The sequence below is a fragment of the Chenopodium album genome, chromosome 16 (genome assembly GCF_948465745.1).
Source record: "Chenopodium album chromosome 16, dcCheAlbu1.1, whole genome shotgun sequence".
Lineage (NCBI taxonomy): Eukaryota > Viridiplantae > Streptophyta > Magnoliopsida > Caryophyllales > Amaranthaceae > Chenopodium > Chenopodium album.
In genome coordinates, this window is record NC_137849.1 from 5,839,018 (window position 1) to 5,964,851 (window position 125,834).

Genomic DNA, 125,834 nt, shown 5'->3' on the forward strand with positions numbered 1-125,834 from the left:
TTGATTATATACATTAAATAGGAGATATCTGTCTTGATATTGTTCAATGAATAGATGAATGGTAGCTTAATTACATTATGTAATTATTTGATGTAAATTAAATAATACATCTATCCAAGATGATCTTTTGGATTAAGAATCCACCTAAGCTTTATATGTGATAGATACAGTAGCCATTTAATGCTTACAAAATTATTCTCAATGATAATTGTCATCTTCCTAAGGCTCCTAGTCCATGAAAACAATACCACGTATACAAAATCTTACAGATGACTAGGTAAGCACTTTAAAGCTTATGAGAAAGTATCTTATTTTTCCTATCTTATTTTGATTTTTCTACTTTTAATTGTATTGTTCTCATTTCTATTATGTAATATTTTAAAATATAATTTTGATCATCTATATCTTTAATTATGTGTCAACAAAAAGTATAATGATTTGATATTATAAAACTAAGGCCTTGTTCACTTCACCTTAAAAAAATTATATTAAGTAAAAATAATTTCAGCTCAGCAAAAATAAGTTTAGTTCAGTAAAATTAATTTTAGCTCAGTAAAAATAATTTCAGTTCAGTAAAATAAGTCCAGTTCAATAAAATTCTATTTTCCCAAAGGAGAACTATAATAGAAAATTAGTAAAAATAATTTATGTTCGGCAAAAATAATTTCAGTTCAGTAAAATTAATTTAAGTTCAGTAAAAATAATTTAAGTTCAACAAATATATTTTTGGTTCAGCAAAAATAAGGTGAAGTGAACGGGCCTAACATTGAGATAAATATAACAATATATTACACGACTAACGTATTGTGTGAGTCCAAACTCACGATAAGACAGATATAATAAGTTATTGGACATTTCATATAATTTTTTGAACTTTCCATTTAAATAACTTTATAAAAAAAATTGAAATTTAATTAAAAATCTCGACTTGGAAGTAAAAGTCTTTAATTTACGTATTTCATATAAATTAATCTTTTGAAAATTTCATATAGCATATTGGACATATTAGTCATTTTTTCGAATTTTATGTATTGGGTGGTGGACTTATGGTGAAATTGACTCACCTAATACATTGTGACATATAATATTAATAATATATATATATATATATATATATATATATATATATTTAAATTTTAAGTTTTAAAATAAAAAGTCAAAATAAAAACATCATTTTAGGAGGAAGGGGTACTTTTTATCTTCCATATTACATCTTTTCATCATAGCACATCATATGAATCCATTCATACAATTTAACAATACTCATGTTTCTAATTATTGGATATATTTTAGGAAATTAATAGGATATATTTAGTTTTCATATTTTATGCCTAGCATATTATCTTTTTGAGATCTTTTGGTTATTTCCTAATTCTATCGGGTTAGGGAAACCTTATATTATTTATTGGCTATGGCCGTCATTAATGAAAGCTAAGCAATTGTGTTTGTTCAATTTAGCATGGTATCAAGAGCAGGTTGAATTTTTTTTACAAATCATAAAAATGGCCGAAGATGATGAAACATCTCCGTTGCCACTCTCTATCATTGATATCACCACGGAAAAACAAGACCACGAACATAAGCTCGCATATGCACTCGGGTTTGCAGTTCGTACAGGGCTAGGAAGGGGCTGTGAGGGCTTCGATCAAGGCTGTGAGGGGTATGGCAGCCAGGGGGGGAAGCATACAGCTGACGTTGTTTCGAGTGCTCCTTCTGACGGCCTCTTCCCTAATGCAATTATAGGATTTTTTAGTAATGTTAATGTTCCCGACAATCGTTTGAATGGAAAATTTGATGTTACCTCTTGGATTATTGACACAGGGGCAACTCATCATGTAACCGGAGAAAAATCTTGGTTGTTCGATACGCAGAGTTTTGAGTGTCCTGTTGGTCTTCCCAATGGTGACACCGTATTGGCTTCTTTAATTGGTTCTGTCCATTTGTCGGACAAGCTCATCCTAATCGGGGTTTTTTATGTTCCTAATTTGAGTTGCAATTTGCTTTCTGTGTCACAAATTACCGATGAGCTTAATTGTATTGTCTAATTTAACCCTTATATGTGTGTTGTACAGGATCAAACGAAGGAGCTAATTGGAACGGGAGCTAGGAGAGACGGACTATACTATTTTAGCAATTCAGATTCGGTGAATCATGTTGATGTGGGTGAAGCAAGGTCAACTTTGGAGTTGTGGCATCGTCGAATGGGTCATCCCTCCGAAAAAGTGGTTAAGTTACTTCCTCATGTCAGTGGCAATAAACATAATCTTTCTAAAGGGTGTGAGGTATGTATGCGTGCTAAACATCCTAGAGATAAATTTCCTTTGAGTGATGGTAGAGCTTCTAGGATTTTTGAGAAAATACATTATGATTTGTGGGGTCCGTATCGACATGTCTCTTCGTGTGGAGCTCGTTATTTTTTTACTATTGTTGATGATTATTCCCGAGCTGTTTGGATTTACTTGTTGGTTGATAAAACTGAGTTTTTTTTAATGTTTTTAGCATTTGTTGCAATGGTTGATAGGCAATTTTCTCAAACCATTAAGGTTGTGCAAAGTGATAATGGTACTGAATTTAATTGCTTGCATGATTATTTTAGTGCTACCGGAATTATTTTTCAAACCTCTTGCGTGGGGACTCCACAACAGAATGGGAGGGTCGAGAAAAAACACAAACACATTCTTGAAGTTGGGAGAGCTTTGAGGTTTCAAGCCAATTTGCCTATTTATTTTTGGGGGGAATGTGTCCTTGCTGTTGCTCATCTAATTAATCGTACACCCACTCCCTTGTTACAAAATAAAACTCCATTTGAAATTTTGTTCAATAAACCTCCCTTATTTGATGCACTTCGTACTATTAGATGTTTGTGCTTTGCTCATAATCAGTAAACAAATGGGGACAAATTTGCAAGTCGAAGTAGGAAATGTATTTTTGTGGGATATCCTTTTGGGAAGAAAGGATGGAGATTGTATGACCTTGAGTCGAAAGTTTTTTTTTGTGTAACGTGATGTGAAATTCATTGAAGAAGTGTTTCCTTTTGGTAGTCCGGATGTTATGAATATAGAGCCCGCGGTTTTTGATCAAAATAATGATGTTCATGAGGATTTCATGGAGTATGAAGTTTTTGATGACAATGAGGTAATTATTGGTGACGAGAGAATTGTTTTAGAGATTAATGAGCAGGCTGCCACGAGTGTCGACCACACATCCCAACACACGCGGCATCTCGGTACAGACAACACCGCAGCCTACCCGCGGCAGCAAGCGCATCCCCGCAGGCAGGCTGCGGAGGGCTCTACTCAACATTCTGCCTTCTCGAACGCAGGTAATCCCGCGAGCGTGGGCAACACTTCCGCCGGCACGGCCTCGGATGCCACGGGCGCGGGCACCACTTTTGCGGGCGCGGCCTCGGATACGCAGCAGCAGTCCGAGAATTCTGCCTCCCCCGATGAATTTCCATTGGGCGCAGGCTTGAGTGAATAGCAAAGCAGCAACACTTCATGATTGTGTGACACATTCTGTTTTTGCTAATAGTCCGTCTCCATCCTCTCCGTCTTCCATCACTCGTTCAGGTACGCCTTACCTTTTAGCACACTATATAAATTGTGACATGTTTTCTGTGAATTATTGCAAGTTTCTTGCAGCTGTTGATCTGGGTAAGGATCCAAAATCCTTTAGAGAAGCCATGAAATCTGAAGGTTGGCGTCGTTCTATGAAAGAAGAAATAAAGACATTGGAAGATAATGGACTTGGACATTAGAATATCTTCCTCCTGGCAAGAAAGCTCTAGGTAGTCAATGGGTGTACAAGACGAAATTTTTGTCTAATGGTGATATTGAACGTCTCAAGTCTCGTTTGGTTGTCTTTGGTAATCATCAACAAGAAGGCATTGATTATGGTGAGACCTTTGCTCCGGTCGCAAAAATGACTACTGTTCGCGCTTTTCTTGCTATTGCAATCTCTAAAAACTGGGATCTTCAGCAGATGGATGTTCATAATGCTTTTCTACATGGTGATCTGGAAGAGTAGGTGTACATGAAATTACCTCCTGGGTTTGAGACCTCGGATCCAAGCTTGGTGTGTCGTTTGAGAAAGTCTTTATATGGGTTGAAACAGGCTCCAAGGTGTTGGTTTGCAAAATTGACTGCGGCTCTGAAAGGGTACGGTTTTCTCCAATCTAACTCTGATTACTCTCTTTTCACATACACTAAAGGCAATGTTTAGATTAATTTCTTAGTCTATGTTGATGATCTTATTATTTCTGGAAATGATTCCGCTGCATTGACTGTATTCAAGGCTTATCTTTGTGATTGTTTCAAGATGAAGGATCTTGGTCCTTTGAAGTATTTTTTGGGATAGAGGTGGCTCGTAGTGAATCTGGTTTGTTTTTTTGTCAACGAAGATACACCTTAGATATTGTTTCTGAAGCAGGGTTGTTAGGAGCAAAGCCACGTGATTTTCCGATTGAGTAAAATCACAAGCTTAGTCTGGCTAGTGGTGAATTACTTGTGAATCCCGAGCCTTATCGCAGATTGATAGGCCGATTAATTTATCTCTCGGTTACTAGACCAGACTTGGCGTATTCTGTTCATATACTTTCTCAGTTTATGCACGAGCCTCGCACTGAGCATTGGGAGGCAGCTCTGAGGGTTGTTCGTTATTTAAAGGGCACCCCAGGACAAGGTATTTTGTTAAGTGCAGATAGTGACCTGACTTTGCAGGGTTGGTGTGATTCAGATTGGGCGGCGTGTTCTCTTACTCATCGCTCATTGACAGGTTGGCTTGTGTTTCTTGGTCATTCTCCTATTTCTTGGAAAACCAAGAAACAACCTACATTTTCTACCTCTTCCGCTGAGGCCGAGTATCGATCCATGGCATCGATCACTCATGAGTTGAAATTGTTAAAAGCCTTGCTATTAAGTTTGGGAGTTCAACACCCTAAGGCGATCAAATTGTTTTGTGATAGTCAATCTGCACTACATATAGCCGGAAATCCATTTTTTTCATGAACGAACGAAGCACATTGAGATTGATTGTCACATTGTTTGTGATGCTATTACAGAGGGCTTAATTGCTCCATCATATGTTTCCACTAAGGAGCAATTGGCGGATGTTTTCACTAAGGCTCTTGGGAAGACTCAGTTTGATAATCTTCTTTCCAAGTTGGGCATTTTTTATCCCCATGCTCTAACTTGAGGGGGGAGGGTATTGAGATATATTTTAGGAAATTCATAGGATATATTTAGTTTCCATATTTTATGCCTAGCATATTATCTTTTTGAGATCTTTTGGTTATTTCCTAATTCTATCGGGTTAGGGAAACCTTGTATTATTTATTGGCTATGGCCGTCATTAAGGAAAGCAAAGAAATTGTGTTTATTCAATTTAGCACTAATTAGGCAACTTTATCTTTTTCCTACTCAAAAATTATATTATAAATAATAAATGGACATATGTTCAATGATGTTATTATTTTTTGGTTTGTTGCTACAATAAATGAGCAAATAAGAATAAGAACAGGATTTAAGGCATGACTGCATGAGATTATAACTGATTCTTCTATTTGCGCAAAAATCACAAAGTAAAATTAATTTGTTGCAACAAACTAGTTTTTGGCCGCTAAGCAATGCCTCGGGTTATTGCACAAATGGCATGAGTAAATTCAATTTTATTTAATATATTTTCTACTTTATTATGAAACAATAGCTTGTGATACTTTGGAATTTATACTTGAGGCCGTGGGTTTCAAACCTTGTCTTTCAATAAATGAAAAAAAAGACTCATTGAATGATGAGAACACCACATGACACTTGGATTATAAACAATATTTAAGTACAACGCTTAAATTAACATATATTTCGTATAAAATTGGTAGTAAAGGATTTCGTTAAAAAAAAGGGTAGTAAAGGAAATATCTTATCAATTGTCTGAGCAAATGGATGGCGAATTTATGTAATTCACCCGAATCAAAGTAAAATTAAATAATGATTTTTTTGGCCCATCAAAATTGAAAATAAAAATTATGCATGTGTCTGGCCATCTTGGAATAGAATCCACTTAGGCCATGTTCTCTTCATATGATATTTGCTGATGAAATTAATTTATCCTACTAAACTTAAATTATTTTTAGTGATTAAAACTAAATAGTTTTTTTTACTAATTTTTTTTTTCTCCTTGATGTTTACCGATTAAACGTTTTTTTTATACTGAGCGTAGTTGCACTTTTTTTTTCTTTTTAACTGGAATAATTCTTACTAGATGTAAATTATTTTATTGACAAAAAGCCCAACCACCCAACCAGCTCTCCCCTCAGCCCTTCCCCTCAACAACTTGTGGTTCCTGGAGGCGTATGCACCGTCCGCATGGTGCATACGTTTTATTAAAAAAAAAAGGCGGAATGAACATATTATAGAAATGTAATGAACATATAGTTATAGTGAAAGAACATACTATTAAAATGTAATGAACATATACTTAGAGTGAAAAGAATGTGCTATTAAATATAATGAACATATACCTAGAGTAAAAAGAACATACTGGTAACTAATGTTCTTTATCTTCATGTTCTTTGATTGTCAGTATAATGTATTTTTATTTGTGACATTATGTTCATTGTTTATTTTTAAATGTGCTATGAATTTTGTCTTTAGATGATGGTGCAGTGGTTGAATAAAAATATTGTTCATTAGCTTATATTATCACGTTCTTTATTAATATTACGAATGTTCTTTAGATATATATAAAAAGAACATAAAGCTGGATGTACTTTATAAAACAACTATATGTTCTTTACAAAACAACTATATGTTCATTACAAAACAACTATATGTTTGTTCCGCCTTCAAAAAAAAAAATTGTATGTACGAAGCATCGTGCATACTCCTCCAAGGAATGAAAAAGATTCATCCCCTCAAAACCCCTCCTCTCCCTCGAAAAACCCTAGAAACCAGTCACCTACTCATAAAATTGTCAACCGCCCCTCCCCTACCCTCGAATCCCCAGTGTTTGAAGGTTTCGAGGGTAAGGGGAGAGGTACGGTGATCAATAGTTTTTCGATTAGGGGGGATTTCTAGGATTTTTAGAGGGGTACATGAGGGGTTTCGAAGGAGGGGAGATATTTTTGTCAGTGGACCAAGGGGAAGGCCAGGGAAGGGGCTATAAGGAGGGGCGGTGGGGTGGCTGGGTGGTGGGGGTCTTCTTAGCTTGGTGGCTGGGAAAGGAAGGAAAGAGAAGGCTAGAGGTAGTTGTGTGGTGGCTGTATGGTGGCTTTTATTCTCTTTCATATTTTTTTTTTAAAAAAAAAAAAAAAAAAACTTAGTACATGTACAGGTTTTTGTTTTCATTCTCTTGTTTCCCTTTTTTTAAGCTCATTCTTTTTTTCTTTGTTGAACCAAAACGACCCCTAAGAAAATTTGAGAGAGGGTGATTAAGACTTGAGGGTGATATGAGTGTTTGGGGATTGAGGAAAATATGATGTTGGATAGGGTGGTGTGGAGGGAAAAAACTCATTTACACTTTTGTTCATTCTTTGTTGTTGTTTGTTAAGCACTTTTTTCATTCCCTTTACCCTCACCATTACCCCAAATCCTTCCAACTTCATTCCCCACCCCCTAGACTTTTCCATTCCCTTTCCTTAGCCACCCCTCCACCACCACATCCACACTAGCCTCCACCACCCAGTCGCACCTCCACAGCTCCACCGACCATCGCCGCCCCTTTCCCGACCATCGCCGCCCCTTCCCCGACCTTCCACGAGCTTCCACGACCTTCGCCGCCTCTTCCCCGACCATCATCGACCACCGATAAACTCTCCCCTCCCCTCGCCGCCCAAAAACCCCTCCCCTACCTCAAAAAACCCTAAGGGAGGTTTTTCGAGGGAAGGATGAGCCGCGTTGGGGCCAGCGAGTGGTGGGGGAGGGCTGGCGAAGGGCGGTGAGGGGCGGGGGAGGGCCGGCGAAGGGCGGCTAGGGGTTTGGTGGCTGGGAAAGATGGAAAATTAATGAAATGTGTGGTTGTGTGGTGGTTGTGGTGGTGGGATCGTTTCCCTTTGTTTTTAAAACAAACAACAAAGCAAAAATAAGGTATTTTCATTCCATTCTCTTTGTTCATTCCATTCCGATTACCCCGTGTGAATCAAACGACCCCTTAGTATTTACTTTTATTCACTTACTCAATTTGTGTTTACTTTATTGATTTCCTTTGCTATATAGTTTTCTCAAATCATTATTTTTTTTTAACTCACACGTTTTCACCACTCCTTAATAAATAATTATATACACTCGGGTGCAAGGTGCACCCAGAGGTATTTTCTGCTCAAAAATATTAAATGAGTTAAAAATACCCTTGGGTGCACCTATTTTTTTTTTTTTTTTGACGAGAAAACGGAACATAATATTAATGACTAATGTCGGAGATTACAAAAGCCTGAATTAAATCAGGAAAATCTTCAAGCCAAACCCGAAAACTATCAAAAGTACTACTCAAACGTGCTAAATGGTGAGCCACTTGGTAGCTACAACCACTTTGTAGCTATTTCATGCCCCAATGGTTAGCTACTAGCTTGCTATTTAACTAAGCTTGACTTTCTCAATTAGCTTTATTTATATATATTAATCTCCAAAAATTTTGGAAATTTTTCTCAAGCAAATTAGGTTGTCCAAGCGAATTTGTTTGGCCAAGCTAATTGTATTTTTTAACTCCAATGGTTAAGCTAGTAGCTAGAGATTTTTGAAAATTACAAGCAAGTCCCTAACTAGTAGCTACAACCATTGGAGTTGCTCTAATTTTTCTCAAATGTTAATATTAGTAGCGCAAAATGTAGCGAGTAGCGTTAAATTATTTCAACCGCTACTGTTCCAAACCTTTATATTATCGATCTTCACTTTTACAACTATCCATGACTATATGACCGCTAAGAGCTATCTGTTACCTCTATTTTTCCAAACAAGGCCTAAAATTATTACTTCATATAATAAAATGCTTGCTGCAATTGACATATAATCCTAAAACATATTAAAAACACATAATAATATTGTTGTAGGAACATCTTTTCATTATGTTGATCAAGTCATAACACAATTAATTTCAAATGCCACATTTATTCCCTGCATATCTCATTAAAGTCATTATTGATCTACCTACATCTCGTTTAGATGTAATCCTCAATTATATTTCTACTAATACTTCTTTATTTTCTCAAGTAATTATTTCCATGCAAAATCAATAATACTTTTTTTCTTTTGAAACAAATATAATTTGTGTTGATCAAGTCTAAACATTTATGTAACACAAAGTATTGGGTACCCAATATTTTGTACGTGCAGCAACAAACTGTATGTATCTTCCAATCCTCCAACAAACTGTATGTATCCTCTATCAAATAACACATATCCTCCAACAAATTGTACATATCTTCTATCAGATAATACATATCCTCTACCAAATACTACATATTATATATACGTGCCATACGAATTTTTGCGGCTTTGATCATCAACTTGACTTCAAATGAATTATATCTTTTTAACATTAATTTCTACTCCATATTATTGAAAAAGAGAGGGGTGGGGGTGTTATGTTTGTTGGTATAGAATATGAATGTGACATTTAACCTCAAAATTGACCACATTTGGTTAAAAGAATAAGGAAAGTGAATACAAGCAAGAGACTATGATGACAAAAAATTGTTATACAAACGAAGGTGGATTATCCCCATTTGCCTATCATTTCATTTTTGTCACATTGCTCAAGTATTAAGGTTGACTAGTCAATACTTTGGATATTATTAAGGAATTTTTCCTAGTATAAAGTTGAATAGATTGATTTTGTGGACCCTAAGATTATTATTGGATAATGCTAATTCTACAAAAGGCAAAATTAATGATGCTAAGGTGGACCAATAAAATGTTAGCATAACTTGTGTTGTCCACTTCGCCTACAATAGTGCAACATAGCAAGATTAGCAACCATGAAAAAAATAAAAGTTAGGCATAAAATATGAAATATCTATTTGGCCTATCAATTGCCATGAAGTAGAAACATAATCATACATTTTAAAGAGAAATTGGAATATAATTGAACTAGATGATGGAATTTTGTCATATACACTCCATATGTATGTTTCAATGTTGATAGACTTTCACTTGGATTTGCTAAATGGATTCTCCTAGGGTAAATGTTTCGTGAAAAATGGTCATGACATATTTGATCGATAAAAACGGAGTTTTCAATTTGCATGAAAACTATTGAGGAGGGGAAGTTGGGTAATTTGATTCTTGTGTTATGTGGAAGTCATATTTCCTAGGCTTCTCTAATCTTTTCTCTTTATAACTAACCAAAGTTACCTAACAACCCAAGATTGTATTTCTCGTGATTTTTCCCTTTCATAAATTTTTTTTAAAGCCAACCAAACATCACTTAGGCCTTGTTTAGTTCAACTTATTTTTTCTTATTTCAAAAAAAATAAGTTCTCATCAGATCAAATCAAAAAAAATAAGTTTAGATCAGATCAGAAAAAATAAATTCAAATCAGATCATCGTTTTCTATGCAATTTTTTATCGCTAAATATCTTTAATTTCGTAATGAAAAAAATTATGAAAATTACATATTAATAAAACACATTATTACGAATCTAATAAGATATCACTTGATATATTTTTTCCTTACAGATTATCGTACACTTAAGGTCAAAGTTTGGTCAAATCAGACAATAAGATCAAATCAAATCAAATCAGACTAGATAAGTTCTGATAAGTAAAAATAAGGTGAACTAAACAGGGCCTTAGTTAATCACATACTTGTATTTGATCAATTAGTTGAGACTTGAGAAGTCGATAGGTCATAAACACATTTTTTCGATCATGGAAAGAATCAATTCAATCTTTAGTGGATGCTTCATTTAATTCTGATGCAACTAAAAACATTGCTGACTTCTGCCGTAACTAACATGGTACAGCATTGAAAAAGAGAAATCTAGTTACCTACTTAAGAGCTTCTTATTTAGGACAATAAGCTGTTATATGTCTATAACTTCTCTTTTGCTCTAGGGGACCTTATTTTGAGAGTGAAAGAGATACTAACAACCAAGACAGCTCTCCTGAATCATAGCCGCGCCAAATCTGTATCTGAAGGTACAAAGCTGCTGCAGTAGTGCAGAAGCTGCTGCTCCAACACGTTTACATTTGCAGGGATGCCTCTGGCCTTGCCAATGGCTATTCTTCACTCGGGAATTTTAGCCAGATTTGCTAAATTAGCAATAGCCTTGTCAACCTTACTTGCCTAACATACAAACAACCACAATGGCAGTATAAACAGCATCAGACATTCAGACTTGACAGAGGTTGTCAGTAATATTTTTCAATGACAGATTTTAATAGAACTAGCCTCAGCAAGTACATCAATTTGAATTCTTAGTTGTATGGACTATGGAGCCATCACCTCGATTGCACAGAGCTCGTTTTAACATTAAAATTTTATATCATCACCCAATATCAAATATATTATGGTACCTCAAGACATTTTGGGCTCAACTCTGCAGAAAGAAATGGTGGCATGTCCTTCAGAAATGGATAATATACAGAATATAAGTCTGCTGGATACTTTTGACCAATTACTCGGTTTGAACAACCTATAAACATCATGAACATACTGGTCATAAGCAAATAGAAATGTCATATTTGTTCTAATGTCTGCCTATTAATATTATTCTCTGTGATATCGAGTAGATACACAAGGTTTAATATACTATGCTATACATTCATACGGTCATTAAATAGTGCTTGATAACATTGGAATTAGTTGGAACAACGATACATTTTTGCCCTCGAGTCACTATATCAGTATATCTTAACAACAGTACAAGGTTTGTATGTTATGTTCACTTGATCTCATTACATGCTTAGGCAACCAGTCAGGCAAAATGGTTAATCACATTCATGAATCCTAAGCATCAAAAACAGAATGTGACAACTAATTAACATGTCCTTCATTACAGGGGATTGACACAATGTGACAACTAATTACAAACAACTGCACAAGGGGACTACCGAGTAAATATTAGTTGTTACACTGAGAAATTCATCACCATGATACGAGGTAATCAGTAACAGTTAGCTTACAGAAATTAATACATGAGCAAGATGGAATCAGTCAGGTGCTTGATTTGCATTGAGTTCCTGAGAAGACGATTAAGGTACTTAATCTGATTACATAAGACCATGTACATAGTTTGCTATTACTAATCCACTAATCTAAATACCAGAATTAAAGTCAGCTAAAATCTACTCAGCGAAAACCTTGAACAAGAGTTAGTAAAAGCAAGGTTAGACCTATAATCTGCTCATCTACTAGCAAGATTTGCTGCTGTTGCACCCATATATATCCTCATTATACCTCCCGCTTTGTTTCGAGGCTAGGTTCTGTTCCCTGACCAGATGAAGTTCCTGCATGTTTGGCTATCATCCCACCTGCCATAAAATGAAAGAAAGTTATGAATCTATGAAAACAGTATGAATCTAGAGTACATCTTCAAGAGTTATAAAATTCTATGAATAATAATTCATTTCCATTATCTTTGCCAGCCATGCAAGATACTGAGATAATGGCACAAGGATTAAGTATTTAAAGGGCTATTGTAAAGCATCAATTTCAGCACAATATAGTCATATATATAACCCACTGTATGCTACGTTGTCACTAGTGAATTTTGACGTGTTGATGTAAGAGGCAAATATATAGTTAAATAATAAGAGATAAAAATTGGATTTTTATGACGGTACAAAAGAGAATTGCTAGAAATTAGAAACGGTGAACATATTGAAGCAAAGCCAATTTGAACCGATTGCCATAATAATACCAAACCAAATCATCAAAGATAGGCCTTGTACATTTGAACAATCTTCAACTTGATGAAAACTTAATATAATTACCTTGGTTGATAGGGCCCAATCCATGGATGGTATTTGCACCGACTGATAATAGGTTGCGATACTTCTGCACAAAAGAACGGTCAGCAAGTGGATTTGTTTCATGCTCGCTGGGTAAACAATATTCATTTGTGGTTGTCCTGGGTGAAGCTTTAGGTAAATTAGTCGACCAAGATCCTCCATTTGATCCGGCCATAGCCATGATAACATCCGCATGTAACAATTTATCACAAGCAAACCATCAGCTGAAGTAATTATGCAGGCCTCTGACACAAATAGATAACCATCAACCATACTATCATATGAATGCAATGTGGTAATGTCCTTCGCATATAAATTGCTTTTCCTTTCTCAGTTTCTCAATTTGTCGCTTTTAAAGCTCTTCCAAATAGGGGGGAGAAATGAAACATTCCTACCACCTCCGCCCCATCAAAACTACTCCCTCAGTCCTTTTATTACATGCCTATTTCTCATTTTGTACGGGAATTAAGAAAGTTGAAAATTCCTTAAAACTAATAATTGGGAGTATAATATGCATGTGAGGTTAGAGAGAGATAGAGAGAAAGAAAAAGTAGTTGGGAATTAGGAGAGAGGAAGTATAGGGAATTCATGTTAAAGTACAAAAAAGAAAAGGAAAAAGGATGACAAATCATCCAAAAGAGAATAATATTGTAAAAAAGTACAACCTATAAATAGAAACAGGCACTTAATTTTGATGACTCAAAAAAGAAATACAGGCATGTAATAAAAGGACGAACGGAGTACTTTGGATTGGCCATATCAATCTATATTTTCTCTCATATACTAAAAGATTTCTCTCTAATGTTTCTCTAGAGTTGCACCCCACACCCACCTATCCACTTTTTGTCTCAACTTTTTCACTCTCCTTAACCTCCCCGCAATTCCCCAGTGTATAATTCTTATGGGACAAAGGACTTATTTCACCCAGATCAGATCCACAGACTATTTTTAGCAGACAAATGACATTGACTTTTCCTATATCCAAATTTGATAACATTTATAAGGGGCAATAGCTCTTTATAAAACCATTACACTACAATAAAAAGATTTAAATGAATCGATTGTAAGACGTCTGTCATACTTCTCTTTAGGGATAGCAGAGCATCTCACCCCAGATTCTGGAATCTTCTGGTGTCAAATGTTTTCATCAATTGAAAGCATACAAACAAGGAAAAGTACATTACTTTTTTATCTACTAAATCCTCGTATCCATACATCATTACACGTGCTATCTCCTTATGAGCCGTGATATCCAACTAAAAGAAAGGAAGAATAAAACTATAGTAGATTAGAATATTAGATACAACAAGAACAGTTGTTCCTATGCCACCGGAGGCTTGTTTTCTTTACAATGGGTAAAACTTACCGGATACTAAACTAACTGAACTTGTATGAGTTATTATGATCTTGCAAGTGGAAAAAAAAAAAAGTTTCAAGGTGAGAAGAATAAGACCTAAAAAAAATGAAAAGGCTAGGAATTCCATATTTCTAACGTTTTTGTATAAATTCCGAATAACCTTCCAATGACAAAAATTGTAGCAGAATAAGGTATGAAATTATGAATAGACAAAATTCCCAACACCCTGCACGCTAAGAATTTGGAGAAATATTATGTGCAACAACTTTGTTTACAAGAAAAAGCATCCACCACGTCAGATATAGAGAGGGCATTTCACAAATGGGTTTTTTGCATAGGATATTGATTTTGATAGAGCGAAACCCAATGTTTGAACTCTGAAGTAGTGAAGATTTAAGCTTAACATTTCATTCAACTGCAAGCATATTAATTCCAAACCTCCGTCATTTCATCTTCTGGTAATTATAATTATCTTTATAAATATTACAAAGAAGAAAAGCAGGGTTATTTTACCTAATAAATGGAATAGAAGGTTGAAATGAAAAGATTTTCTTCTCTGGATAGCAGATACCCAATAAAGTTACAGAAAAATGAGAAAATTGGTGAATAAGACTCCCCAAAAGTGTCTTTCTTTTAAAGTATTTGACACATGTAAATTGAAAGCTAACCTATGACTCTCAACGGTACAGAAGTACATTTTCATTTCAAAGTTTACACTCAATACTTGTCCAACTGTACATAAAAGATTAAATAAAAATTTACTGCATATACATGCAGCAGCATGAGTGTCAACATTAACATCATCACAACAGCAAAAGCACATTAAATTCAGCAGCTCTACAACGCATACATCAAGTCCACGTCTCCGCAACAAGGTTTTTCTATGCAAATACTCTTACAATACTCATTGAATAAAGAAGAACATTTTTCCCTAACCTCAAAGCCGAATAATCTTCTTCAAAGCTTGCACACTTTCCTAAGTCTAACTAGGTACTGCTAAGAAAAATTGAATCACTTTGCAAGTTCATTACTTAGCTATAGGGCACCAACAATTGATGATAGTTACTGTTATTAGTGTACTGAAGACATTCTCGTAACCAGAATAGTTTACTGAAGAACGTACCCCATTTTAAGCAAAGAAACGGTCACAAACCTTGTTTGGATTAACATCATCGAAAACATGGACTTGACCACCATAGATTATAGTCATTTGTCTGCTGCCAGACGTACTTAGTCCTCGTGAACTGCAATTATCAAATAGAAATGTATGATACAAACGTGGAAAGTGACAAAACACGATTAAAGATTGATGAGACAGTAAAAAGGCTTTTTCCCTTACATTGGAGGGTTAGATGGTTCTGGATCAGAAATATGAGTAGCAGGCTTTATGTTGCAACCACTTGGAAGCAACCCAGAAGGGTTTCTCTCAGTAACTGGATTGCTACCAGCAGTGATCGAATTGAAGATACCAGAGCCTTTATTCCCTGTTCTAGACCCTTCATCCGCAGCCAGTTGAGACAAGACTGATGGACCAGAGCTGATATCCCTCAATCTGCTTGAGGGTGCTTGATACATGAGAGGAGAAGACTTCATGACACAAGCATTATACTGCATGCTACTCCCTCCAACATTCATCGGATTCAGCCTCTCAGAGTTCACAAAGTTGGCATTAGTTGTCTGAGATACAAAAGAAGATAGTGACCTAATATTTTGAGGTACACCATGAAGAGGCCCGTCAAAAGGTGAAATTTTGAGTCTATCCCCACCACTTGCACTACGAAGCATCTGGATTCAAACATAGGAATATATTCACATAAATTGGAGCAATAAGATAAGGTAGTATACATTTCGAAGATTCGAACAAAGAGATGACAACGACTTATACCTTCATCACATGAGAACTCTCAGGAATCATTTGTGGAATCCCCTCTCTTGATGATCCGGTAAAACCAGAATCCGAATGACTCCGCTTGCTTCCCACAAACCGATTACTTACCTCAGACACGGATAGATCACTTTTTGGACCATAACTTGAAATTCTCTCCAACTGACTACCCGCCTGTTTCTCTGCCATTGATAGTGGGAATCTAATTCAGTTATCTTAGAAAACAATGGTAGTGCCCAAGTTGTTGAAAAAATCAAAGGTCACCCACTTTTTAATTTGTGCACATATTAAATATACCTCAGCTTACCAAAAGAAAACAGTCCCAAGAGACGACATCAACCAAGTGCACAAATCACATACCTCTTTTTTAAGGGTGGGGTAGCTACCAGCCACATTACTCAATCTATTTGTCTGGAACTAATAGTCACATTGAAAATTCGAAGTAGTAATGTGACAACTAAATCCAAACGAATGGAGTATTATACATCATAGTGATCCAAAACTTGATACTCGTATAAAACAAGGTTTCTCAGCTTGAAATCGGATTATACTTAATACACTATTTAGAGGAACAACAAGCAATTACTATAATTTCTTGAATTTAAAAGGGACAAAAATTTTTTAAAAAAATGTACAGCCATAAATTAACTTCAAATTTCTTACAAATACAGAAAAACGCCCATTAACCAAGTTAAGAACAGAAATCAAAATGTAAGGAAAATGCCCACAAAAATGCATTCAACAAATAGCAGGAAAAATGAAATCAAGCTAACTAAAGATGAAATCAATAAAAGATGAAATTCTGCAACATACCAAACAAAATACATTCAACAAATAGCAGATAGAAACAGAAAGTAAGCTACAATAATAAAAAATAAAAAATAAAAAAAAAAAAAAAAAAAAATTTCAAAATCTGCAAAATGCCCACCAAATGCATTTAATAAATACAGTACTCACAGTAGCATATAGAAACAGAAATTAAGCTAAAAAAAAACCTAGAAATAACAAATTCTGCAAAATGCCCACCAAAATGCATTCAACAAATAGCATACAGAAACAGAAATTAAGCTAAAAAAATCTAGAAATATCAAAATCTGCAAAATGCCAATAAATCAAAATTTAAAAAATTAAAACCAAAAGATGGAAGAATACCAGAGAGAGGAAGAGAGAAAGCGGGAAAGGTGGGAGCTTTACCACCAAGAAAGTCATGAAAAACAGCAGCAGGAGTTTGTGTTGGTGTTGGGTTGCTGTCAGAAGCGGTGTTTTTAGTGGGGTCACCTGTCACCATCATCGCCATTGTTGGCATTTCATGTTCATCCTCCCATAATTATTACAGAAATTGTAGAGAGAGAAAATTTAGAGAGAGAAAGAGAAGGGGTTGATTTGATGTGATGGGGGTTGAGTTGGAATCTGGGTAAAAGGGCAAAGACTCAAAGAGAGTGAACCCAGAAGAGAGTGACGAAGTGGAGAGAGAGAAAGAGATGGGTCCAAGTAGTGAAGTGTTATTAAGGCTAAGTTGCTGTTCTTTGATGTCTACTACTGTGGTCTGTGGGGTTATGTTGTGATCTACGGTTGTAATACGGTGACGACGCTCTTAATTTTAAGCGGGTTTTGATTATTGACACAAACTTGACATTATAGCATTAATGACAAAACACAAAATATGTTACTACTCTATCGTCTATACTCAATATTAGTATTTAGTACAACAACACAAAGTGGAAAAGCTACCATACTCATCAACAAATAACAAGTATTTTAGTAACACGGGTTTGGTGGACCTGTAAAAGGTCTCAGGTTATGGTAATATACATGATGCTAAAGGCAAAGGTGAACATGTTTGTTCAATTAAGTGAATAAGTTGAATGAGGTTTGTTTTTAGTCACTGTATCAAATTTGTGTCAACAATTGAAGTTAATTTTAACTTTAAAAAAAGAACCATAAACACAAGAATGATTGCAATGAAAAAGTCATAACAGCAAAACATAATTTACAATTTCTCGAGTCTTTTCGTTACTATCATTCAAATATCTACTAGTATTAATAACCAAAACATAGATGCAAGAAAGATGTCAAGAAACAGGTGTGTTGTGGAGTTCATCCTCTATAGAATCGAACAGCCTCTGAAGCTCTAGAATTTTAGCATCACACTTGGCCTTAGCCTCCTTGATGGCCTGCTTAAGCTAGGCAACATCGACTACAGATTTTCCAGGACGGGTTTGCTTCTCGAGCTTGCGAGTTTTCCATGCAGCTTTCAGAACATCCCTACCTTCTGAAGTCTTTAACCAAATGCAAAACCGGTAAAACTGTCTGCAGGTGCACACATCAGCAGACTGGAACATATTCTTCTTGGTGATAGCCATGTGCACTACATTACGTCGCACAGACTCATCAGGAATCAGAGTAAAGTGTTCAACGAACCCCTTGACAATAAGGAAGCTCTGGATCAGCTCCTCTTTAGTCCAGCTGTCGATCTGGAAGGTCTGAACTCTGAACTCGAAGAGGCTCCAAAATTGGGCGCAGCTCAGGACCAAGATCAGTAGCATGGCCAGCAAATAGGGAGCCTTAGGAGTATTAGCCATTATCACAAACCAGAACCAAAGGTAATAATACTAAGTGATACTCACAGATGAAGACAGAATCTGCACAAAATAAGAAAACATACCAATAGTTAAAAACAAGAAGGGTGCACCTACTCATAATTTAAATAGTTTAAACATGCTAAGTGATAAAATATTAGATAAGAGGTGCCCCAAAAGATCAAAACCGCGCACAAGTCAGCCTAAACCCAGCTAAACATCCTAGGTTGCGTAAGAGTTGGAGAGGGCCAGAGGGGGGGGGGGGGGAGGGGGGGAGTAATACACTTATTAAGTGGAGTAAAGACTAAGGATAGACCTTAATGTTTGCAATAAGTTTGGATTTATGGTCTGTTCTCTTCAAATTATTTTCAGTTCAGTTCTTAATTTCCTTCTCTCATAAAATAGTCACTAGTTCAGTTCAATTCAACTCAGTCGTTAGAACAGGCCCTTAGTCCTTAATGTTTCAAAAGGGTGAATTTAGTCCCTCATCCACCATTTTGGGTGGTCAAACTGCTGACTGTAACAAACATTAGGGACTTGAGCTAATGACTGTAACAAACATTATTTAGTTTTCTATCCGAGCTACAAAAATGTCCGAGACGACACTGCTTTTTTCCATAAGCAATCATCTCTTTTTTTTTTTTTTTTTTCAGGTTAAGCATACCACACAAACTGACTGATATTAATAATCATAATTCAATTTCATAATGACATATAACTTGATTACGAATAAAATAACACCTATAATATACACAAATTATGAAAGTGAAACACAAACTATGTGAATATGTGATGTAAGTACTTCCAAAACTGTAAGGTTAAGAAAATGACTTACTAGTCCTTAAAAGGTAGTGCCAGTGGGCGGTGCTGCTGAGGCCGTCCCCTGTCGGCACCGAGGTCGTCTACTCGTCGTTCCAAGTAAAGTGCAGCAAAACCTAGCCCTTATATGGCAGAGTCAAGGTGAGATATATAGAAAGTGATTGGGTTTACAGAAGTTAAGCCATGAAGGGATTTATAGGGAATGGGTGTTTTTGAAAGTCCAAAAGTTTTTAGCCTTTTTACCGTTTTGTTTCCCCATGAAAAATGAAATTATTGGAATCATTTGTATCATGCAAATATGCAAATACAGGCTAGAACCGCTTGACCATGCACTGTTATACTAATAAGCAATAAAACAGAAATAACTTATCTCTTGATGCGTGAACCAAACTGACAATAGCCGCGTCGTGGAGAACCACTGACCTAAAAGACGATTCCGCGCTACCTCCCGGTGCAGTAGACAATTGCGGTCGCCCTCCAGGATAAGCACGGCGCCGGAGTTTATGTGCACTCACAAACCCGACTGGAACTCAGAATACTTGCCCAGAAAACAGAACAGAAAGAACATGTATTTAGATAAGTTTAGAGAAGAGAGAAGACTGATTGTGTTGTGTGTTTTGGCTAAGAAAACCACCGAATATTTATAGGGTGAAGAGGAAAAACGGAAAGCATGAAAGGTGGGAAGAATCTGGCCAAGAAAACGACCAGATTAATCTGGTCAGTCAACAACTGAGGCAAGAAACAAGGAATTAATCAGTCAGCTACAATCAAGGAATTAATGGCTGATTAATTCTCACAACAGTCAGAAAAGAATAAACCCAACAGACAAAAAAGGAATATTCTGTTTAACAAAGAAAAAGGAAATAAAATTTCTCCAAAAAGATAACAAGGACCCACGCCCGCGCATCACATTCCCCAAGACCCCAAGTCCCGAGGCCCGAGCCCGACCCGGCCCGACTCGGCGCGCGCGCGCGCGTGTGTGTGTGTGGAGTAACACACACCTCCAACTCACTCAACTAAGTAGTGCTAAAGCACTACTTTATAAAAACAAGGAAAAACCTTCCTCCCCAATCAATGTGGGACTTTTCCCCTTCCATTTATTTCTCTCTCTCTTTCTCTCTTATTTTTCCCAACACTCTTGTTTTATATCAAGAACTTCCAACAATCCCCCACAGGTTCGAAGATATGAAAAAGAAAGAAAGGAAAAATGAATTCTGGGCAAAACAAAACAATTGCATAAGTGTCAATGTCTCGCGACTTGAATTAACACATAGTGGACATCAAGCTATGATCCCTCACCTAACAAGTGACCTTCGTCTTGAACTCAATAGGGAGTTAGGGACCCGTCACTTTGAGCCACACAATTGAACATGTATAATATTCTGAAATTCCGCGAATAAAGATGACGCATTATACTGGCCATACGTCCAGCCTGGATGCTCATAGGTGCTCTAGAGTATAAGCCCACGAAATACTCATAGGAAGCGGCCACACTTCCACACCTAAGTAGGTGAACTCCATCAAGTGTGAGCTACAACACACCTCCAAAAATATGGATATGGGTTCATTAAGAGCCGTATGCTCAACCTCCTTCTCATATGTAGCTAAGCACAAAACAAACATCTAGAGATGGACAAATAAAATGAAAATGTGCTTCCGAATTATTACATAACGTTCCCCTTTGAACTCATAGTGAGTAGGAGTTCATTATTTCACAATTCATACAACGGGCTTTAGCCCCATCTCTTCCGATGTTTCCAAAACTAGTTTTTTACATAGGCCTTTAGTTAACGGATCCGCAATGTTCTTTTCGGACTTAACATAGTCCAGTGATATCACCCCTTCAGACAACAAATTTCTGACGGCTTTATGCCTCAGACGGATGTGTCTCTTCTTCCCATTATAGGCATGGTTGTGTGCAACAACAATAGCAGCTTGCGAATCACAATGAAGTGCAACTGAAGGAGCTGGCTTCCCCCACAGTGGAATATCTGCAAGCATGTTCCTCAACCATTCTGCCTCATGACCTGCCAATTCAAGAGCAATAAACTCAGATTCCATAGTAGACATAGCAGTACAAGATTGCTTACAAGATTTCCAGGATACGGCTCCACCCCCAAGGGTGAAGACATAGCCACTAGTGGAGTTAACTTCATCATTATCGGATACCCAGTTGGCATCACAAAAACCCTCCAAAACTCCAGGAAATTTGGAGTAGTGCAAACCCCAATCCATAGTACCCTTAAGGTACCTAAGCAACCTCCTTAGAGCAATCCAATGATCACTGCTTGGATTATGAGTGTACCTGCTCAACCTACTAACAGAATAAGCAATGTCAGGTCTAGTATAGTTCATAAGAAACATAACACTACCAATAATTCTAGCATATTCAGACTGATTAACTGGATTACCATTATTTTTCTTTAAGTGGAAACTTGGGTTATAGGGAGTCTTAACTGGATCGACATTAAATGAGTCAAATTTTTTAAGAAGTTTTTCAACATAGTGTGACTGATTAAGACAGATGTCATTTGGAGTCCTCTTGATTTTTACTCCCAAAATCACATCTGCCTCACCCATGTCTTTCATTTCAAAATTCGAACTCAAAAACTGTTTTGTCTCATTTACACGATCCAAGTTAGTCCCAAAAATCAACATATCATCCACATAAAGACAAATAATTACACACCCATGACTATCATGCTTAAAATAAACACAAGAGTCACCTTCATTAACATGAAAACCATTACCAGTCATAGTCTTATCGAATTTGTCATGCCATTGCTTTGGAGCTTGTTTAAGCCCATACAATGACTTGACTAACTTACAAACCTTCTCCTCTTGTCCTGGAACAACGAACCCTTCAGGTTGGACCATGTAAATCTCCTCATCCAAGTCACCATTCAAAAATGCAGTTTTGACATCCATTTGATGAACAACAAGACCAAAAATGCAAGCAAGAGCAATTAAAGTCCTAATGGTTGCAATTTTAGTAACAGGGGAGTAAGTATCAAAATAATCAATGCCAAACTTTTGAGTAAAACCCCTTACCACTATCCTTGCCTTATACTTGTCTATGGATCCATCGGCCTTTAATTTTTTCCGAAAGATCCATTTACAAGTAATGGGCTTACAACCTCTAGGAAGTTCAACCAATTCCCAAGTGTTATTATTGAGAATTGATTGTAATTCACTATCAATTGCTTCTTTCCAAAATACAGCATCAACTGACCTCATTGTCTCATCATAGGTTCTTGGATCATCTTCCAAAACAAAAATATGCACAAAATCATCATCAATTAAGGAAGATTCAGATAAATAAGAAGTAATAAAATCAAGACCAAAACTATTTTCCTTTCTTGCCCTTTTGCTTCTCCTTGGCTCCAAAACAGAATCATCGTTAGTAATAGGAGCATTAGCAATAGGTAAACTAACAGAACTACTAGCATGCAATTCACTATCATTAGAAGGAGACATTTTCAAAGGAAAAATGTTCTCAAAGAACTCAGCATCTCTTGCTTCAATGATATGACCACCTGCATAAGAATTGTTAGCACCTTTAACAAAGAAACGATAAGCTGCACTTTGATAAGCATAGCCAATAAAAATAGCATCAACAGTTTTGGGACCAATCTTATCCCTCTTGAAGCTAGGTATGCCTACTTTTGCTAGGCACCCCCACACTTTCAAGTATTTCAGGTTTGGCGCTCGACCTTTCCATATTTCGTATGGAGTCTTGTCAAACTTCTTGTGAGGAACCTTGTTCAAAACATGACAAGCAGAAAGAATAGCCTCCCCCCACATGTTATTAGGAAGCCCAGAACTAATAAGCATAGAATTCATCATATTCTTTAAAGTTCTATTTTTCCTTTCAGCTATACCGTTTTGTTCGGGTGAATAGGGAGCCGTCGTCTCATGAACAATGCCAAGTTGCTCACAAAATGCCTTAAGAGTGTCAGGGCTGTACTCCCCACCCCTGTCACTCCTAACCCTCTTGATCTTTTTGTCCAACTGGTTTTCTACCTCATCTTTACATTTGAGGAACATTTCCTCAGCTTCGTCCTTAGACCTGAGAAGATAAACCATACAAAAACGTGAACAATCATCAACAAAAGTAATATAATACTTTTTACCCCCTCTACTTTCGTGATTATTAAAATCACCTAAGTCACTATGAACAAGTTCTAGTACTTCAGTCTGTCTATCTACTGATTTAAATGGCTTCTTAGTAAATTTGGCTTCAACACAAACTTGACATTTCGAAAAATCAGTTTTAGAAAAACTTGGAATCAAATTTAAGTGTTTAAGCCTTTTAACAGAATCAAAATTAACGTGGCCTAATCTAACATGCCATAAATCAATAGACTCAGCAATATAAGCAGAAGAAGTACTAGCATTCTTATTCATAGTGTCAATTTTAACATCAAGAGTAAAAAGCCCCCCATTACAAAAGCCCTTCCCCACAAATTCCCCATTGCGAGTAAGAACTAATCTATCAGAATCAAAGGAGAGCTTCAGTCCAGCTTTCATGAGCAAACTGCCAGAAATTAAATTCCTGCGCATTTCTGGAACATGCAAAACATTAGTGAGAGTAAGCAATTTTCCAGAAGTGAGAGCGAGAACGATCTTCCCTTTGCCTTGGATAGAAGCAGAAGCTGAGTTGCCCATGAAGACATTTTCACCTTCAACCTTGTCATAGGTAGTGAACATGTCCTTGTTGGCGCAGATGTGCCTGGTAGCTCCAGTGTCAACAATCCACTCAGCAGCATTACCTGTAAAGTTAGCTTCTAAAACAACAGCAACAATAACGTCAGAATCCTCAATAAGATTTGCTTGACTTTGCCCATTCTTCTTCTTGACCCTGCAATCTCTAGCCCTGTGACCAGTCAAACCACACTCATAACAGATTCCCTTAAACTTGTACTTCTGAATTTTCCCATTAGGCTTAAGGTTACTGTTTTTGGCTTTGGACTGGTTGTTTGATTTGGGTTCAACAAGGTTGGCTTTGGCAGAAGAAGAGGAAGGGAAAACAGAAGGGGTTTTGTCTTTGATACGGTTTTCCTCCTCAATTTTGAGGTGGGCAGCAAGTTTCTCTAAAGTTAGGTCTTTCTTTTTGTGCATGAGTTGGTTACGAAAATCCTTCCAAGAGGGAGGGAGTTTCTCAATAAGAACAATAGCAAGGGTAGTATCACAAATAGACAGACCTTCAGCAGCCATATTAATACAAATACTCTCATAAGCATGAATCTGATCAATAATAGGCTTATCATCAACAACTTGAAAACTTAACCACTTACTAACACAATAACGTTTAGTACCAGCATCATCAGTTCCATATTTTTTCTCTAAAGCATCCCAAATATCCTTAGCATGATAGAAACCCATATAAATATCCAACAGACTATTCGACATATAATGCAACAACATGCCCTTACAAGTTCTATCATCCTTAGAAAACTTAATCTCAGATTCAGACAAATCATCTTTATCAACAGGTTCAACAATATCATCAAGAACATATGCAACATCAATCTGCTCCAAATAAAAAATGCATCCTAACAGCCCAACGTTTATAATTCTTTCCATCAAGAGGTTCTAGTTTAGACATATCAGGAACAAGGAATTTGGAAGCCATAGTCGTCTTTTAGATTGTTATACTAATAAGCAATAAAACAGAAATAACTTATCTCATGATGCGTGAACCAAACTGACAATAGCCGCGTCGTGGAGAACCACTGACCTAAAAGACGATTCCGCGCTACCTCCCGGTGCAGTAGACAATTGCGGTCGCCCTCCAGGATAAGCACGGCGCCGGAGTTTATGTGCACTCACAAACCCGACTGGAACTCAGAATACTTGCCCAGAAAACAGAACAGAAAGAACATGTATTTAGATAAGTTTAGAGAAGAGAGAAGACTGATTGTGTTGTGTGTTTTGGCTAAGAAAACCACCGAATATTTATAGGGTGAAGAGGAAAAACGGAAAGCATGAAAGGTGGGAAGAATCTGGCCAAGAAAACGACCAGATTAATCTGGTCAGTCAACAACTGAGGCAAGAAACAAGGAATTAATCAGTCAGCTACAATCAAGGAATTAATGGCTGATTAATTCTCACAACAGTCAGAAAAGAATAAACCCAACAGACAAAAAAGGAATATTCTGTTTAACAAAGAAAAAGGAAATAAAATTTCTCCAAAAAGATAACAAGGACCCACGCCCGCGCATCGCATTCCCCAAGACCCCAAGTCCCGAGGCCCGAGCCCGACCCGACCCGGCCCGGCTCGGCGCGCGCGTGTGTGTGTGGAGTAACACACACCTCCAACTCACTCTATAAAAACAAGGAAAAACCTTCCTCCCCAATCAATGTGGGACTTTTCCCCTTCCATTTATTTCTCTCTCTCTTTCTCTCTTATTTTTCCCAACACTCTTGTTTTATATCAAGAACTTCCAACATGCACACCATATTGTACTGATTTAATTTTGTCACTTATTTCATTCTTATTCTCAACTCATACTCCGTATCAAATAGGAGAAAACACGTCTTATCCTTATCACTTCCTCATACACGCACCCTTTTATCCCACAAACCAAACACCCCGTCTAGGCCGTCTAAGTAAAGTAGACCCTTTAGCTTATTACCTTTATTCCCTTAAATATATTTTCTTGTACATTGATACTTTGCATGACGAATACCAATAAATATTCTTAATATTTTTTCCCAAACACTACACCTTTGTTGACTTAGCCTTAGCTCATGAAAAACAATGTGATGATGCTCTGTATTTCTCCCGAATTGAACTTTGGTTCTATGTAAGTAATAATTCACTGCTTTTGAACTGTTTGACATACTTGATTTGAAAAGTTCTGTATATCACACGAAGTTCAGGTTTGCATCTTTGGGAACGAGATAGTAGTGAATGCTCGAAATATAACACACAAGTATCAAGCAAATCCAGCCTTACATTTCAAAATTTAATTCAGCATTTCTTTAGTTTTCTTCTTTTGTTGACTGAAGACCTCTTACAAGACCTTCCGCGATTGGCTGATTCCCCACGGTCTGAGCATTTCTTCAGTACATTGGACATAGCCTTGGCTTTTTGGATGATGGATTTTCTCCTATCATGGAAGGTGTCTACAGCTCCAAATTCATTTGGCAAAGTTGTTGAGGACCGAATAGTAGCCACTAATTCCGAAATTTTTAGAGCCATTTCATGCAATCCCTTCTGTTTGAGCTCACGATGCAGATTCTGGTAAGTAAGATACTTGGGAACACAGCCTCTTTGGATCAATTCCTCAAATTCCACCACTGCTTCCTCCAACCTATTCATTTTACACAGCGAGTCAATTAACACAGTGCTTAAATCCGAGTCTAAAACATAACCCTTAGACCTCATATCCTTCCTTATTTGCAAAGCCAATTCCAACCTCTCTTCCTCACACATCATCTTCAATAACAAGTGAAATGTCAGACCATCCGGCTCATAACCAGATTCTGTCATCTTTCTATAAAGATTCAATCCCTCTTCGACTTTCCCATGTTTCAGGTAATACCTAAAGAACCAGTTATATGTCATAGCAGTGGGCACAACATCTCTACTAATCATCATCCTAAGAATCTTACCTGCCCCAATGAGATCCCCTGCCTTACAAAACCCTCTAATCAATGAATTATAGGTCGAAAAAGTCGGACCTGCCTCTAGAACTAGAAACCTCTCTAACACCCCTAAGGCCTCCTTCAACCTTCCTGCTTCTACTAATGCATCCACCAAAGGATCATACACCGCCTTGTTAGGGGCAACACTGTCTTTCCTCATTTCACCGACTAGCTCTAGTGCCCTATCAACCAAACCCATCTTACAATAACCATCAACAACTATACCATAAGTAACAACCTCCGGAACCAATTCCTCTCTCCTCATTCGCAACCAAAGCCGTTCCACCTGTTTTATATTCTGCACTCGAAACCACCCTTCGAGTAGCATATTATACACATTGATCAACGGAACCCAACTAGAATCCAAACACATTTTCCTATCTATAAGATCAGAAGCCACCCTAACATGACCATGTCTACACAAAGCATTTAACAACAATTCAAACACATCAATTTCCAAAGTATTAGCAAAATCAAACACATGAATAGCATTTAATACTTTACCTAAACGAGCATAATGTCTAATCAGAACCCCAAAATTTTCAGGAGAAACTAATTCAGACCCATCACCCCTCTTAATCTTATCCATCATAATCATCAATACCCACTTAAATTCACCTGATTTTGCAAGGATATTTACCATTGAATTAAAGATTGGAGTAGAAATATGATACCCAGGTTGATTATCTAACCATTTGAAGACTGAGAAAACCCGATTCGGCGATGAATCGAACATCTTGAAGATTGCCAGCAATAAAGACGAAGAGGGTTCAACTTTAGCATCTTGAAGAGCATTTTCAAAGTCTGAATTGGACAAAAAATCGGGACTTTTGAGGATGGTGCAGAGGGTGTTGAAATCCCTCTCTGAAAAATTAGGGTTAGGGTTTATCGGAGAGGAGAAAGAATGAAGAAATTGGAACCTGGGTCGTACGAATTTAGCTTGATAGCAAAATGACGATGAATTAAAGGGTAATTTGGGGGTGAAATTAGGGATTTTTGGGTTTGAATTTGAGATGAAACGGATTAATTTTGGAGAGAGAAAGATGAAAAATGGAGACATTCTATATTCATGAATTCCCGCCAGCTTCCAGATTACCGTTGAAGTTCGTTAGAAATCTTATTGATAGTTAGCCACTTAGCCCTATTTTTTTATACGCGTAAAATTAATTACCAATCCGTTTCCGAGTTGCTCGTATCTCACAAATTTATACTACGGAGAACTACATTGTAAAATGTGGTTGATTTCTTTACCTAAATTAAAAAAATTCATGAGTTTTAACTCTTTATTATAAATACTAGATTGTACCCGTGTTAATGCACGAGATATATAAATGTTAGGAAAAGTGTGGTTACAAGTTAAAAAAACGACATTTTTATCTGTGTATAGATATTTAAGAGTCATTTTGAAAACAACTCTTTTTGTTCAACATGATCTAAAACATGATTTATTTTGACCTTGTGCATCTTCTCACACAGGAAGTGTTCTTGGTGTCTATCTTTAAGCCTAGAAATAGAAAAGCTCCACTTATATTAGCATAAATTGTATAAATTGAATGAAACTTTTATATTAATATAGGTTCAATTAAAAGTTATAAATAAATCTTTCCTCCATTCCTTGTTGACAAGGAGGGGTCATAACAAGTACAGTTTATTAATGTGTCAGACCTGTTAGTCACATACATGTAATTACAACCAAGAACAATAATATCTTGATCTTTCTGGGGAAAGTTAATCTCCTTCATCTCCTTTGGAAGTTGAAGGATTTAATGGCGAAACCAAAAGTGATGGCAAAGACCACACAGAAACTGGGTACAACGATTGCAGCAATAACCAGAAAGTCATGCCTGTACCCATATTGATCTTTTAGCAACTGCCTCACAGGCACTGATCGAATACCATCTGCAAGCATCACTGGGTCATCTATGGTCCCGTATTGAGATGTTAGAAGGCCATATAAACTCCATGCTATCGGATTTGCCCAATAATACCACCTCCACCACACCGGGATCCTCTGGATCAAGAAGAAAGTGTTAGTTTTTATTTCATAACCAAACATTGCGGAGATAAAAAACAAAACTCAGGTCAAGGTCATCATCAATTCATCATTATACCAACTTACAGAAATGCAGCACTGAAACCAACATATATCCAAAAACTAACAATAGATTCGCTTCTTTTATCACATGCTCTTATAATTAAGCATAGAGGAACTTGCTAGCATACATATTGAAAGTTCAAAGTCAAGGCTCAAGAACACTTAAATCATGACACTACTTGCACATTTCAAAGTATTCTGATGCATATGATATTATGTGAAGCCACATGGAACAGTCATGTTTGATCCCCATCCCCATATGAGAAATCCGGGGATTTCAGTGGCTTATTTATCTTTTTGTAACTAATATCACATGGCTCTGCTCTCAAATTCATAGGTACTGGACCAGAGATGATGCAAATGGTTTTTCTACACCTTTAACAAAAAGTAAGATTTAACAGCAATATGTGAATAAGTATTACCATCTGGGGGATCATGAATCCACTGAAGAGGTTCCACATCATGTAAAATGGAGCAGAAACGATGGCAGCAGCATTGTGGTTAGGTGTAACTGCGATACTCATCATCCCAAAGAAGGTGAAGTACAATAATGTGAAATACATGAAGTACAAGTAGCAGAAAAACTTCATGAAACTCCACTCGAATGATGCCATATAGTAGAAGATGCCACTGTAGATGACTGATTGTGCGAATACATACGGGAACTCAATTGCTACCTGTTTCAAAATGAATATGAGCTTTTTCTCCTTAACTTAATGCTCTCCACTCCTCATCCTTTTTGTATTAACTGGAAATAATTTTACTAATTAAATGTGATTTTTACTTTACCAATGTGTTATTTAATCAAATGCAATTACTGATTAAACTATTTTCTAATGATTTTTTTTTTTCGTTGAAAAGAATCAGACCTTGATCAAAAGAAGACATGCAAGAAATTTGCAAAACAATGTAGAATAATGGAAGACTGCACACCTGGGAAAATGCAAATGCTAGAGGAGAATACATCCTTGCCGCTCTCTCTCTGTATGAAACAAATCGTTCAACCGAGACAACTGGTTGCACAGCTGTGGCATTTGTAATTCCAATAAAAAGAACTGCTGCATACATTGATCCCATGGCATTTGATATATCTTGTTGAGTATCCCTGCAAAAAACAATCCAATTTTTACCATATGTACATATGAATATCGTGCACAACAATGTTAAAATCAAAGTGGAATAAACCTTTTTGAACCAAACTTCCAACACATTGTTCCAAACATTAATGAGATGATGATGGTGTAGAAAAAGCGAACAGCAGTGTACTGTGGGTTTCTCCAGTAGGAGAGATTTTGTTTCCAGAGACAAGCTAAAAACTGAGAGAAGAACGACCGAGAGTATTCAGTAGGGAAGCACAGTTCCAGAGAATCCAAGTCAGGTTTGCTGAGACGTTCAACCATTTGTTTGTTTCGCCTGAAACACAGAAATGTTTCAAATATGATAAATGGTAAATATGGGGACAATCATCTTAAGAATAATCAGGCAGGATTATTTTCACTCACCAAAACAGAGGTGAAGATCGATAAACTTCTGCAAAGTCAATTCCTAGGCGACTTTCTTCTGCAGGAGATGATACATCCAGAATCCAGGCAGCAGGGTTGTAGCCAGGTTGGATTCTGGGAACTCCTTGAACGGCCTATTGAAATGAAGGCAACACAAGAAATAAGCATGCCATACTTATAGATGCTTGAAACCCAAATGGTACATTAAATGACAAATAAGTTAACTTTACCTCAAAATACTTAATGAGCTCACGAGATCTGTTTCCAAGAGGTCCAGCATAAATCAATTTGCCTCCATGTTTCATCAAAATGAGCTGCAAGTGACTACAAAATATTAGGTGACAGAACTTGTCACAAGAAGCATACTCGCTTTCAATTATGACCACATATTAGTGATATTGATCTAGAAACTATAAGATATCCAGAAGAGTGAAGCCAAGTCTAGATTAAAAAATCAATGCAAATACAGAAACACTTTTGAGTTTATACTAAATTTTGAACAAGGCTATCTAAGAAAAATTCAAGTGGATAAACAGCCAGAATTTCCTGAGATATCATGAAACCCCAACTACAATCTTCATCGGAGCAATAGACAGTTGTTGACAACATCAATTAATTGGTTTCAACATTTCTATCAAAGCAAACATTTATTTTTCCTCGTATGTTCTAAGAGTTGCATAAATGAGACTCGGAATAATTGACCTAAGATCGTAAGTAGACAAGGAAGACAAAGAAAAGAGTGAGCATAAGAAGAGAAACTAGAGACCTCATCGAAGGATTCAAAAATATCTATGCTGGGTTGATGGATAGTGCAAACAATTGTCCTCTCTGTGTCAACAATATTTCGTACTGTTCTCATGACAATAGCAGCAGCTCTGGCATCAAGCCCTGAAGTGGGTTCATCCATGAATACAATAGAAGGATTTGCTACAAGTTCAACAGCAATTGTCAACCGTTTTCTTTGCTCAGTGGATAGTCCATCAACACCAGGTATCCCAACTAAAGCTCCACTTAATGAGGTTAGCTCCACAAGTTCCATAACTTCATCCACAAATCTCTGCACATCACACCAGTAAGTCATTCAAACACCATATTAGACAAAAGGGTTGTCAATAGTAATGAGTTGTAAATTGTAATACTTGGTAAATAGTAAACATATTAGACAAAAGGGTTGTCAATAGTAATGAGTTGTTTTGTGCAGTTTGGCATGTTTAATAGAAAATTCTCTTAAAATTGAATCTCACCCTCTGTGTTATTTGGTCAGCATGCAAAGGAAGCCGGAGCCAAGCAGAAAAAAGCAATGATTCACGCACTGTTAAGCATGGGGAATGATTGTCGAACTGTTCACAGTAACCAGAAATCCTTGCAAATGTTTCTTGCTTTTTAGGGTAACCATCAATGTATATACTCCCTTTAATAGTTCCACCAGTTTTTCTACCTGATAGAACATCCATGAGAGTTGTTTTCCCAGCACCACTTACACCAACCAATGCAGTGAGGATTCCTGGTCTAAATGCTCCGGTGATGTCATCCAAAAGCTGCAGCTTGTCCCTAGTTACACCTTGCTGTTTAAGTTCCTGCAAGAATAAATAAAACAATAAAGGCTGTGTCCTAAAGAGGAAAATGTAAGGGCATCATCAGTTACGGAGAAAAGAATGGTTATACCACAGGGACGTCTACATAGTAACTGATGTTTCTAAAAGCCATAGAAAGAGGTTGAAATGGAAGAACCATGCCTCTCTTTTTCATATCTCTTCCTGCAAGACAGGAAAAATGCAGGCAATGAATAAGATATAGAATATTGAAGCAGAGAAAATATACGGAGCAAGACTGACCAGTAAATGAGAATGATTGCTGCAAAAAATCTCCTAATTCAATAGCAGAAATTTCTTGCTCCTCTTCCTGGTTTTGATGTTGATGCTTATCCTTTGAGATGACAGCTTGACGTATCCCAAGGGCTTCATTGAACATTTTACAAAAATGTTATTTCTTACTGCCATTTAGTATCATAAATCACAGACATGCACTTTTACTTTAGATGGAAACAAAAGTACAAATGTCTACATAAAGTAAGCATATTTGGAATTTTAGCACATCTACGGAATCATGCTTTAGAGATGAAATTTTGTCTAGCTCACTCTAGATACATCATAAATGGCACTAAGGTTAGAAGATGTTCAACTTACGGTTCAAGTATGTCAAGAAAAGCGTCAACAGGATGTTGAAAAGAATCATATATCCTAATAATGCACCAGCACCGATCCAATACCAATAACTCTCGGGAAACAAGCTCCTTGCCTTCAAGAGCATCTCGCCCAAAGATAAGGTGCTGTTTTCAGCCTTCTGCAGTTAATTAAACATATATTCAGGAATATGCTAGGCAGTTACTTTCAATTTCATTATCCAATTTATTATAATAAAACTTCCTTTTTTAATTTTTTTCTTGCAACACTTCTCAGTTCACGGTTGTCAATACATTATTCCAATCATTAATCATCATTGATTACCAATATGTATAATTTAAGAAAAATATATAATATGAAAGTATAAATCGAGGTGAATCTAACAAGATCCCACATCATTGAATTATCAAAGCTAGTCAAAGTAAAGTATATGAATAGTCCATAAATTAAAGTGTTGCAAGTACAAAAATGGAGAAAAGTAAATTATTTTACAAAACCAAAATAAGTAAACCATATAAGATTTATCGCTTGATCTGGTAAAAACCAGCCTGAGGTCTAATTAACAAAAAAAAAAATTCATTTTCACTTCACTCAATTCTTTTACAAACTTTATTTTGTTATTCGGGTGAACCAACCTCTGTTTTCATCAACATCCAAATTATAAGATCCTATAGTGATGTACATGAGTAATAAATAAGGGAAAAGATAGGCATAAAGTAGCTACCTTATCCCAAGAATGGCCCAGAAATTCATTGACAGAAGCTGCATTCTGAGCATACATCAGTGGTGAAACCCAATACCCCCAAATCCACCACTTAGGGATGCTGTCTGTCACATTAGGTAATGTAAGTGTACAGAGGGTGACGTAAAAATGTAGTGTACCAACAACTAAATCTCACCTCTTGACAGGATAAATCCTCCAAGAGCCATAACAACCAGCATTGCAAAAGACCCAAAAGTATTAGCAACTACTAGATTTCTTCCTAAGGATGCCATTACTCGAAAGAGGCTCATAGACATCTGGTTCAAAAGAAAAACTAAAAGGAACTGCTTCAGGCATCTGCATAAATTCAGAAGAAGAGAAGATGAGATTAAGCTGGAGTCATATAAACAGGATTTACCAAGCTATTAACCATATTCAAGTAGTTCTGACACCAAGGAATTTTTTCTATTCATGTTTGGTAATTTTGACCATGTTTAGATATACTAAAAAGGAAAATTTACCTTGTAATTTCAGGATCAAATCCAACCAAATAATAAGTAATTCCTACCCAAACAGCACTCTCAAGAAATGAGGATGGAATGCTCAAGATCCAAGATGGGAGTGTGTAAACCAAGGAAGGATAGAAGTGCAAATCTCTATGCTTGTACAGAACTGGAAGTTTTTGTATCAGCATAGGAACCTCCATGAAACCATTGAATAGATTCATACATATTGTAAAGTAGATAGCCCCGAGATAGATACCCCCATCCTCAAGAGTGTTATGATGCATAGTTTTCCGGAAAAATACAGTGACAATGATGAAAAGAACCAAAAGAAGCTGCAACATATAAATCACACCCCATATTAGAATAATGAAAATATCAATAACAAATATATAAATATCACTACACTAGTACACTCATAGATTATCCTTCTGTAGCATTGAGGTTAGGTGCTAAAACAGTCATGAAACTGATAAGCCAGATGGATGTAGTGATCATATGAGAAATGACACATAAGAAGAGACTAAACCTGTGTGTATTTAAATATGTATAGAAACACATTTCGTTTCATGAGTAACAATTGCCAGGAAAAACCAATCTTCAGAAGCTCAATCTTCCCAACACCATATGAAGAAGTTGATAGAGCAGCTGGGTGATTGTAACGTTTATCAAAAGGGATAGCAAGCTCCCGGGACAATCTACAACCAAGACGAAATGATCTAAAAGCTTCTGCAAACTTTGCCACAGGCACATATTGGTAGTAACAATCAGGGTACCAGTACTGTCTTTGGTCTTTAACAGATGTTACCTGTATCAGAATAGGTATTAAAAGGCTATTTCGATCCATATGCATGAAGATAACATATTCAAGATGGTTTATCACTCCAGAGTTATGTAGATAATGCATACTTCTTGTAGAAAATCAGCAACATTCTTTCTTTCTGGACATCTAAACCCCATATATGTGAAAAATTCAAGAGCATCCTCACGTGGTCCTTGATAAACAATCTGGCCTTCACACAATAAAATAATATCATCGAATAACGCGTATGTTTCAGGATCTGGCTGAAGTAAAGAGATGACAGTGGTCCCTTCTAGAGCATGGGTAGAATGCCTGAGATATCTAATGATTTGATGAGTGGTTGAACTATCCAGGCCCGTGGAAATTTCATCCATTAAAAGCACTCTGGATGTACCCACAAGCAATTCTCCTGAACATTTAGCATAAGTGACTAAGCGTCAATATTATTATTACTTGAAGCCTCATACCCAGGTTGATAAGATAATAAAACTTTTTAAGTAGTGCTACCTGTAGTCAGTCTCTTCTTTTGCCCTCCAGAAATTCCTTTGAGCATTTCATCTCCCACCAGTGTATCCGCACATGTGTCAAGTCCTAAAATCTTTGTACACAAGTCATCAATTTTATGAATACACACCTTCCTCTTTTTATGCAGATTTTCATTGCAAATAAGGAACTATAAAGTGATTTTACAAAAGCATAGAGATATAAAGTGACCAGAAACTTTCAAAGTCCAGTGACTCCAGTCTGACAGATGATCAGAATAAAATGGCAATGTCGTGGACTGGTGTAGGTACGCATGCTTTCTCAATTCGAATTGTCACTAATTCACTATGACTAACTGATTATTTATAGTCTAATTAGATTGTAGAAACAGGATCTATATTGCTCACTCTTAACAGTAATGACAAAGAAAATTGGTGTTATGAAAACAAGGCAATCTGAGATACAGAAACCATTAATTAACCAATGCCATACCTTCATTATATATTCTGCATATAGACTTGTTTTCTGTTCTCCTAGAGCAAGAGCCTACAGAATGGCATCACATTGTCGTTGTCAATGTAAGCATTTAAGCATGAAGATAGAAGGGGCATGAGCTTCAAATTGTTGCCACAAACCTTAACCAGTATATCAAGATCTTCATCAGGTTGTGTCCTAGATCTCTTTTCTCTCCGCAGAAGTTCCAAAATCATATCTGTGAAATTAAACATAGATACTTCAATCAAAATGCAATTTAAAAATTACATATTATTAAGATATGGGATTGTATCCAGGTTACCATGGTTAAATCCAACTCCTTGGCAGCGTCCAGAAAACTCTAAAGTTTCTCTAACTGTCATCTCTGCCATGTGCCAATCTCTTTGACTGACGTAAGAAGAAGTCCTCTGAGGGATGAACTCGTTTAGTTCGTAGCCATTATAGCTTATTTTCCCCGATGTCTTCAAAAAAGTTGACATTGCATTGGTTAGAAAAGATAGAACAACAGATTCCACAGTATAATTGTAAACTTAAGTTTTCAGCCATCTCTCCAGACCAAAATCACTATGACCTGCATGGCGATTTTTTCTTTTTTTTTTTTTTAACTTTTTTCCATATTTTTTTGTATACATGATGAGATATGGATTTGAATTTCTGAAAATGGTTTTCAAAAACTACTTCAAGCGTTTCCTTGCTCAATTAGTCTATGTTTTTCCTTTTTTTTTTATTTTTTTTGACGAATATGTTTTTCCATTTAAATTTTCCTTTTAATGATTTTCCAAAATAGAAAATGCTGAGTTCCAGTCTCACTGAAAAGCAATGCTAATAATACCTTTAATCCACATCCAAGACGTCCAGCAAGAGCCAAAAGAAGAGTGGTCTTCCCAGAGCTTGGAGGTCCCAAAAGCAGTGTCAACCTAGAAAGCAAGGGGAAAAAAATTGTATTGGAGCAGTGAAAGGAGGATCCTAATATAACACAGGCCATCTCAATAACAATGTTGAATGGTTAGAAATTGCACCTTGAAGGCCTTATAATGCCACTAACATCGTTCAAGACTGGCAAATTCACCCTTTTTCCACGGAATATGCCTATCCTTCCCAAGAAAGCCTAAAGTAGTTTGTTGCAATGAAAGTTAATCTTAAAATGGCTGAAACATTTAAATCTAGGACGATAATTATCAACTACTAGAAGGTAGTAGCCAGAAGGCCTACCTCGCTCATATTGAAGATAACATTGGGAATTGTAGGCAATGCTCGGTTTCCAACATGGACAAAAGCATTCACTTTCAAATTCTGAAATCGCACCTCAACCTTAGGAAATTCCAAACCTACACTACAAACCACAATAAGAAAGCCGATATCTATAAAATTTCAATACAATAGAAAAAACTTACATAATTACATGATGTACTCCACTTATTATGTTATATTAGCAAATAATATCAACACCGAAGGAAAAGATGCACTATGACAAACATAAAATCTTTACAACACTTGATCTAACTAAAGTGTTGCCTGCAAAAATTTTAGAAAATTGCTGAAACAACCTCCCCTCCCCCAACAATTCCTTTGAGAACTACACAAATAGAGAAGATGTAAATGACTATATATGAATACATGATGATATTATTACAAAGAATCAAAAGAATCAATATCCCATCAAAACACTCCCTCCATCTAGAAATGACAATTGCATATGCTATCTTTGTTATTCATAATACTTTTCCTAGCTTTTCTGAAATAACAACAAATGGATTATGATTGAACTTTCCCAGATGTCCCTAATTATACTGCATGATGAGATCAAGAGCAGGAATGGAACAACTATGGATATGATCTTTTTAATAATATCAAATTCATGTCATATTATATTATGGGTGATGTACTAGTAATTAACAACCTATTGAAAGACATAAGTTGAATCTTTTTTTCACCTTTGATTTATAGCTATATCGGAAAAAATTCTGTAGAGGCGCTCAATCCTAGGCTATATCACCCAAAACTTATGCATTGAAGTATTTTGTATCTCTAAGGCTAAGCATAGCATTAAACAATCTTCAAAGATAGTATTAATTTTGGAATTCATGACAATAATATTCAATGTTTCTACATTTATGTACCAGTAATAACATACCTTGAACATCCATGCGGTAAAACATGAAGCATTTCAAATCAAATAACAAAAACAGAAGAAGAAATTAAAAATATATTTCTCAGGGGAATAAACACAAACAGTTGGAGTTCATTATCAAAATAAACAAATTTCAAAACTTACGCAATAAATCTTTGACTTAATCTGTTAAAAAACACCTCGGGATCATGACTAACATCAGCAAAAAGACGATCCAAAACAAGATTTCGCTCATCTTTTCCAAGTTTAGTAATATCAACTGGAGAAACATCCCCAGAAACACTCTTAAAAAGGGAAATTCTAGCTTGATTATAAGTGGGTGATTGCTGTAAAACAGCCCATTTGTGAGAATCATCATCTTCTTGAGCATGATTATTCTGGGATTCTAAGCTTGATTCTGCAATTGGGTTTTCTGATTCTGAGTAATTTCGCATCATTTTTGTTGGGAAAAGGGGTTAAAGAAGAAATGGGGTTGGAAGAAAAGTAGAGTTGATTCATTGAGAATGAAGATTGAATTAAAGGTTCTTGCATTTATGTGAGAAATTGAGTTACTCTTTGGTACTGGAAACAGGGGAAAAGAAGGAGAGACCGTTGAGAAGTGGGAAGATTTGGTGGGACTTTCAAACCTGCGGGAAATGCAGTTAGTCATCAGGTAGTCAAGAATGGACCCGATATGTCAGAATATGTCTTGAATCGGTTTGCTAATACGAATAACCTAATATGTACGATTTTATTTTTATGCGGTATTTGGACACGGTTTTTTTAAGTTTGGCTTGTTTTGGCACTTATTCCACTTATGTTTTCGAGGTTGTAATGACATATTTTGATTTAGCCTTTTGCTATATTAATATTTGTAGTACCTCCGTTTCATAAAATATGCAACAATTTCCCAAAACGGAAATCACACATTATGTGCAACAAAAAAAAAACTTTACTAATATAGTAAATTTTTTAGTGTAAATTTACAGTTATACCCTTACTAAATTTTACTTAACTTCAACAAACAACATATTAACTTTTTAACCCATTTTTAATTTATCTATAATTAAAACTCTAAGCCACATTCTCTCTCCTCCCTACAACCACATCCACCACCAACATCACCAATTTTCTCTCTCCTCCATCTCAACCACCACCACCAGCAGCCCTATTCTCTCTTCTCTCACAACCACCGCACCACCACCACCATTCAGATCAAGTCTCCGACCATTTTCCCTCGCAAGTTCGCCGCCCCTCTTTTCCCCTTTTCAAAGTCGTCGTTGCCACCTCTTTTCCCTTTTTCAAAATCGAAATTGGATGATGGTAAGTTGTGGTTTCAGATCTAAACTAGTGGTGGTTTAATTTGTTGGGGTTTTAGATCTAAATTAGTGGTGGTTTGTTGGGGTTTCGATTTGTTGGAGGTGGTAAGGTGGTTGTTTCGGTTTGTTGGAGGGTTCGTTGGTGGTCGGTTGGTCGTGTTGGTTGGGTGGGTTCGTTGGGTGGTGGTTCGAGTTGATTGGGAGGGTTCGTTGGGTGGTGGTCAGGTTGTTGGTTTGGTGGGTTCGTTGGCTTGTCGGCTGGTTGGGTTGTTGGGTGGGTTCGTTGGGTGGTGGTGCGAGTTGATTGGTGGCTGGTCGAGTTGGTTGGTGGCTAGTCGAGTTGGTTGGGTGTGTTTGGGTGGTGGTGTGAGTTGATTGGTTGGGTTTTGGGTGGTGGTGCGAGCTGATTGGTGGAGGTGCGAGTTGGTTAGCCGAGTTTTGGGTGGTGAGAGGGTGGGTTACAAGGTGGGTGCTGGTGGAGTGGTGGTGTTTACTTTCTCTCTCATCCAATTAATCACATGTCCTTTTTTTTACTAATCTTTGCTTGAGAAATTTTGCTTTGGGGAAATGTGCAACCAAGTTTGTTGCAAATTTTATGAAACAAGGTAGTATAAAAAATAATTTTTTTTTTTTTACTTTGCATTTCTTTAAGATCAGCAAGAACTTTCTCAGTGCATTGTTATTGAATCATGTTAGTGTTTTTATGTTGTTAATTGTTGACATTTTCCTTTAGGGGTAGAAAATTTATAGATTTTATACTCTCTCTCTCTCTCTTTCTCTCTCTCTCTCTTTCCTAATTAGTACTTTCTCCGTTTTTAAATACTTGCTTCAATTCTCCATGTACGGAGTTTTAGGAGAAAGTAATAAAATATAGAGGTAGTGGAGTAGGTGAAAGAATAAAAAATTGTAAAAAAACAAAAGTAGTGGAGAGAATTAGAGGAGAGAGAATATGAAATTAATAAAATATTATTTATGTTGGGTCTACTAGGTGAGATAAATGAATTAAATATTGTAAAAGCTTTTCAAATAAAGAAATGGATGAAGTATTTAAAAACGGTTGAAAAAAAAAAGTGGAGCAAGTATTTAAAAACAGAGGGAGTACACAAGTACTTACACTCATAGGTAAAACTTTGTATTCCACAACAACAAAAAATGGACAATTATATTGTATTCATTAAAATCTCATAAATTACCATACACTTTTGTAAATTTAATCTACGCTAGCTAGTTTATGGGATGCGAATCATGAAAATGGGCAATCTATGTTAGTAATGTTACATTATGAAATCTTCATTTTATCTCAATTACCTATGTCGTGACAAATGGACACTTCATTTTAGTTCAAAATCATGTAATCTTTTCTAAAATAGCTGAGTCAGAGGCTTAGACACACACGTATCCGTGTCAAACATAGATACCCGAGTCCATGCTTGTAACATAGTGAGTAATTGTGGACAGTGGACTTGTGGTTAGAGAGTGGGAGGAGGTTGAGAGGCCATAGACACTAAGCCATTATTGTTCTTTGAACCTTAACCATGTATATCAAGAATGTTCCTTCACATTTCAAGTGTATATATAAAAGAACCCACAATGATTTAAACGAGATTCAATCTCAAATTATAGGTACAAACTCACAAAATTACTTTACAAACTAATTAAGCTTGAGTTTCATACATAAGCATATCAAATAATAAAAGTCTCAAATTAAACAGTTTAAGATTAATACATAAATTCATTACTTCGTATATAAGTAGGATTGTAGAATGTTACTATCCAAGCAATTCGACAAGAAACATCCCAAAAAATGAGATCTAACATCTAAATATACTTGTAGCAAAAGCTTTTTATTTATGCATGTAAATAGACATTGAATAACACACATTGTCAAATTTGGATGTGTTTGTAACGATTAGTGAACAAAAATTAGTAGCAATGGACCACCTATAATAAACATGAAACGTAAGTCAATTTTACATCCCAAAAACAAGAATTCAAACATCACTTAATAAAAGTAAAGAAGAGGCTAATAAATGGGATGATTTTATGGGTTTTTCATCAACTAAAGTGAATGATTTTACTACTTTTATGGTACACTCTTTTTAATTTCTTACCAAACATGAGGAAAAAAAAGACATGCCATGCACAGAATTAAAGCATGTTGTTATTCTTCTTCAAAGTGTTGAAATTATCACAGTGTAACTTTCTAATCATGTCTTTTTCATGAAGTTATGAGTCTTATGACCCTTAGGCCGAGTTGCATTGGCTAAATTAGTTAGCTTTAATTTCAAGAGTTTGAGTTTTATAAAATTAGGTTATTATTGAATTCGGTTTTTAGGAAACATTAATCTCGCTCCCATATAGCAATACTAAAGAAACGATAGAAGTAAACAATAGATGTTTATATATACTTCCTCTATTTTGTTTTAATTAACACGTTTCTTTAGTCAAGTTTGCCAATGCACTTATTCAATCATTAATATATTTAATTATCGATAAGCAAAAATTATGAAAAGTTGATATTTTGAAAATATATAACGTGACGAATCTAAGAAGATCCCACATGACTATATTTTTCATTACGTATAAAATATAAAATACGATCAAAGGAAGATGTATAAATAATGCTAAAGTCAAAACGTGTCAACAAAAAAAAAACGGAATATATACTTAATTTTGAAGTGTTAAACCTTCCGGGCTCAAGTTACGGTTAAAACTTAAAACTGCGCATTAAAAACAAAGTAGTATGTGAGTTACTTCATAGCCCACTCCCTCGTTGGCACCTCCTCGGCCCTTCCCCCTCTCCCTCTCTTTGACTAGCTCACAACAAGAGAATAATGTTAGATAATTAACTAACACCTCTCTAACCTTACTTTAATAGTATTCAAACTGTTTTGAAATTATGCTAACTTCATTTTATTAATTTAATTTCAATGATTTTCTTCAAAAATATGTAAAATTTAACATAAATTTTGTAATACACGCGAGACATGATAAAATATAATAGACACGCACACAATTACTTTTTTTTTAAAAAAAAAACACCCACGCACACAATTACTTGAACTGATATTTGAGTTAGGCCATATTCTTTTGAGCTTCTAGGCTGAGCAGGGGTCAGTTCGGAATGTGCCCGAGTTGGAGAGATCTGACAGCGCGCGCTTTGGCACGTTAAGCCAATCAACGTAAGAGTAGAGCAACTCTAAAGAATAGGGCCTTAGTATACATATAATAACCTAGATTGAATTAACATTGAGTACTAAATTAACTTGGGGGGTTAATTAAGTCTGTGTTGATATAATTTATATTAAAATATATGAGTAAATAAATAAATACTCAAATTTAATTTAGCCTAAATTAACCTTTACTAGGCCAAATAGAGTAGAATGATTTAATACACAAGTTTGACCACAATCAAACATGATCTTAATGACACATAGGAAAATGTAGATAACATCTAGTTTAACAATAATTAAAGTTTTAGAGTTTGTTAAGGTAATATACCAGTATCTCATCAATAGTATTTAAATTTCATTTGTACATGTCTCCTTAACTTGCAAATTCTTAAAAATTTAATCAACATTAATAAGTACATATAATTTGTACTCCCTCCGTCCTCTATTGATAGTCCCTTATGGGTATTTTTCACGGGAATTAATAAACACAAATAAGAATAGTAAAAGTACATTGAAAAAGTAAATTGACATTGGATATGCAAAAAAGTAGAGAGAGAAAGTAATAAAATTACATGGGAAAACAAAACTTACATGGAAAATTTAAATTTGCACAAATATAGTTACAAATTGGAGGAAATTTTGGTAAAAAAACTAATATTAATGGTTGTTGGAAAAAGCAAATAGGATGAACATTTTGGGACTAAAATTTGCCCATAAGAGACTATCATTTAGAAAAGGATGGAGTATATGTAATATCACTAGGTATAAACCTATAAAAGGTACATTAAATAAAGCATTGGTTTATGTAATTTCTTCTCTTCAACAAACATTTACCTGCCAAATCCCACTTTACCAATTATCATTTGCGTCTAAAATGGTAGTCTAATTACAGAGCATCTTATTGTTGAAAATTAAGTGGAGTTTTTTCCAAAAATGTCCAATTACTTAGTTAACTTGTGCATCATTCTAACTAACTCTTAATTAATTGTGCGCATTGTTTGGTAGGGTAAGTGATCAGTGAAGGAATTGCCTAGTATGAACTATATATTAAGTCATACTAGAGCAAAATTTTCATAATTAGAAATTAATTTTTATATAAATCTAGTTATATTCGTAGAATATAAATTTAGTTATAATAAAATTTTTATATAGCAAAATTTAGTTATAATAAATTTTGATACGTAGTAAAAAAATCTAGTTATATTCATAATTAGCATATTACTACGAGTAGAATATAAATCTAGTTATATTCGTAGTTAGCATTTTACTACGAGTAGAATATAAATCTAGTTATAATAAATATTTATACGTAGTAAAAAAAAAAAAATCTAGTTAAATTCGTAGTTAGTATTTATTACGAGTAGAATATTTTTTGTGCCAATTTTAATTAACCAAGCCATGCATCAAATATCCCCTTCATTTGAAATCACATTTTCTAAATAGAATATAAAATTAGCTATAAACTTTTAAAAATGTTAATGTGTGCGTCAAGTGCGTGCCAGTTTTAATGTTAATCAAGTCATGCATTTAAATATTCCACAACCTCAATATCTAAACTAGTTGTCTTTATCCAAATAACCTCGCAAATTTGTCAAATTATTTGGTATTTAATTTTGAACTACATATGTCCTTTGGTTTTAAATTTTTAATCTATACGTTCTTTTAATTTATACTCTTTTCAATATGACAAACATGTTCTTTAAATTTTTAGATAAAAAATGAATATGGGTTTTGGGTTTAAACCACCTACAATGCGTATTCTTTTTTCATTTGTTGCTTTTAAGGTTCATATTCATTCAATTTAACTCATTTGCTAAAACTTTTATGTTTCATGATTTTACATGTTCATCATCGGGTGCAAAATGAGCATTGTGCACTCGGGTGCACAAAACAATAATTACTAAACTGAAATATGTGTGAATCAAATTATATTAACTTGTATTTATAAATTAAAATTATATTATTGATGATGATTGAATATTTGAATTCCCTTGGATAAGGGATTAAGGGCATAAGCCCAAATATATATGACAATAAGCATTAGGGTCCTACAGTCCAATACTTACGCTTTTTTTTTTTTTTCAAGTGAGGTCTAGACATTTCTTGGTCGTTTATACTTCAATCTATTGATTATTGTCAACCTCAAAATATAACCAAAAACATAAACGTCACACAAAATTCAGCAAACCTCAAAAAAGAATTAGACTAAAATATGGCTACACCAATGCATATTTCACGACCCTCTATGTTCAAACCACCGGAAACCACCCATAGCCGTCGTAATCGCTACGGTCCACCCACCATAACACTATACAAAAAGAAGCCTCTATCGATCTCCTTTGCCTCAATTTCATCGGAACCATCATCCTCATCGGAGCTCAAGAAGCCCGAAATTGAGCTAGAATTTATCGGGGTACGTACATACATACATACACTTATTTAAATTTTCATTTGATACGTACATACGTTATTTTCTTAGTGTATGTTACATATATAATTGATTAAATTAAGTTGTTTTTTTTTTTTTTGGGTGGTTGATAAAATGTGTGAAGCCTAAAGCAGGAAATGATGGATCATATCCAGTGGATAGAGCAAGAGAAGTGAGTGGTGAGAAGTTGCTTAGGAACATTATGGCGGATAACAAGATTGAGCTTTATGCCACCTATGTAAGTTGTCAAGTTACAATTGGCTCGATTACGAGCCTAAATTTAATTTTCGAGAAGTTTTATGTCTACCTAAATACATTCTTAAACTTTATAAATATTTAAAAATAAATTGTAATACATGGTGTGACATGTGAGGCCCGTATTGTATACATTACGGAGTATTTATCTAGTTTGTTATTACGGAGTATATGCCTCGACTCATTTTAGCTTTGGATAGATGCATGAATTCATGATGATTATTGTTTACTGTAGTTAATTAGCACATACAATGTTGTGTTTAAATTGGTGATGAATAAATTTGCATTTTGGGGTAATTTAGTTGTTGATATAGTGTTTACTGTTTAGTAGCTTTGACAACTATTTTTTCCAACCATTACCTTAAACGACGTGATTTTGTAGCATAGGTTTATCCAAAAAAAAAAAAAAATTGTGGTTTGCTGAATTTTTATTTGGTGGTAAAATAAAAGTTTTAGAAGTTTTGATGGTAAAATAATTTTTTGATTTTTTTTTTTTTTTTTTTTTTTTTTTTTTTTGTGGTAAATTCAAAAAATCTTTAAAATTTTAACCTTTTTTTTTTAAACCATAAAATTTTAACCATTTAATCTAGTTGATATCATCGATTATGGTTATTACATCATCCTTAGCTGAATAGAAAATCATATAATATAATACTACTATGTAATTGTTATATATAGAGCAAGTTACAAAAGACAAATAATGATGTAGACGAAATTCAATTGCACTAATCCAATACTTTAACCAAGTTATTTGGCATACACTAATTTTATTTTTTTATTTTTTTGTTTTGACACAAAACAGCATGCACTAATTCTAATGACAATCATTAGGAAATAAATAAATGACCAATGAATATGTGCCTTCAGCTTTGGATTACTTATTTACCTTGTCCCTACTTCATTAATCTTTCTCACTCAATTTTCACGAAAATGATGAACAAAAATATGAAATATACATCTCTTAACCTAGGGAGATTTTAAACCATGTTACAAATACAGCTGAATTTATGAGTTTCTACTCATTATTGGAAATTTTCTTAGGAATATGAATATGTTGTCTTACTAAAATTGATCTTCCTTCCAAATTTAATTTATGCATGCATCAGGGGAAAGTAATGAACTGTGGAGGTGTTGGAAGTTGTGGAACTTGCATTGTTGAGGTACATATTGCTCACTCTTAAAATCTATAAATACATGTTTCTACGAAATTTAGGAAGAACTTTATTTGTGGAACAGAGGGGTACCTACGTAAAAGATACTATAAACATCTATTTATTCCTACATAATTTTTCTTATGTTGTACAACTCTATTTACATAGAGTATAGACATAACAACATGGCATCCTACCGCAAAGCAAATTCTGTGAATTATCTAGTAGGTTTTGTTTATCAGCGCGTTTTTGGTGTGGCCAACCGCACGGTGCGGCAAGGTGCCATGTCAGTAACCCCTCTAATAACCCTTAAAGTAACCCCTCCAATAACCCCTCAAGTAACCCCACTTAAGTAACCTTCTAAGTAACCCCTTCAAGTAACCCCACTTAAGTAACCTCATTTAAGTAACCCTTCAAGTAACCCATCTAGTAACTCCTTAAGTAACCCCCGACCTACCTATCTAGTAACCCCTTAAGTAACCCCCGACCTAGTAACCCTTGACCCACCACATCACCCCCAATACGCCACTAGCCTCACCCCCAATATGCCATGCCACCACCACCATACACCGAACCCACAAACAAACATAGATCCAACCGAACCCACAACCAAATTGTAAAAAAAAATAATAATAAAATAAATCGAACAAATACCTTTAAAATTAACAATGTCTTCGAATTTCACTTCAAATATGACTAAAAAGGCCAAATTCGACCTTGAAAATTCTAGATCTAGAGTTTTTATGGCCGAATTTGGCCTTAAAAACCTTTAAATTGTTTTCCGGCGACAATAACAAGGAGCTCCGACCTTGAAAACTTGAACTCAACTTCTCATCAACGATTATCTTCATCGCAAAATTCAAATTCTGGAGAAAAAGAAAAGAGGATAGAGAGAGAAGAGAGAGAAAGAAGTAACCCCAACTTAGAAGAAGAAAAGAGGAGGGATACAACAGGAAAAAAATGATTTTTTTTTTTTAATATTGTGGCTGGTCGCACAGTGTGGCCAGCCACATATAAAACTTTGTGTTTGTTTATTGATCTGTTTTATTTTTTAATCTTGAATAAATTATTTTGTAAACTTAATATCTTAAAAATATACGAAGTATTTTGTAGATACTTGATGGAAGTGATCTTCTCAATGAAAGAACAAATGCTGAACTCCGATACTTGAAAAAGGCAAGTTTCTCTAATTTGTACTAGCTATTTCCTCGTTAATTAATTGAAGATTTTTGTGGGTCTTTTTCGCTTTTATTTGGTTGTTTATCCAAATGTTAATTTTATAATTTGCATGGATAACAACGGATAACAATCAATTGTTCTTTGATGATAATAATAATCCTTTCGTTTTTAAATGTTTTTGTTAATAATATATAATAATCCCTTCGTTTTTAAATGTTTTTTTATTTTGATTGTGCATATATATAATTTAAATGTTTGAGCTCACTCTATGGTTCAGAAACCTGAATCTTGGAGGCTCGCTTGCCAAACAATTGTTGGAAATAAAGAGAATTCTGGAAAGGTACGTCTCTCTTTCTTCATTTTTTTTTCTACTCTTATTGGTATACTAGGTTAAGTCCCGTGCCACAATCATAATTAAATTTTACAATATATAAATAATAAATAATGGTGTTAATTCAACGATAATTTATCCAAAAAAAATATTTGTAACAAAATAACTTGAATTTTAATTAGTTTATACCAACACTAAATACGTAAAGGTTATTGAATTGGATTGTATAAATAAATAAATAGATAAATATAGTAATAGAAACTTAGAAGTTATAAGGTTTTATATGAGAAAATTAAAATATTAGCTTAGGTTAGTACCCATACACGAACTCATATACATTTGTCCTTAAATAGTTAAATTGTTGACACACATTGATCGACATAATATGAAAATTTAGTTGAGTTCATTTTTGGGTTTTTATTTTTTAAATAATCACATAAATGTTTAGAATGACTAAATAATTTTCCAATATATGTTGTATACGAAGTATACTATAACAAACTTATTTTGTTCTTGTAAATGTTACATATAATTTTAAAATTAATACAAAGTATGCTACCAAATTGATTTTTCTCTTTTAATTAAAATAAATTTATTATCAAATGATAAAAGTTGGAGAAAAAAAATTGTAATTGATAATATTATAGTAATTTTGGAAAAGAATATATTCCAATACATTATTTTTAATTAATGTTAGTATTTTTGTAACTAAAAGTTTTCTAGTATATTTAATTGAATATAATTGGATAAAATATGTTGTCAAAATACTAAAAAGGAAAGGAAAAAAAAGGCGGGAAAATTTTTAACCAGGAAATGACAAGTGTCATTCCTGGTTTCGCCTTTAGTATATGTTTATTGATTTTTATGTACAGATTATATTTAGGAAAATTTGTAAATTGCAGCCATATAAAACTTCTATTTTGTAAATAGCAGTCATTTAAAAAAAATTGTAAATTTCAGCTCAAAAAGTTGTTAAAATTTGTAATTGCAACCCAATTCAATTTTTTCATCAATTTATGTGTCAAAAAAATATTTGGTTAAGGTTTTAGCGGCCATTTTAACCCTTAAGAACCCAAATTGAGCTCAAAATTGGCAAAAAATTAACGTAAGTACCTCGTTTTTACAAGAAAAAAATAGTTGTCCACAAATCGATATATTTTTTTTACGCAAAATGAGGCACTTATATTATTTTTTTGCCAATTTCGAACTCAATTCGAGACCTGAAGGACTAAAATGACCCCTAAAACCTTAAACGAATATTTATGACACATAAATTGATGAAAAAATTGAATTAGGCTGCAATTTATAATTTATAACAACTTTTGGATTGTAATTTGCAATTTTTTTTAAATGGCTGCAATTTGCAAAATACAAGTTTTAAATAGCTGCAATTTGCAAATTTTCCTTACATTTATCATAAAATATTAAAACTTGGGACAAGATTTGTATGAGATTGTCTCACTAAACTTTGTAATAATAACAAGACTATGTTATTTTATTTATTTACTAGATTAGTCTCGTGCGATGCACGATTGGAACAAATAAATTTTAAAAAAAATTTGTTTATTTTTTCATACAAAAAAAAATTCCCAAAATAAATAATGCATCAGATATTAAAAATAAAATTTAGAGTCCATATAAAAATTGAATAATAAAAGGACTACTCGAGGAAGAAAAATTAAATTATTATTATTAGATGGATAGACTATTTTCAAAAATTGATAATAATAATAAAATAGCTTATCAGAATTTTAATTAAATCAAATAAAAAATCATGATGATATCATTTATAGTTTTGGAGGGAAAATTTTTAATGACGATCTGACATGTGTTTAGTTTTAGGAAAGGATGATGTAAACGGTTACTTTAGTATTAGTTATAGAAGATTTTTTTTTTTTTTTTTTTTTTTTGGACAAAGACTATGTTATTTTAGCTTCACCTTATTTCGTAGATTTATCATCTCTATTATAATCAAGTGTACCATAGATATCGTAAATCAGGTGTAAAAATAATAATATATTACCTTAATATTAAATAAAAGTTACACATTTCTTATAAATAACTCATTTCATACCATGATAAATTCACTTATTATAATGTATCAAGATAATCATAAAATCATTTTATAAAGCTTAACATTTAAGTTCCCCACCTAGTGTACAATAAAAATACAATAGATTTAATGTTAAGTAATTTCTACAATTTCATACTTCGTATTAGAAAAAATATTGTTCTTTATTAAAATCTTAGTTTCACATACATGAAATAGATTCATGGTCCTTATCTCAATAAAAACAACAATTTTATATTTTTTTTACAATGTACTTCGTATAACCTTATTTAATTTTTAGATAGGGTGAAAATTCATATTGCATATTATAACTTAAATTTCGTACATTATTATTATTAAATCATATTTTACCTAAGTTTCGTACTATTTTACTACGTATATTATTTCAGGTTGTAGTTCAACGTATGCCTCAATGGAAAAAATGACAATATCAAGCAAACTCAACGGTCTACTTCTCACGTGCTGCGCATGCACACATCCAAAATTCCAAATAGCTAATCTTCCTATACTACGTATTATTTTATTTTTTTTGACAAGTTCTATACTACGTATTATTTTTTCTTATTGTAATATAAATTAAAGAATTAATTATTTTTTTTATCTATTTGATGTACCTGTATACCGTATTAACTAGAGTTGTCAATTCGAGTATTCAAGTCGGGTTCGGGTTGGGTCAAATCAGGAGAGGTTATGTCAGGTCAATCTATCTTCACATCAAGTTCAGGTTTGGGTTGTATCAATTTCAGTTCACATTATTCCGGGGCGTTCACCTTTTCGGGTATAGGTCAGTTTCGATTCGAGTCAAATCCAGGTCGAGTTCAATTTCAGGTTCGGGTTGTGTTGAGTCGAGTTTGGGTGGGTTAATAATTGGTACATTTGGGTTTCGGTTAGTGTTAAGTCGGGTTTTGGTTCAAGTTCAATTCTAATAAATATCGATGTGATCAAGTTTAACCTATATAATTACGTCTTCCATAATTTGATCAAGCATTATCAAAATTTTATTAAACCTATATAGGAGTAATTGATCAAAGAACAAAATGTATATAAGGTGAATCAGATTGAGGGTTTACAGAATTGTACCAGTATATAAACTGAGCAAAAGGTATATAAAATCTTATTTAACCTTCCATGACTCGGGTACAGGCATAAATTGGGTCGGGTACTAGTTTGGGTTGAGATTGTTGTCGGGTCGAATTAAATCGGTTGACGGTTACTATCAGGTTGGGCGCAGGTCCATGTTCAAGGTCATAAAGTATTGGATCAAATTGGTTGTCGGTTAACATCGAGTCAGTTTCAGGTCGGATACAAGTCACTAGTTTCACCCCATTGTTCAGGTACATGTTGGGTTCAGATCATTGCTGGTTCAGGTCGAGTTTTCGGGTCGGGTCAGCTTTTGACAGCTCTAATATTAACCGACTCCACACATGTTTGAAAATTTCTTATAACTATGTTGAGACAATTTTACATGAATTTGTTTTACCGCAACTATAAATCACAAAAGATATTACTGTAGTGTTTATGAAAATTGTCAAAAATCAAAACTTGCAATTAAAGATAAACAACATTACATGTGGGCCGAAACTTGTATGGGCTTATTAAAAAAAAAAATAGCACAAGTCTAACACAACACAATACTTTTTGATCTATTGTGGTACAACCTATCTAAGCATGAAACATGTTGCCACGAGTCCACGACAAAACTTACAAAAGTGATGTTTGTGTACTCTATATTTCCATATTCTCATTGATTAATCTCGCAAGTTAGGAGACACACGCATATTGCATGTGTAATATAAGAAATCTATATGACTCAATTCTTTTTATTTTTACTGAAATATTATCTACATTATTTCTCATTGATTAATCTCGCAAGTTAGGAGACACACGCATATTACGTGTGCAATATTTGAAATCTATATGACTCAATTCTTTTTATTTTTACTGAAATATTATCTACATTATTTTCAAATAAAAAAAAATATTATCTACATTATTCTAATAAAAAAAAGGGTTTAAAAATTGACGAAGTGAGAGGCTAATAGTAGGATATGAGTTCCCTAACAAAAAATTACTTGTAAAAAGGATGGTAGATTTTTTTTTTTTTTTTTAAATACTCCCTCCGTCCCATAATATGGTTCATCTCCTATTTGGAGATTCAAAATGTTATTCCTGTTTCTATTTTTAGATAGTCTGTAAAAATTATTATACTCTCACTTTTTCAACTTTATTCATTGTACTTCCTAAATTACCTTGAATTTTGCACATGTCATGTGCTTTTTTCTACTTTCCCTATCTAACTTTTGTCTATAATTGTACTTTTCAGTTTTATTAATGTACTTCATCTACTTTCTCTTCCTATTTTTTAAATACCGTGAAAAAACACAAACAAGAACTATATTATAGGACAGAGGAAATATTAGTTGTATTCTTTTGAAAATGGTAGTAGTTTTATTTTAAAGAAAATAAAAAATGAGAGGAGTATTTGGAAAACAGCCCGTATTGTGTGCGGCTGGCCACACCGACCCCAATAATACTAATCGAGTAGCCCTTTAACACTGATCGAATAACCCCACTAACACTGACAAAGTAACCCTATAAAACTGACCAAGTAACCCCTAAAACAGTAATGAAGTAACCCCATGAATCCATGATATAGGAATTTTAGAGGTGACCTGTAATACCCCGTATTTTTTAAACGTATTTTCTAATTAATTAATTAATTAGTATTTTCTAAAAAGCGTATTTTAAGTAATTTATTTTTTCTATTTGAATTTTGGAGCCAAAATGATATTTGAATTTTGGCGCCAAAAGTATTTTAAAACTCAATTATTATCTTTGGATTTTGGATAAGATTTATTATCCATTTATTTTATTTTAAAAACCGGATTATTTATATAATTTCGGATATTTTAATTAAACAAAATTATATTTTATTATTTATTTAAAAGGGCCGAAAATTCCTAAATTATTAACTATGATTTTCGGATTTTCTATGTGTAGAAAATTTGATTTTCTTAGTTATTTTATTTAGTTAATAATTGGAATTTTATTAATTAATTATTATTTACACAATTATTTTTAATTCCTTAAAACTAGCAAATTAATTCCCTAAATATCTAAAGCCACCATGATGGATTTTTGGGTGACTTATTTTGGTAAATTATATTTTTAATTATGTCCCAAAATCTCTTATTTTCCTTAATTCTAATTCTCCATCTTTTTAATATCTAATCATCATATTTTCTTGCCATTCATTCTTCTTAATTATTTCCCAAGTAATTCTAATTTCCTTATTTTTTTTTCATGACATACATACCTTCCATATTCAAGTATACACAATTACCTTAATGTCCAAACTTTCCTTAATTCTTTTATTCACTTCTCCAAGTATTTTCCTTAATTCTTTTTACCATAATTCTTCTCACATTCTCTTGCCATAATTCTTGCATGAGCTAGCCTATAAATACCCCTTCATACCTTTCATATTCTTCACACCAAAAACTCAATTCTCTTCTTCTCTCTTATTCTTCTTTTCCCTAAACCTTTTCATACTTTTCTTCTCCTCTTTTCATACAAATATTATCCCGTTTATATTTATAGCCAATTTTGGGCACTTCTGGTCAGTTTTTGGGGTATTGACGTTTCACAGAAGATTGTTCCTCTCAAAAAATCCTTGAGGTTAGACTCAAGAATCACCCAATTCGGAGTTATATTGAAGGAGTTATGACCTCTGCAAGTTCTGCCTATTCTTTCCAACGAAAATTCAATTCTTTTTAATCCTATTCTTTTATCTTCTTCATGGTTAGTTTTCGAAAATACAAATACCTATTTCAAAGCTATAATTTTATATTAAAGTGTTATTTTAAAAGAGTTTTATAGTCCATGCACATTAGATTTGAGTTTATGTTGTGATAACCTTATGATTATGTTATTTGCAAGGTGTATTCGTTATTGAACTTTGAAAGTGCGAAGTGTTGATTGATATTCGGAATCAAGGTTCTTTTGTGTGTTTTTGCTAAGCGAGGATCAAGGTAAGTTAGGTGGTTAGATACCTTGAAAAAAAAAATTGGTTTGAATAAGCATGTTTGAATGATTTCTTGTGATGATTGAATTAAATTGAATTGAATTATGGTTTATGAAATAAAAGTATGTTTAAAAGATTGGTTTTAATAATTAAATTGGATTATTGATTTTTATAACATGTTTTGATTAATTAATTTATTATTCATGTTTAAAAGGGATTGGTTTTGAAAGCATGTTGGATTTATAAAAAAAAAGGGTTTGGATTATTATTATTAAAGGTTGAATTATTGGATTTAAAAGAGAATTTATTGAATCATTGATTTATTATTATTTATGCTTTATAAGCATGTTGGTAATCCCACTATACGGATTTGGTTTATTGATAAGGCCTTGGACTTTGTATGACCGGGTCTTTCCTCAAGAATAGCCTTGTAATATAAGGAGACTAGCTTGGGGGGTGTGCACACTTGGGCGAGGAATTGGATTAAAAGAAATTGGTTCTTAACAAAGGAATTGGTTTTATTAACTATTATTTTGAATATTGAATCATTGGAATCGGTTTTGGAATAATGAGTTTAAAATTATTGGATTAATTATTGGAATTGATTTTGTAAAAGCATGTTTACAAATAAATTGAGTTTACATTATCTTGCACTTATCGTACTTAGCATAATTTGCTAATTCGTATTTCCTATTTGCTTTTGTTCGCCCTGTTTACCTTAATGGTAAGCAGTGTTGACTATTTTCAGGTGGAGTCAATAATTGAGCATATGGAGTCCTGAGAATGGTTTCACCTAGTTTAGGAATGTTGGTCTTGTCTTTATCTTGAGTACTCATAATAATGTTACTATTTTTATAAGTATTAATAAAAGAAAGTTGAGTTTCCGCTGCAAGTTTTGTTATTGAGTTAAGTATTTTGAGTAGCCTTGCGTAATCACGCGGCGGTAATACGCCCAAGCCTATCTCTACGGTATAATTATATGTATTATATTAGTATTTTCGTAGAGGGAGATTTGGGGGTGTTACAGACCAAAGTTAGCCTGGCCCGTAAACTTATTTTTTTGGGCGAGTTTGGGAATGCGATTTTATGCATGTTTAGTTGATTTTTTAGGTCTGGCCCGAAAAACCCGCACAGCCCGACCATTTTGGGCGGGTTTGGGAACAAAAATTCCAACCCGATCTTAACCCGACCCGTCCAATTATCACCTTTAATGAATTTGAGTTAGGAGGAAAATTTATCAAACTAGGTTAGGTCCCGTGCCATGCACGGTAACTTTCAATAACTATTCTTTAATTAACATTATATTTAATTTTAAAAATTTATATTTGGCTATGTTATTAATTTGTATAATGAATTTATTATGAAAGTCTATTATTAGCAAATAGATATTTTAAAATGCGTATTTATGTATATTTATATATATTTCACTAACAAATTTATATCATTTTTTTCTTGTTAACCAAATGAAAATCTTAACAATATGTATTTAACCCGTAAATAGAATTTTTTTTGCACACTATTATTCATTTTCTCTTATGTAGCATTTTTTTCTTAGTAATGAATTGACTTAAAATATTTTTTCATATCTTTTTTGGCAAGCTTTTCATACATGATTAAATACAAAAATCTTTTGTAATTTTTTTTAAAAAATCCTTGTTTAATTAATGGTAAAGTAGTACGTAACTCCTTGTTATAAAAAAAAAAAAGTAGTACGTAACTCTACATATGTCAAAAATTATGTTATATTAAGAAGTTTATGGTATCATATAACTAATATGTAAAGCTAAACTTTTAGCCAGGTCACGACATTGCGACACTTGACGTTCCAACTTTTCGCCAAGTGTCGCGCTACGTTGAATAGATTTAAATAGACATCATAAGATGAAAACGTTAGTTTAGAATTCTAAATTGATATAATTTTAGGATAAAATTGTTAGTTTAGACTACTATCGATAAAATACTAATATTTCAGATGTACAAATAATCGGTTAAATTATATACTTCACAATCTAATAGAATGGATACCTGTCAATTAGGGTTGGGTCATGAAACATCTCGGATTGGGTCACTTCATGTGACGAGTCAAGAAATATTCAACCCTTGCCCAAAGTTTTGGGTTTGGGTCAATTCAACGTGCTTTCAACACTTATTTTATTTAGTTTATTTTTTGCTATTTTTTTTTTAATGTATTAAAGCAAACATTTTCACCAATATTATTATTAGTCATTATGCCTACTAGATAGCAAATTGTCAGAAAAGCACATTAATTCCTAACTAAGGCCCCGTTCTTTAGAGCTGCTCTGCTATGCTCTACTCTGCTTTGCTCTGCTGAAATCTGCTCTGCTTTGCTCTGCTGAAATCTGCTCTGCTTTGCTCTGCTCTGCTCTGTTCTGTTGAAATTTGCTCTGCTCTGCTCTGCTCTCCGGAAGAGGCTTTCCGGCCGATTGTCCTCAGAATGGGGGCAACTGAGCAAACAGCGTGCGACCCGGCGGCTTATGTGCGACCTGTGGCCCACGCCTCCTATTTGTTCAGGGCGGGCGGCGTGAACTCTGATTCGATCCGGGTATTCAATCCCGCCGCTGAGGTGCTCAGTTGAAAGCACGGACGAGCCACATGCAGGGAAACTTGCACGTGTGGTTCTGGCCGGGGCCCCGGGGTCTATTATAAACGTGAGCGCTCCGGAACCTGAAATGCCTATCGAGAACACGGAGACTTGTATATGCCATCTGCTTCAATCTGCTCTGCTCTGCTTAAAATTAATACTTAATATTGAATTATTATAATAATAATGTATATTTAATAAAAATAATAATAAATAATTAATACTTAATGATAATAATAATTAATATTTAATAATAATAAATAAATAAATAATATTTATTAATAATAATTAATATTTATTAATAATAATAATTCCTCCGTTTTCTTTTACTTGCAACACAGCCTTGTGGCACGTGTTTTGAGCTCTGGTTTATGTAATGTAAATGGACAAATTTTTCATTATAATTTTTACAAATGATACTTAACTCTATTCTAATTTTCGTGTAAAAATTATATTAATAAAATCGCTCGTTTACCCTCACTAATCATCTCCTAAAACTGCGTGCTTAAAAGGTGTGTTGCAAGTAAAAGAAAACGGAGGAAGTATATAATTAATATTTAATAATAATAATATAATTAATATTTAATAATAATAATATAATTAATATTTAATAATAATATTATTAATAATAATAATATTAATAATAATATAATTAATATTTAATAATATTAATATTATTAATAATAATTAATTTTTAATAATAAAATTTAATGATTATAATAATAGTAATAATAGTAGTAGTAGTAGTAGTAGTTGTAGTAGTAGTAGTAATAATAATAATAATAATAATAATCATAATAATCATAATAATAATAATATTTAATATTTAATAACAATAATAAAGCATTACAATTATTATTATAGTATTAGTAGTAGTAGTAATAATAATTGTAATAATAATAATAATAATAATAGTAATAATAACAATATTAGTAATAATAATAATAATTATAATAATGATAATAATAAAAATAATAATAATAATAATAATAATGAAATCTGCTCTGCTCTGCTTCAATCTGCTCTGCTCTGCTTTGCTTTGCTGAAATCTGCTCTGCTCTGCTCTGCTCCGTTCTGCTGAAATCTGCTCTACTCTGCTCTGCTCTGCCCAGAAGCTCAAAAGAACAGGGCCTAATTTTGTATCAATGATATATTTTAAATTTTGACATAAATTATAAATTTATTTTAAAATTCAATGAACAACCTGGACATCGCACAGGCACAAAACTAGTCAATATATATTTGGAAGGATACATTAAATCTTTTCTAATTTTTTATTTTTAAGGAAAAATCTTTTCTAATATTTTATTTATGTACTCCGTATAAGATTTATTATTGATTATTGATGATTGATACGGAGTACTCGTAATAAATCAACAACTTCTGTGATTATATCCTTGCCCCCCAAGTTAGCGCGCTAATTTGTTCCCTTTGTATAAAAAGGCGGCTTGTTTATTTTTGGCAAGAAAAAGACGGTCAATGAAGCTATTGTTTAAATACTTTACTCGTCTTCGCCATCAACCACATTGCGAAGATTAATTCCTCTCTTCCCTGCGCAATAATCAAGGTTCGATGTTCAATTTCTTTTTAATAGTTTGATTGATTGTATGATGATTTAATATCTTTTCGATTGAATTTTTCATTGCTAGGGTTTGTAATTTTTCGTTATCAATTCTGTCTGCTGAATTATTCCTAAATTAGTGCATTAGATTGTTTCTGAATTGCATTAATTTGCTTGAACCCTAGTTTTTTTTTTATTTTTATACATAAACCCTAAGAAGAAATTTAATTTTTGTTGTCGTGGAAGGATGTCGAAGGAAAATTCGAGTTTTCTGCTCAAGAAAGATTTGATTTCGAGGGATACCGGCGTGCCGACTGGTGAGCCGGAGTCTCTGTATGGTAAAATTGACCCGAAATCGTTTGGGGATCTGGTTGCCGGGGGAAAACCTCCTAAGGTAGAAGAAAAGCCGAAGAAAAGGGAATTTAATTTGGAACTAGGGCCTACTTGGCGGAACAAGAAACCGTGTTTTGTTAGGGAGAGTGTTCTGGATGTCATTGAAGAAGGTGTGTACCAGCCAAAAACAAAAGAAACTCGGGCTGCGTATGAGGCAATGCTGAGTGTTATACAGCAGCAGTTTGGTGGGCAGCCGCTTAGTGTTGTCAGCGCTGCTGCTGATGAGATTTTGGCTGTATTAAAGAACGATGCTCTTAAGTATTTAGATAAGAAGATTGAGGTTGAGAAGACGCTAGGTTTAATTCCTGCTTCTGTGTTTGAGAGCCTGGTTGATTCTGGGAGGATGATTACTGACTATTATGAGGGTGGTAATGAAGACGGACTTGATAATGATGTGGGTGTTGCAGTGGATTTTGATGAGAATGATGACGTTTACAATGAGAGTTATTTCAGTTCAGTGCAGGATGATGGTGAGGAGGATGAAAATATTGCTGAATTGGGGTTACCATGGGCTATGCAAATGGGTGATGAGATCGTTGATGAAGATATGCCTGATGTGGAGGTGAGCATGAATCTGAACGTTCAGGAAATTGATGCATATTGGCTTCAGAGGAAGATTTCTCAGGCTTATGATCAGCAGATTGATCCACAGCAGTGCCAGAGTCTTGCTGAAGATGCTCTGAAAGTACTCGCTGAAGGGGAAAATAGGGAGATTGAAAATACTCTCTTGACTCTCCTTGACTACAATCAATTCAACCTTGTCAGGCTCCTTGTGCGAAATAGGCATAAGATTGTGTGGTGTACTCGTCTGGCACGAGCTGAAAATCAAGAGGAGTGGAGAAATATCGAAGAATTGATGATGAAATCTGGTGCAGATTTGGCTGCCATCCTGGAGCAGATGCATGCCACCAGAGCTACTGCTAAGGAGAGGCAGAAGAATTTGGAGAATTGTATAAAAGAGGAGGCTTGTCGTTTAAAGGATAGACACGCTATTGACGGGGAACATGGTCAAAGAGGAGTGCCTGACAGAGATGTTGATAATGGTTGGTTGATGGGGCAGCGCCAAGTGCTTGATCTGGATGGCCTTGCTTCTAACCAGGGTAGTCATTTCATGGATTGTAGGAAGACTATACTTCCTGATGGATCTATTAAGCACCATGCTAAAGGATATGTAGAAGTTCATATTCCTTCATTGAAAGCCAAACCATTCGAAAAGGGTGAAGAACTCGTAAAGATATCTGGAATGCCAGATTGGGCACGACCAGCTTTCGAAGGGATGACACAGCTGAATAGGGTGCAGAGTAAAGTTTATCAAACTGCACTTTTTTCAGCTGAAAACATTCTTCTTTGTGCTCCAACTGGTTCAGGGAAGACTAATGTTGCTGTCCTCACCATATTGCAGCAGATTGCTTTGAATAGAGCACCAGATGGATCATTTGACCACAGCAGTTATAAGATAGTATATGTGGCTCCAATGAAAGCTCTTGTGGCTGAAGTGGTTGGTAACTTGTCAAACCGGTTAAAGCACTATGGTGTGAATGTGAAGGAATTGAGTGGAGATCAGACATTAACCAAGCAACAGATAGATGAAACTCAGATAATTGTTACAACTCCAGAGAAATGGGATATCATAACAAGGAAGTCAGGCGATCGAACATACACTCATCTTGTAAAACTTCTCATAATTGATGAAATTCATCTGCTCCATGACAACAGAGGCCCTGTGCTGGAAAGTATAGTTGCCAGGACAGTTAGGCAAATTGAAACAACAAAAGATAATATTCGACTAGTTGGGTTATCAGCCACCCTTCCTAACTACGAGGATGTGGCATTATTCTTGAGGGTTGATGTAGAAAAGGGGCTATTCTACTTTGACAACAGCTATAGACCTTGCCCGCTTGCACAACAATATATTGGAATCAATGTGAAGAAGCCACTACAGAGATTCCAGTTGATGAATGACATTTGCTATGATAAGGTGATGGCTGTGGCTGGAAAGCACCAAGTTCTTGTATTTGTTCACTCTAGAAAAGAGACGGCAAAGACTGCCCGTGCGATAAGGGATACAGCATTGGCAAAGGACACCCTTGGTAAATTTTTGAAAGAGGATAGTGCGAGTCGTGAGATTCTTCATGCACATACTGATTTAGTTAGAAGTAATGACCTCAAGGATCTTCTACCTTACGGCTTTGCAATTCATAATGCTGGGATGAATAGGGCTGATCGCCAGCTTGTGGAACATTTGTTTGCTTATGGTCACGTGCAAGTCCTAGTTTCTACAGCCACCCTTGCTTGGGGTGTCAATTTGCCTGCACACACAGTGATTATAAAGGGAACCCAGATTTATAATCCTGAAAAGGGGGCTTGGACAGAATTGAGTCCTCTGGATGTAATGCAGATGCTTGGTCGTGCAGGTAGACCCCAGTACGATACTTATGGAGAGGGAATAGTCATCACTGGCCATACTGAATTGCAATTTTATCTTTCTTTGATGAATCAGCAGCTTCCTATTGAAAGTCAGTTTATCTCAAGGGTGGCTGATCAGTTGAATGCTGAAATTGTTCTTGGTACTGTACAAAATGCTCGAGAAGCCCTCAATTGGATAGGTTACACATACCTGTACATTCGGATGTTACGTAATCCTACACTTTATGGCTTAGCTCCTGATGTGCTCGACAGGGACCGTACACTGGAAGAGAGGAGAGCTGACCTGGTAAGCCTTTATTCTAATGCATCACTGCTTCCTTCTTCCTATAGCAAATTTTCTTTCTAGCACTCTTATCTTTCAAATGTCGATTTTCATCTATGTCAATCTGATTTTCTGTTGTTTTAATTGTCCTCTTACTGGTTAATAGCTATAAAGCGAGGATTGTTTTTTTTTTTTTTTTTTTTTTTTGTGCATGTGCCTTTGATGATACAAATTTTAACAACATGATCTAGATGTGCACTGGACTACTGGTGCATAATTGGTTTGTGAGTGTCAGGCTGTGTATTTCTTAACATGTTATTGTCATGGAAATTGGGAACGAATTGTTATGTACTAATTCCGATTAATGTAATTCGAACAAGGAAATGTAATTTAAAGGTTGAATGCTTGAGTACTTGATTGATTGAAGATTGAAATACAAGTGATAAACATAACTTGAGGTTATGAATCTCTTAGTAGCTTTAGGCCACAACTCTCTCTAGTGTTTTCTCTCAAATTTCTGGATATCTTTCTAATTAGACTTCCTACATTACATATACTCAAGCTTAAGGAATACATGTGATTTACTAAGCTAAGAATGGAAAGACCATCTAATGACATTGCTAAAGCAGCTTCCTCTCTTTCCTTGAATCCTCTTAATTAACTTTGTCCTGAAGCTCATTGTCTCTGGTTGCCCTTGACTCTTGCTGCCCTGTTTTGCGCGCCTTGAGTACACCAAAATTGGTGGTTGACTTGGCTTCTTGACCCCGTTGACCCATTCCATTACATCACTCCCCCCTTTGAGTTTCACCTTGTCCTCAAGGTGGAAGGAGGGAAAACGTAAGTTGACAGACTCGAACTCTTCCCATGTGGCTTCATAATCAGGTAACCCTTTCCAAGCAAGCAATACTTCGAGCACCAACACCGAATCCTTCTGAGCCATGCACACATCCAGTAGTTCTTCCGGTTCAACCACCAATTCCAAGTCGGGAGGTAGCTGCTGCGGGATAGTGGCTTGGCTTGGGATGCTGCCAAGGGCTTTCTTCAATTAGGAGATGTGAAACACGGGATGGATTTTGCAATCACTTGGCAATTTCAATTTGTATGCAACTCTGCCAATTTGCTCTAACACCTCGAAAGGACCATAAAATCGTGCAACCAATTTCTCAAAAGGCCTTCTAGCTAGGGACTTTTGCCGGTACGGTTGGAGTTTGAGGAACACCTTCTCTCCGACTTCAAATTTCTCATCCCTTCTCTGGTTATCCGCATTAACTTTCATCACTTGCTGAGCACGATTGAGATTCATTCGTAACTCCTCCAAAATTGTATCTCTCTCTTGCAAACTCTCCTCGAGGCTGCTGACCATGGTTTGACCGGTTCCCAAGCGCCACAACTTCGGCGGATCCCGACCATACACCATCTTAAAGGGAGTCATCTTGGTCGAAGTATGCGGCGAAGTATTGTAAGAATATTCCGCCCAAGGTAGCCAACGAGCCCAACACCGTGGCTGCTCAGAAATAAAACATCGCAGATATGTCTCGAGGCTTTTGTTCACAATCTCGGTCTGCCCGTCCGTTTGAGGGTGGTAGGCCGTGCTTCGCCGGAGATGTGTAATTCCCTCCAAAATATGCTCATAAAAACTCGATCGCGATCAGAAACAATTGACGCCGGAAACCCATGGAGGCGAACTACCTCCCTCACAAACGCATCCGCCACCTTCAAGGCGTTGAACGGGTGCCTTAGCCCAATAAAATGGGCGTACTTCGAGAGCCTATCCACCACTACCAACACGGAGTCAATTCCCCGGGATAATGGCAACCCCTCTACAAAATCCATGGAGATATCCTCCCACACGGCCTCGGGAATTGGAAGAGGTTGTAACAACCCGAGCGGGCTCTTGGTGATTGTTTTGTTCCGTTGACACACATCGCATTCACGCACAAATTTTCCGATGTCCTTTCGCATACCGGCCCAGAACCAGTCGGCGGCGAGCCGGAGATAAGATTTTATCTCGCCGTCGTGGCCACCCGTCGCGGTGCTGTGGTACTCCTTCAATAACAGGGGAATGAACTTCGAAGAAGAAGGCAGGACGATTCTATTCTTATAAATCAATCTGGACCCCTCTAAGTGAAAGCCTTTTGGACTTTCTTTTCCCTCCCTTAAGCCCAATACGATCTGGCCCAATCCCTTGTCAGCTTCTAATTCTTTTTCCAACTCAGCCCAATCCACAAAGCAAGAGTGGATTAAAGCCCCAAACTCCATCACTTCACCTTCCTTCTTTCCTTCGACCTTTCTCACAGAAGACATTAACAGAGCTTCATCCCTGCGAGAAAGTGCGTCGGCCACCTTATTCGCGGCGTCGGGTTTGTAATTGATAGTAAAATCGAACCCCACCAACTTTCTCAACCACCGTTGATACTCACCACCGACCTCCCTCTGCTCCGCAAGGTACTTTAGACTCTGTTGATCGGTCCGAATTTCAAAATGACGACCAAGCAAATAGTGGCGCCACTTAGTCACCGCCAACGCGATTGCCATCAATTCCTTTTCATAAATGGACCTCCCTCTAGCCCGGATTCCCAAAGTCTTGCTGTAAAAAGCCACTGGACGACCGTTTTGCATTAATACCGCACCAAGTCCAAACCCGGAAGCGTCGGCCTCAACCACAAACGCTTCGTTGAAATTAGGAACCGCTAGCACCGGAGCGGTGGTGATTGCTGTCTTTAACCTTCGAAATGCTGCTGTCGCTTCATCCGACCACCCGAAACATTCTATCTTCAATTGGGCAGTAAGGGGGTTGGCGATGTGAGCATAATGGGATATGAATTTCCGATAATAACCAGTTAAGCCCAGAAAACCACGTAGCTCCCTCAAATTCCTTGGTGTTTCCCACTCAAGAATGCAGCGAATTTTATCGTTATCCATGGCGACCCCTTGCTCGGAAATGACGTGCCCCAAATAAGCTACCTTTCTTTTGCCAAACTCACATTTTTTAAAATTGGCGTACAATTGATTTCCCTTCAATTTTTGCAAAACCAATTTCAAGTGACCCTTATGCTCCTCTTCGGCTCTACTATATATCAAAATATCGTCAAAGAAAACGAGCACGAATTTCCTCAAATAAGGCCGAAAGACCTCATTCATAAGTGATTGAAAAGTCGCCGGAGCGTTTGTGAGCCCAAATGGCATCACTAGAAACTCATAGTGACCCTCATGAGTGCGAAAAGCCGTTTTGTGGGTATCCTCCGGCTTGACTCGTATTTGGTGATAGCCCGATTTCAAATCGAGCTTGGAAAAAATCGTTGCTCCATGAAGCTCATCTAGTAACTCATCGATAACCGGAATCGGATATTTATCCGGAACGGTTTCTTTGTTAAGAGCTCGGTAATCCACGCAAAATCGCCAAGATCCATCCTTCTTTTTCACGAGTAACATCGGGCTTGAGAAGGGACTCGATGAAGGTTTGATGATGCCGGATTCTAGCATTTCACGCATGAGCCTTTCAATTTCATCCTTCTGAATTTGGGGATATCTATAGGGCCTAACACTTATTGGGTTGGTCCGATCCTTGAGTACAATAGAGTGCTCATGGCCTCTATTTGGGGGTAGCCCATTTGGCATTTGGAAGACCCCTTGAAATTGGTCCAGAATCTCAACCAAGAATGAAGGTGGGCTAATCAGATTTGGGCCCAACTTCTCCTCCTCTAATCTGTTGCATTCAACCCAAAAGCCTTTTTTCTCCTTTTTTAACACTCTCACCATAGCCTTGAGTGAAATTTGTGACTTTTCGAGGGTCGGATCTCCGGTGAGGGTGACCGGAACCCCACCCACGGTGAACTTCATTACATGGGTCCGCCAATTAGTAACCACGGCACCCAACTTCTCAAGCCATTGCACCCCCAAGATGACTTCGGCACTACCTAGGGTGAGTGGAAAGAAGTCTTCGGTTATAGTAAGTCCACCTTGAAGCTCCACCTTAACTCCCTTGCATACTCCACTACCCCTAATGGTGTCCCCATTTCCTAAGGACACGGCAAATTCCCCGCCTTGAGAGATGGAAATTCCCGTTTGCTCCACCACCGAGATGGCTAAGAAATTATGTGTAGCCCCCGGATCGATCATTACTACTACCTCTTGCCCCTTGATTACTCCTCTCAACTTCATTGTCTTTGGGTTGTGTATCCCGATTACCGAACATAATGACATCGACCCGTTTTCCTCCGAGGGGGTGTCACTCTCTAACTCCGGCCCTTCATCCTCCAATTCTACTTCCCCCTCCGCCACTAGTAACACACTAAGCTCCTTTCTTTTGCAACGATGACCTATACCCCACCTCTCATCACATCTAAAACATAACCCCTTCGCCCTCCTTTTCGCCAATTCGAACTCGGTTAGCCACCTTGTACTTCCGGTGGAATTCTGATTTGGACCGCGGTTGGTTCGGCCCATGTTCACGGAGCCTTGAGACTCAGGGGCCTTGGGCCAAGATCTGGGCGGCCCACTGCTGCTAGGTAACCCATATGAAGCTATTAAGCCTCCCTTGTTCACAATTGGGCTGCTATGATTTGGGTTGGAATTTGATGGCCCAGCAACAAAGCCACCCTTCCAATTACTCATGGGTTTCTTGCCCTGTTGCACACGATTCTTTTCTTCAATTCTACCAGCCATTTCCATGGCTTTTTCAAGGTTGAGTGGATTAAGAAGCCTCAACTTTGTCTTAACTTCCTTGCTTAGCCCATTTATGAACTGCCCCAACATCAGACTTTCCGGCACGTCCTCTAGTGGTGCCGCCATTTCTATGAACTTCCGGCGATATTCCGCCACCGACCCGGAGCTATCTTGCGTCACCGCCAACCATTGTTCATGGAGCGTTCCCGAATGTGAAGGTCGGGGCCGCAGGACCACCGCTCTGATACCAAGTTGTTATGTACTAATTCCGATTAATGTAATTCGAACAAGGAAATGTAATTTAAAGGTTGAATGCTTGAGTACTTGATTGATTGAAGATTGAAATACAAGTGATAAACATAACTTGAGGTTATGAATCTCTTAGTAGCTTTAGGCCACAACTCTCTCTAGTGTTTTCTCTCAAATTTCTGTATATCTTTCTAATTAGACTTCCTACATTACATATACTCAAGCTTAAGGAATACATGTGATTTACTAAGCTAAGAATGGAAAGACCATCTAATGACATTGCTAAAGCAGCTTCCTCTCTTTCCTTGGATCCTCTTAATTAACTTTGTCCTGAAGCTCATTGTCTCTGGTTGCCCTTGACTCTTGCTGCCCCTGTTTTGCGCGCCTTGAGTACACCAAAAGTGGTGGTTGACTTGGCTTCTTGACCCCGTTGACCCATTCCATTACACGAATAGAGACTAGCTGTAGCTCATAAAGCTTCGATTTATTGTCATAAGCTAATTAGACTAATTTATATATAAGTTAAATGCTCTTAAATGTGTAGATGAAATGATGTGTCAATTTAATAATGGTGTTTAGACTTGTTTAGGTTGGGTGCATGGGTATGAAGCTGTGAAGTTAGGTTTTGTGTCCACGACTTTGAAGTGCTAGAAAATGGTGATTTGAGTTTTTACCATGCCCTGTGCTCTGTTGGGCGGGGGGAGTTAAAATTTGGCTGTGTGGAACTGAAAATTTACCTGATAATTTTTATTCAAATTATTATCCCAGTCTTTCCTTGGTATATATTGCTTCTCATGCTAGCTTTACATTTGTTACTGTTTGTAAATTTACCTTTACGAAGTTAAGGAGCATCGCAAAAAATTCTGTCCAATTTGATATTAAATTAGCTGCAGCAACACAAAGTCTAGTTACTTGATGAATACCATTAACAAGTTGATGAAGGAGCATACTGCATTTTTTTTTAGTATTATCTTGATTAAGGAGACTGTTGCTTTTCCTCTAGAAAATTTGAAACTATAATATTGCACATTGGCTGGATGATTGTTTAAATTGTATGCACTGGTGAGAAAATTAATTAAATGTTGCATTTAATATATATTTTTTTTCTTTGAAGCATCTTTTGGAAGTTTCTTAATTTCAGCTGCTTAACTATTGTATTTTTGTTAATTTCAGATTCATTCAGCAGCAACTATTTTGGACAAAAATAACTTGATACAATATGATCGAAAGAGTGGTTATTTCCAGGTCACTGACTTGGGAAAGATTGCCAGTTTCCATTACATTACACATGGGACAATATCCACTTATAATGAGAATTTAAAGCCAACAATGGGTGATATTGAGCTCTGTCGGTTATTCTCCCTCAGCGAAGAATTTAAGTATCTCTCAGTTAGGCAAGATGAGAAGGTTGAATTGGCCAAGCTTTTGGAACGTGTTCCAATTCCTATTAAAGAGAGCTTGGAAGAACCCGGTGCTAAGATAAATGCTTTACTTCAAGCATATATATCTAAGCTGAAGCTTGAAGGCTTGTCTCTAACATCAGACATGGTGTATATAACACAGAGTGCAGCGCGTCTTGTTAGAGCACTTTTTGAGATTGTATTGAAAAGAGGATGGGCTAAACTGGCAGAGAAGGCTTTGATTTTGTGCAAAATGGTTCAGAGGAGGACATGGAGCGTCCAGACACCACTCCGCCAGCTAACTGGAATTTCAAGTAAAACACTGATGAAATTGGAGAAGAATGGATTGGCCTGGGAAAGGTACCATGACCTTTCATCTCAAGAATTGGGAGAGCTCATAAGGCAACAGAAGATGGGAAGGACTCTTCACAAGTTCATTCACCAGTTTCCAAAGCTCAACCTTGCTGCACATGTGCAGCCAATTACTCGCTCTGTTTTAGGAGTGGAACTGACAATCACACCTGATTTCATGTGGGATGACAAGATTCATGGATATGTGGAGCCTTTTTGGGTTATTGTGGAGGATAATGATGGTGAATACATTCTTCATCATGAATACTTCATGCTGAAGAAGCAATATATTGACGAGGACCATACCCTGAATTTCACTGTGCCAATATCAGAGCCTCTGCCCCCACAATATTTCATTCATGTTGTTTCTGATAGATGGTTGGGATCATAGTCTGTTTTGCCTGTTTCTTTTAGGCATCTTATTTTGCCTGAGAAATATCCTCCCCCAACAGAATTGTTGGACTTACAACCACTGCCTGTGACTGCATTGAGAAACCCATCATATGAAGCCCTTTATCCAGAATTTAGGCACTTCAACCCTGTCCAGACTCAGGTTTTCACGGTTCTGTACAATGCAGATGACAATGTTTTGGTTGCTGCGCCAACTGGTAGTGGAAAGACAATATGTGCTGAGTTTGCTATCTTGCGAAACCACCAAAAAGGTCCTGACAGCACCATGCGTGTTGTCTATATTGCACCTATTGAAGCTCTGGCCAAGGAGCGTTACCGTGATTGGGAAAGGAAATTTGGAAAAGGACTTGGTTTGCGAGTCGTTGAACTTACGGGAGAGACAGCAACTGACTTGAAGTTACTTGAGAAAGGGCAGATAATTATAAGTACTCCTGAAAAATGGGATGCTTTATCTCGACGCTGGAAACAAAGAAAGTATGTTCAGCAAGTCAGCCTGTTCATCATTGATGAGCTCCATCTTATTGGTGGTCAAGGCGGTCCTGTGTTGGAAGTGATTGTCTCGAGGATGAGATACATAGCAAGTCAAGTGGAGAACAAGATTCGCATTGTTGCTTTATCAACCTCTCTTGCTAATGCTAAGGACCTTGGTGAATGGATAGGTGCTTCTTCACATGGTCTTTTCAACTTTCCACCAGGGGTTCGTCCTGTACCTCTTGAGATTCACATTCAGGGAGTAGATATTGCTAATTTTGAGGCAAGAATGCAAGCTATGACCAAGCCGACCTACACTGCTATATCTGTCCATGCTAAGAATGGGAAACCTGCTATTGTATATGTTCCAACTCGGAAGCATGCTTCACTTACTGCAGTTGACCTTGTAACATATGCTAGTGCTGACAGTGGAGAGAAGCCAATATTTTTGCTGCATTCATCGGAGGAGCTGCAGCCTTTTACTGATAAAATTAAGGATCTAAATCTGAAGACCACTCTTGGCTATGGTGTGGGCTTTTTGCATGAAGGATTAGTTAGCACTGATAAGGAGATTGTATCACAGTTATTTGAAGCTGGATGGATCCAAGTTTGTGTTATGACCAGTTCAATGTGCTGGGGAATGCCTTTGTTGGCTCACTTAGTGGTGGTCATGGGAACTCAGTACTATGATGGGAGAGAAAATGCTCATACTGATTATCCAGTCATTGATCTGCTGCAGATGATGGGTCATGCTAGTCGGCCTTTGTTGGATAAGTCTGGGAAGTGTGTTATCCTTTGTCATGCTCCACGAAAGGAATATTATAAAAAGTTCTTATATGAAGCATTCCCTGTAGAAAGTCATTTGCACCACTACCTTCATGACAATCTGAATGCAGAAATTGTAGTTGGAGTAATCGAGAATAAGCAAGATGCTGTGGATTATCTCACATGGACATTTATGTACAGAAGGCTTGCTCAGAATCCTAATTACTATAATCTTCAGGGTGTGAGCCATAGGCATTTATCAGATTACCTCTCAGAACTTGTGGAGAACACTTTGAGTGATCTGGAAGCGAGTAAATGTGTTGCTATTGAAGATGATATGGATCTCTCTCCTCTGAATCTGGGCATGATAGCATCATATTACTACATCAGCTACACCACAATCGAGCGTTTTAGTTCTTCTTTGACATCTAAAACAAAGCTGAAGGGTCTCCTTGAGATTCTGGCTTCAGCTTCAGAGTATTCGCAGCTGCCAGTACGTCCGGGGGAGGATGACTTGATTCGCAAGATGATACATCACCAAAGATTCTCTTTTGAGAATCCAAAGTACACAGATCCACATGTAAAAGCAAATGCTTTGCTGCAAGCCCACTTTTCTAGACATCCAGTTGGTGGTAACTTGGCTGCTGACCAGCGTGAAGTGCTCCTTTCAGCTAGTAGATTGCTTCAGGCTATGGTTGATGTTATTTCCAGCAATGGTTGGCTAAATCTTGCTCTTCTTGCTATGGAAGTAAGCCAGATGGTGACTCAGGGTATGTGGGAGCGAGATTCCATGCTATTGCAGCTTCCACATTTCACCAAGGAGTTGGCCAAGAGATGTCAAGAGAACCCAGGGAAGTCTATTGAGACTGTGTTTGACCTGGTGGAAATGGAGGATGATGAGAGGCAGGAGCTTCTACAGATGTCTGACTCACAGTTGCTGGATATTGCCCGTTTCTGTAATCGTTTCCCCAACATTGATATGACTTATGAGGTGGTCGATAGTGACAGCATCGGTGCTGGGGAAGATGTCACAATGGTAGTTACCCTTGAACGAGATCTTGAAGGGAGGTCAGAAGTGGGACCTGTTGATGCTCTTAGATATCCCAAAGCTAAAGAAGAAGGTTGGTGGTTGGTGGTGGGTGACACAAAGACTAACCAACTGCTAGCTATTAAGAGGGTCGCTTTACAATGGAAATCAAAAGTCAAGCTTGATTTTGTTGCACCTCCTGAAGTCGGGAAGAAGACTTACACTTTGTATTACATGTGTGATTCTTACTTGGGATGTGATCAGGAGTACAACTTTACTATTGATGTCAAAGAGGCTGGAGCAGCTGAAGATGACAGTTGAAAGGAATGATGCGATTCCCTTTAATGGATGCTTGACCAACAATGCGGACTGATCCTGTTAATATTAGGATAGCCTGCTTCATGTTTAGAACCAATACTTAGTAGGTCTGTTTTTGAATACTCTGTGGCTTTCAAAGGTTATGCATCTGTAATTGCTTTCTGAAGTATGCTGTTTCTCATGGAGCTGTCTCAAGTATATCTGGCTGTTGTAATTTCAGGGTATTTGCCTCATTGTCGCTGCATTATGAATAAATGCAGCTGCTGTTGCTGTTAGTGGTGTGGCTCAATTGGCGCAGTCTAATTCTAGGATCTGGCCGTGCTCTAAAGTTTATCATTCTGCTATGGACAGGTGATTGGGGTTTTTAAATTGTCGTAGAAAATAAATTTGAATTAATTCTATGCTACTGTATGCTGTCTCAAAACTTGGTAACGTAGTTTTCTATCTCTTTGTGCTTTCACATAATGTTTCTTTCAATTCCCTAACTGTTTTTTCCTAATCTGGGAAAGAAGATAATGAAGTGCACAACTGTGAAACATATGTTTCTGATCAAAATGGATGTACATTGTTTTTTCCAATCATATTATTGTTTTTTTTCTCATAAGGTTTATGTGGTTCTAGCACCAGCCTCTCACAGCTATGTCAGTGTAGATTCATATTGGTGTATATCTGTATACTCTCTGGCTTTTGCAGTAGTAACACAACTGGAAAACTATACTCTTATCTTATCCATGCTAATATTTTATAGGAAAAATTGACGGAAATAATCCCAATTTTGCTCGATTCGCTCAAAATAATCCCAATTTTTGTTTTTTTTTTAATAGTCTAAACTTTAATAAGAATTTGCTTTTAATGGTCCCAGGTGACCGAAAACTTGTTGAGTAGGTAAATTTTTTTTTTTTAGGTTTAATTTATACGTGTCACCACGTGATTGGTCAAAAATAAGATTTAATTTAATTTAATTTAAAAAAAAAACATGATTATTTGTTAGTAATTAACACTTAATTATTTATTATGAAAAAAAAAACCACTAATTAGCCCTTTTAAAAAAATTAACGCTGTCCTCAACAACCAAAAAAAAAAAAAAGAAAAAATAAACGCAAACTCAGAATTTATTAGCTCAAAGTAACACTGTCCTCAAAAAAAAGAAGAAAGAAAATTAACACTTAATTAACTACGGAGTACTAATAATTAAAATAAAAAAAAGCAATTTAATGTTGCAAAGTGCAAATAAACTGAAACCATGCCAGCCACCAACACCAACACCAATGAGTCAACGACCCAACCACCTCCACCACCCTACCTCCCTGACCCAATACCACAATCACCGTAACCAAGGCGGCGTCCAAGATCGGTGACTAAGCGGAATCAATGGCGCAGTCGGAAGAGCCAAGGCAGAGAACAAGCTGCCATGTAATTAGCCGACGTAGGACGATGCTTGGGAGGAAAGCGAGGGAGTGGAGAAGAGCAGCGGCGGCTGACTCGATGGTGGGTCGTTGGTTTTAAAGGATTTCGTGAGGGAGAAGGGTTGGTGGTGCAGAGGGTGGGGTGACGCGGCGCCGGCGCGGGGGGAGAGGGTCTGGTAGTGGCCGGAGGCTTGGGGTCGGGCTGAGTGGCGGAGAGGGTGGTTGGGGCTGCTGGGGTGGTTTTTTTTAATTTTAATTAATATATATATATTTTTTCTTTAAAAAATAACTTTTTTTTAATTTATTTTTATTTTATTTTTTTAACCAATTAGGTACCGACACGTGTCAACTAACTTGTTATAACAAGTTAGGTGACCGGTTGGGATCAGTAAAAGCAAGTTGATATTAAAGTTCGGATTATTAAAAAATAATCGAAAGTTCGGATTATTTTGGGCGAATCAAGCAAAGTTGGGATTATTCTCGTCAATTTTTCCTATTTTTAACGGCTAACTTAAATAGGAATCGAATCTATAGTGCTACATTTCTTCATTTTTTCAACTTGGATTTTTTAGTTTCTAATTTCAAGCTCCTTCAACTCAATTAGTTTTCGTACCCTTTCAATGCAGATAGTTATCATACCCCTTTTCCTTCCAATTTCATACTATATAATCATATCCCCATTTTAATATGTAAGCACAAATTGAAATACAGAGTATAAAGTTTCTAAATTTTCTTTTTAGCATATTATAACAGATTATAACACCAATTTTGTTGAGTCTTTTAAAACCCAAGCTACAAAAAGATATATCCACTTTCAAACCAAAATAAAAACTGTGCATTACACGGGTTTCAAACTAGTTGGCAATTATATATCTTATGAATCTAAAACAAAACAATTAATTCCTTTATACTTACTTTAAGTGCAGCCCTTTTCAAATTGCTGTCTTTTTATTTGAATCTACAATGCTGCTTGAACTAGTGAGCTTTCATTATTTATATTAATCTCAAAATGCCCTTACTATTAGATTCCGGATTAAGAGAGCTTTTTCGTTTCCTTTTAGTTATTATTACCTCCATTTCTGAATGATCTTAACACTTCCTGTTTTTGTATGTTTCTAAAAGTTCTTAACATTGGCAAATACAAGTACATTTTACCTTCATAACCCCCTTACTCCATATTATTTACATATTTCCACTCACTCTCTCTTACTTTATCCACCCCTTTCTTACACCCATCAACTTTATTTGCACACTCTCCTTTTATTATTATTATTAGTTAGTATAGTAATAGCAATGCATATTGACAATTACCTAAATCTTATTCATAATATATACAATATTGTAGCTTGTAATTCTTCATTGGGTTTACGCAGTGTCATACATTGTTACTCTAGTATTGTATAATTGCTTATATTTTGAAGTGATTAATTCTTCACTCTTAAAAAATTTAAATGCCATATGGAAAGTAAGATAGGGAATGAAGAAAGAAGAAAAAAGGGAATAAGGGATGCTGTACCAAAAAAAAGGAAGAAGACAGAGAGGGAGTGGTTTTTACTTTTTTAGCAATTAATCATTTATCTGCAACCCTTATGAAATTGGGTAGATTACTCACGGTAAAAAATGTGCAATGATTCTGTTACAAGTTCTCGAAACAGTAAAGCACTAAAGCATAGGGATTGTAGGCTGCTTTACCTGGTTTTGTATGAGATTTGATTTGGGTTCACAATTCTATCTTATTTGTTAATTTGGGCCAAAAATAACCAATGTGCTAGTATAACTTGCCATTCTTGGTTCACAATTCGTAAATGGGAGTGAGGCGATTAACACTTTCCAGGTTCCTGTGTGTAACTACATGCCTACATTGCTTTCTGGAGCCTTTGTGCTTGTGTTATTTGTTTCCTTTCTCCTTTTAATTTGTTTTCCATCTCTGAATATCTGAACCACAACTCTTCCTGCCTTCTCTTTGTTCTTCCCAACATGTATCTTCACACACAACCACAGTGTTCTCTATCTGATACATTTCTGAACTTCTAGCTATAATTCTCTCATCATAATTTGCTTGTTTCACCCTTTCAGCTTCAGGTTATCAATTTGGAGGATGTTGGTGTAAGCAAGATGAGAAGGCACACTACATCTGTTGGATTTTTGCAGTGAGTTATTTTGGTTTTTCAGTTTTATTATTTTCTGGTTAGAACTGGTAGCTGCTTCGTTAGAACCTCAAACTCATAATTAGAAGAACCAGCTTGTGGTGTGTCTATTGCTCCTTATCACTTTAGTGAGGAAAAGGGGGAGGGGGGGGGGGGGGGGGAACTTATGTGCATACTTTTACACTGGTGATGGAGGGGGATGTTGCACATTTATTGTTATTTTCTCTGTTTACATGGACTTTTACACTATTCACACACTACTTTGAACATCTTAGATCTTGTTGGATTTATCTCATTATATATTTCGTGTTGAATCTTCTTAGATTTGTGTCAATATACTTTTTTTTTTTTGGTTTTACTAAAAGATTATTAAAGATATTGATGTCCAAATTAATGCATTGGCAAGCATGAAATAACAATTTTACAATTTTTATTTTTATATTTTTTATTTTGCATAAAGAATAGTAACTGCCACTTTTGGTAAAGGTTAGCATGTGAGGCATTAATCAGTTTCCCAAAGTTTTTAACCCTTTGACTTTTTCATGTTGCGTACACGCGTGTGTTTGTGTTTGTGTTTGTGTGCGTGATCGTGATCATTTATAAAAAATTGTGAATATTTTAGCATCTTCTCCTATTAAAACTGACTTTTCTTCTATTGATTGAATCACTTCCAACTTCTAGTTAAAATTTAATGAAAACTTTTGATGTTGAGGATAAGCAGATGTGTCTCTCACATAATTATGGGTAAGCTGCAAATCTTGGCTTATTGGGTTCTAGAGTTTTGGAGTACGTAGATTTATTATAGTGAAGATGGATGAGAAGAGAATTGAGAAGAGTTTGCTAGAGAAGATTGTTTAGCAGCTTGGAAGGGAGATAGCCAAGTTGGAGACATGTAATTTGAAGAAGAGTGGATACACATGAGAGGATTGAATAGTATTTTTGATGACTTTTGTGGGACCATGGGAGAATAGAGTGGTTTTGTAAGGTGTTATTGTCTGTTTCTCATGCTGAGTATGTTCATTCATTTTGTAGTACTTGAGAATACTTAATATAGTTAATTAGATTGCAAGGGAGGGTGTGAAGCAGCCTAAATATAGAGATTAGAATTACACTCTTTAGTGAATCAGGGTACAATGCACTGTCAAGGATGAGTGACAACATGATGTCACCTAGATCAAGTAAAAGGGGTCAGTAAAGCTAAGAGCATTTAGAATTTTAGATGGTTGGTTAGTTTTTATGTTGCAACTTAAGCTTTTAGATAGATTGATTACCCTAATGTGATTAGTGGAACTAAGTCTTGCATATTACTTCCTCTTTTTTTGTATTTTATTTTTTTTACTTGCAACATTTTCCTGTTATGGAAATGTCATATTACTTGAAACCAAGCTATTTTTGGTAAGTTTTTATGGTGAAATTACAATATTACCCATAGCTGATCCACTATTAGAATTTTAATAATGAACTCACTACCCGGTTATTTTTTTTTAATCTTATAAAATATTAACCCAATTTCTCATATCTCCCTCCCTTCTTCTAAACTACACAGATATTTTTCTCCACCACTACCCCCTTCCCAAAACCCTGAACTACTACCCTTCTCAAACAATAAAACCTTAGCTGCCGCCATCCTTCCTCTCCCGTCACTTTTCTAGCTTCCCACTTTAACTTTGTAGCCTTCCCACTTTTCCCTCATCACTGGCCGGCATCCCTCCTCCCAAAGTAAAAGTAACAACTAGTATATTGGGTTAATCACGAGGTGCGACGGTTGAAGTAAATACTGAGAAAGTTATTAAAGAGGACCACGTGCCCTTTTAACTTGCTCTCTTATGCTCCTTGGTTGTGTGCCATTTCATTTGGTTGCAAGTAATAAAACAGAGGAAGTATTAGCATCCGTCTCTTACCATTTTACATTTTTATGCCAGTAGGCCAGTATACCCCCCTTTCTCTTATCGCAAGATCATTTCCTTGTACATTATAAAGAACTTAGCAAATTTTTTGTAGTTTCTCAACTAAAGTTATTTGGTACAATAAGCCTAAAAGGGTTTTACTGCTTCTAAGGCTCAACCGCTCAATACATCAGCATTTCTCCTTCAAGAAAGTTTGCAAGTCCAAATTACTTATTGTAATTTGGTGGAATTTGTGTGGTGAAGCTTGAGTTTATTGATTTTTTGCTTTGCTTATGAGATTGAACATATAGTGAACCATCATTGTATATGAAACAGATTAGAAGATCAATATTGTTGTTAAAGAAGGGTTCATGCATTGCATTCAAGACTTATTCTTAAGACTTTCTCCAAGATTTTCTCTTACAAAAATCTTGATTTGTGTTTATTTACAGTGGGAGACATGCTCATTTGCATTAGCTTCTTGCAATTTCTGTAGTTTTCCTAGCCTAGCAGTTCCATTAATAGTTTTTGATCTGTAATGTTACATGTTAAACAATTTAGGGTGCGTTTACCTCAACTTATTTTGACTTGAAATCAAACAACGTAAGTTCAGATTTTGAACAAAATAATTTCCAATAAGTTTAGACATACTCACAAATTCATCAAATAAGTCTAAATAAGCTGAGGAAATGGTTGATTCAATTACTTTTGATGTTTATGTAACCTACAGTATTCCTATATTATCATTCTTGTTACTGATTGGCCTACTAGCTCTATTGGTTGAGCATTGTGTAAACACACAAAAGATGTGGGTTCAAATCCCACTAGGCCCTCCTGTTTCAGTAAATTGTCTGCATGTGTTGGTTCAAGTCTTGTGTAGAAACAACCCACCTCTGACCAAGTTTACTGGACATTTTATATTTTGTGCTAAATTGTCTGACCAAGTTTACTGAACCTGTACAATGTTGCTTGCACTTCAGATTCAGCAAAGGATACTGCTATATATGTTCTGTTCGTATTGTAAGACCTATTCTTAGATAATTTTTTAATTAATGAAATTCTTTATTAGACTTGTCTATTTTTTGATTTGCATGCTTGAGTTGAGGAAACTTGGTCAGAGGTGGAATGTTTCTCTGTTGGTGCTAGCTAGATGATACTAGTTATGGCTGAGAGTCTGAGACTTGAGAGCTTGATTGTCGTAAATGAATGTCTCAACTTGTTGGGGGGGCTAGAATTATTAGACTCGAGATATAAGGGAATAAGGGGTAGATGAATAGGAGCTGATTTCGGTTATCCTTTCCGCTCTAGTATGTATTCTATCTATTAATCTATGTATTGCTATGTTTCTGTAACTTATGCATATATGATTTCTTTGTACTAGTACTTCTCCAGCCTACTAACTCAGTTGCTTAAATTAGCTTGCCAGCTTAATTATTTACAGTTTACTGTCGTTCTACCAAAATCCACCTACTAGCTCTTTGGTAGAGCATTTTGCAAATATGCAAAAGAAGCGGGTTCAATTCTTTCATGTAGGCTCTTCTATTACGAGTAATTTTGCAGGTTAAAATTGTTTGCAGACTGCAGAGAATGACATTTGTGTAGAGAATATGAATCTTGTTTCCCTGGAGGCTCTGCTTTAGATATCGATTTACAAGTGTTTTAGTTGAAAGTAATCCAAGTATTATATCATGTTATTTAGCATATAGTTGGCAAGCTGTTTGTTGAGTTTATGGTGCTGAAATTGGGTCTTTGACGCTGGTATCAATAGCAGTTAAGGATAAGAAGAGATCTAAAAGGCTATTCATTTATTTGTTTTATCAATTTTTGGATTAATGTCATTTTTTTATCATGTAACTATTGTATGACTCAGTCGATACACATGATTGTTACTTTGAAGTTATAAAATAAAACTATGTAGGAAAATTGGAAATACTCCCTTCGTTTTTTATTCCTTGCTCCACTTATCATTTTCGGTCGTTTTTAAACACTTGCTTTATTTCCTTATTTGGAAAGTTTTTACAATATTTAATTCATTTATCTTAACTAGTGGACCTAACATAAATTATACGGAGTATTTTATTAATTTCATATTCTCTCTCCTACAATTCTGTCAACTACTTTTGATTTTTACAATTTTTATTTTTTCATCTAAACGACTACCTCCATATTTTATTACTTTAACCAATTTCTCCTAAAACTAGGGCTGTAAATGAGCCGATACGTTTGTGAACAACTCGCGAACAAACTCGGTCAAAGCTTGTTTATTAAGTATTGAACGAGTCCGAACAAAAATTTGAGGCTCGTTTACTCGAACACCTTTGTGCTCGGCTCGTTAATGTTCACAAACACTCGTTCATAACTCGTATATATGATCGTTCATATGCTCATTTATAACTCGTTCAAGCTCGAAACAATTAATTTCACTGTTTTAATTATTCTTAAAATAGTACAATTTTAATATGGAACCAAATCAATTATAATCAATTATCATACATAATCAAATTAGCCATGTTAATAATATCATATAAAATTAATATATATGGAGTATTATTTTTAAGAAAGTGAATAGTATATTTGCTCAAATTTCTCATTTATAATATCAAATACTCAATTACTGCCTATCTTGTTGTTATGATGAATATCATCAAACAACTTTTCTGATTAGAGTATACTTATAGTTTTTCAAAGTTGAATATATTAGCTTGATTGAGCTCGTTCACATTTGATCTTGTTCACATTAGAGATTGTTCAAGCTTGAACTCGAATCACAAACGAACGAGCTCAAGCCGAGCTCGAACAAGGCAAAACCTTAATGAACAAAGCTCGAACACAAAATTATGAAGCTCGTTCAAGCTCGAGCATGTTCGAATACTTGAAATCTTTACCAAGTTTAGCTCGAACAAGTAAAAACTCGACTCAACTCGAATCGTTTGCAGCCCTACCTAAAACTCCGCGCATGAGAAATGGAGCAAGTATTTAAAAATGGATGGAGTAAATAATTTCACCTTTGCTCTTTCTTCTAAAAACAATCACATCTTTAATTTATTCCAAAACAATCCTATCTTTGTAAAAAAATCAATTCGGTATGAATAATTTTAGTTTAACAAAAAATAATTTTAGTTCGTAAAAATATATATATGTAGATCAACAAAAATAATGTGAACAGAACATGACCTATTTTTCTATTCTGTAAATGAGTTTGTTTTTAATATTTTTTAACACAACTTTTTGAAATTTATGACCTTTGATTTCAAATTCATAATTTTCAAGCTGCAAATTCTTCATTTGCGAAATTGAAAGAAAAAAAGAAAAGAAGAAGTAGTTATTACACAAATCACATACCAGTATTTTTTATTTTAATATTTTGGACCATATATGAAAAATACCTTCACATTAGTTCACCTTATTTTTACTAATCTGATCTAATATGTACTTTTCTTCTTTTTTTTTGTTTTTTGATTTTACGAAACTTTATACACTACTCTCCATTAAGAAAAATATATTAAATGAGGTCTTATTAGATTTGCACTGATGTGTATTTTTATTATATGTAATTTATAATTTTTTATTACAAAATTAAAGATATATGACAATAAAGAAATCCCACATATAATGTTAAAGTATGATCAAAACTTATTTTTTCTAATTCGATCTGAAATACTCATTCTACTTCTAAATATTTGACACATTATGACTTTTAGTACAATTTTGACCCTTTTTTTTGTGTGTGTGTGTTTTTTTTATTATATAAAACGTAACATTAAGATGTTTGGTTTATCTTTTTGTATATAATTAGAATGAAAAATTTCCCAAATACATCCATTTAAAGCATTCACTTTGCCATTTGAGCCTTCAAATATTATCTGTGAATAGACGCCTATTTCAACTCGAGGTGATAAAAAATTCGGGTCAAGTTGGGCTTTAACATCAAATCTCATGCAAAAATACAATGGAGTTGTCAGGCCAAAACAGGCTTTTTAGGGCCAAGTTCGGGTACTAAAGAGTGTTTTTTTGTTTACTTGAACCCGCACTTTTTTCCTGGCTAGGCCATAGTTGATAACTTCTATATTCAACTAAATTTACATAACCTGTCACCATTGATCGACTACACTTAGATGTGTCAAAATTGACCTAATCCAAATTTTACGCGAAAAAAAAATAAAATTATATTTTGACTTTTACATTGACATGTAATTTAGCAATACTCAAATTTAAAAAATAGACCCAATCTAACCTTATTTCAATAAACTCGACCCTGACACCCGAATTGACAACCCGAGTGCCCATCTAATATGCGATAGGCCCTAGCTAATAGCTATGGCCGACTTAAAAATATGGGCCATAACCAAATGGCGGTTTTCATTAAACGGACTATGTCATTTATATAAATGCGGGTCTTCTTTTTTCTCCTTTGTTTTAATTTTTTTTTTCTTTCACTATTTCGTTGCACTTCTCTCTTGTTTTCTCGTACTCACTCTAGAGTTTCTCCATTGAAGCAGCTTCTAAGCTTTCAACCCTCCATTGAAGCATCTGCTGAGATTCTCCTCCTCCATCGAAGCATCTTCTTCTTACGTAAGTTTTGTTTCTTAATTATCTAATATCAATTTTTCAATCTAGGTCTTTTATTTCTATTTTTTTGACAGTTCACATCTAGGGTTTAATTTCTCGTTATAGTTGATTTAAATGTTAGTGTTTTCAATTTAGGGTTATTCTAAGGTGGATTATTGAACTGTTGATTGTAATAACGAGCAAATTTGTTGATAGAATAATGCTGTGTGCACCTTTATTTTGATTTTTGTAAGGAAGAAGAATTTTTTTTGTGATTTTTCAAGGTAAAATTTGATGATTGAATTAAATTTGTTTGCTAATGTGTTGCTGGATTTTGATTATGTACTGTAATTGTTTGGATGAAACCTTGAAAATTTGAAAGAAGAGGGACGGGTTGCCCTAGGTTTATATAAACCCTAAGAAAGAACTTAAAGATAGTTGTTTTATAATTTTTTAAAATTTTCTTGTTTGTAGAAAGATGTCGAATCTGGGAGGTGGTGCGGAGGCACACGCACGTTTTAAGCAGTATGAATACAGGGCGAATTCGAGTCTAGTGCTCACGACAGATTCACGCCCGAGGGATACCCATGAGCCTACTGGTGAGCCGGAGTCCTTATATGGTAAAATTGACCCGAAATCGTTTGGAGATAGGGTTGCTAAAGGAAGGCCTCAGGAGCTTGAAGAGAAGAAGAAGAAATCTTCAAAAAAGAAGGAAAGGGACCCAAATGCGGAGCCAGGGCCTGCTCGGCAGAGCAAGAAACGCCGTATTCAGGAGGAAAGTGTTCTGAATGTTACTGAAGAAGGGGTTTATCAGCCAAAAACTAAAGAAACTCGGGCTGCTTATGAGGCTATGCTGAGTATTATCCAGCAGCAGCTGGGAGGGCTACCATTTAATATTGTCAGTGGTGCTGCTGATGAGATTTTGGCTGTATTAAAGAACGATGCTATTAAGTACCCGGAAAAGAAGATGGAGATTGAGAAGTTGCTGACTTCTATGCCTGCTACTGTGTTTGATAGCCTGGTTAATGCTGGGAAGATGATTACTGACTATCAAGAAGGTGGTGATGATGTCCCGACTGCCAATGGGGATGGTCTCGATAACGAAGTGGGTGTTGCGGTGGAGTTTGAAGAGAATGATGATGATGACGATGAGAGCGATTTTGGCTCGGTGCAGGATGATGAAGAGGATGATGAAGATATTGCTGAAGCAGGTTCAGCTGGGGGTATGCAAATGGGCGGTGGGATTGGTGATGAAGATATGCCTGATGCGGATGAGGGTATGAACCTAAATGTTCAGGACATTGATGCGTATTGGCTTCAGAGGAAGATTTCTCAAGCCTATGATCAGCAAATTGATCCACAACAGTGCCAAAATCTTGCTGAAGAAGCTCTAGCGTTACTTGCAGAAGGGGAGGATAGGGAGATTGAGAATACACTTTTGACTCGCCTTGACTACGATAGGTTCAACCTTGTCAGGTTCCTTGTGCGTAATAGGCGGAAGATTGTGTGGTGTACCCGCCTAGCCCGAGCTGAAGATCAAGAGGAGCGGAAAAGGATTGAAGAAGAAATGCTGGAATCTGGTGCAGATTTGGCTGCCATCCTGGAGCAGTTGCATGCTACCAGAGCCACTGCCAAGGAGAGGCAGAAGAATCTGGAGAAGAGTATAAGAGAGGAGGCTCGTCGTTTGAAAGATGAGAGTGCTGTTGATGGGGACCGTGGTCGTAGAGGATTGACTGATAGAGATGTCGATAATGGTTGGTTGAATGGGCAGCGGCAGGTACTTGATCTGGAAAACCTTGCTTTCAACCAAGGTGGACGTTTCATGGCAAATAAGAAGACTATACTTCCAGATGGCTCTTATCGCAATCCGGGGAAAGGATATGAAGAGGTTCATATTCCTGCTTTGAAAGCCAAGCCATTAGAAAAAGGTGAAGAACTCGTGAAGATATCTGGAATGCCAGATTGGGCACAACCAGCTTTCGAAGGGATGACACAATTGAATAGGGTGCAGAGTAGAGTTTACCAAACTGCACTCTTTTCAGCTGAAAACATTCTTCTTTGTGCTCCGACTGGGGCGGGGAAGACTAATGTTGCTGTCCTCACCATATTGCAGCAGATTGCTTTGAGTAGAGCACCAGATGGATCATTTGACCACAGCAGTTATAAGATAGTATATGTTGCTCCAATGAAAGCTCTCGTGGCTGAAGTGGTCGGTAACTTGTCAAACCGGTTGAAGCACTATGGTGTGAATGTGAAGGAATTGAGTGGTGATCAGACATTGACCAAGCAACAGATAGATGAAACTCAGATAATTGTTACAACTCCAGAGAAGTGGGATATCATAACAAGGAAGTCAGGTGATCGAACATACACTCAGCTTGTCAAACTTCTCATAATTGATGAGATTCATCTGCTCCATGACAACAGAGGCCCTGTGCTGGAAAGTATAGTTGCCAGGACAGTTAGGCAAATTGAAACAACAAAAGATAATATTCGACTAGTTGGGTTATCAGCCACCCTTCCTAACTATGAGGATGTGGCATTATTCTTGAGGGTTGATGTAGAAAAGGGGCTATTCCACTTTGACAACAGCTATAGACCTTGCCCGCTTGCACAACAATATATTGGAATAAATGTGAAGAAGCCACTACAGAGATTCCAGTTGATGAATGACATTTGCTATGATAAGGTGATGCTTGTGGCCGGAAAGCACCAAGTTCTTGTTTTTGTTCACTCTAGAAAAGAGACGGCAAAGACTGCCCGTGCGATAAGGGATACAGCATTGGCAAAGGACACCCTTGGTAAATTTTTGAAAGAGGATAGTGCAAGTCGTGAAATTCTTCATGCACATACTGATTTAGTTAGAAGTAATGACCTCAAGGATCTTTTACCTTACGGCTTTGCAATTCATAATGCTGGGATGAATAGGGCTGATCGCCAGCTTGTGGAAGATTTGTTTGCTGATGGTCACGTGCAAGTCCTAGTTTCTACAGCCACCCTTGCTTGGGGTGTCAATTTGCCTGCACACACAGTGATTATAAAGGGAACCCAGATTTATAATCCTGAAAAGGGAGCTTGGACAGAATTGAGTCCTCTGGATGTAATGCAGATGCTTGGTCGTGCAGGTAGACCCCAGTATGATACTTATGGAGAGGGAATAATTATCACTGGCCATACTGAATTGCAATTCTATCTTTCTTTGATGAATCAACAGCTTCCTATTGAAAGTCAGTTTATTTCAAGGTTGGCTGATCAGTTGAATGCTGAAATTGTTCTTGGTACTGTACAAAATGCTCGAGAAGCCCTCAATTGGATAGGTTACACATACCTGTACATTCGGATGTTACGTAATCCTACACTTTATGGCTTAGCTCCTGATGTGCTCGGCAGGGACCTTACGCTGGAAGAGAGGAGAGCTGACCTGGTAAGCCTATTCATGTACATCACTGCTCTTCATTCCTGTTTTCATGATTTCTTTAAGTCATTGTATTCCTGATACATTGATCTATGCTGATAGAATAGTATATTTCAAACTAGTATAGAGTAAAATCTTTTATTTGTAGGATTTTGTAGGTTTCTTTTCTTTTTTAATTCTGTTTGTGGTTCAGAATGCTTGGTTATGAAGTAGTAAAAGTTAGAATATGTGTCCACTAACTGTCTTGTGCTCTGGATAATTGAAAATTGACCAAACCCTCTGCTCTGAATGTATTTAGTTTCAGTAGGCTGTTGATTGAAAGGTGTCAAATTATGTGAAGGTTAGAATTTGTGTCAATGAACTTTATAGCGCTTTTAAAAATTGATAAAACCCCTTGTTCTGTATGTTTTCAGTTCCTTCTGTAGGCTGTTTATTGAAGGAATATATTTAATGATTTTTTTTTTTTTGGAAGGGGGATGGGTGTTGGCAGCAGTGGGGGGGAGTTGGGAAGATGGAACTGAAAACTTTTCTGATGCTTTAAATAATCTTCAAAGTTTTAATTTCTCTGGTTATAACTGAATAGTTGAATTTGTATTTTGGCACATTTGTATCAAACTGTTTTTTTTTACACCACTACTACATTTATCTTTGTTGGTAGATATACCTCTACCTATACGAGTCATGAGAAGCACCAACAAGAATCTGTCCAATTTGGTACCAAATCCACAGCAACTACTTGTATTGGCTATTGACCCAACTACATTCAATTGTTTAATGAATACCATTTATCAAGTGTATATAATGAATATTTTGAGTATAGTGTTGAATGAAAGTTGACTAAATTTATTCTAAATCATTTTTATCAAAAGTATTACAATTTAAAGAACACTCTAATATCTTGGCTTTACTTGGTCCTAGGTTTTGAAGTGAATTTGGCAGCTTTAATTTTGTTCTATGTACTAGCACATTAACTACTTGATGGTGTAAGTTGTTTGCGCTGGTGAGCACATCTTTTATTAGATGTTGCTTATATTTATTTTTCATGATGCTGGTATGGGGATGGTGGGTGTGGTTTCTTCAAGAACTCCCAGGAGGCTACCTTTTATTAGAAAAGAACTTTCTATTGGAGTATTTAAACGTTGATGAGTGCCGCTTACTGTTTACATTCATGATTTTGATGTCATTATGCATTCCAAAGCCTTTTATAGCTATAGACCTAAAGTTGTTTATGTTAATTTTACAGATCCATTCAGCAGCAACCGTTTTGGACAAAAATAACTTGATTAAATATGATCGGAAAAGTGGTTACTTCCAGGTCACTGACTTGGGTAGGATTGCCAGTTTTTATTACATTACACATGGCACAATATCCACTTACAATGAGCACTTAAAACCGACTATGGGTGACATTGAGCTTTGTCGGTTATTCTCCCTCAGTGAGGAATTTAAATACGTTACAGTGAGGCAAGATGAGAAGGTTGAACTGGCCAAGCTTTTGGAACGTGTTCCAATTCCCATTAAAGAGAGCTTGGAAGAGCCCAGCGCTAAGATTAATGTTTTACTTCAAGCATATATTTCTCAGTTGAAGCTTGAAGGCTTGTCTCTAACATCAGACATGGTTTATATAACACAGGTATGCTGCTTTTTCATACAAGTGAACAATATTTTAATGTCTGTACTCTAGATGTGCTTCTTTGCTTACTTTTTTTTTTCGGAAAATTTATGTAGAGTGCGGCACGTCTTATGAGAGCTCTCTTTGAGATAGTTTTGAAAAGAGGATGGGCTCAGTTGGCAGAAAAGGCGCTAAATTTGTGCAAAATGGTTCAGAAGAGGATGTGGAACGTACAGACACCACTCCGTCAGTTTACTGGAATATCTGGCGAAATTTTGATGAAGTTGGAGAAGAAGGAACTGGCTTGGGATAGGTACTATGACCTTTCCTCTCAAGAACTGGGAGAGCTCATAAGACAACAGAAGATGGGAAGGACTCTTCACAAGTTCATTCACCAGTTTCCAAAGCTCAACCTTGCTGCACATGTGCAGCCAATTACTCGCTCTGTTTTAGGAGTGGAACTGACAATCACACCTGATTTCATGTGGGATGACAAGATTCATGGATATGTGGAGCCTTTTTGGGTTATTGTGGAGGATAATGATGGTGAATACATTCTTCATCATGAATACTTCATGCTGAAGAAGCAATATATTGACGAGGACCATACCCTGAATTTCACTGTGCCAATATCAGAGCCTCTGCCCCCACAATATTTCATTCATGTTGTTTCTGATAGATGGTTGGGATCACAGTCTGTTTTGCCTGTTTCTTTTAGGCATCTTATTTTGCCTGAGAAATATCCTCCCCCAACAGAATTGTTGGACTTACAACCACTGCCTGTGACTGCATTGAGAAACCCATCATATGAAGCCCTTTATCCAGAATTTAGGCACTTCAACCCTGTCCAGACTCAGGTTTTCACGGTTCTGTACAATGCAGATGACAATGTTTTGGTTGCTGCGCCAACTGGTAGTGGAAAGACAATATGTGCTGAGTTTGCTATCTTGCGAAACCACCAAAAAGGTCCTGACAGCACCATGCGTGTTGTCTATATTGCACCTATTGAAGCTCTGGCCAAGGAGCGTTACCGTGATTGGGAAAGGAAATTTGGAAAAGGACTTGGTTTGCGAGTCGTTGAACTTACGGGAGAGACAGCAACTGACTTGAAGTTACTTGAGAAAGGGCAGATAATTATAAGTACTCCTGAAAAATGGGATGCTTTATCTCGACGCTGGAAACAAAGAAAGTATGTTCAGCAAGTCAGCCTGTTCATCATTGATGAGCTCCATCTTATTGGTGGTCAAGGCGGTCCTGTGTTGGAAGTGATTGTCTCGAGGATGAGATACATAGCAAGTCAAGTGGAGAACAAGATTCGCATTGTTGCTTTATCAACCTCTCTTGCTAATGCTAAGGACCTTGGTGAATGGATAGGTGCTTCTTCACATGGTCTTTTCAACTTTCCACCAGGGGTTCGTCCTGTACCTCTTGAGATTCACATTCAGGGAGTAGATATTGCTAATTTTGAGGCAAGAATGCAAGCTATGACCAAGCCGACCTACACTGCTATATCTGTCCATGCTAAGAATGGGAAACCTGCTATTGTATATGTTCCAACTCGGAAGCATGCTTCACTTACTGCAGTTGACCTTGTAACATATGCTAGTGCTGACAGTGGAGAGAAGCCAATATTTTTGCTGCATTCATCGGAGGAGCTGCAGCCTTTTACTGATAAAATTAAGGATCTAAATCTGAAGACCACTCTTGGCTATGGTGTGGGCTTTTTGCATGAAGGATTAGTTAGCACTGATAAGGAGATTGTATCACAGTTATTTGAAGCTGGATGGATCCAAGTTTGTGTTATGACCAGTTCAATGTGCTGGGGAATGCCTTTGTTGGCTCACTTAGTTGTGGTCATGGGAACTCAGTACTATGATGGGAGAGAAAATGCTCATACTGATTATCCAGTCACTGATCTGCTGCAGATGATGGGTCATGCTAGTCGGCCTTTGTTGGATAAGTCTGGGAAGTGTGTTATCCTTTGTCATGCTCCACGAAAGGAATATTATAAAAAGTTCTTATATGAAGCATTCCCTGTAGAAAGTCATTTGCACCACTACCTTCATGACAATCTGAATGCAGAAATTGTAGTTGGAGTAATCGAGAATAAGCAAGATGCTGTGGATTATCTCACATGGACATTTATGTACAGAAGGCTTGCTCAGAATCCTAATTACTATAATCTTCAGGGTGTGAGCCATAGGCATTTATCAGATTACCTCTCAGAACTTGTGGAGAACACTTTGAGTGATCTGGAAGCGAGTAAATGTGTTGCTATTGAAGATGATATGGATCTCTCTCCTCTGAATCTGGGCATGATAGCATCATATTACTACATCAGCTACACCACAATCGAGCGTTTTAGTTCTTCTTTGACATCTAAAACAAAGCTGAAGGGTCTCCTTGAGATTCTGGCTTCAGCTTCAGAGTATTCGCAGCTGCCAGTACGTCCGGGGGAGGATGACTTGATTCGCAAGATGATACATCACCAAAGATTCTCTTTTGAGAATCCAAAGTACACAGATCCACATGTAAAAGCAAATGCTTTGCTGCAAGCCCACTTTTCTAGACATCCAGTTGGTGGTAACTTGGCTGCTGACCAGCGTGAAGTGCTCCTTTCAGCTAGTAGATTGCTTCAGGCTATGGTTGATGTTATTTCCAGCAATGGTTGGCTAAATCTTGCTCTTCTTGCTATGGAAGTAAGCCAGATGGTGACTCAGGGTATGTGGGAGCGAGATTCCATGCTATTGCAGCTTCCACATTTCACCAAGGAGTTGGCCAAGAGATGTCAAGAGAACCCAGGGAAGTCTATTGAGACTGTGTTTGACCTGGTGGAAATGGAGGATGATGAGAGGCAGGAGCTTCTACAGATGTCTGACTCACAGTTGCTGGATATTGCCCGTTTCTGTAATCGTTTCCCCAACATTGATATGACTTATGAGGTGGTCGATAGTGACAGCATCGGTGCTGGGGAAGATGTCACAATGGTGGTTACCCTTGAACGAGATCTTGAAGGGAGGTCAGAAGTGGGACCTGTTGATGCTCTTAGATATCCCAAAGCTAAAGAAGAAGGTTGGTGGTTGGTGGTGGGTGACACAAAGACCAACCAACTGCTAGCTATTAAGAGGGTCGCTTTACAACGGAAATCAAAAGTCAAGCTTGATTTCGTTGCACCTCCTGAAGTCGGGAAGAAGACTTACACTTTGTATTACATGTGTGATTCATACTTGGGATGTGATCAGGAGTACAACTTTACCATTGATGTCAAAGAGGCAGGAGCAGCTGAAGAAGACAGTTGAAAGGAATGATGCGATTCCCTTTAATCGATGCTTGATCAACAATGCGGACTGATCCTGTTAATATTAGGATAGCCTGCTTCATGTTTAGAACCACTACTTAGTATGTCTCTTTTTGGCTTTCAAAGATTATGCTTATATTATTACTGTCTGAAGTATGCTTTTGCTCATGGATTTGTCTCGGAAATTTCTGGTTGTATCTACAGGGGATTTGTCACTGTTGCTGCATTTTAAGTTTAAGATGCAGCTGCTGTTGGCTGTTGCAGTTATTGCTGGCTTAATTGGTGCATTTCAATTCTAAGATATGGCTGTGCTCAAAAGCTTGGCATTTTGCCAGTGGACATGTTTGGGGTTTATTATATGGTCATAGAATATAACAACAATGCTGCTGTATTTTTGCCTCTCCAAAACTTGGTAACACTACTTTTTTGTTCTTTTGCTTTCTTTGTTTTTCTGTTTTATTTTTCCTAATCTCTTCATATATATCTAATCTGGGTATGTTAGAAATGTGCACCCTTAAGTTATACAGCTTATACTCGTATGTGGTTTCTGCTCTGCCTCAGTCATGTTGAAAGAAATATGTGTTTTGTCTCCAGCATTAATGTAGTAAGTATAACAAAACGATTACTCCTTTTTTTTTTTATCATGTAAAGCGGCAGCTGTGGCTGATATGCTGCTTTAACTAGAGAGCTTCATGTTTTTTGGTCCGACAGGAGCTGCCCCTACTTGATTTTCGATAAAGTGAAATCGCCAAGCGACCACCATAGCTTTGAGGTTATCATACTGAGGTTATAAGTAGGCGGTCTATTAGATGAAATTTTATCAGTCGAAAACCATGTATAAAGGCTTCAAACATGACAATTATCCCCCCATAAAAATGAGCATAGCCTGCGATTCTGGCAATTGGAACGTAAGCATATTGCAATATATCAAGTACAATTGAATCATGTGAAAGTGTAATTCTAGATTTTTTTGAAGGTTAATATGTCATTTTTACTACCTAGTTGGTTCTATGAAGAAGAAGACCAAATTAAAGCCTTTATATTACTTCATTACTTGGCTTGTTTATGAAATAATTGTCAAAGTATCTTCGCATAGGCAATGTGGTTTCACAAGGAAGATTAACTCGGGTTTTGGTAAGAGGGTTGAACAAAAACATGTTGCGAGTATCATCGTGACTTAATATCCAACCATGACTTGAACCCCAACAACTCCTTCCGTATCCTTGAGGGAATTTAACATTGTACTTCTTGTCAAACCTTGATAAATTCAACACGCTTCTTCTTCTTCTTCTTCTTTTACTCTTTTTTTTTCGTTTTTTAAGGCTAGTTAACCTTGCGTAGGGGCCATCCTTGTTCAAGATCTCTTCATTGCCATCCGTTAGAAGAAGCCATGGCATTTGACGACAACGCCAATTGTGTCTCAATCTCTCCCTATCACAACCAACTACGGCGGCTTTACGCCAACTACGACACACACCAGACACTGCCTCATAGTCGTCTACTGATACCAAGTAATTTTCAATGATTTCTACCAGCAATTCTGAAGGTAGGTTTGCCCAATCAACACTTGTTTTACCTTTTTTCCTGAAAATTAATCCAAATTCCTACATCTATATATGTATGTATATATAAAGAATGATCTTTACAATGATAGTATAAATATACAAAACTTCAGTATTATTTATTTGCAACGATTCAACACTTTTTTGACAAAAAAAAAAAAAAAAAAAAAAAAATGTTAAAGAGGTTATAAAATGAAGCTTTATGATCCTACTATTGATTACTTAATAAAAATAAAAATTAAGAAAGAATCAATTTTTAATTTAGAATTTCTAAATAAAAATATATTAATTCAAGACTCTCAATTAAAATTTCTGAATAAGGTTCTTGAGTTCTTCTCTTTTCACTTTGCTTTTATTTTAATTTAGATTTGTTGTTAATTAAGTTATGATCACAAGATTCACAACCCAATGAAACCAAATTAGAATTGACAAAATAATAATTTAATAAAGAAAATACCTGAGGTTGAAATCATCTTGCTCTTGTCGATTCAATAAAATATCACCAGCCATAAGCTTTCTTTGTTTGAGTTTTATCGATGACATTGACTCATATTTATAGACTACTAATTTAATAAACATAACCCAAACCTAATAGAATTCTACCACTTATCACTTTCCTAAACCTACCCAAAATCAAATTACCATAAATAATACTCCATATGGAGTAAATCTTTCTAATATACGTAGTAATAACTTTCCTAAACCTACCCAAAATCAAATTACCATAAATAATAAATGGAAAATTTATCTGGAAGGGACTTATATGTTCACTATTTTGTCTAGAAGGACCTTATATGTTCAAAGTGGTCTAAAAGGACCTTATAAGTATGTTTTGTTGTCTAGAAGGACCTTGACGCCGGATTCCGGCGTTTGACTTTTTTTCTCCGCTCTCCACGTGCATGTCACATGATAGTTAAAAATCACCCCCCTCTTATATTTTTCACCTTTTCCCTCCAATTCCTCTTGTTTGCCCAGAATATTTCCCCCAAATTGTTTATATCTCCTCACAGACCAGGGTTCCTTAATCTAATCTATTGTCTTCCCTAAATTTTCAAACAAATTCAAGTAAGCATCTTTCGATTAAGTCCTTTTCGCATCAGGTAAGAACAATGTTTATGGTTTTTTCCCCAATCCCAATCTTTTAAGCCTAACTTAAGTTGTTTGGAAAATTAGGGTTTATAATTCAATTGGTTCTGAAATTATGTTGTTTTGGTTGTTGAAGCATGTTTTCTACTAAATGGAAGTTATCAAAGTGCAATTGTGTCAGATAGTTTGGAAAGAAAACATAAATTCCTTGCCACGATTTTGCCCCTTTTTCCCTTTCACCATTGGAGACCAAAAATAGAAAAAAAATTTGAAGTACAAAAGGGGAAATGAAGATGATGGAAGAGAGAGAAGAAGATACTCATACTTGGGCCAACAAAGTCCTCTCCTTTCTGCCGCAAATTCAATTACGTAGATGGGAGCAATAATTTCTCAAATTCATTCTTCGCTCCTTTATTGATGAAGCCTCACAGAATACCAGAGGAAAGAAAAATTTGGGGATTAGAAGAGAGAATGAGAAATTGGAGTATAAAGGTGAAGGAAAAAAAGGGTCATTTTTTAAAGTCACGTGATAGGTCAATGCCGGAGTAAAAAAGTCAAACACCGGAATATGACGTCATGGTCCCTCTAGACAACAAACCAAACTTATAAGGTCCTTTTAGACCACTTTAAACATAAAAGGTCCTTCTAGACAAAGTAGTGAACATATAAGTCCCTTCCAGACAAATTTTCCATAATAAATCTATCTAATTGGTTTAAAAAAAAAAAAAATCTATTTGATTTGTTAGACGGTTAATTTGAGGTAACTTTAAGTATTTTTATAGTAACTTTAACGAGTGATTTTTAATTTGTACTATAAGATTAATTAAATATACTTGATAAGTTTTTTGATTATTGTGTGTGTTCTCTATCTTCTGTGCTATAATATAGAACACTCATTTCTTAAGTTTTACGAGTACCAATTTCACTCCTTTCTCAATTTGAAAGTCGAACCAGATCAAAACATCCAACTGTCGATGGAAAAACTTTGCCGAAACGTCAACCGCAAACAAAGGATGGCCAGGCCCCGGTTCCCGGAGCAGTCTTCTACTTCTAGTCGACTGCTGCCCTAAGAGAAGGCAGCCTCCCTCGGGAAACATGGCCTGATTTCTCTTCTTTCTTTTTGATTTTGGGTTTCTTTATGGGAAAATACAAGTTAATCTGCCAGATAAACGGATTTTTGTTTTTCTGATGGCATTTTTGTAAATATATTAAAAAAGCAGGGTCATTTATTCAGTACTTTTGGTGACCTGTCCAATTATTGTTTGCTTTTTTGCTTTTACTGTTTACTGAGGAAATTACACATGTACCCCTCAACTAGTACATGAAAAGACGCATATACCCCTTCACTGGTACTTGAAAAGACAATTATATCCCCCAGATAAACAAATTTTGTTTATTTGGGGAATTGACTGGGTGTTGCTCTTTCTTTATTGCCCAGGTGGGGAAGAAGCTAGCCGAACCCGGGCACATAAGAAATAAGAAATTCTCGGCGTCGAGAGATCGCAAGTAACTCAGTGAATGCTCTCCAAGAAGGGCTTGGTTTGGAAGAAGGAAATGAAATATGAACAACCGCGCTGGGGGGACGAAGTTTAGACTGTGAGTGCACTTGTTGATACTGGCATGACTTGAATAGGCCGCCGTCCATTTTCGGAGCACTGAACTGGTGAACTGTTACTATCTTGAAGCTCTGATTTGACTTTGTGTGAGGTACCTGGAATATTTCCAAAATTCAAAATATTTCAAATACTTTTCAAATATTAGATATTCAAAAAATAAAAAGCTAATATTTGAACAAGTATCCATTATCCAAAATTTTCGAATTGGATATTTGATCAAAAATTATTATAAAATCGAATATGGATTGGATCTTTGAATATTCAAATCTTCGAGTAGTTTTGCTCGACCCTTATGCTCTACCTTTTATGCAATCGATAGATAAGTTACAACATAAAATTACACAATTTAACATCATCCAAATAATTGAAGCATATATATTTTCTTATCATCAATCATCCAAATAATTAGCATCTCTTCAACTCATAATCCACCAAATAAAAATTAAACAATTAGTAATTCACTGTTGTCTTTCTATAAAACAGGTACAAGATAATTATGAACTTAGCATCTAAAGTCTGATATGTCAAACACACGAGCAGTGCCATCCTCTGAAACTGAAACAAGAAAGTTGTTATCAGCAGACACAGCAAGTTCTTGGATTTTATCTGAGTGGCCCTTAAAGCTCCTAACATGCTCTCCTGAGCGAGTATCACATACGATTATCTGCCCATCACCACATCCTGAAGCCACCAACATGGACTCACCAAGCCAATTCAAGCAAGTTATCTCATCCTGCATCAATGTTTTATACCAACATCAAATATAAAATGAGACCCATACTTGAGACACCAAAATGAACACTCCCCAACAGAGTGTTAGACCACCTTTTCAAAGTCGCACACTTGTTTATGAAGACAAATATCATAAAAATATGTATTAAAACCACTTATTCAAGACCGTTGAAATAAATCACCTTTTATTTCATAATTTTTACAGAAGAAATACAAAACAAATGATTGTCTATCTATATTGAAGAAGTCAAAAGAAGTGCAGACACACCCAACCTACCTGATACTCAAAAATGTTGCGACATGCTGAATGCTGCAAATCCCAGATTACAAGCTTCTCATCTGCACCTCCAGTTGCTACCCAAGGCATGCTGTCATTCAAATCCATCTTAGATTCAATGAAAATGTAAACAAACAAGCGTTTTTACTTGATTTACTACCCCCATTTCAAATTATGTCAAATCTTTACTAATACTTTGAAACAGAGGTAGTACTATACTCGCTGTTTTTTCTTGGTTCTTACCTTTATACTTTTAATTTAATAAAATTTTCATCTTAATACGGAATTCAGTTTTAACAAAATTTCCACATTAACACTTTAAAGTAATTTGAATAAAGTTGTCTTCATCACCAAACACTTGCAGCAAAAGGGAGAACGCACAAAGAAAGCCCAATACATTGAATAGAACTTGAGTGGGACGAGAATGAGCTGGTAACCTGCTCAAGCAATACTTAAACCCATTATCATCATTGTAAAATTAAGCCAAATCTGTCAAGGTTTAACTCCTTGAGGTATAAACACTTCATAACATAAAGCGTTCAGGATTAGTGAAGAAATAGCCAGAGTAGCAACAAAGTACAAAAAAGAAAGCTTGGCAATTTTTATAAATGTATATAATGCTGATATATAGCCATGGAAGTTCCAAATTAAAAATGGGAAATACAGTTTACTCTTTTTGGCTCATCAAGAGACTTGCATTCTATAGGTAAGCAGATTTTCTGCATAAACACACAGAACACACCATCAAAATATCTGGATATTAAAAATTAAATCATGAATGATAAAACAATACATCATTGACCCCTTAGTTTAGTTTTATTTTTATATCTCATGATCTCATCTTATCGTGCATTCTCTATTATGGATTTTCTGTCGTTTACAATATTTTATTGGGTTTTTAATGAATTGTTTTTGGGTTGATTATTGAATTTTTAAAAAAAATTTAAAAAAAATAAAAAAAAAATAGCTATGATGTGATTAAAGTTAGTAAATCATCACACTAAAAAATTAAAAGAATAAAGGAGAGAGACAAGCATAGAGGATATCAAAGAAGGGAGAATCAATCAATCTGCCAAAAATAAGGAGAGAAACAGAAACTGATATAAATATCTATCAACCCTATGCTGCTTCTCATCCTGTTTTACTAATATTTTAATCTATTGTTTTGCTGCCAATCCATTATGAAAAGAAAATTAGACGATGAAAACAACAATAACAACAAACGAACCAACGAGACACGAGATAATAACAAAGGAGATTGTTACAGGAACTGGAAGACCTAAGGGCCCAGCCTAACTCGCTTAAATAATGAAGGGTAAACCCAATTGAAGTCAGTTCCATTAACATAGTGGATTGGGTTAAACAGGTTATAACCAGGCCAAGTCATGGCCTACCTATAAGGTCCAAGATCATCCTTGCCCCAATTTACCTCATAAATTCTAAAAATATTTCAAATCAAGTGCATCAGATCAGCAGCAAAGATATATTAAAGCATATTAGCACCCATAAAGCCAAGACGATAAACATTAAGCACATTTCTTTTTATAATTTATGTTCATATCTAACAACAAATTATTATAATTAACAAAATTGAGATTACTGTGCGCAATAAATAGAATATCCAAAAAAGAATATGGAACATGATAAAGAATTTGATATAATTTCCACACATTGCAATCATAAAAAAGGGAAAACAAAACAACTCACAAAAAATGGGATAACTGACCTTCTCATTAGCAATGTTTGCTACACTAAGGACACCATTTTCTGCTCCAGTAAGGGCAAGATTTGAATCGGGGGTATACGTCAGGCATGTCAATGCAGAAGCTTTTGTATAGCCTAATGATCAGGTACAATAAAAGCAGCACACTTTAAAAAGTAAATACATATATAGAACTGAGAGTAAAGGTCTAAACTCTAAACCCTTTCAAAATGAGGGAAGTGAGAATGGAAAAGATGTAGCTTGCAAGTATAGGCCCTACTTTTATCAAGCTAAATTGTAAACCACTCAAGCCATACTAGGCTTTAGAGTGGCTCACGTCAATCTCAACTTGTCTAAACTTTGTGTTATTTTGTAGAGTAAACTGAATCTCAGGTTTAAGATTTGAACAGAATCACACGTAGAAAAAGAATAGTAAACACAGATACTAGAGGTCATTGGGTTAACGCCCGGGAATTACAAGCGCTACTAAGAATAAACAACCACCAAGTTAAATGTACTAATTTCTATCCTTTATCAACCATCACTGTGGGTTTACAGCTTACAAGCAATTAAGCAAAGCAGGATTGCTAATGGGAAACACGTAAACTCATAAATGACTTTGAGGCTCTATAAAGCCAACGCTACTTCAAATTGAAGCTTGAATGAGAGATAAATAAATAACTATTGTTCATTGATTTTAATTATGCTTTCATTTATCAATTGTCCCTTAAATTATCTCAAATTCTATTTTTAGATAACTGCAACGGTAAAACCTCTTTCTATCCCAAAAATTTTGTCTAAAGCTTCAGTAATTACCTTCTCATGCAAATCTCATAGTAAAGAAATTTAAGAAACAGAGTGTGCAACACTAAAGAAATTCGTTGATCAACTATAAGCCTATAACAATAGCGGCATAGGGATGAAATCACCAAATTACCAAGCAGAGTCTAGAAAGAATAGAGCTCACATAAATCATGGAATAGCAACCAATTTAACCAGTAGAGAATTCACTCAATCATACATGCAATATGCACTGTCATCATCATCATGGCTATTTAACTTCATAACTTTCTAGGTCATAATGCAGTCAGTATCATTACAGCTAACTAAATTGTTACAGGACTTGTCTTCAAGTTTGCTCAAGTTAATTCCTTGTCGAGGGTTAGGGGGATTCTTACATCTACTTGGGTGCACATAGAAGTAGATGCCCTTAGAGGCAGGTGCACAAACAACCTTGGAGAAGTTTCCTATAATAAGTAAACACAAATACTTGTAATTTGTAAATGAGCCTCCACATTCCTACCATCTCCACATATCCGATCTTGGATTCCTTAATGGTATTTTGTAAACTTTAATCACCATGTACTCATATGAAAGTAGCTATAGGCCTATAGCATCAATTGTAAACGTGTTACATCTCTGGATCTTAACATCCAGCTTCAACTATCTTTGCAACTTACCCACTAAACTCTACTTAACGAAAGAAAAAATTGGCAACATCTTTTATCTATACGTAAGCAATCATTTCTTAACCCCTGTTAAACCTAAGTATAAAGTAATAAACTGCTAACTACACTAAATAATGGGAAGTGATAAGAAAATGCAAACCAAATTTTAAAAATGCTCACCTTTAACAACATTACCCTGACCACTTCTAGGATTCCATATTCTCAAGGTGGCATCAGAAGAACCAGTACAAATAGATTTACCTTCAGCAGGCAAAATAAAGGGGTGAAAATTAACTTTAGCCTTATTACAGCATTAAGGGAAACGAATATAATAAGTGATTGGAGAATGACCATCAGGTGTAAAACCACCACAGGTCACGTGATTACCATGACCACAAAATACATTGAGAAGGGCACCTTTATCAGCATTCCACAGCCACACAGTTGTATCGGTACACCCAGCCAAGACTAGATGAGCACTTGGATGCCATCTTACCCACTGTACATGCACAGCCATTAATAGCCTTCACAGCACAATGATGAACTATAAGAAATTGTTTTAATAATTTTTCCCTACCTCAAACTCATGGCCTTCAACGAGACCTTGAAACGTACATTTGAGATTGCCCATAATGTCCCAAATCTTAACACATGCATCAAGTCCTCCAGAAGCGAGTAATTGTCCATCCTTGCTAAAGGATAAACAAGAAACGCTGTCCCTATGACCTACAACAAAATTAATGTGGACTATATAAGGACAAGTGAAGGTGAACAGAATTGCTTAGTAACCTTTCCAAAAGTAACATTGGGTACACATGAACGATATATAAAGTCCCAAGTAGTCAAGTAAGATTCAAAGTATGTACTTAGTTATGTTATAAGATCAAGTTAAGCACACACAAAAACTTAAACCAAACAGACATATACCCTTAAGCTCATTTACCCTATCTTCACAACCAATATTCCAAAGATAAGCCAAATTATCTCCACCCCCGCTTGCCACTAATGTCGCGTTTTTAGGGCTACAGGCAACTGCATAAAGTGGCCCTGCAAAAGAAAAAATATAAACTTATGAAAAGTGTATATGCTGATTTTCCATGGCTTCATATGAATCCACAAAGCAAATCAAGGTAAATTAAAGAGAAATGCTTCTCACCAGAATGGCGTGCAAATAAATCAACAGCATCATCAGGCTCAGCATATAACATATCTGCATAATCATGAAATCAATAAGAATTAGTATCAAACATTGAAGTTGAATTCAACTCAATGAACTAAAATTATACTCCCTCCGTCCCCGAAAGAACAACCCTTTTAACTTAAATCTAGTCCCAAAATAATCATCCCATTTGCATTAAATATTCTCCGATTTGCAACAATATTTGTGCAAAATTAATTTTTCTAAATTTTGTTTTCCCGTGTACTTTATTATTTTCTCTCACTACTTTTTTACAAACCCCCACATGAATTCCACTTTCCAATGTACTTTTACTGTTTTACTACAACACGCGAAATCAGCACAAAAGGGTTGTTCTTTCAGGGACAGAGGGAATACTAGAATTAGAAATATAAAATACCTTCAGAGACATTTTCTTCATCATCATCCTCAACATCAGGGAGATCTACATTAATTAATTACCATAAAAAGCAACGATTACATAAAAATTTGTATAAGAGCAATAATAAAGAAACAAAGGAAAATCAAAATAAAATAATATTGACCTTCATCATCGAGTACAATCTCGTCAATTATATCAGAATCATCTAGAAAAAATTCTTCTTCATTGTCACTGATAATACCCTCCGTCACCGAAGATGCTTTTGCCATATGAATTTATTTCACCTTCCTATAATATATTGATATAATTACCATAATTTCATGCATAAAACTTAATTTCATATTCAATTATCTCATAATTCTAGGTATATTTGATTCAATAATCAAAATTAGGCTCATAATTTTCTTTTCTCACGGTAATCTAAGAATTTAGAACCAATAGTTGAAATTTAAAAACCCTAAAATAAAATATAAACCCTAGATTGTGAAATTGATATGATGATAACAACAACAACAAACAAGTTACCTTAGAAGCTGCTTTAATGGAGGATACAAGAATTAGATTCAACGGAGAACGCTTCACTGGAGAACGTTGAGTGCGCTTCAATGAAATAACTGAGAGAGGTAGGAATGGAGAACGTCAAAGCTTCGAAGCTGCTTCAATGGAGGACGCTAGAGTGAGTACCAGAGAACCAGAGAGAAGTGCAACGAAATAGTGAAAGGAAAACAAACGAGGAAAAAAGAAGACACTTAGGTTTCGTTTGGCATCATTTTGGTTTTCTGTTTTTTAGTTTTTTGTTTTTCAAAATCATATGATTTATGTCACGTAATGAATCAAAAATTAGTCAAACTTATTAAAATCACGATAATTATGAAAACTGACAACAGAAAAGTGGAAACACCTTTTTCTTGTTTCCTGTTTTTTGGTTTTTTGTTTTCAAAAAAATTGGAAATTGAAAACAAAAAACAATGTCAAACAAGCTCTTATATATATAAATGATTTACTCTTTTTGGGCTTAAAGTGGGTAATTAGGCTTTTATGAAATTGCAATAAAATTTAAATAGGCCAAAAATGGGTCAGGAAAACAATTTTTAGAATTTTTGGTAAAATAAAACTTTGAGGAGTTTTTATTAAAAGAAAAAAAACAATTTGCCTGATTTTTTTTTACTGAATTGAACTGATTGGAGCTACACTGAATGACTGAACTGAATAGAGCTGAAATGAATATTTTATGAAAGAAGGAAATTAAGAGTTGAAGTGAGCTGAACTAAATTAAAATTAAGTTGAAGTGTACAGGCCCTTAATATAATTTTGCTTCCTACCCATTTTTTTTTACAAAATAAATTTTGAAAAATCATTGGACGGGCCATGTATAGTCCAAACTATAGGTGATCATTGGGTAGGCCAGGTCGACGCCAAAAAATCAGTCAACTTCTCGGACCGGAGCGGGCCGGGATTTGTGTGGCCCAAACCCGTCCAAAATGGTCAGGTCATGCGGGCTTTACAGACTGGACCAAAAAAATTAAAAAAACGCATTTTGATCCCAAACCCGCCCCACAAAGAAAAAAATCTTCGTGTCGGCTGGGCTTGACCCGATTTCAAACCGAAAGTTTCTGCCCAAAACCCGTCAAAATTGGGCTGGTTTGGGCTGGGCTAACTTTGATCACCTCTAGTCCAAACCCATCATGTACCACTGTCCACTGTATTGGGCCATATCATGCATGCATTATCAAAACCAAATTTCACTGATAACACCATATTTTGTAGTGTCAAATAGGATTATGTTAGGCCTTATTGTGGTTCTCCCAAATAAAAATTGTTGAAACCCTGCTTATTCATGTTGGGACATGTCAACCCACCTTTATTCAAGAGTTCTTACATTAAACGTGTGTACTTACATACAATTTGATTTTATATATATACTAGTTTTGTGCCCGTACGATGCCCGGGTTGTTTATTGAATTTTAAGATAAATTTTTAATCTATATGTCAAATTTTAAAACATATCGTTGATATAAAATTAGTTAGGAATTGATGTGTTTTTGTGATGATTTAAACTATATAGTAGGCATGTAATGACTAATAATAATAACATTGGGTGAAAAACATTTCTTGACCCGTAATCTGAAATAATGACCCTATTCGAAATGACTCGTGACCCGACCCGATTGACAGGTCTACACACAGTAATAAAATTATATTAGATTGTAAAGTATATTATTTTAATTGATTTGAATATATTATAAATAATGGATGTGGTGCATTTTGAGTTAATTCCTTCGCTCCAAAAAAAATACTATGATACAAAAAATAAATTTATATGATAATTTATGAGTGTTATAATTTTTTTTTAATAAAATTATAATTTAATTTGTACATATGAAATATTGATACTTTATCAAAAATAAAACTCTAAATTAACAATTTTATCCTAAAATTCTATCCAAATTTGATTGAAAATAGGATTCTAAATTAACTTTTTTTTTTATCCTACAAATTGAATTCTATATAACTCTATCCTACGTGGCACGACACTTGGCGAAAAGTTGGAATGTCAAATGTTGCTATCTCGTCGCATGACTAAAAGTTTAGCTTTATATATTAATTATATGATATTTTTTTTTTCTAATGATATGAAGTACTCAGTACTTATTTCGTTAAAACATATGTACATCCAAAAAAAAAATATTACACCTAAAATCTTTATCTTCCGTCTTACTTTTATGTTACACCCTTTTCATATCCCGTATGAGTGTATGACTCAGAACCAGGGCCCAATACACTTCACATGACGTCCATATACGTACTTTAAACTGTTTAAAGGATCCATGTCGTAGCCTTGTACTCGTAGGATATATGGCAATCGGCAAAATCTAGTATAGTATGATATGAGAAATTGTTATATACATTCGAGTATATGTTGTACTCATGAGAATTTTATTCTCATTTTGATGATTGTATTTAATTTAATCATCAAACAAAAAGCAAAAACTAATCAGGGATTAGTTAAGTGTACGGTACACCTGGATGATACGGATACATAATAATTTAATGTTTTTTTACAACAATAATTTAATGTTAAGCTAAGTGAAATAATTATGTCTCGCTCATACTATGCTAAAGTTAATCGTCACTGTTATTTGTTGGTAAGAAAATACACAATAAGGCCCTGTTTGATTCACCTTAATTTTGCTGAACTGAACTTATTTTTACTGAACTGAACTTAATTTTACTGAACTGAACTTAATTTTACTGAACTGAAATTATTTTTACTGAACTGAAATTATTTTTACTGATTTTCTATTATAATTCTTCTTTAAGAAAATTGAATTTTACTGAACTGAACTTATTTTTACTGAACTGAAATTAATTTTACTGAATTGAACTTATTTTTACTGAAATAAAATTATTTTTACTTAATATTATTTTTTTAAGGTGAATCAAACAGGGCCTAACACAGTACATGCACAAAGCTGATTTACAATGTGGTTTGTGAAAGCAGGACTAAAACAAACCATAGTGTTGAGAATAACATACATACATACACACAATGTGTACTTCGTGAACAAGGTAGGCCCTTGGAATAGTTTATCACACCTATAAAGAGCTTGGACTTGACCAAGAATAACCTTTTTTCGGGAACAAACGTAGATCTTAGACTTAATTAGAAATACGAGTAATCTTTTTTATAACGCAACCAAAACGTATGTCTTAGAATTGACGGAGATCAACCTTTTCTCGTCCAACAAGTGAAAATCAAACTTGATTAACAATAACTTTTTCACAAACAAAACGCTTATTCATATCAACGTGTTTCGTATGTCAATCCAAGGAAACACATATGATCAAATCAATAATCTCGTTGAATCTTAAATATGATATGTAATTACAAACAATTATCGTATTAAAAGAAGCTTAGTGTTCTAATCGGCCATATTATTACCAACTTACCAAGGCTGATATTGATCCCAAATAAACAAATCACAGTCTCAAATCAATTACAATTAGTAACGTATTACATCATCATCGATTCATTTTTATATGGCTTGCTTGCGTAGATCAAGGTCGTCATTATTTTAATTTCTAATTTAATTGTGAAAAGATTAAGAATTTAAGATCGTGATTAGAATATCTTAAATCGTTATTATTTATTCTGAGCAAGAACAATTAAAAAGCAGTGAATTTATAATTAAATCGTAATAATTCAATTATTCTGATTTAAATAATTATTAAATTAAATTTAAATGGTAAAAAATAAATAATTGAATTAAAATCAGAATGATACATAATTATGCGCAATAAATCAAGGATCAACCTCAATCTGTAGCCAGATTATTATTTAATTGGATTTTAAATCATAGTATATAAATTATTAAATCAACATACAATTATACAAACTCAATCTCAGGTGGAATTCGAATAATTTTTTATTATTATAAATAGGGACAAAAAAAATGAGGGGAATATTCACCAACATATACTCTACTCTAAACAACATTAAAAATATACCAGAGAAGAAAGTATAGGAAGAGAATCATGGCTAGTCGTAAGTTCAATCGAATAATTATGATTAATTAGTTATGCATTTAATTATAATTTACATAGAGTACTAGGTATATATATTGTAATGGAATAGGTATCTTTCAAATAAAAATAAAATTTGTGATCCAATAATTATGATTGTTCATTGGAAGATATTGTCAAATTATGTTATCAAATTATGGAAGATATTGTCAAAAGATTAATTGGTGGTTAGGTTAAAGTCTATGAGAATTTTCATATTCTACCACACTTCTTATGATAGTCTTTTAAACTTGAATTATGTGGATCGATGTAGCATAAGTCTTTTCATATATACGATATACCCAATGCCAGATATTTCACTTAAAGTGAGGAATGAACGCGAATACAAGATTTATACTCAATGTTATTTCGAAGTTGAAGGTTTCAAGCTAAGGACTTGTTATTGTACCATTGCATGTGTACCTGTACTTGTACGGTTGTACCCCGTAAGTGATAGTTTAGGGCCTGTTCTGATTGACTGAACTGAACTTATTAGAGTTGAACTGAACTGAACTGAATATTTTATAAGAGAAGAAAATTAGGAAATGAACTGAACTTATTAGAGCTGAACTAAATTGAAAATAATTGTATCAGAATAGGCCTTTAGTTCAATGTATAGTAGGACTTTGATGTTGAATATAATAACTTGTCTGGTTATGCAAATGTAAATAATTTTTTTTTTTTTTTTTTTTTTGTAAAAATAATAATAATAATTAAAAAAAAAAAAAAAAAAAAAAACTCTTACACTGTACTAGGAAAATTGTTTTTTAAAAAGAAAATGATAAATATAGCCCTTCCTATCTGTATATGAAATTTTTTTAAAAAAAATATTGAGGATAAATTAACATCAATCACCGATCTGTGCGTGAACTTGTCATAAATTATCAACTTAATTACTCGATTCACAACTAAGTAAGGCCTTGTTTGATTCACCTTAATTTTGCTGAACTTAAATTATTTTTACTGAACTGAACTTATTTTTACTGAACTGAACTTAATTTTACTGAACTGAAATTATTTTTACTGAACTTAAATTATTTTTACTGAACTGAAATTATTTTTACTGATTTTCTATTATAATTCTTCTTTAAGAAAACTGAATTTTACTGAACTGAACTGAAATTATTTTTACTGAACTGAAATTAATTACTGAACTGAACTTATTTTTACTGAACTGGAATTATTTTTAGGAAATTTTGTTTTTTACCACCTTACAAAAGCACTAAAATCTCTTTTACCACCTCCCAAAAAAAAAGTATTACTTTACCACCTTATAAAAAAAATAAATATAGGTTTTACCACCTCCACCTGACTCCGGTGACGGAAAGTTGCTGTGGGTCCCACCATTTCTCATTTCCCTCCACATTTATGACAAAAAATACGATTTCCCTCTCTTTCTTCCTTTTCTCACCTTCCCCTCTGAATTATCATCAATTCTCACCTCTCTCCATCAATTTCTCATCAATTTCTCCCTTACATTCAACCTTGTCACTCTCTCTCCTCTCATTTTCTGATATTTGTCAAAAAGCAAACCCTAAGTCGCACAGTTCTTCCCTCAGCAAGAGTAGTTGGGACCACAATAGCGAAGCTACTGAGCGAGGTATCTGTCATCTTCAACGCGTAAAGGTCCAAAAGCTTGAGTCTTTGCTGACAAAGAATCTCGAATTCTGACGAAAGAGGTATTTTTTAGCTCCTTACTGTACTTTGTGTGGGTAATTGGGAGTAATTTGGGGTAAAATTTGCTGTTTTTGGGAATATGTGAATTAAACAATTATAAACCCTAATTATGCGAATCTTTGACTTGGTTGAACTGTGTTATTGTTAATTAATTAGTTGATTAGGGTTTTATTTATATTTTAATTGTTAATTAAGTGCAAAGTGTAGCCTAATTGGTCTTGCATGTTGTAATTTGTGAGTAGTTGTAAACTGGATTGAATGATTAATTGTTCAATTAAATACTGAGATTGTGCATTGTTGTGTTTGTTTTGTTGTTGTTGGACCTGTTACAGCTAGGATGGATAAAGTGAACCTTAAAATGACATTGGGGGGTGCATTTATACCCTCATTAGTTGGTAAAAATAGAAGGGTGTTAAATTGGGATGGTGGTTGGGTTTATGTGAGGAAAAATGTTCCTGTTTCTAGCATAGATGTACACTACTTGAGGGAGTCAGCTATACATGGTTTTGTGTATGCTACTGTTAGGGTGCCTAAGGGATTTAGTTGTTGGTATAAACAGAAAGGGAAGTCTTGGGTAACTGGTAAAAGGGAGTTGAATAGTGATGATGAGGTAAAGGGGTTCCTTGAGACAGTGAATAAAGATGGGGAAATAGAGATGTATGTGACTAGCCATGAGCAAATTCAAGCAACTGATAAAACACCATTTAATCTTATAGATGGTAATGAGTTGACTTCAAAAGAGAGGAGCAGACTTAAAAAGAAATTTGGTGGGCCTAGAATACTTAAGACAGGCCCAAAGGATACTAGCTTAGAAGTAAGGAGAAGCCCAAGGTTAAAAGGGATTGAGATTCATGACAAAGAAGCTGAGGACAGGGGTGAAAGAGTGCATGCAGCTACAGATAGAGTGACAGCAAAAGATAAGGGAAAGGGAAAGTTAGGTGAGGGAGCTTCTGGGAAGTTTACTGCAGCTGAAAAGGGTAAGGGAAAGGTTCTTGAGGGAGCTATTGGTGCTAGATCTGGGGGTGAAGAACCTAGGAAGCAAGGTGCAGGCAAGAAGAAGCAAGGAGCAGGGAAGAAGTTGGTGTTTGAAGATGAGTACAGTGATAGGGAGGGAGGAACTGAGTCTTCTGATTCTGAGCACAGTGATCTAGGACTGGACTGGGAGGAGGGAGAAGAGGATGTGTATGATGATGAATCTGATGAAGAGTGGTTGAGGCAAAACTTAGATCTGCTTAGAAGTGAGGTGAAGGGCAGCTTGGAAGGTGTAGGTGAAGATCCAGAGGAGCCTAAGGATCCTAGGGTTGACATTGATAGACATCTGAACTCACTTGACATCAGGGTTGAAGAAGAAGCTGATGATGAATCTGAGGAACTTAGGAGCTTAGATGGTGAGTCTGATGATGACAATGGTGGTTGTACTTGGTTTAATGCTGAAACAGATTTCTCCAAGCCTATCCAATTTGAAGTGGGTTTAAAGTTCAGCAATGTTCAAGTGGTGAGGAAAGCTTTGAGGCAACATGCAATTGAGAATAGGTATGAGTACTACCTATTACATAATGACAGCAAAAGGATAACAGCTTACTGTAGAAGAAGGTGTAGTTGTCAGTACAACAAGAAAAGTTGTAGATTGGTTCAGTGTACTTGTGTGAAAGGGAGGAAGTGCAGATTCAAGTTCTATGCTTCCAGGTTACTGAAATCAGATGCTTTCCAGATTAAGTCTTTAGTGTTGAAGCATAGGTGTGTAAGGACAAAGATGAACAAGAAGGTGACAGCTGAATTTCTGGCAAACAGGTACTTAGAGGAATTTAGGAGTAACCCAGGGTGGAAGTTAAGACAGATTCAAGAGAGGGCATTGAATGATTTGGGGATTAAAGTTGGGTATTACAAAGCCTGGTTGGCAAGAAGCAGGGCCAAATTGGTTATTTATGGGAGTGCAGCTGAGCAATATGCTAGGGTATGGGACTATGGGAAAGCTATCCTAAAGTACAACCCAGGCAGCAGTTGCAATGTGGTTGTGGATACAATGGATCAGATACAGAGGCCAATCTTCATGAGAATGTACATTTGCCTTGCTCCACTGAGTTTTGGGTTTGTCTCTGGTTGCAGACCCATTATTGGGGTAGATGGTTGCCACCTTAAAGGAGCATATCCTGGGCAAATCTTGGTGGCTGTAAGTAAAGATGGAAATAACAACATATTTCCAATAGCCTGGGCAACATGTGAGATTGAAAATAAGGAGACATGGGTTTGGTTTCTTCAAAGTCTGATGGAGTCACTAGGGTGCTTTGACAAAGGACATGGCTTGACTTTCATGTCTGATAGGCAGAAAGTAAGTGCCTTGACTCTGTTTTTTTTTAATTTTTTTTTATACATGTATATGGTTTAACTTTTGTGTATGTTGTCATATGCTAGGGATTGATTGAAGCATTTGCTGAAGTTGTCCCAAAGGCAGAGCTGAGGTTCTGTGTCAGACACATTTGGGCAAATTTCAAATTGCAATTTCATGGGGCCACTTTCAAGGAGCTTTTTTGGGCAGCAGCTAGGGCAAGCACAGTGGTATATACAAGAACTTTGACTTTATCTTTGCATTTGTTTTGAATATTTTGTGTATAATTGTGTTTGCATGTGATATCTTGTGTGTGAATGTATAATTTGGATTGTTGAATTTGGGATAGCTGTATATCCTTTGTTTGGCATTGCTGTACAAACTGAGTAATTTTTGTATGCTGTGTGTCTTTGTGTGTGTGTGTGTGTTAGTTTGAATTTGAGGTGGCTATGGAGTCAATTCAGTTCCTCAATGACGAAGCATATGAGTACCTTGCAAACATCCCCCCCCACCACTGGTCTAGGCATGCTTTCTCAACTACATGCAAGTCTAACATGTTGTTAAACAACATGTGTGAGACTTTTAATGCTGTGATTAGGGAAGCTAGGGATAAGCCCATTCTTACCCAAATGGAATGGTTAAGAAGGTACATGATGAAGAGAAGTAATGATAAGTGGGAGGCTGCCTCTAGCTGGGAGGGTTTATTAACACCATATGTCAACAAGTTGTTTGATGGCATTGAGAAGTATGCTAGGGCATGTACTGTTGTGGCTTCTAGGGGAGAGACCTATGAGGTTCAATACAAAGATGACCAGTGCATTGTTGACTTGTCAAATAGGACCTGCACTTGCTATAGATGGGAGTTGACAGGGATACCCTGTACCCATGCTTATGCTTGCATTTTAGACAAGAGGGAGGACCCTGAGTTGTATGTGCATCCACACTATTATAGGGTCACTTACCTAGATGCATATGAGTCTCCTATAGCTGCAATGCCTGGTTCAAAGCATTGGGAAAGGGTCCAGCTTAGAGAGCCTTTGCCACCTGTGATAAAGGTTCAGCCAGGCAGACCAAAAGGGAAAAAAAGGAAGCTTGAACAAGGTGAAGGGTCTGCTGCTGCTACTTCTCAGGGGAAAAAACAAAAGATCAAAAAGCAATGTAGAAACTGTGGTGGGTTTGGACATTATGCCAAGACCTGTAAGCAAGGTCCTGCACCAGAAAAACCACAGCAGCCTGCACAAAATCCCAAAGGGGGAAGGCCACAGCTGCAGACAGCTTGGATGAAAGAGCAAAGGAAGAAAAGTGAGGCTAAAGCTGCAAAACAGGTATATACATGAAATGTTGCATTCATTGTATGTGTTTTAGGTTGATGACTTATGTTTTTTTTTTTTTTTTTTGAAATGCAGGCTGCATTGACAATGCCAAAACCACAGGCTACTACTGCAGCAACATCTTCCCAGTTCTCAGCAACTGCCCCTGCATCATCAGCACCCTATCAATCTCTGAGTCAACCCACTCCTAGAGGCAGAAAAAAGAGCTCAACTCAACCCCAACCAAATGAGTCTTCATCTCAGCCAGCCCAAGCAACACAACCAAGGCCCAAGCTGCCAGTTACCAGAAGCAGGACAAAGAATTTGAACAGCTTGTAATAGTTTAGAGAATATGTACTTCATGAACAGCTTAGTTTTTTAAGTAATTTCATGTGTGTAGTTGGACAACTTAGTTTTTAAAGGTCAACATATGTAGTGCTCTTTTGCTGCAACACTTTCTCAACATTTTGTATGCATATGTAAATATGCCTTTTGCTACTACAATGAATGGGAATGACTAAATTAAGCACTACAAGTTAGAGCAACCTTTTCAAAATATTTCATTTCATTTCATTACGCAAAATATTCAAATACATAACATGATACCTTAACAAAAGCCATAAAACATTGCCTAAATTGACTAATGTCCACACTAATCCTAAGTTCTAGCAAAATACAAGGACATAACCAAACCTAGGAAACAAAACACAACAACACCCATAAACATAGTCAAATTCTTTGATGATCCATCATTTCCTTGACTCTCCATGCTCATCTTCTTCCTGTCAGAATTCAGTGCCTTACACTTGATCTTCAAGGAATCAATTTCATTCAACAAGCATCTCCTCTGCCCACTCACATCATCTACTTCCCTCTTCAAGTCATTTATCTCACCCTTCATCAATTTCTTGTCAAGTATTAAGTTGTTAATCACCTCTGTTTGCCATGGTGTTCCATCTGGCTGATCCACCCACTCAAAGGCTTTACAACCCCTTGTCTCTGTCACAGGGTCATAGAACTTGCACGACCTGAACTTGCGTCCCGGATTCTCCCTAGTCCAGGAAGTAAGCCTCGCCATGGGTACTCCGCATTGACATTTTTTTTCTTTTGATGGTGAATAGCTTACGGAAGACATTTCCTTCAACAATTGGCAAGCACCATCATCAACATTACTCCCAGTTGAACAAAATTACCATTGCCATACCCTAATTATAATAATCAATTCAAATTTAAAAAACCCCAATTCAATTGAAACTAACAAAAACCCTAATGTTAAAAGTACGAAATTGGGGTTCAATTCTTAAGTCATATCCACAATTACAATCAAACATCACATTTGCGACATAATTCAGACAACAATTTGCAAAAATTTGCTACAAAATCATCTAATTCGAGATTTAATTGAACATCGTACCTCCTTCCAATTTCTGTCTCAGTGAACTTTGTTAATTCAGCACAAATATCAAACAAGTCGATGCTGGGAATGCTAGGGCACACTTAAATTGAGTTTTTTGGAACCAAATCGAAAAAAAAAACAAAAATCTGTTGATTTTTTGGAACAAATTGGTTAAAAGGGGTATTTATAACGGAAAATCGAGGAACAAAGGGGTAAATTTCAAAAAGTAGCCGTTAGAATGGGACCCACAGCAACTTTCCGTCACCGGAGTCAGGTGGAGGTGGTAAAACCTATATTTATTTTTTTTATAAGGTGGTAAAGTAATACTTTTTTTTTGGGAGGTGGTAAAAGAGATTTTAGTGCTTTTGTAAGGTGGTAAAAAACAAAATTTCCTTATTTTTACTTAATATTATTTTTTTAAGGTGAAGAGAACAGGGCCTAAGTCTTTTTTTTTTAATAATACAACTAAATAAGTCTAATTCAATCCATATAATTTTTTTATTTATTCCGTATTATTTTATTGGTATAATTAATACACCACGGTGGCAATTTATTACCATCAAACCTCAAAGAGATACGAGTAAAAATAATTAATCAAAAACAAAGAAAGTAAACTTTCTCAAACATAATGACAACCTCTATGCATTAATTGCATTCATGAAATTGAGCTGGTTATGTAGAATAGGATGAGAGTATCAGCCGATAACAACCAGATAATTCCAAACTTACAGATCGATCGTGACATACGAGTATAAGCTAAGTCAATTCACGTGTTACAAACATTGTGCATGAATTATATTATGTGCCATGAATGTATGTCATTAAATCATCAAAGGCTTATTATACTTCATGTATGTTGACCCCCAACAATCCTTACCAAGACTTTTTGTGGTGTAGATGAGCCAATGAGTGATTCGGGTTTCAGCTAGATCGACTCATGTTAGGTCGCGTCCTAACACAATCTCACGGCAAAAAGGAGAGATGACTAATATACAAGCAAGTGAATTAAGGCTTACGGTTTTGATCGTCTTAAAGCTATATAATCATAGTGTTTAAGTAAGCTACAAATCTTACGTGTCAGTCATCTTCCTATCAATCCTTCAGTGTAGGATCATATTTCAAATAATAAAACAAATATTCGTCTTATTAATAGTGAATGCATCGTCAATCAAGTGATCAACTATGGACATTTTCAAGGAATGACCCGCTTCCTATTACTCAATAGAGCAATTCCTCGTTGATCCATATCAAAAGTACAATTGATCCATCTATTGAACACTCCCAAGCTTTTCTCTTACTTGCGCGGATGCAAACTTGATCGAAAAATTCGTGGCCTGGTAGCTTCTTTAATTATGTTCTAAAGCTGCTCAAGACATTTGTAGTTAGGAAATCTTTTGACCTTTTTATTTAATTGATTTGAGATTCCAAAATGTATAAAGCACAAAATTGATTTACGAGAGAAACTTGCTTATAAAAAAATTGATAGATGGTTATCACGCCTATTCAAAAGATAGATTTGTAGTTAATTAATAGCAAGATAATGCAAGTAATGCCAAATCTATGAAGAAAATTGTTTGAATTGGTTTCACTATTTAATTAACTTACAATTGTAATCATAAAATGACGTCTAATATTAAAAATCAACAATAATCATGGTTGATAATAACTCACAACATCTCAATTTAATACAAGAGTCCAATGCGAAGAATTACGGGTAGGTTGATAACTGATAATGCTATTGTGGCCTTTGAGATTTTTCATGCTATGTAGAGAAGGAAGGAGGGTAGAGCGGGTACGATGGCTTTAAAGCTTGATATGAGTAAGGCATATGATCGGGTGGAGTGGAGTTTTCTGGAAAGGGTTATGAGCAAGTTGGGATTTTGTAGGGAATGGATTGACAAGATTTTTAATGTGCTTGTCTTATGTGTCATATGCTTTCAAATGGAATGGGCAGGTTGATGGGAAGGTGGTTCCTTCTCGTGGGTTACGCCAAGGGGACCCAATATCTCCATATTTGTTTCTCTTGTGTGCCGAAGCTTTCTCTGCTTTGTTGTCTAAGGCGGCTAAGGATAAAAATATTACCGGAGCTCAGATATGTCGGGGTGCTCCTAGAGTATCTCACTTGTTCTTTGCGGATGATAGCATAGATAGCATTTTATTTGCTAGAGCGACTCTTCAAGAATGCTCGAAAATTGCCGAAATAATTGGCATATATGAAAGAGCATCTGGGCAAAAAATTAATTTCGATAAATCTGAAGTGTCCTTTAGTAAATGTGTGGATGTGGTGAGAAGGATGGATATTTTAGCGGTTCTTGGTGTGAGACAAGTAGAGAAGCATGAAAAATACTTAGGGCTCCCTACTATTATTGGAAGATCAAAGAAGGCGGTTTTTGCTTGCCTCAAGGAAAGAATTTGGAAAAAAAAAGCAAGGATGGAAGGAAAAATTGCTCTCTCAAGCGGGTAAAGAAGTGTTGATCAAAGCGGTTGTCCAAGCAATTCCCACATATATGATGGGTTTGTTTCACATTCCGGATACTCTTATTGATGAAATTCATGCTATGATTGCTCGGTTTTGGTGGGGATCCTCGGGAACGGAACGTAAAATGCATTGGTTGAGTTGGGAAAAATTGTGTCTTCCAAAGTCTCTAGGTGGAATGGGGTTTAGAGATTTGAAAATTTTCAACCAAGCTTTGCTAGCGAAACAAGGATGGAGGCTTATGAACAACCCGGACTCCCTTATCTTTAAGGTTATTAAAGCTAAGTATTTTAAGAATGGTGACTTTTTATCATCTCTTAGGGGGCATGATCCGAGCTTTGTTTGGCGAAGTATATGGGGTGCGAAATCGATATTGCTTGATGGATTAAAATGGAGGGTGGGGGATGGTAGAAGCATTAATGTGCGGGATGAGTTTTGGCTGCCAAGTGAGAATGGGATTAAGATTCCTACATTTAATGTGGAGAGCTCTGCGGATCTTTGTGTTGCGGAGTTAATTGATGGTGAAAGGCACTGTTGGGATATTGCAGCTCTGCATCAACATTTGACTGCCGAAGATGCTGCTCTAGTCCAGGGAATTCCATTGAGCCTTAATCAGGTGGAGGACTCTATGTATTGGTGGCCTGCAACGGATGGAATTTACTCCACCAAGTCGGGTTATTAGTTGGCAAGGATGGGGCATGTACGTGGCTGGACTGCACGTTTTGGGGGTGATAGGGCTGAAATCTGGAACTCGATTTGGAATATTGGAGGTCCCCCTAAACTTTGTCAATTTTTATGGAGGGCGTGTACGGAGTCACTAGCAACTCTTGGAAGATTGCAGCAGAGACATATTAGGGATGATGGTGTATGCGATTTGTGTCACAGTGCGCAAGAGAGCATCATTCATGCGATTTTTCTCTGTCCGAATGTGAACCAAGTGTGGGAGCTCTCTCCGTTTGCTGACCTGCTTCGAGATGCACCTAGTGAGAATTTCTTTGATCGTTTTGCGTGGATGAAGGGGAAGGTTAGTAAGAGTGAGCTGGTGGTGTTTGCGGCTTTAGCTTGGGCGACATGGTCATTCTGTAATTCGGTGGTGTTTGAGAACCCCTGGCAGAACAGAGACATTGGGGTACTGGGGTTTCTTAGGCTCGTGAAGGACTACAAAAGCTACTGCAATGCTGTGAGTCTTCGTGCTCCTGCTGCTGTGGCCAGGAACGTGTGGAAGCCACCTGCTGCAGGTTTGGTCAGAGTTAAATCTGATGCGGCTGTAATCTCTGAAGCTGCTGCTAGTATTGGGGTAGTGTTAAGAGATGATCAGGGGGTTATTTTGGCTGCCAAGGTGAAGCGAATTGCGGGGAAGCCGTCTGTTAAGGTGCTCGAGGCAATGACAGCAAGATTGGGTCTGCAAGTTGCGAGGGATCTTGGGTATGGAAGGGTGGAGTTAGAATCTGATTCTCTTGCTGTGACTAATCTGATCAATTCGAGAAAGGATGGCATGACTCCTTTGGACTTGGTTATAGATGATATTCGTGCGATTAGTAGGGAGTTTGTTAGTTTTTCTTGCTTTCATATCAAAAGAGTGGGAAACTGTGTTGCTCACCTTATGGCGAGGCAATTCCCACTTAATGGGTTTGAGCATTTGTATGTTGAGAACTTCCCGCAAGGTGTGATATCCCTTGCTGAGCTTGATCTTGGTTGATTATTATTGCTAATCTATGCTCTTTGGAGCCTTTCCAAAAAAAAAAAAAAAAAAATTACGCATTTAATTGAATAGGTGCACCTAAATAATATTAGGCTATTAGCTCAGAGACCTCTCTAAAGTAATTAAAATCACAAATTACACCACTTTACCATCACTCAATCAAAGATTAATTAAGCAACTTCGAGTTAAGCACTCCATCATTTAGTCAATTCCCACCACCTACACGATAACATACAAAAAGCACTTTAAATTAAAAGATAATGTGTTAAAAATTTCAAGCCCGTAATTATACAAAATTAAATATAAATATCATAATTAGTATCCAATTATCATTCTTAAATTGGTGTCTTACCCCTTCATAGGAGGATTTAATTGGAGATAATAGTCCTAAAGTTTTTGGGCACATTAAACATTTACTCCTCCAAGAAGTAAATAAAAATTTAAAGACACGCAAAAAGTACCCAAAGAAATGTAAGGCATATGGGCAGGATGTCAGGTTGTTATTTACTTAATTAAGATTTTTAATTTTTGAACTTTTGTCAGATGGATGCATGTCATCATGTCACAGATCTGAAAAAACCATAGGTTATACAAAAATATTATTAAATGACCATAGAATATAAACATTTATTGATTAAATTACTTTAATACCCTTACTTACTTTAAATTATTTACACATTAACCATTGGTTATAAGCTTATATTATAGGGGTAAAATTGTCCAATTCAAGTCCAAGGTTAGCTGTCTTGGTCAACATTCACTTCAAAAAAAACTCTACACATCTTCTCGTAAATTCTGGTCCTGCTGTTGGATAAACAATCTGATTAATTAATTAGGCCAAAAAGTTAATTAAATATTAAGCAATCTGATTAAAGTATTACGCATATTACTATACTAGAGTCAAATTTTTTGTTTTTTTTAATATTTTATGATAATGTAGAATATAAAGGGATGATAGATTCTCGGTTAAATTGAAAATTGACATGTCATCACAATAAATACAAAAATAATATAGGGTGGATTATATAATATTTGTAGGTGAAACTTCTTGTCTAGTTCAAATCTCTTACATTTAAACATCTCAAAATTGAAAATTTGAATGTATGTAGTGTCAATTTTAGAGTCTCGATTTCCCTAAAAAAAATTAGTCCTAGTCTCATATTCTCAATTATAGAGTAATAGTGTTTCAAAAAAAAAAAAAAAAAATATAGAGTAATAGACTAATAGTCAATATTATGTCCAAGTCCAACATCCTAAGTATAGTTTTAAAAAACCGAAATTAGTCTCAAATTTGTTGAGTGGATGCCAAACAATAGTGTACAATTCATCTTTTTTATTTTAAATAAAATGTTTTACCCACTTACTAAATTGGATTGTATTTTATAATATTTTTTATATAAGAAAAAATAGTACAATAATATGTGAAATCTTATTAGACTCATTAACGTAAATTTGTCAACATTTCATATTCACCGGTATAGACTCCATAGTTTAGTTAAAGATAATTGTAGAACATGCACAAAATCTTGATCTGTTGAACATAAAGGAATTGGGGTGAAATTCCATAAAAAAGAAAAATAAAAAAAAAATAAAAGATGGGTCCAAGATTATGTTCATTTGATCACTTTATATTACTTGAAATAATTCTAGTTTAATAAAAATAAGTTCAGTTCATCAAAAACAAGGTTCTATCATCTTCACCTATAAGAAAATAATATTCGGTAAAAATAATTTTAGTTCAATAAAGATAATTTAGTATAATAAAGTAATTTTTAATCAGTAAAAAGTGAAAATAAGTTTTAATCAGTAAAATTAATTGAAGTACATCAAAATAGTTTCAATTCGGCTAAAATAAGGTGAAGAGAATTAAGGCCATGTTCTCATCAGATTTTTCAGTTCAGCTCCTAATTTCATTCTGTCATAAAATATTAATTTCAATTCAGTTCAGTTCAGCTCTAATAAGTTCAGTTCAGTTCAGCTCCTAATTTCATTCTCTCATAAAATATTCATTTTGGTTCAGTTCAGTTCAGCTCATTTCAGTCAATGAAAACAGGCCCTAAATTAGGGTGTAATTTATGCACCTAATTTTTATTTATCTGAATTTACATGAACTTATCTGAACTTATTCGACCTTATTAAATCTTATTTTAGTTGTAATTTAAACTTGAACAACCCTTATTAGAACTTATTTTTCCCGAACTTAACTTATTGGAACTCGACTGAACTTATTAGACTCATATTACCCTAAAATAAGTCAAAATAAGGTGAACAAAATAGACCTAATTTCAATATAGATAGATTTTAATGTATAAAATTAGTAGCTTAAATGAGCAAATACAAAGTATAATACTTTGTAGAAAATAGGTTCGAATCAGTTTTAATAACAAATTTATAAGTTTAGTAAAAAGAATTTTAAATTTAACAATAATAATTTGTTCTTTAAAAATAATTTCAATTAAGCAAATTAATTAAAGTTTGGCAAATATCAAGCGGAGAAAGCATTGCCCTAATATATGTTAAGATAAGATAAGATATTGTCAAGAAAATAAGCTCATGTAAGTTATGTTAATTAGGTAAAAACAAGGGACATTCAAGTTTAATTTATAAGGATAAGTAAATAGTACTAATTCTTATATGGCGGGGTCATTTCACATATAATGTAATTAATTAAAGAAAAACTTTTGTATACACCCGGTTTACAATAATATTATTGTACATCGAGCAGTATAAGGGTAACTTTTACCTAATTTTAGGGTAACTTTTTGCCTTTTTTTAGGTAACTTTAAACATAATACGATTTTTATATAAATAGACAACAAGAAAAGTTTTATAATGGTAATTTAATTACATTCAATCACTAATAATTGATTTTTAGTCATTTAAAATGTGATTCTTTACTAATAAAGCATAGATGATTTTTATTTGCATTGGTTGCTTTTGTACATATTGGGGTAACTTTTATTCATTTTAAGGGTAACTTTTATTCATTTCAGGGGTAACTTTGGATTACTTTAGCCTATCTTTATAATGGATGTACGATAATTAATGTACACCCGATTTTTTTAAAAGTTTGTGTTAATTAAATAATAGGGATTACAAGGGTTACGGTGAGTTGGTGATGAGCAAGTGAGATTATTTTGACGTATGTATAGGGTTTCTCGAATGAACAAATAAGGTTACTTATATTTTATTAATTACTTGATAAATTGATATTACGATATTACTAATAAGGCAATATTAACAAATAAGGGTTTCTCGAATGAACAAATAAGGCAATATTTTAGTTTAAATGAACAAATAAGGTTACTTATATTTTATATTACGATTATTTGTTCTACAATACTTTTAAATTGACAGTACAATATGAGAAAGTTCCATTTAAATTCTCTATTTATTTGCATTATGAGATTTTCTTGTCAATTAGCTTGGAAGCTATGCCCTCTTTTATAAATCACAACTGGCAATATTTTAATTAATGTAGTATATTCCTACCTCAATTACAAGCTAGGGTTTGTTTGTTTTCTAAATGTATCATGTGGCAGTAGGGTGTTAATTAAGATTGTTAACTTGTTTAAAATTGACATGTCAACATCTCATCACAATTTAAAAATAGTGTAGTATGTATATGAAATGACTTTTAGAAAGAAAAAAAATACAAAAGAGAAAATACTTGTATATAGAATGAAATTATAGTATACCTACGTGAAACTTCTTAGATCTCTATTTCAAATTTGTACATTTAAAGTCTCAATCAATATTTAAGAATGGAGCGTGAGGTTTGATTTTAGATATTATGGAGTGCATTATACGGAGTAAGTATTAGGGGTCAATTAATTCCCTCGATGGTATACCAAAGATTTGGAATTTCACTCATCAAAACATAATTTTGAGGGTTCAACCAACAAGCTAGTATTAGCCAAAGGTTAAGCATGTTGTAGATGTATTCCAGCTAAAAAAACTCGATTATATATATTTATAAATGAATTTATTGATCGATTAAAACGAAGAAATGTGATTACTTTCATTTATTAAAAAATTCAAAATAAGTCCATAATTGTTAATCTAGACACCTCCATAGACACAACAAAGGTAAAGCGTGTCTATACGGAGTGTATTATGATGAAAATTTTGTACTATTATTTTTTATCCTTTATGACACATTATGAAAAATGAAATACGATGTATACTTAAACCATTCATATATCCTAAATACATATTCCGTGTATATTAGCAGGTTACATGAATTGTGGTACGAGAACAAAATGCGCATAATAAGATAATGGTTAAAAAGTATATATAATTTAAAATTAGTAAATTATAAATTAATACTACGTACAAAATTAGTAATCTAAACATTTGACAAAATAAATAAATAAAATAATAATAATAAATCAAAAGAAATTAATCAAGAAAATGGGCAAAAACCAATTGCCCGTGGGGTACCTATACAAACATGGGTACCACTGCCCGGATAAAGAAGCAAATACTCGTGCTTCACGGAATTGGATATATTGTAACATTGTTGTATCACTTGTATGTTAGCTTCATTTTTGTCCGTATTTCTTTTTTATTTGTATTATGATGTGAGACCTACCTAAGTTATCTTTTGTTGTTACCTTTGAGAGTGAGGGATAGTTTAAATGATTAGTACTCTCATTTCGGTTCTAAGAGATCTTGAGATTAACTCTCATCACTTGTCCTGTGGCTCTACACACACACACACACACACAAAAAAAAATCACCAAACAACCCTTAACTCTTAAGAAATGAATTAAGGGGTGTTATTAGGGTTGAATCTATTGAGAATTGTAGAGGAACATAGATGAAGACATCTTAGGTGTGGCGTTCCGCTAATTTATTTGCTATCTTGGCTCGCTTTAGCTATAAATTGAAGTTAGAATTCTCACAATACACTATGAAGACTTAAAGAACTTTAGAATTTGTTATATACACCCAACTAATTCAAGGTTGGTTTTTGCTTTTCATTTGATGATTAAATAATACTTCGTACACAATCTCAAAATGTGAACAAAACACTTATGAATGTACGGTACACTAGAGTGTATATAACAAGCTCTCAAAGAACTTGGATCATCAACAAAAGGATTTCAACTCAAAATTAAATAAAATCAAGATACATAACATTCATATTTTTTTTTTCTTTTTTTTTTTTTTTGGGGGGGGGGGTGTCTTAAAAAACAGTAAAAATGCACAACACCCATTTTTTTTTTTTTTTTTTTTTAAAAAAAAGTCCAACATCCATTTATAAAAGTAGCACTTGTACTTTCACTTGAAGAGCTTAGATCATCAACAGAAAGATTTCAACCCAAAATAAAGTCAAAATACATATAATTCTTTTTTATTTATTTTTTATTTTTTAAAGTCCAAGATTTATTTAAATTCGATTCCCTCTAAAATATATAACCATCAGTTGCATCACTTATTTCCTGTTGAAAGCACTAAGCAATAAGCATGCCACAATGCTTCTTGTTCCACGCATTTTATAGCTTGTTTACTGTCCAACATTATTAAAGAATGGTCTATAAACATGCACGAACATAAATAATGTGCATTAGCCTGCTCCTTATTTTACGCATGATCAATCCTATGAAATCTATAATCACTTACGAAGTACACGTACTTGTATTTTTTTTAGTCAAGTACAACGAGTGTACTACTACGAGAGTGTTAATCCACATCAATAATGATGAAAATAAAAGGATAAAGGAAAATCACAATCCCTAAATTAAAGTGTCATATTCTATGATCTCGAAGTCATGAGATCAATGTTGCAAGTTTTTATCACTAGACAAGTATGACAACTCAAGCTTGGTACATAATCTCCTTGTACATATATATATCGTCATATATATAGCTAATTAAATGTATGTTTTGTATTATTTACTCAATTACTCCCTTCGATTCATTTAAACGAGGCATGAGGTATTTCTATCTATTTAAGAGTAGTGTTGTAATTTGAGATGACAAATTTGGTGCAAGTATTTACACGAATTCACCTGATATGGCAAACTTGACTTACAAAACTTGATCGATGGGGCCTCTTTCGATTAATTTACACTTTAGAATTTGTTGTTGCAACATCTTAACTCTTTATAACTGACAAAAAAGTTTTATAAATTGACCAACAATTTGCTAAGTACGTAATATTGCATTAATAAAAATTGCTAAGTAAAAGGGAGTGATTAAGAAAGAAATTAAAGTAAAGTAAGCTAGCTCTTCTTCCCTTTCTTTCTTTTTTGCTCTTTCCAATTGTCTTTAAAAATCAAACAGTACTTTAATAATAATGTTTTGGTGTTTTTTCTGTGCTTTCTCAAACTAATAATTTATTTATTTAATCAGTAACCTTATTAAGTATTTTTATGGTAAGCCATTGTATTAAAGTATACAAACTTAATGATAAGTTTTTATTCAAACATCATGAAACAATATTCGGAGTACATAAATTTGACTACTCCGTATTAATTTAGAATGGGAGAAGTTTCCGTAGCTTCATAATGTTTTACACATTTTTTTTAAGCCCGGTATTCACTCTAAATCTAAGCTGAGAGTAGGAAAAAAAAAATATTCGTTCCATTTCACATTATATGCAACCATTCAAAACAAGTTAACAACATTTAAACCGATAACTAGTTCAATTTTCAATACAAACCTCGTATAATTTACAAGTGGCATGAATTAGTATAATTTAGTACTATAATTTATAAGGGCACCCTAAACACTCATTAGTCATGACAAAGCAAATGATGTAGTTGCTAGTCAAGTCACAAAGACTTTAACCACATTATAACAACACAAATTGCAATTAGTATTAGTAACATAATTATTATTTAATATAATTAAGATGCGGTCTTTGGCAGTAAATATGTCAGATTCACTCATCTACAGATTCTTCACCCTCTCCATAATAAAATGTACATTATTTTAAAGTTCATCAGCATCTCTGCTCTTCCATTAGATATGATATCTAATTAATCTAAATGTAACCGACGTGTAATACACTACTGAATTTTTCAATACAGATTTTAAATAATAATAAAAAAAAAATTAAAAATAATATGAGGGTTTTGTTGAGAAAATAATGAATTAAGGATAATAACAAAAATAGTAATTATACTAATAACACTCAATTTCATCAACATTTTATACTTTCTTGACAAACAAAAAATAAATAAATAAAAATAAATAAATTGTATACTTCTTTTTTTTTAAAAAAATAATAATAAATAAAATGTATACTAGTCCCCTTATCTGAACACAAATAGTTGTTATCGTATAAAACTTAAATTCATTATTCAAATCATGTCCAAACTCTGATCAATTTTGGATTGAATATACAATTAATCAACAAAAATAAGAAGTTTGATAAATTGATTATTGGAGTTACATATGAAACTTATGGTCGATCAGCAATGAAAAGAATAACAAAGATTGGTAAATAACTTCCTGAAAAGATAGGAATCACCGAGTCACCCTCATTTTTTTTAGGACTTAAATCTTTTTATCTTGTTAAAAGTCTTAAGTGGCGTATATATGAGGCTATTGGCTATTGGCGTTTAAAATCAAGTTCTAAATTCATAGCATAGCATGGTGATTCCTAAACCTCTTACTAGTAACTACTGTGCATACCAAAATAATGTCCACTAAAGACCTATATACTATGGCCTAATTTAACTTGATCCAAGGATATGCAAAGGATTATTGAATCCACAAGTGAGATTTTAATTTGGTTGATCATCTTATATAATTTTTTATTTTTATTTATTTTAGAAAGGATCGTCTTATACAATTGATTAATTGACAACTAATAATGTGTGTGTGTTTTAATTGACATATAAGACATTATTTTCTTCGCCTTATAAGGGGAAAAAAAAAAAAAAGAATTTCCTCCTTTACATGTGCCCTTGTATCATTTTATATTTGGCAATAGTCCCACTACATTTGCTTTTGCATAATTCTAATCTAAAATAACATATATTATAAAATTATATCACACTCAACTATTATGAAACTTATTCTCAAACTACAGACAATAACTCGGGGCATTGTTTGGACCAGTGGCCTTCATAAAAATTTTTATAATTTTTGCATAATGCACAACAATTGTTATTATGCACCCAATACACACAAGACTATTAGTTAAGCGTCGTATTACGCTAATCTTTATTTTTCTTATTTATTGAGAGAGGTAATATGCAAATGGTTTAGCTATTTGTTTCAACTTTTTTTTTTTTTTTTTTTCTGAGGGAAAACAAAGCGTAATCTAGTAATCTACCAAAATACCAATATACTAAATTGAAGTCGAGACATTGAGCTGCCTTATCAATTTGGAATTACTCAAATGGTCAAACAAATTAAAAATCACAATTTTGGATATGATCATTATAATTATTTGTTTGATCCAAATCAATTAATTAGGCACTAATGCCCTTATTAAACACATGATATAAATTACATTCTCCATTTATGATACCGTTATAGACCGAGTATAACGCCAAATTTATCTTCACATATCTACAATTTTTTCTTTTATTATGAATTTTAATTATAGTAGTGTAAGTCCGATTTTTCCTTCTAAAAATATAAGAAAAAGTACTTCGTACAACGTATTTGTCCAACTATTGTGGAATTTTAGTCTTAGTAAGTTTCTTAAAATTTCCGAAAATATCTAATTATATCCATCTGTATGACATTAATTTCTTATTTTTCAACATTATGTTGTTATGTCAACAATTTGTTTTTATCATGCCTATAATTTGATTAATATCAAGTTTGATTTGATTAATATCAAGTTTGATCGTCAATCTAAATCTTTGATATGCAGCAATTTGTTACTAAAGATTCTTTAATAAATTTCAGTATATTTCTTTTTTGAAAAAATATTACTTCCTCCGTCCCCAAATGATAGTTCCTTATGAGCAAATTTTAGTCCCAAAATGTTCACCCCATTTGCAATTTCCAACAACTATTAATATTAATTTTTTTTAGCAAAATTCCCTCCAATTTGCAACAATATACAAATTTAACTTTCCCATGTAAATTTTGTTTTTCCATGTACTTTTGGTACTTTCTCTCTCTACTTTTTTGCATACCCAATGCCAATTTACTTTTTCAATGTACTTTTACTATTCTTATTTGTATTTATTAATTCATGTGAAAAATCAAAAATGCCCATAAGGAACTATCAAAAGGGGATGGAGAGAGTACCTTATATGTTTACATGGGAAATTTTAAATTTATAAGTCAATGTGTAATTTCAAAAAAAACTTATTTATACTAGGGTTTTTTTTTCCTTATATATGTATAATAGTCCTTCTTGTACTAGTTGGCAATTTGGCATAATCTTACAATAAATTTAACCCTGATGTTTAAAATTAAGTATTTTGAATGGACAAGTAAATCTTAATAAAATAAAAGGCGTGTTCTATTAACTTGATTTTTACTTATCTGAACTTGAAGCTTATTTTAGTTGTAACTAGTTCTTTGGCCAAACGCTCGGATATTCACAAGAAAACAAATTATTTTTATAAATTACTATAAGTTTGAGAAGTATCTATTTATGTTATCAAATTATTATATATTAGATACGGTAATGTAGAGTACTTTTCTCTAATTTTAGTTTCCTAATCTCTTATGAATTTAAAATTGACTTAAAATCCTTTTTTAGAGTAGAAAATGAACAATACATTTTATATATTAACGATTAAAGATTCAAGGAAATATACAAAAAAATATTTATTTATTTAAGTTGTTATTGTTGCTCTAGGTTTTAGGTTGCTTATTCTTTTTTTTTTCTTTTTCTTTTTTTTTTAAATCAGCTATGTTATTAATTTTCATGAACAAAAAAGAGAAAAAAAAAGTTTTTAGCTGAATTTTTTTTAACACAAACGTGACACGTGTACTTTAGGGATAGGGCTGGGGATTACTTTAGTATATTAGTATTGATGATTTGAACTTGAAAACCCTTATCAAAACTTATTAAGGGGAACAAACAGACCCTAATACCATTATTAATTATATTATATGCATTCAAATACACGTATATGTGCATATACGTATTTCAATTTATTTTCACCAGTTTCATGAAACAGGTTTATCTCGTGATATTTCTTATGAATATTCAAGAAGTGAGCATACACGTGAATGATAATCGAGTACAGTTTGGTCAACCACTTTACTTGAGCAAATTGACTTGAGTTTAAACTTGACTTGATATTTTAACTGGTTAAGTTATTCAAATTTAAAACTCTGTTTCAAAAAATAGCGAGAATATCAGTTTTAACTCGTGATTCTATCTTACCATTATAGAAGATTGTACTATGTATATGTTAGTGATTTGTAGAATTAACTTTTAATTTTTAAGAAATTGAAGGGCTATTATATGCCCCATGCAATATATACTTCGTATTACTCCATATAAGAGTATAAACATTATGATGGTCAAAATAATGTTGTTTATGCAATCACATTTTTCTTCCTTACCTTTAAATCTTGAATTTACAATACATTTCATTCGGTCTATAATTAGTTACACTAAGATACTTTATTAAAAAAAAAAAAAAAATGAATGATAGGAGGAAAAAAAAAAAGGGAAGACTTTTTTTTAATCTTGACGGGAGGGAAGACCTTATTGACGGTACCACTCCCATAATTACTTTGTGTGCTCAATTAAGTTTGTTACAAGTAGTATTTGAAAAAGTACAAAGGACAAATAGCAAAACAAGAATAGAAAAAAAGTCTCCAACAAAAATACAAATTTTTTGCCTTTTACTCTCAACACCCCCCCCCCCCACCCACCCTCTTTCTCTGTTTTTTTTTTTTTCCTTTGTATCCCTCCCCACTCCACTGTCATAAATAAAACCCATTAAACCATCTTTTACAATAAGACCCTGTTCACTCCATCTTATTTTTGCTAAATTGAAATAAGTTTTATTGAGCTGAAATTATTTTTATTGAACTTAAGTTATTTTTACTGATTTTCAGTTATATTACTTCTTTAAAATTACTGATTTTTATTGAACTGAAATTATTTTTGCTGAACTGAAATTATTTTTGCTGAGCTTAAATTATTTTTTACTGAATATTATTTTTTTAAGGTGAAGGGCCTAACTCACAATTTCTTTTTATT

The 125,834-nt window shown here is 35.1% G+C and overlaps 8 protein-coding genes and 2 pseudogenes across 14 annotated transcripts; 6 read left to right on the forward strand and 4 right to left on the reverse strand.

Moving 5' to 3' along the window:
- Positions 1-12,015: 12,015 nt before the first annotated feature.
- Positions 12,016-17,710, reverse strand: LOC145586172 (protein TIFY 8-like). 3 transcript variants are annotated; one of them, XM_081642932.1, is made up of 6 exons: positions 17,337-17,710; positions 16,185-16,366; positions 15,639-16,084; positions 15,453-15,543; positions 12,925-12,988; positions 12,016-12,462 (listed from the first exon to the last, which is right to left on the reverse strand). In XM_081642932.1, exons 1-6 carry the CDS (start codon positions 17,488-17,490, stop codon positions 12,383-12,385), a joined length of 1,017 nt encoding a protein of 338 aa, XP_081499058.1. In that variant the 5' UTR covers positions 17,491-17,710; the 3' UTR covers positions 12,016-12,382. The 3 variants fall into 3 exon arrangements, with proteins under 3 accessions (XP_081499058.1, XP_081499059.1, XP_081499060.1); XM_081642933.1 differs by having other exon boundaries at positions 17,379-17,709; XM_081642934.1 differs by having other exon boundaries at positions 12,925-13,135; positions 17,337-17,694.
- An 8,340-nt stretch (positions 17,711-26,050) lies between these two features.
- Positions 26,051-28,325, reverse strand: LOC145584774 (uncharacterized). Its single transcript, XM_081641568.1, has one exon. The coding sequence runs from the start codon at positions 28,293-28,295 to the stop codon at positions 26,559-26,561; it is 1,737 nt and encodes a 578-aa protein (XP_081497694.1). The 5' UTR covers positions 28,296-28,325; the 3' UTR covers positions 26,051-26,558.
- Positions 28,326-28,807: 482 nt separating this feature from the next.
- On the reverse strand, positions 28,808-38,615 carry LOC145584775 (ABC transporter G family member 32-like). Its single transcript, XM_081641569.1, has 24 exons — positions 38,277-38,615; positions 37,214-37,334; positions 37,021-37,109; positions 36,834-36,918; positions 36,303-36,462; positions 36,142-36,218; positions 35,999-36,052; positions 35,531-35,621; positions 35,131-35,432; positions 34,751-35,029; positions 34,240-34,556; positions 33,915-34,075; positions 33,740-33,843; positions 33,019-33,175; positions 32,668-32,790; positions 32,498-32,589; positions 32,077-32,409; positions 31,599-31,889; positions 31,063-31,146; positions 30,833-30,966; positions 30,516-30,743; positions 30,264-30,435; positions 29,753-30,007; positions 28,808-29,246 (listed from the first exon to the last, which is right to left on the reverse strand). The coding sequence occupies exons 1-24, from the start codon at positions 38,567-38,569 to the stop codon at positions 28,974-28,976; spliced, it is 4,275 nt and encodes a 1,424-aa protein (XP_081497695.1). The 5' UTR covers positions 38,570-38,615; the 3' UTR covers positions 28,808-28,973.
- A 6,084-nt stretch (positions 38,616-44,699) lies between these two features.
- On the forward strand, positions 44,700-50,622 carry LOC145584776 (photosynthetic NDH subunit of subcomplex B 3, chloroplastic-like). The gene is made up of 6 exons (XM_081641570.1): positions 44,700-45,016; positions 45,156-45,269; positions 46,393-46,446; positions 47,551-47,613; positions 47,894-47,956; positions 50,408-50,622. The coding sequence occupies exons 1-6, from the start codon at positions 44,816-44,818 to the stop codon at positions 50,441-50,443; spliced, it is 531 nt and encodes a 176-aa protein (XP_081497696.1). The 5' UTR covers positions 44,700-44,815; the 3' UTR covers positions 50,444-50,622.
- Positions 50,623-58,347: 7,725 nt separating this feature from the next.
- Positions 58,348-71,496, forward strand: LOC145586174 (DExH-box ATP-dependent RNA helicase DExH12-like; annotated as a pseudogene). Its single transcript, XR_014100810.1, has 3 exons — positions 58,348-61,311; positions 67,375-71,051; positions 71,165-71,496. The product of XR_014100810.1 is annotated as a DExH-box ATP-dependent RNA helicase DExH12-like (transcript).
- Positions 71,497-80,788: 9,292 nt separating this feature from the next.
- Positions 80,789-90,296, forward strand: LOC145586175 (DExH-box ATP-dependent RNA helicase DExH12-like). Of its 3 annotated transcripts, XR_014100812.1 has the most exons (6): positions 80,789-80,955; positions 81,406-84,355; positions 85,590-85,979; positions 86,075-89,668; positions 89,759-89,860; positions 89,968-90,296. XR_014100812.1 is itself a non-coding variant. In XM_081642935.1 (4 exons), the coding sequence occupies exons 2-4, from the start codon at positions 81,410-81,412 to the stop codon at positions 89,255-89,257; spliced, it is 6,519 nt and encodes a 2,172-aa protein (XP_081499061.1). In that variant the 5' UTR covers positions 80,789-80,955; positions 81,406-81,409; the 3' UTR covers positions 89,258-89,939. The 3 variants fall into 3 exon arrangements, 1 of the variants encoding a protein (XP_081499061.1); XR_014100811.1 differs by lacking the exon at positions 89,968-90,296 and having other exon boundaries at positions 86,075-89,357; positions 89,461-89,778; XM_081642935.1 differs by lacking the exon at positions 89,968-90,296 and having other exon boundaries at positions 86,075-89,939.
- Positions 90,297-93,881: 3,585 nt separating this feature from the next.
- LOC145586176 (uncharacterized) lies at positions 93,882-99,969 on the reverse strand. 2 transcript variants are annotated; one of them, XM_081642937.1, is made up of 12 exons: positions 99,764-99,967; positions 99,402-99,526; positions 99,257-99,301; positions 98,836-98,889; positions 98,607-98,726; positions 98,257-98,405; positions 98,031-98,178; positions 97,860-97,940; positions 96,256-96,368; positions 94,907-94,966; positions 94,530-94,637; positions 93,882-94,253 (listed from the first exon to the last, which is right to left on the reverse strand). In XM_081642937.1, exons 2-12 carry the CDS (start codon positions 99,505-99,507, stop codon positions 94,023-94,025), a joined length of 1,215 nt encoding a protein of 404 aa, XP_081499063.1. In that variant the 5' UTR covers positions 99,508-99,526; positions 99,764-99,967; the 3' UTR covers positions 93,882-94,022. The 2 variants fall into 2 exon arrangements, with proteins under 2 accessions (XP_081499063.1, XP_081499062.1); XM_081642936.1 differs by lacking the exons at positions 93,882-94,253; positions 94,530-94,637; positions 94,907-94,966 and having other exon boundaries at positions 96,064-96,368; positions 99,402-99,522; positions 99,764-99,969.
- A 5,052-nt stretch (positions 99,970-105,021) lies between these two features.
- On the forward strand, positions 105,022-109,649 carry LOC145584777 (uncharacterized). The gene is made up of 4 exons (XM_081641571.1): positions 105,022-107,807; positions 107,891-108,034; positions 108,236-109,129; positions 109,211-109,649. Exons 1-4 carry the CDS (start codon positions 105,816-105,818, stop codon positions 109,451-109,453), a joined length of 3,273 nt encoding a protein of 1,090 aa, XP_081497697.1. The 5' UTR covers positions 105,022-105,815; the 3' UTR covers positions 109,454-109,649.
- Positions 109,650-113,020: 3,371 nt separating this feature from the next.
- Positions 113,021-113,668, forward strand: LOC145583810 (putative mitochondrial protein AtMg00310 pseudogene; annotated as a pseudogene).
- A 9-nt stretch (positions 113,669-113,677) lies between these two features.
- On the forward strand, positions 113,678-114,685 carry LOC145583811 (uncharacterized). The gene has a single exon (XM_081640780.1). The coding sequence runs from the start codon at positions 113,678-113,680 to the stop codon at positions 114,683-114,685; it is 1,008 nt and encodes a 335-aa protein (XP_081496906.1).
- Positions 114,686-125,834: the final 11,149 nt, after the last annotated feature.

What these genes read in the sequence shown, in the direction of transcription:
- LOC145584777 (XM_081641571.1), top strand. Translation starts at nt 105,816, where the DNA reads ATGGATAAAGTGAACCTTAAAATGACATTGGGGGGTGCATTTATACCC. An exon ending in CAGCTAGGGCAAGCACAGTG is followed by an intron (nt 108,035 to 108,235) that starts GTATATACAAGA and finishes TGTGTGTGTTAG; the next exon opens with TTTGAATTTGAGGTGGCTAT. An exon ending in AGGCTAAAGCTGCAAAACAG is followed by an intron (nt 109,130 to 109,210) that starts GTATATACATGA and finishes TTTGAAATGCAG; the next exon opens with GCTGCATTGACAATGCCAAA.
- LOC145586176 (XM_081642937.1), bottom strand. Translation starts at nt 99,507, where the DNA reads ATGGCAAAAGCATCTTCGGTGACGGAGGGTATTATCAGTGACAATGAA. An exon ending in GATTGTACTCGATGATGAAG is followed by an intron (nt 99,302 to 99,401) that starts GTCAATATTATT and finishes TAATTAATGTAG; the next exon opens with ATCTCCCTGATGTTGAGGAT. An exon ending in TTGAAGGCCATGAGTTTGAG is followed by an intron (nt 98,179 to 98,256) that starts GTAGGGAAAAAT and finishes GTGCATGTACAG; the next exon opens with TGGGTAAGATGGCATCCAAG.
- LOC145586175 (XM_081642935.1), top strand. Translation starts at nt 81,410, where the DNA reads ATGTCGAATCTGGGAGGTGGTGCGGAGGCACACGCACGTTTTAAGCAG. An exon ending in AAGAGAGGAGAGCTGACCTG is followed by an intron (nt 84,356 to 85,589) that starts GTAAGCCTATTC and finishes TTAATTTTACAG; the next exon opens with ATCCATTCAGCAGCAACCGT. An exon ending in ACATGGTTTATATAACACAG is followed by an intron (nt 85,980 to 86,074) that starts GTATGCTGCTTT and finishes AAATTTATGTAG; the next exon opens with AGTGCGGCACGTCTTATGAG.
- LOC145584776 (XM_081641570.1), top strand. Translation starts at nt 44,816, where the DNA reads ATGGCTACACCAATGCATATTTCACGACCCTCTATGTTCAAACCACCG. An exon ending in TTGAGCTTTATGCCACCTAT is followed by an intron (nt 45,270 to 46,392) that starts GTAAGTTGTCAA and finishes TGCATGCATCAG; the next exon opens with GGGAAAGTAATGAACTGTGG. An exon ending in AACTCCGATACTTGAAAAAG is followed by an intron (nt 47,614 to 47,893) that starts GCAAGTTTCTCT and finishes TCTATGGTTCAG; the next exon opens with AAACCTGAATCTTGGAGGCT.
- LOC145584774 (XM_081641568.1), bottom strand. Translation starts at nt 28,295, where the DNA reads ATGTCTCCATTTTTCATCTTTCTCTCTCCAAAATTAATCCGTTTCATC.
- LOC145583811 (XM_081640780.1), top strand. Translation starts at nt 113,678, where the DNA reads ATGGGGCATGTACGTGGCTGGACTGCACGTTTTGGGGGTGATAGGGCT.
- LOC145586172 (XM_081642934.1), bottom strand. Translation starts at nt 17,490, where the DNA reads ATGCCAACAATGGCGATGATGGTGACAGGTGACCCCACTAAAAACACC. An exon ending in AGAGTTCTCATGTGATGAAG is followed by an intron (nt 16,085 to 16,184) that starts GTATAAGTCGTT and finishes GTTTGAATCCAG; the next exon opens with ATGCTTCGTAGTGCAAGTGG. An exon ending in ATGATGTTAATCCAAACAAG is followed by an intron (nt 13,136 to 15,452) that starts GTTTGTGACCGT and finishes AAATTGTTACAT; the next exon opens with GCGGATGTTATCATGGCTAT.
- LOC145584775 (XM_081641569.1), bottom strand. Translation starts at nt 38,569, where the DNA reads ATGATGCGAAATTACTCAGAATCAGAAAACCCAATTGCAGAATCAAGC. An exon ending in ATGCAGAATATATAATGAAG is followed by an intron (nt 35,622 to 35,998) that starts GTATGGCATTGG and finishes TTGTGTACAAAG; the next exon opens with ATTTTAGGACTTGACACATG. An exon ending in TAGCATTTGCATTTTCCCAG is followed by an intron (nt 30,008 to 30,263) that starts GTGTGCAGTCTT and finishes ATTTTGAAACAG; the next exon opens with GTAGCAATTGAGTTCCCGTA.